General features: G+C 33.5%; 7 protein-coding genes, 2 long non-coding RNA genes, 1 other non-coding gene and 1 pseudogene across 32 annotated transcripts; 7 read left to right on the top strand and 4 right to left on the bottom strand.

Moving 5' to 3' along the window:
• The first annotated feature begins 6,153 nt into the window (after nt 1-6,153).
• Nucleotides 6,154-14,725, top strand: LOC107887085 (RING finger protein B). 5 transcript variants are annotated; one of them, XM_016811220.2, is made up of 11 exons: nt 6,154-6,754; nt 7,368-7,517; nt 8,228-8,395; nt 8,694-8,846; nt 9,041-9,193; nt 9,422-9,586; nt 9,729-9,902; nt 10,680-10,863; nt 11,015-11,207; nt 13,921-14,071; nt 14,492-14,725. In XM_016811220.2, the coding sequence occupies exons 1-11, from the start codon at nt 6,571-6,573 to the stop codon at nt 14,542-14,544; spliced, it is 1,728 nt and encodes a 575-aa protein (XP_016666709.1). In that variant the 5' UTR covers nt 6,154-6,570; the 3' UTR covers nt 14,545-14,725. The 5 variants fall into 5 exon arrangements, with proteins under 5 accessions (XP_016666709.1, XP_016666708.1, XP_016666710.1 ...); XM_016811219.2 differs by having other exon boundaries at nt 6,341-6,754; nt 13,918-14,071; XM_016811223.2 differs by lacking the exon at nt 6,154-6,754 and adding an exon at nt 7,091-7,273 and having other exon boundaries at nt 13,918-14,071.
• Nucleotides 14,726-17,715: 2,990 nt separating this feature from the next.
• On the bottom strand, nt 17,716-20,473 carry LOC107887086 (protein SPIRAL1-like 3; annotated as a pseudogene).
• A 6,309-nt stretch (nt 20,474-26,782) lies between these two features.
• Nucleotides 26,783-28,281, top strand: LOC107887833 (uncharacterized). Its single transcript, XM_016812059.1, has 3 exons — nt 26,783-27,098; nt 27,140-27,901; nt 28,016-28,281. Exons 1-3 carry the CDS (start codon nt 26,783-26,785, stop codon nt 28,279-28,281), a joined length of 1,344 nt encoding a protein of 447 aa, XP_016667548.1.
• Nucleotides 28,282-70,883: 42,602 nt separating this feature from the next.
• Nucleotides 70,884-78,367, top strand: LOC107887088 (serine/arginine repetitive matrix protein 2). 11 transcript variants are annotated; one of them, XR_005915879.1, is made up of 9 exons: nt 70,901-71,134; nt 71,603-71,695; nt 71,808-73,117; nt 73,457-73,651; nt 73,890-74,619; nt 74,767-75,617; nt 75,744-77,260; nt 77,913-77,997; nt 78,122-78,367. XR_005915879.1 is itself a non-coding variant. In XM_041096955.1 (9 exons), exons 3-9 carry the CDS (start codon nt 71,863-71,865, stop codon nt 77,940-77,942), a joined length of 4,485 nt encoding a protein of 1,494 aa, XP_040952889.1. In that variant the 5' UTR covers nt 70,901-71,134; nt 71,603-71,695; nt 71,808-71,862; the 3' UTR covers nt 77,943-78,367. The 11 variants fall into 11 exon arrangements, 8 of the variants coding, with proteins under 8 accessions (XP_016666713.2, XP_040952889.1, XP_040952882.1 ...); XM_041096955.1 differs by having other exon boundaries at nt 75,744-76,688; nt 76,782-77,260; nt 77,913-78,367; XR_005915876.1 differs by having other exon boundaries at nt 74,767-77,260.
• A 673-nt stretch (nt 78,368-79,040) lies between these two features.
• Nucleotides 79,041-79,112, top strand: TRNAT-CGU (transfer RNA threonine (anticodon CGU)). The gene has a single exon. It is a non-coding gene; the product is annotated as a tRNA-Thr (tRNA).
• Nucleotides 79,113-79,929: 817 nt separating this feature from the next.
• On the bottom strand, nt 79,930-89,158 carry LOC107887089 (uncharacterized). 6 transcript variants are annotated; one of them, XM_041096906.1, is made up of 6 exons: nt 88,511-89,158; nt 88,290-88,352; nt 87,836-88,207; nt 87,620-87,667; nt 82,237-82,699; nt 79,930-80,280 (listed from the first exon to the last, which is right to left on the bottom strand). In XM_041096906.1, the coding sequence occupies exon 5, from the start codon at nt 82,618-82,620 to the stop codon at nt 82,237-82,239; it is 384 nt and encodes a 127-aa protein (XP_040952840.1). In that variant the 5' UTR covers nt 82,621-82,699; nt 87,620-87,667; nt 87,836-88,207; nt 88,290-88,352; nt 88,511-89,158; the 3' UTR covers nt 79,930-80,280. The 6 variants fall into 6 exon arrangements, 3 of the variants coding, with proteins under 3 accessions (XP_040952840.1, XP_016666718.1, XP_040952854.1); XM_016811229.2 differs by having other exon boundaries at nt 79,930-80,184; nt 88,511-89,106; XM_041096920.1 differs by having other exon boundaries at nt 88,290-88,347; nt 88,511-89,106.
• A 2,543-nt stretch (nt 89,159-91,701) lies between these two features.
• Nucleotides 91,702-100,020, top strand: LOC107888157 (uncharacterized). The gene is made up of 3 exons (XR_001681301.2): nt 91,702-91,806; nt 92,331-92,516; nt 99,775-100,020. It is a non-coding gene; the product is annotated as an uncharacterized lncRNA (long non-coding RNA).
• A 4,297-nt stretch (nt 100,021-104,317) lies between these two features.
• On the top strand, nt 104,318-106,677 carry LOC107887092 (mitochondrial import receptor subunit TOM5 homolog). Its single transcript, XM_016811231.2, has 2 exons — nt 104,318-104,521; nt 106,413-106,677. Exons 1-2 carry the CDS (start codon nt 104,435-104,437, stop codon nt 106,488-106,490), a joined length of 165 nt encoding a protein of 54 aa, XP_016666720.1. The 5' UTR covers nt 104,318-104,434; the 3' UTR covers nt 106,491-106,677.
• Nucleotides 106,678-108,825: 2,148 nt separating this feature from the next.
• On the bottom strand, nt 108,826-112,247 carry LOC107887093 (replication protein A 70 kDa DNA-binding subunit B). The gene is made up of 12 exons (XM_016811232.2): nt 111,966-112,247; nt 111,608-111,754; nt 111,305-111,526; nt 111,021-111,198; nt 110,629-110,899; nt 110,440-110,542; nt 110,219-110,343; nt 110,050-110,128; nt 109,826-109,970; nt 109,510-109,670; nt 109,302-109,422; nt 108,826-109,199 (listed from the first exon to the last, which is right to left on the bottom strand). Exons 1-12 carry the CDS (start codon nt 112,091-112,093, stop codon nt 108,999-109,001), a joined length of 1,881 nt encoding a protein of 626 aa, XP_016666721.1. The 5' UTR covers nt 112,094-112,247; the 3' UTR covers nt 108,826-108,998.
• Nucleotides 112,248-113,780: 1,533 nt separating this feature from the next.
• Nucleotides 113,781-125,660, top strand: LOC107887094 (uncharacterized). Of its 4 annotated transcripts, XR_005915855.1 has the most exons (7): nt 113,781-113,992; nt 114,421-114,484; nt 114,558-114,620; nt 114,703-115,063; nt 115,163-115,289; nt 124,561-124,641; nt 124,760-125,659. It is a non-coding gene; the product is annotated as an uncharacterized lncRNA (long non-coding RNA). The 4 variants fall into 4 exon arrangements; XR_005915856.1 differs by having other exon boundaries at nt 113,782-113,992; nt 124,561-125,660; XR_001680998.2 differs by lacking the exons at nt 124,561-124,641; nt 124,760-125,659 and adding an exon at nt 120,445-120,643 and having other exon boundaries at nt 113,782-113,992.
• Nucleotides 125,661-139,705: 14,045 nt separating this feature from the next.
• Nucleotides 139,706-142,777, bottom strand: LOC107887095 (proteoglycan 4). Its single transcript, XM_016811234.2, has 3 exons — nt 142,563-142,777; nt 141,772-142,372; nt 139,706-140,187 (listed from the first exon to the last, which is right to left on the bottom strand). Exons 2-3 carry the CDS (start codon nt 142,320-142,322, stop codon nt 139,947-139,949), a joined length of 792 nt encoding a protein of 263 aa, XP_016666723.2. The 5' UTR covers nt 142,323-142,372; nt 142,563-142,777; the 3' UTR covers nt 139,706-139,946.
• Nucleotides 142,778-144,179: the final 1,402 nt, after the last annotated feature.

Genomic DNA, 144,179 nt, shown 5'->3' with positions numbered 1-144,179 from the left:
GAATGTGGCATCCCATAATTTAGACTCGGTAATTAGATCGAGTATGGGGTGTTACATTTAGTAGTATTAAGTTAAAAGCTCTAAAAATATTCAAAAAAAAATCAATAAATCTTCTTCCCAAATTCTTTTTTAGCTTCTAATTCAAATTATCTATAAAAAAGTTTTCATTCAATAAAAATGCAGGAAAAAAGGTTACATTTTTATGAACTTAACGGGTAAAAGGTAAAACGAAGAAAACTATATTGGTTCTAAAAAAAATCCCATTCAAGATTTAGTATATATATTATCTTAACATTTAGTAAATGGTTCAACATGTTTTTGATATTTGACGTCGAGTAAACAAAAAACTACGGTTAGAAGTTAAAGATTCCTCCACATGTCAGTATTAAACTAAAGAGGTAAGTATAGGGGCATAATAAACAGACAAGAGATTTTTGCTCAATTTTAATGGACATCAAGAACTTCAAAACTATTGAATTTGATTCATCAACATATCCTTTTATATTTTTCATTTTGTATATATAAAATTTCACTATTAAAATTTTAATTTAATATTTTAATTATTAGATTCTTTGATATAATTAAATTTCTTGAAATAATTTATTTCTTATTACCACATAAGTACTTGTTAACTTTGATTCAACTTTGTTAGCTTTGATTTATAAAGCTTTTAATATAACAACATTTAATATTATTTACTCATTTTATTCCTTAATTCATTTATGTTGAAAACAAAATATATATCTTAGAAAATATTTTTAAGTCCAAAACAAATTATCCATTGGGTGAATTTACAATTACAGGTCCAATTTTCAAGTTCAATTATTCATTAGACCAATTGTCTAACTTGAAAATTAATTTCTAAAAATATCATATTAACTTTAATTAATTTTATTAATTTAATTTTACTTTATCAAAATTAATTTTATCAAAAATCACTTAGATTTTCCAAACTAATTTTTCAAGAAAAATCTTTAATCAAATTCTCTAGTTGAACAATTCTTACGACCGTCCAATTTAACTCTACATTGAATAAATCGACTCAATTAAATTATTTCCAAAATCGTAGAATTTTCTTCTATTTCAAATGCAGTTCGATCGAGCTTTTGTTGAGCTAACGGAGGGACCAATCAGACTTAAAACAATTAGGCTCTAATAATTGCAATTATGTCTATAAGCACCATTTCGATAATTCGCAATTACTTAATCATGGAGTCCGTCCACAAGAAATATCATGATTGAAAACTCCTTATTGTATACTCTTTACAAAAACAATTCATCCAACTGTTTTGTCCAATGACTTTGTCATGTGTGTGTTACCCTCATATGATATCCTTAATTCCTTTAAGTTAAATCTGTTCACTTAATAAAATCCTATTTTATCTCATTGTCGCCATTATGTCTTCTTAATGATTAATATGACCACTGTCAACAAATGACTATGATAAATTGTTCATTCAAGAATAAGCAACCCGTGGTCACATTCCATATTTATCAATCTACACAATGCCAATGAGAGGATATCGTTAACTCTTTAATTAAGCCATGAATTTCATTGTTGCTAGTAAAGCCATGCCATACACAAATCATGTACCCAACATACTGCTATCAACTCGATCATGTTTAGAGCGTAAGCCTCCACTTATATCAAAGCACATGAGTTACATACGCATGGTCAATGACTAAATCAGGATTTAGGTAAATCGTACCATAAATGTCACAAGTGAACTAATTCACAAACGGATTCAGAATTAATACATTTTGGTTTCAATCCAATGTACCATTCTGTCGCCAATGAATACATCTATGTATTTACCCGTGGAGTCATCTACTCTAATAGCTAAGACTAGCCATCTCCTCAATTGGGATTGTAGATGACATAATAATTCTTCTCAGTATTTGAATCAAATATTCACTTTGATTCTTTTACGGGATTACGGACTCGTTTAGATTATCTACTGAAGTAAGTTGTCTTTCTAACAATGTAAATGTTCTTACAATGCCACTTATCATCAATTTGAACTTAGACAATCAATGAGTTAATATTTGTTTGTCACAATTTTTCTATGCATGCAAAATATGAAAAACAGAAATACAAAAGACATAACGGTGAAATGTGAAATTTATTTATTCATAGTTCAAATACATAGAAAACAATTACGTGTTTACTACAATATGGGCACATTTCCCAATAAAAAAATAAATATCTTAGAAAATATTTTTAAGTCCAAAACAAATTAAAATTTTACTTGTTTAAATTGATTTTACTCATATATTATATTTTATGCTAATTAAAATGTCTTGAAAGCGTTTTAAAATAATTTCAAAATATAAATATAAATGGATCAATCTCCCCAATGCAGGATTGATCCCTTATTTAAGGAAAAAAGTCAATAGCTAAAATGTTCTAAAGGGATCCCTAAACCAATCCTCTTTTGTAATGGTTACTTTTGGTTCTTAAGAGATTGATCTCCCTTATGCAAGGTTGCTTAAAACTCACATAAATAATTAATGCTTTCAATGACTATTTTTATCCTTCAACCACCTCATACAACTAAAAATCAATGAGAGACTATAAATAAAGTCTTCAAACATTCCAAAGAAGATAAGACAAATTTCAAAGATCAAATAATATATATTCCAAAATTTATTCTTTTATTTTTCTTATATTCAAAATTTGTACGTAAACAATTGTGTATTTGAGAAAACTTAAATTTACAAACACCCACATTAAAGAGATTTTTCTCGTTTTTACCAAAAAAAAAGAGGTGGTTAGGTAATGGGTTGATGGTGATGGTATCTTGGACAAAAGTAGAGGCAATACTTGGTTTTGTGAAGGTGTAACTTGGTGGATCTAGGAGTAAGGTTAGTTTGTGGAAATGACGAGGTTTAATGATTGTGAAAATAAGATAGAGGGAGTTGTGAAGGTGTAGTTGGTGAAAGAAATGTGATATTCATTCAGTAGAGAGGGGGAAATAGTGATAAAGATGGCACTTGGCGATGGCAAGTGAATGAAGATGAAAGGTTAGATTCGAGATAGAGATCCTCACAAAGCCTCCCTATTTTTTTGTTTGTTATGTTTTATGGAGAATGTGGTATCTGAGAGGGATTGTGGCAATGGTAATTGGCGGTGATTAGAAGGGAGAATGATGGGTAGGTGGTTGTAGCACAATGACAGGCAAGAGTAAGTGATGAGAGTGGTGCAATAGTGACGATGATTAGATTGTAACACCTTTTACTCGGTTTGGTCGTCAAACCCGAGTAATAGGATGTACAAGCAAATACAAATCAATTACATGCAATTTAATAATCAAAATCTAAATAAATCTTTAATCATATTACTTGTAATCAAATATAATAATAGTTTAAAATCTATATGAACCTATTTGTGAAGTTCATGCATGAATTAGGATTGAATATGTAAATTTTTAAAATTTAGTGTTGGTATCGATATTTAATAGCTTAGTATTGATATCGTATCGATACATTGTTTAAGATCCATGCTAAATCATGATATTGTTTGTTTTGTAAAACGATGTTATCGATATTTATTTTCTGGTATCGATATTTTTATGAAAATTTATCAATACTCATATAAACATCTATACCATTTTGGCATTATGTTTGTTTTAAAACTGTTCATATGGTCAGGTATAGATACCAAATGCTAAAATATCGATACTAAAGTTTAGAAATGATAAAAATCCCTTTAAAATGTCTATTTCATGCCTAAAGCACCTAGAACTCGAATGGTACCCTTTGGAAATAATTATTATAGCATTATCAACACTATTTATACCAAAGTTTATCACATTCATATAATATCAATATGCTCTTAATGACACCTTAAAAAACAATCAAACATGCATTCATTCAACAATTCCTCAAACAACAACCAAATATGCATTCATTCAACCATTCAAATAAACTCACATTTAGCTCCCTATCAATCATATAACTCAGGAGCTAAGCATTAGCAAAATCATTCAAAGTTAGCATATGCATACCATTTATCACTCTATAATCATGCACAACCAAAACTATCACCTAGCTTATTATTCCCACAATCATCAAGCCATTATGCAATTAACCAAAACTACTTTAGCAAAACAAAATCAACATGACCATTTTCAAACCTACCATATACATTATTTACATGAACTCAAAATACCAACTTATATTCCAAACTAAAGCATTATAATCAAAATGATCATAGGTATATGCCAAAACAAAAATGAACACATCACCAACTCTTGAGTCTGGGATTGTCGTTGGATGCTGAATCGTTGATCGAAATGTTAAGTACTTAACCTGTGCACGGAAAAACAAAACCGTACGTTAAGTATAACTCAACGATATTTTTATAATCCAAACAATAATTCATAATGTAAGTACATTTAGATGCATAATTTAAGGATGAATGATAATATGCAATAAGTATGTCTTTTATGCCAAGTCACATAATCTATCTCACATATAACACATCTTATTAGCAATAGGATATAACAATCCCATTACATATGACATTTAATAATTCAACTCATACTAACATTCTATTTCCATTTTCAAACTTAGTTCACAAACATATATTCCATTTCACATTTCATTTTCATTTCTCATCACTTGCCTTTTCAATGTCATATATTTCAATTTTATCATTTATTTCCCTATTAACATGACTTAAACTCGAACAAATACACGAATCCAACCAGCACATCAGTTTAGTATCCAGTGCCTCATCGAATAAATTTGAAGCAAATAGTTGTGCCTAACACTATTAATAAATTGACACCCAGTGTCTCATTAATAAGACTTCAAGTATAAGATTCATGTTTGGTATTGTGAAAGAAAATTGAAATAAAAGAAAAAATAAAAGTAAAATAAATTTACAAATTAAAATTCAAAATTAAATTTGAAGTTCAACATATCAAAATTTTATAACTTGCATTTTGTCAACTTTTAAACTCAAAATAGAGTTCGAATCAATTGGAAATTGACTCAAAAATTAAGTTTACCTAGATAAAATTAGATCATAACTTTTTATTTTCAAAGTAAAATCAACTTATACGAAACTCTAGTTTATAAAAATAGAGCCAAATTTGTATAAAGTATATGATTAAGGAAAACCCTAACTTCAAGACTAAATAATGTTATCTTTAGAATATAAGTTGTAGGGGTATTGATTCTTCCCGACACGTAACCAAACCCTTAAACCTAAAATTGTTAAAGTAGACCAAATTAGTTCATTTTCGGATTTTCCTCAAGTTTTACCTAGATCAATCAAAAGTTAAATAGATTCATAAGTGAGTAATCACACATATCCTAAAATTGATCAGTAAGGACTCTAGCTAAACTAAATTCTATGTCTAGCTCGTTGAAACACATCATAACAAAATAAATCAAACATATTTCACATTTCATGTCTTCCAACACAATTACAAAAGTTCTCCATCACTAGAATTTTGGTGGAGGCAATCATTGCTAGAGCAGAGGTGAGTTGTTATGCTGTCGAGAGGTTACCTTAGCAAACTTAAGGTTGTTTTGTTATAACAATCTTTTTTTTTAGTTTGAAACCTTTCGATATTAAATAAGTATATTGGATCTTGATTAAATCTAAAGTCAAAATGGATTGAAACTCTGAATAGAAGATAAATTTTCATAATATTTTTTCATTATCCACAAACAGGGGCGAAGTCAGAAAATTTTTTTAGGGGGCCGGATAAAATTTTAATTTTTTATAGTTTATATTTTTATAATTTGTAAAATATTAAATTAAATTTTTATAATTTTAGGGGGGCCAAAATGTAATTTTACCTTTACTAATTTAAAATTTTTAAAAAATTTCAAGAACTAAAAATAAAATTTTCCATTTTAAGGGGGGTCGTGGCCCATGCCAGCCCCCTGTCCACAAAACTCAAATTTATAACTTTACTTAAGAAATAGATATTTTTATTGTATCATAACGTAGTTGTGTTAGTACAAAAAGAAGTTTAATTTATTAAGTGATTGAAGAGTGTCAAAGCATAATGGTGAAAACACGACCTTCCCTCCTTCCTAATCAAATAAAAAGTAGTATATACTTTATGTATTAATTTTTGTTTCATTAATATTTTTCCCCAAAATAAATCCGGGCCATGAGCTGGAAACCCAAACAGGCACAAAAGGCAGATAATAAACCATTCAGAGGTGTCCAAACCAACGGCTGATTCTTTTGCAACGTGTCTCGATACCCATCCTATCATAGGCCCACCAAGATGTGGACCTACATCAAATGACACGTGTCCAAAAGCTGTATTTCGAGTTCCTATGCAAAGCCCACCAGATTCTCTCTCTCTACAGTTCTAAAATTTCTTAATCCCTCTTTCAAATATTTTCATTAAACAAAACTTGTTTGAAAATTTTATATTTCATTTTATTTATTTGCATGAACTCTTAATCCACTCGGTCTCAAATCCCCAAACCCCAAAAAGATATTTGAAAAAAGAAACTAGAAAACCTTTGTTTTGTCTTCAAATATTGAAACTTTCCTTCACTTTCCCACTGAAAATTTTTCATCTTTTCCCAGGAAAAATGAGGTGGGAAAAGGTTCAGTTATACCCAAAAGAAGAAGGAGGTGTGGGAGAAGCATGTGCGGGGCCAGGGAAAAGATGGGGACATACATGTAACGCCATTAAAGGAGGCAGATTTCTCTATGTTTTTGGTGGTTATGGCAAAGATAATTGCCAAACCAATCAAGTTCATGTCTTTGACACTGGTGGGTCTTCTAAAATCTGGGTTTCTTTTCTCTTTTCTCATTTTTAATTCTTTTTCTCACTTGTTTCATCTCCAAATGAACTTTTGAGGTTTTACATTTTGACTTTTATTTGGTATTTTGAGATATAATTTGGATTTTGAATGTGTTTTATGTGTTTTGCTAATTGATTCTTTTAGTGGGTATGTTATTGAAGCCCATTTCTTAGGGTTTTTATGGGTTTATTGTGGTACATTTTTTTATAAGCATTTATGCTTCTGATATGTGCTTGGTTTAGCATTTATTGCCGGTATTAATGATTATAGGCATGTGCTACTCAAAAAGTTGTTAGGTGGATTTTTACATAGGCACATTTGTTGGGTTTCTGGTTCAGCATAAACTTTTTCTTGCTTCCCTTTTTGTTTGGTTTAAAAAAAATTTGATTAGTTGTTATCGTGTTTTTGTGGAACAGTTTGCCCCACATAACATGTCATTTCTTGATTTTTCATAATAGTTAATTCAATTGCCTGTATCTATATTTTGGTACGTGGGTTTTTTTTCATAACATTTATAATCCTGGGAGTTTGTTTGGAGGCTCTTTAATGGCTCTTATATTTCTGATATTGCGATTTTGCAGCTAGTCTGACATGGAGCCTACTAGCAACAAAAGGCACACCTCCAATTCCAAGGGATAGTCATAGTTGTACTACTGTTGGTGACAATCTATTTGTCTTTGGTGGTACTGATGGGATGAATCCTCTCAAGGATCTGCATATATTAGACACTGGTGAGTTATTCCTCACATTCGATTTCCTTTTGTTCACCTCTTATTACCCATTATCCGCATTTGCCTTGATTTTCCTTTCAAATTCCATGAAAGATATCATTTTGCTTAAGTGGAATGGTTGGGTGATACTACTTTAGAACCAGTGACAGAATCAACATATTTTTCCCTTTTAAGTTTGTTATAGGAATTAATGTTCTTTGGAGATAGTCACAAAACTCGTTGAGATTGTCTTCATGTAATTTTGTTATAGGAAGTAATGTTCTTTGGAGATAATTACAAAACTTGTTGAGATGGTCTTCATGTAATTTTTTGACACTCATAACTCTGAGGGAACTGTATTCTCAGTCATGTACTCTGAAGCTCTTTATTTCTATCCTACAGGGTTTATAAAGAACCAATTTTATGAATTAATGATTATTTTATTATATATTTAAAAATGAAGCTCTATATATATTCGGAGTGTTAGAGAGAAATAGGGAGCACTTAAGGGCAATTACTAGATGGCTGTTGAAGCGATTCCAGGAAGTTAAAATTCCCTTTCTTTTTGTTACTTTAATTATTAAATTATCATAATCCTTTGCCTTTCAGTCATTTCATGGAAATAAAATTAAGTGGTTTGCTGTTATTTTGCCCAAGGCGTCCTTGAAAACCATCAGAGGGCTTCTTATCAATAGTGAAATACATTAACTCGTTACATGCTTTTCTTGCAGCAACATGCACATGGATTTGTCCAAGTGTAAGAGGTGAAGGGCCAGAGGCACGTGAGGGTCATAGCGCAGCTCTTGTTGGTAAACGACTCTTCATATTTGGTGGCTGCGGAAAGTCTTCTAATAACAATGATGAAATTTATTACAATGACCTCTATATTTTAAATACAGGTAAATATCTTGACAATGCTTTATTCTTAACTTCTTATTGCATTGGCTGATTTCAGTTTGATTAATGTGATCTCCATTTATGTCACCATAGAGGGGTAAAATTACAAATTCATGCATTTGCCAGAACTCCTTGTTGCACTTGAAAAATTGGAATTGAGTTTTGTTTGGTATCTTTTTTGCTTTGAAAATGTCTTGAAAAGCTTAGGCTGAAGGAACAAGTTTCTTTATTATTATTATTATTCTTTCTTTCTGGGGTTTTATATGAATTCTTATTTTCCCCTCATCTTTTTGCTTGTAGAGACCTTTGTCTGGAAACGTGCTGCAACATTGGGGAACCCACCATCTGCTCGTGATAGCCATACTTGCTCATCCTGGAAGAATAAAATTATTGTAATCGGTGGTGAAGATGGGCACGATTACTATTTGTCTGATGTCCATATCCTGGATGCAGGTTTGATTTTTCTTCTTTCTCATGAGTCCATGCATTTAACTGTTCTTCTATGCTTTCATACACGTCCTTGGTTGTTACCTTGTTATATTCAACTTACTGTACATTTTACATGTTTTCATTGCTTGAAAATACATGAATCTTGGATTTTTATGTCTGCTTAATTTTTTTCTTGGAATTTTTCTTATTTTTGCCAGACACTCTTGCATGGAAAGAGTTGAATACCTCAGGCCAGATGTTGACACCTCGTGCTGGCCACTCTACTGTTGCTTTTGGCAAGAACTTGTTTGTTTTTGGGGGATTTACAGACGCTCAGAATCTTTATGACGATCTCTACATGCTTGATGTTGGTACGTCTTAATTGTTAATTGTGTTATCTTCAATCAAATTTTCTATTTCTTGAAATCATCTAGTGAGTCTATTTTAGAAATCTAAGGTTGAAGGTTGTAGGAAATTGCAATATTTTAGTTATTTATTTGTTTATATTTCTTTCCTTTGTGGTCCAAAAGGGTTGCTTTGTGATGAAATAATGTGCAAGTGTGGTTAGTTGTTCATAATTTATGTTTCTAATGGTGCAGATACTGGCATTTGGACCAAGGTGATAACTATGGGTGATGGCCCTTCTGCTCGATTTTCTGTTGCTGGGGATTGTTTGGATCCCCTGAAGAGCGGTGTTCTTGTGTTTATTGGTGGCTGCAATAAGACCCTTGAGGCATTGGATGACATGTACTACTTGCACACAGGTTTAATCTAAATTTACTTTTTACCTTGATTTAAAAACGTTTCATTCTAAGCTGCTTTTTATATTTGATTTGGTTCGGGGAACTCCGGAAATCTTTTGCCAGCCTTCAGCTGAATATAAGTTCTGATTAATGTGACTCCCAGGACTTATTTTACGAGATGAAAGGAAGCTAGAGAAGTTATCGTTGAGAAAGCAGCTAAAGCTTAAGTGTCAAGAACAAAATCTTAGCAATCTTGCACAAGATAAAGCTCTTGTTAGAATTGAAGTCGGCGATGACGTGAACCAACCCATTCCTTTATCTAGTTATGGCCAACCAAGTAAGAACTCTTTCTCACTTTCTGACCAATTTGTATATTTTATAACCACTATGTTGCTCTTCTCAGAGTTATATTAATACATTCTTTAAGCTTTTTTTCCCTCAAGTTCTTAGTCTTATCCATATATTACTGAGCCCTCACTTTGCCCCGTGTTCCTCCAAACACCCAGGCACACACAAAGAAATTAGTCTTTGAGCTATGTTGCTCTTCTCCGAGTTATATTAATACATTCTTTATGTTTTTTTTTTCCCTCGAGTTCTTAGTCTTATCCATATATCACTAAGCCCTCACCTTAGACACTCAAAGAAATTAGTCTTTGAACTATGGACGTGCCTTTGTGTGGTTGGCTATTGTATCTTGCTTGTCTTTTCATCTGTAATAATAGAAAATAAAGACGGACTTTGTGTTACTTGTTACTTAGGTTTTTGCTGTACTTTGCATAAAAATAAAGTTTAGAAGATAAAAACAGACTTTGGGTTACTTATTACTTATGTTTATTTTACTTAGCATAAGCTTTAGAAATAAAAGATTTGATTTTTATTGTTACTTATACATTTTTCCAGACTTTTGGGTTAGTTATTACTTATTACTTATGTTTTGTGCTATACTCTGCAGTTTGCATGGTGGTGAGATGTTCTTGTAAACCTAACCTAAACTTTGGTTTCAATGAACAATTTATTAGTTTCTATTTAGTTGGTAAACAGCCAATAGAACATTGCCTCATTAGTATGAAAAGTGTTATCTTCTGTGCACTTACGGTACTATCCAATTCTGCAGGAAGAGAAAATTTTCCATTAAACCAAGTCCTGCATCAAGGAAAGAAGACATTTCGAGCTAAGGTTACTGAGAGCTTCCCACATGGATATACTATTGAGACTATTATAGATGGGAAGCCGCTTCGAGGAATACTTTTTGCAAACACACCTAGCTCTGTACATGTACACAATCATAATCCCAGCAGGTAGAAATTTCTTGTTGAATCCTTTCTCCTTTAACCAGCATTGGTCATTGATGCAACATTATTTTAGGATAATTCTGGTTTAACCAGCATCAGGTGCTGTATAAATTCTATGGTCCTCTTGGCTTGTCTTAATATTACGTACTCATTTCAGAAAAAGGACTTCTGTGGAAGTTGGGGGTACTGTACTAAACGGTGATTGCGACAGTAAATCAAGAAGTGTGAGGCAGGATTCTGGAGATCATAAACAAGCTGATGTCCATGAGAAGGATTATTTATTGCATGATACAGAAGTTCCTGCCCCAAGTTCGAGGGATCCAGCACAGTCTGATCTATCGACCCACAAGGTTAATACTTGCTTTCCTTTATGTACGGCACCCTAAAACTTGCACAAGAAATGGAATTTGGTTTTCCTTTAACCAGCCAACAACTTGTAGCAAAATCCTAGTATTTCTTTGTCAAAATTTGGACTATTTTGCTATTTACAGCCATCATATTGGTTCTTGTCAATCCAGTTTGGCTACTGGAAATCTGGAACTTGAATCTGTGGTACATGCTTGTGCTTATTATTCTTTGTCCACTTTCCATTGTCGTTTTCTTTAAACATCTGCTTGACTGGCATTGTTATGATCGCGGGTCTTAGATTAAGTTACTGAGCGATTAATGAGAAAAACCAAATTCAACGGAAGGGTCTCTGCCCTTGTTTCAATTCCGTGTTTTGCCTATGGTGATGGAACTCTTAAGAGAGTAGCCTACTGTAATTTACTGGAAATTCAACTTGTTTTATCCCTTAGTAAATTTTCCTCTTAAATAAAGGTTTACAGTGAAAGCAACCCTAATTTCCTAGCATACTAGGAAAGTTTTATTTAAGTTAATAGAGAACTTTAGGAAATAAAAAAGAAATCATAATCCAAATGAATCTCCTCCTTGATTGCATGCTTGATTCTAATGATTCTCTCCATCCGTAACATTACTACCCTCCTCAAGCCCGAGTTTGTTGTCAAGCTCAAATTGCATGTAGAGAAACTTAAAGCTCCGATGCAGTGACAACATTATTCACATCCTCATTTTGCCCCATATCTACCATTTCCTTCCAAAAGAGGCGTTTACATTTGTGACCACTTGTCTATGTCTCATTGCAATTATAGCACAGTCCCAGAGTCCTTCCATTTCAGCTCGGTTCAAGCGTTTGATGAAGAATGGCGGTTGAGCTTGTTCTCCTTCCTCTGTATTGCTATTTTTTTTGTATTCTTTTTTAATTCCTACAATATTCTGAGTTCATCTTGATGTTGCCTCATTGAAAATTTGGGGTGCCCCTTCAGTAGATTGGAGCTTTCTTTCGTATGCTCTAGCAAGGCTCATGGCTAACACCAAATTTGTAGGGTGGTGAATTTCTGCATTGAGGCGAATGGAGTTGGACAGCGCTGCTGTGAAAATATCCACGTGTTGGTCAGCACCAATGTTATTTGAACTGGATCGGCCTGGCCGGTTGGACCAATTGGACCAAGAAATTAGCCGGAGTACTGATTCAGAGAGTGGCTCTGAACCGGTTAGATTGGGAACCAATTCGGACCGATTGAACTGGCAAAAAACCAGTTGAACCAGGTTTTTTAATTTTTTTGAATTTTTAATTTTTTAATTGGACTGGTCGGGCCGGTGAACCGGTGGCTTGATGAGTTCAACCACCGGTCCAGTTTAAAAACATTGGTTAGCACGCATTGTGGTGGCCCCACGCAAGCAAACTCTGAAAGCTGCTCATGTATTCTTCTACCATCCCAGTTTGTCAAAGTGATGAGTTCTCCAAGAGGATTGCTTCGTGTTGGTGGTCCAAAAAGAAGATAGCATAACCCTTTGAAACATTCCCAAAAGAAATCTTGGTTTTCTTTGAATAAATTAAAAAACCAAAGTTGGGCGTCTTTGGTCATGTGGAATGAAGCGGGTCCAACCTTATCCTCTGCAGTTGTTTGCTGGTTGCAAAAAAACTCTGTTTAGCCATCCTAGTGGATCTTCCTTTCCATCATATGATGGGAAAATCAAGCTGTGCATATCAAGGAACAAAGTTGTTGTCCAGTTGTCCCCCTAATACAGATTCTGGTCGCGCAAGCATTGGCGCGTTGCTATTGCTGTTTTCTAGTTCATGCCTTTGGCTTGACAATGCTTCCCGACTTTGGGATAGACTGTCAATTCGAGTGGTCAAGGCAGCAAGTCCAGCCTCCTGTTGGGCTTTATGTTCCTCCAACATGAGCTTCATCATCTCCATAATTTGATTCATCCAGATGCTTGGATCTCCCATAGAACTTGGCTCTGAGGCCAAATTGTTATGATCAGAGGTTTGAGATCGAGTTACTGGGCGATAAACGAGAAAACCAGATTCAAAGAAAGTGTCTTTGCCCTTGTTTCGATTCCGAGTTTTGCCTATGGTGATGGAACTCCAAGGGAGCTGCCTACCTTGGAACTCTTAAGAGAGAAGCCTACCTTAATTTACTAGAAATTCAACTTGTTTTAGCCCTTAGTGAATTTTCCTATTAATTATAGGTTCACAATAAGAGCAACCCTAATTTTCTAGCATGCTAGGAAAGTTTTATTTATGCTGATAGAAAAACTTTAGGAAATAAAATAAAAATCGTGATCACAATTACAATCCAAATCAATCTTCTTCTTGATTGCATCCTTGATTCTAATGATTCTTTCCATCCATAACAGACATTGCTTAAGCAGCTAGGCCTTTCAATAGTCTCTGCATTTCTATGTTCATTTTGTCATAGAATCATTGATGAATGTTTTAAGTTCTCCATCTTTAGTTTCTGTAGGGCTCTTCATCGTTGTTCCGATTATAGCCTATGTGACTTCAGCTGTTCATTTTTCTTGAACTACCCGTGTCCAATACTCTTGTCCAACTCATATCGGGTATTGGTAAAAATATTGAACATATCCATCTGTATCCAACACATCTGTGTCCAAGTATAGCTATTCATTATGTGGTTTGGTTTGTCAGTATATAGCTCTCCCACCGAATATTTAAGTATGATATGGCAGTTTGTGTTTTTGGAGTTTTAGCAGGAATCCGTGAAACAAGATTTTTCTCAATCGGCAGCTCATCTAAACTTAAACGATGATAAGGCAAGCAATACATTGAACTCTGGCACTGAAGTTCTGAAAGGAATTGAAGCTGTGAGTGCTGGTTTCTCTGTAAACTTATCTCCAAAGCAAGGTATGAATGAATGGAAGACTCATTTGATTTACAGCTAATTATAATGGCACCTTTTTTTTCTCTTTTCCTTTCTGTTATTCCAACTCTTCATTTGACGTAAAGATATGATCCTTCCAAACGAACTTTGAAAATTTTGAAAATGCCTGTATTGAACAAGTACCTGTGTCCGGGTAACATAGCTTTTAACTAAATTCTTTTAGTTCATAGCTTTTACGTTTGGATCATCTAAAACTACCTGTTTTTGCGATTTCTCTATGCAAGAGGGAAAAACAAAGTTTCCCTCTTAAGAGTGATTTAAATTTTATTGTGAATTCTCTATGTAATAATATTTTTCTTGCAACTCATTTAAATTTGTTAGTACATATTTTAAGGTAGTTCATCTTCTGCTGATCACTAATTCATATAATATTTTTCTGGCAGATGAGAGGAGACCAAAAACCTTGGAGCACAACAATCCCGAGAAACCGATATGACCAGTGAACAATCTTTAACTCCATTATTGACTACAAGACATAACCGAAACGAGCAAGCCATGTGTACATTTATTGCTTTAAGGTGGTTAATTGATGCATGTTATGTTACTGCTGTATAAATACTGGATCTTCTGCTTAGTTTCTAACAAGTAACGAGCCTCCAATCCACTTTCACTCTTCATTTTTGCTGTCTAACGACTAATATCTGCCTTGAAATCCTTGATTGACTTTTGCTGTTTGGCGTAGTTTGTTTAGAATTTATTATCTGCTTCCAACTGAACTGGTTTAGAGGAAATAGTTGGCAAAAGGATCGGTCGAGTTTCTGCAGAATGCATTGTGAAGAAACCTTACTGATTTTCCTGACATACAATGCGGACAATGCAGATTCTATCGGAGAACTGTGTTGGGGTCACATTGTTCTGATGTATGTAACCTTTTCGGCATGAGAAAGACACTTAGCTTTGCATATATGATCTGTGCATAATCGTTTTAACTACTTTGTCTTTTCTGTGGAATGTTGGAAACTACCTCATCTTTTTTTATGGCAATCCAATGGTTTTTCCTCGTTGATTTCAGTGTAAAAATGTTTGAGCATTTAGGTGTTCTTATCAGAGCATTTGGCTTCGGCTTCTGCTTAAGTACCGAGAAGATAATAATAATCTATAAAAGGAAAGCTCTAAGTACCGAGAAGATAAAAAATAATGGTTAAATTTGAGATTTATTTTTTATATTTTAATTTACATAAATTGATATCTCAATTTGTATAACTTCGTTAAGTGGTTTAATTTTTTTTATTAAAATATTTATTTGAATTTTTATAAATTATTAACAAAATTTTCTATTAAATTTGATTTCTTTTGTTAAATGATTTCAAGTGTTTTTTTTTTTCAAAACGTTACACGAACAGTACAAAAAGTTTAAGTATATTGTAGCATTTTACTTTATAATTTAATAAAAATCAATAATTAACCCAATACAAATAGTGGGTAATAATAATAATAATAACAACAATAAAGGATTTTCATTCTAATTTTAATTACCAAGTGTTGAGGGAGATTAACTCTTTCGAGAAAAGTTTTTAAAGTGTTGTCTATTAAGTAGTCAATATAGCCCCCAACAATTGTAGGTATTATTCCAAGACTTGAATTTTGTCTTCTAACTTTGCAAAGAGCCTCGATGGTTTATGGAGTGGGAGCGCCTCGATTGGTGGAGAGAGTACATACCTGAAAGACACATAGATAACTAATTGTTAAAGTTGCGCGTGATGTGAATTGAATTACCAACCAAGGCATAACTAGCCTTTTTGAGGAAACTAGCATTTTTTGTTGAGGGGGATTAATCCCTTAGGGAGAAGTCTCCAAAGTGCCATCCATCAGGCAGTTGATATGACCCCCAATAACCGTAGGTATTGTCCCAAGACTCGGGTTTTATCTCCCAACTCTACGAAAAGTCCAATGAGTTCACAAAGTGTGGAACGCCTCGATTGGTGAAGAGATTACGTACCTAAAGGACACATGTATAATAAATTGTAGAAGTCTGTGCAATATGGATTGAACCACCAATCAAGGCATAAGACTAGTCATTGTTAAACCCTTGCCCCAATTGGGACATAAGAACCAACCGAAGAGGCTCACGATAACCCCCACCTTATACTGTCCAAATGGTCGTTTAATGACCAATCACCTACGTGCTTCGTACCATCCGGGACCATCCATCCTTAACCACTCAATTAGATCATCCTCTAGGCCACCCACTATTAATGGGTGTGTTCTCCTCAAGAGGAGATCACCCGAAGACCATGACTTATCTATAAACACTCTGAAACACAATATAGAGGGAGGAGACTCTCTCCTTCCTTCTCTACATGTTCTAATAGTCTTCTCTTCAATCCCTGACTTTTCCAATTCTAGGCAAGTGACTGTCCTCAACACCTTCCCTTTTTCTCATCCTCCATCCTCATTGATACTATGTAACTTTTCCAATTCTAGGCAAGTGACTGTCCTCAACACCATCCCTTTTCCTCTTCCTCCAACCTTATGTACCGACACCAAGCTAGCTGAATTTAAAAATCATAATATTTGAATTGAGTAATGCATGGTTTTAATTAGTATTAAGAATTTATAATTTTAAGTATTAAATTATCTAATCTAAACTTCAATTTTTAACATCAATTGAATTTGATTTGACTTGAATTTCAATCCCAATGCGTTAATAGCTATTTGTAGAAGGAGCTTGGGTTCTAGGTTATTCGGCCGTCAAGCATTTTCTCTTGGCGATGTAATGGCAGTCCTTATTTATGATCTTGTTTGTTTTGTCATGGTGGTTCTGGCCGTTCATCATGACTATGCTTGTGACGCTCCTCGATGACTCGTCCTTGGTTTGAGTTGCATGGTTCGTAGATAGTGTTGCCCACTTCAACTCTGTTTCTGAGAGTTCGGGTACCAAATTGTTCAGCCTTTCGAACTTTTTTTCCTAGGAATGAGCCTATAAGTTCTTTGATTAGGGTTTACCGTTGGGATTTTTCTACGAAAAATAAATAGACAAAGTTTGGCTTTTATTATCATTTTTATTCTTAAAATATGACATAATGCAAATATTTTCATAAACAAACCCTCAGAAAATAAGTTTGTAAAGTTCATATTTTGTTTTTATTTAGATTAATTCCAAAATGAAATAAGATGCCACTCATACCTCTAATTTCTTTAGCTATATAAATACAAATATATGAATACCAAGAACCGACCAATTGGATCAATTGGATCAAAATCAACCAAGTTAATGGTCCAAAGAATGATATTGAACCGATTATACAAAAAACCAATACAAACCAAACAAATTAGCTAAAAAATCAATTGAATTGATAATTGAATTAATTAAGTCAATTTTTAATAATTTTTAATCCAACAACTCAAATTAGTTAACCAAACGGATGACCCAACTAATTCGCCTAAAACCATTGATGGTATCTCGTATTTTGGAAGATTGTTCAATGCATATCTACCAAAAAACCAAAAACGTTTCAAAAAAACCCCAAATGGCACTAAGAGAAATGCTGCCCTACGTTAATCAGCACAAATGGAGTTCCTACATGAGATTTGCTTGATTAATTCTTGCTGTTCCAAAAAGGGCCTACAAAACCACATTAGAGGGGGAAAAGTAACAAATAAACTATTACAACATAAAATAGTTCCACTTGTATAAATAAATAAGACATTTAATACAAGTATAGCATAAGTTTGTTTGTCCAATTGACAGTAAGCAGTTGCTTAATTTACGAAGACCCCACATAGGAACAAGTAAGAAATTTGCCCAGCACTATTACACTGCACTAAAACTAAATGTCTTCACATTCAACAATAGAGGGTAATATTGCTTGTCCCATAAACTTCTGGGGCTTTAAGACAACAATTATAAGCAGTTCCAAGATTTAAGATTCAATGCCTCACTTAGGGTTGCCGCCAAACAGGTAATCCAAGGAAGATCCTCCGCCGGGTGCTGCATGAACCTTTATTGTAGGCCGATCCTGTTAGCATAAATTTATCAAAGTATTTAGTTTAGCCACTTAGGCTCAACAGCAACTTGGGATAGGGATGAAAATAAAAAGTTCGTCCAGACATGTCTAAACTTGAAGGACAAATGTTATTTGAACACATGGATGCATGCATGATTTTGCAGAAGAAATTCAACAAGAAAATATTGCATACAATTCAAAGGAACATCCCAGCATGTTATCTCCTATAATTCACATGACATTAATATACATGCAAAGGTTTCACTCGAGGCTCATGTTCTTACAAGACTAGCTTCAACATAAATTGCAGCTTAAGAAAGGAAAATTGATTCCCTAACTCAAGCTGCAGAATTTAGAATAAAAGAGATTAATCTCCCTAACTATGTAACTCAGACTCAAGTGTAAGCGCCAGATGTGTCCCGACGTGGATATGTTAATTTTTTTTAACTTCAACATATTTGGAGGCCATGTCCCGATACCCACATACAAACATGTGTCAACAGAAGTGCTTAAGAGAAATGAAGAGTAAATCAAACAGCTCCCAACAAGATAATGACACAATACTTTCAGAACTCTGACAAAGGAAAAGAAATGCTCTCACAAAATACCAACATATTATTTCCAGCCATGCCAAATCAAAGACTCATCTAGGAGCTCAAGCATTGGTTGCAAAACTGACAACATTCATATATTGTGATTACATTATAAACAAGGCAGATGATACTTGCTATCCTGAAGGTAAATCATGTATAATAAAATTCTTCATCAATGTTTCTATGTGACAGCTTTGTTAACATCATCTGAATGTGAGCATGATACTAAAAAGCCAGAAAAATAAGCAAAAAGTTATCACAAGTTCATTTCAGATATCGTTTAGATCAACAGTAGACATTTGTTCAAACATTACCAAGCTACTATTAGAAAAAAACTCTGACTAGGGTTCCTACCGTAAGAAAGTTGCCACAGTTCTGGCCATCAGCACGGAAATAATTGTTTGCGTTGTTCCCAGGAATGCCTGCAGGAATATCCTTAGGGACAACAGCTGGTGGTGGGGTTTCCTTGACAACCTCATTCTGTGTCTGAGGGACTTCATTGACGGTGCCAGTGCTAGGACTGACATTTTTGGGGGAGGGTTTGGGGGATTCTCCACTCCCAAAAAGGTAACCCAAAGAACTCTGTCCCCCCCCCCACTGCTAACTCCACGGCCCATGATATCTATCTTGGACTTCTAAGCAAGTATTAAAGGAACAAATATTCCAGTAAATAACAAAACTACTATGGGTATGATTCATGAATCCCAAAAGTAATTGTCACCTATGTTAAAACTATTCATCTTGCTTAAAACACCCAAGCCCAGCACATACTCAAACATGCAAAAACAAATCTGTATTAAAGTCACCAGATTCCAGTAACATAGCTCAGTAACATACCATGTAAAGTTTCCAAATTTCAGTTCCACTAATGAAATTGAAGCAAAAGAAAAAAAAATCTGATGAAATGAACCTAACTACATTTTAGATCAAGTAAAACGCGGCAGATAATGCAGGGGACCCCTAAAAACACTTGATCCACCTATCAGGCCAACCCAAATCTAAAAGCAGCCCAAAAGGCCCAAATGATTTAAGAGAAATAGGAAACCCTAGGGTTTCCTGAAGATTGCAGCGTCGCAGCATCTTCTGGAAGCCTCGGGGAGCATCTGTTCAACTCCCCAAATCGAGGCCATCAATGCACTGTTGACACGCCATTAATGCGCTGTCCAGAAGCTTGTCTCTCACACGATCGTCCAGCTCCTGAATCAAGGCCCGATCGACTCTGTTCCAGTGACCTTTTCGCTACCGAGATCATTGCCCCCGTAGCAGTCCTAGCCTTGGATTGTGCCACTATCGGCGCTTCAGCACTCATCACGCCAGCGGCCCTTAAATCACCGAGATCCTCGCAGTCACCTGCAGGAAAAGGAAAGAAATCAAAGCAAAATTGCAGCAAATAGATTAGAACAGGGTTTGGAAAGAAATCGAAAGATTTCTTTCCAAAATAGGCAGTAGATTAAGGCTATAAAGCCTTTTCTCAAATCTGTAAAAAAGAACATACACACAGAGAGAAAAAAAACACCAGAGAGATATACCAAAATACTGTACACAGAATATTTTTGCAATAATACACTAGAGATTTTTACAGGAAACAAAGGTGATATATTTTTTATTTCATTCTCTTTATCGCAAGTTCATGCATATAATACATGGAAAAACTGAGGAAAAAAGGTACCCTTAGATTCGTCGCGAAAAGCAAAGCTTTTCGGATCCCGACTGCTCTGTGTGGCGTAGTCGGCGACGGCGCGTGGGCGCATGTGTGCCCGATGGTCAGAGCTTGGCCTGACGGAGGCCAGAGCCCAGAGGGCCTCTCCTCTCCCCTCTCTCAGAGAATTCTTTTAGGTTTTTTTTTTAAACTCGGGTTTCAAATGAATTTTGAGCTAAAATTTTATTTATATAGCTTAAATGAAACGGTGGCGTTTTAGTTTAATTCAATAAGCACAAAACGATGACGTTTCTGGGCCTAGGATCCGCGTGTTGACCTAATTACTCGGGGAGGATCCGCGTGTTTTCGTAGAGTGGGTTAATTCCCAATTGGTCCTCTCGCATTTTTAATTTTTATAATTTCATCTTATCTATTTTTTAATTTAGCTCTAATTTTCTGATTTTATTTCAATTTAATCCTAGCGCACTTTTAAAATCAATTCCAGAAAATGATGTCGTTTTGGGATTAGGGCAAATTGCCCAGTGAGTCCCTCGGCTTTAGTCCGTGTTCCAATTTGGCCCAATTTTTTTTATTTGTAATTAACCCTAAATTCCTTAATTAAATTTAATTTTAATCCCTATATACCTTTAATTTAATTTATTTAAAATACTTTATATATATATTTTTAATAAACATTAATTATGTATATAATAATATATTATTTTATTTATATCACTTGTAACAATATATATTATTATATGTTATATATTTTTATTATTTATTTCATTATATTCATATATGTAAAATATTTGTTACATTATTATTATTATTATACATATTTCATATTATATTTTATTATATTTATTTATGTATTTTTATTACATATTATATTTTACTATCTGTCATAATATTTTTTATATATTATATTATATATACATTTTTATATTATATAATTTATATTTTTATATATTTTTATTTTTAAATTATGTTGTACACTACATATATTATATTATATTTCCTTACATTACCTTTATTTTATTATAAAGTATACATTATTTTATTATTTATTAATATACATTTTTAAAATTTTATAAATAAATGCAATATTAATGCTTGGTATATTTTTATATATAGTTATTATACCCTATAATATGATTTATGTGTATGTATCATTTTTTTAAAAAGGGAGGGGGTTCTCTTTTATCATTCTTATATTATTCAACATATTTTTAAATATCTTATTTCTATTTAATTTTTTTATACATTTTAATTTACTTATTTAGCTTTGGTTTTCTCTTGTTTAGTTGGTTAAATGTTACATATTATTTATTTTGTATATTAGCATGAAATTAATTATTTATGGTGATTTGCATAAGACATTATCATATGTATATTGCAATTTATATTTGTTGTATTTGTTATGCATTATATGGTATTTAGCATGGAATAATAATACATGAACATTTATGTTGCTTATGATGTATAAAGTGATAATGTATATTGTGTAATTTATACCATTATTACTATTTTCTATACTATATTTGCATGAAATGATGAAACATGTATATTGTAATTAGATTTATTTAATTCTTTGTGATATACAAAACACATCATTATTTTTAAAACCGAAAGATATATTCCACCTAATTCAAAAAAGAATTTTAAAAGCGAGGCAATGTTTTAATGTTTGGAAGCTTCGAGAAAAGTAGTGCCCTAACTTACTGAGTTGCAACTTTTCTCGTTGAGTTCGAATAGTCAAGCACCCTTCTAAGTTTTAAGGTTTTTCAAAATATGAGCAACTATCTTGAGATTTCAAAACATTGTGTCCTAACTTACCGGATATGGCGTTTTGTCGTTTTGCGATAGGGATTTTCAAAAAGGGCTAGCTTAGCTTTGAATGTCTTAAAAACATTACTTCCTAACTTATTGGATGTAATATTTTGATTCATTTGATACAAGTGAACCCTAATTTTCAAAATTAAAATATTCTAAAGAGGATTGCATTTTAAGAATTTTAAACTTCCGACATTAAAGACATTTGATAGTCAATTAGGTACCAATTTTTTGGGCGTTATGAGGGTGCTAACCCTTCCTCGTTCGTAACCGACTCCCGAACCCGTTTCCTTGATTTCTTAGACCAAAACTGATGATTTTAAACAAAATGATTTATTAGTGATCCAATCACACCTAAAAAGATTGGTGGCGACTCCCGTTTTCGTTTTTCTTAAAGTCGATTCTCATTTTCCAAAACTCGATTTTTAAAAATGGTCTCGACAGCTTGGCGACTCCGCTGGGGACTAATAAGAGAGTCAAGCCGTGTAATTGATTATCTCTTATCTTAATGTCAGAAATTAAAAATTTTAAAATTTAATCCTCTTTGCATTACATGTGTTTGTATTATTGCATGTGTTGCTATATTCTGATATGCATTGCATTTGTATGACCGTTGTGGTCACACCCTTAAGTGGGAGTGAGAAGCTACGCCTTCGTGAGGTTTTCGCCTCTGTGCAGGATAGTGGATCACTTTCGGGATACATCCGTGCCTATGGTTTAGTGAGATTTTCATCTCCGTGTAGCCATAGGGAAATGTATTTCCCTGAACTGAACTCGATTCAAATGAGCCTATAATGGGTGAGGATCGAGGAATCTGCTGGTTCGGATACCTCAAACTTTAGAAACAAACCACATATAGAAAAACCGTAAGAGCTCAATATAGATAGAATTATACTTAGGTTATCTTTGTGTTTATTAATATCATATGATACTGACTGTTTTCTTTCTTTTGTGCATGTCATTTTGCATTTAAAAGGTATCGATTCATGGTCAGTTTCTAAGTTAGAAAGTTTTATTATGGAGAACAGACTTCTTGATAGAATGGAGGGCAACGCTAATGTCCATAGATTGTCGGAGCAAACTCAGCTAGGAAAAGGGGATAGCATAACTGTGGGATATATGTCAGAGCTGTCAGACTACACTCGTATCAGTGTCACACAGAATAATCTGCAGGAGCTTAAGGCGATTTAGGATCAGTGGGGCAATGAGACCAAGCAATCATTCTATGGTAAGTACGGAGATTTGCCCTATTTGTTATATATTCAGGTTGATGAGAACTTGTTTCGAGCTCTCACTCAGTTCTGGAACCCAGCATACAGTTGTTTTACCTTTGGGGAGGTAGATTTAGTGCCTACTGTGGAGGAATACACAGCCTTACTTTGGTGTCCTAGATTTCAGTGTGATAGGATTTATTCTCGAGCTGCTTGTGTCCCAACCTTTGGTAAGAAGTTGAAGACTATTACGGAGATGAACGAGCAGTGGATTATGGCTAGAATTAAGGAAAAGGGTGAGAGTAAGTGCATCCCGTGGGGAGCTTTGAAAGATCTGATCCAGACACATCCAGACGAGGTGAAGAGGGTAGATATTTTTGCCTTAAGCTTATACGGATTGATGGTTTTCCCCAAGGCCTTGGGATATGTGGACGAGGCGACCACGGATCTCTTCCATCGACTTAGCAAACGGGTCACTTCTGTTCCTGCGATTTTGGCTGAGACATTCAGGTCCTTGAATGCATGTAGGAGGGCCAGTGCGGGCAGGTTTGTTGGTTGTGCTCAGTTACTTTTAGCTTGGTTCTACAGTCACTTCCGATTGATAGATAAGGTAATTTGTCGGGTCTTCTTCGAGGATTACTCTCCGTTGAAGGACATAGCAGCTTAAACTAGGAAAGTTGATGTTCCTGAAAAAAATTGGATAGCGCTACTTCAGAATTTACAGTCAAAGGACGTAGAGTGGAGGGCTCCATGGATGATTCCTGGTGAGATCCTTTACCGATACGGCGGTTTTGATTGGGTCTCTCTGTTGGGAATTTGAGGTGCCATCAGTTATTCCCTTTTGCTTGTGCTGAGGTAGCATGGATTGAGACAGTTCATACCGGCAACTTACGGTTTGGTTCAGAGTGAGTTCATGTATAGAGGAGCTGATTACAAGAGGAAGGTCAGTGAGATCTCTAGTGCTTGGAACAAGACTTGTCGACTAAAGGGATTAGTTATTAGCCCTGCTACGACTCCGGAGTACTTCGAGTGGAGAGGTAGAAGAATTAATGATAACATCCCTAAGCCAAGCATGGAAGGAACTCTACTGATAGAAGAATATTTACAAGTGACGCCCTCGGAGTTAGAAATTATGAAGCAAGAGTTTGAGAGAAAGAACTTGGAGTTTGAGAAGAGGATAGCAAAGCTCGAAGAAGAGAAAATGTACTTGAGCCTAGACGTCGACGTTCAAAAGATAGAGATCGAGAAAGAGAGGAAAGAAAAAAGGAAGATCGAGGAGGATCGAGACGATTTAAAGGAACACTACAAAAGGGCACAAGTAGCTTTGAAGAGAGTAGGACTAAGAAGGTTTTCAGATCAGGGGCAGAAAGAGGTCCAAGAGGAAAAAACTAAAGCCGAATATTGGGAGAAGAAGTTCCAAGAGATGCAATTGCGGAATTTGACCTTAGAAAAAAATCAAGGTTTAAAGACTAAAGTAACTGAGCTCGGGTGATCCCTTCATCTGCATCGAAGTCATGATTCTACGGTTGAGGTAAAGAAATTAAAAGGCAAAGTTGAGGAGTTGGAATCAGCATTGTAGGATAGTAAGCTCTTAATCGAGCAGCTTGAGGTACGAGAAGATCATTTGAAGGGAGAGCTTCATCAGTCTAGAGGACAGGTCAGAGAAAGGGATCACGTCATTGGAGAAGTTGTAGCCCAGATTCGAGAGGTTGCTGAATACGTGCAAGACTTGGCAATACGAGCTGATGTATTGAGTTTGATGTATGAGTCATCATCGAATATAGGACGAGATTTAGCCATTTTATTAGATAAAGTTAAAACTTTGGGCATTAGGGCGAAAGCGTATTTGTAATCCTCTTATATGTAAAGATATTCTTTTTCTAAATAAAGTTTTCTAAATGAGATTGAATCAGAATCGATGTCCTTTTTGTATTCATGCATTTGCATCTCATAGTATTTCATCGCATCGTTTGCATTCAAAGTTATAGAAAGACCCTAATTAGTTAAAATTACCACAGAAGTAGAAAAGAAAATCTGGAAACCATGCATCAGTACGGAACTCGAGCAAAATCTAGGAATATGGATCAAAGGTTTGAACAGCTACAAAAGGATATGCAGGACTAATTGCAAGAGCAATTGGCCAAGATGCAAAATGACATGAGGGAGCAAATGCTAGAGGCTCAGAGGAATATGATAACTGAGATGGCTCAGTTACTGAGGGCCACTAATAAGCCCCTATGGCAATCATTGGTGAGGAGGAAGAGGATCATCCTCCAGGCTTTACTCCACCCCACGGGCCTACACAAACCGAGGCACTTCTTAGGAGGCCGTTTGTCACTATAAGGCCTCAACATGGACCGGTTGATGCTGGGATCCACATGAATAACCCAACTGGTTCGGGATTCAATTTAGGTGACAACCCTACCAATCCTCTCATTCCTGACTTAGACGTGGCTGAAAAGGAAGATTTGAGAGCCGAAGCTGCAAAACAGTTGGAGGAATGTTGTAGATGGTTGGAGGAGAAATTTAAGGCTCTAGAGAGTGCTGATGGGCATCATGGAGTTGATGCCAAGGATTTAAGTTTGGTCCCAGACTTGGTGGTTCCCCATAAATTCAAAATGCCGGAGTTTGAAAAGTACAACGGGACTACTTGCCCAGAGGCCCACATTACGATGTTCTATAGAAGGATGACCGGATATGTGAACAATGATTAACTGTTGATTCATTTTTTCCAAGATAGCAATCAGTTGAGCCGGGCCAGAATAAATTCATGGAGGGATCTTGCACAAGCCTTCATGCAACAGTACAATCATGTGACCGACATGACTCCTGATAGGATCACGCTGCAAAACATGGAGAAAAAACCTAATGAGAATTTTAGGCAATATGCTCAAAGATGGAGAGAGGTTGCCATGCAAGTTCAGCCACCATTGTTGGAGAAAGAGATCACCATGTTGTTTATCAACACTCTGAAGGCCTCATTCATTACTCATATGATTGGAAGCACTACCAAAAGTTTTGCGGACATAGTAATGGCGGGAGAGATGATTGAGAACGCCATAAGAGGTGGAAAAATTAAGGGGGAAGCGGCCAAAAGATCGGCCCCAAAGAGAAAAGACAATGAGGTGAACAACACAAGTAACTTCAACTCGAAGGCAATCACAGTTGGTCAACCCAAAGTAGCTGCGGTTGGGCAACAGGGTTCTCAAAGGCAGGAATCGAGCACAAGGCACGAGAGGATGCAATTCATACCTATCCCTGTGACGTATCGTGAGCTTTATCAAAGCTTATACGATGCACATACTATTGCTTCTTTCCACTTAAAACCATTACAGCCTCCATATCCTAAATGGTATGATGCAAAAGCCAAATGCGAGTACCACGCTGGAATATCGGGGCACTCAATTGAAAATTGTACGGATTCAAGAAAGCCATGGAGAGGTTGATCAAGATGGGGGTTGTGAAATTCGATAGTACCCCAAATACTGAAAACCTTTTGCCAAATCATGACAATCAAGGAGTAAATGCCATTGGCAAAGCTAGTGAGAGAAGGATGAAGAAAAATGTTGCTGAGGTGAGGATGCCTATGAAGGTGATTTGGGAGGAGATGATGAAGAGAGGGATGATAATCTCTAGGAGAGAAAGAGAAAAAACGCGGAACTACTGTGAGCTCCATGGAGAAGAGGGTCATGAGACCCAAAATTGTGAAGAATTCAGAGCCTTGGTGCAAGGCTTTATCGATAATAAAGAGCTACAAATTTTTGAAGGTAGCTCTTATAAAAGAGTGTGCTGAAAGGTGAACAAAAAGGAACCAGCCGGCCGAGGATCATTATCTCCCTACCAAGGAATAACGAAGTGGGGACACCAGCAGTGCCCAAGGTCATTATCCATAAACCTACTCATTTCCCTTACAAGGATAGCAATAGAGTACCATGGAGTCATGACTGTAGTGTGACAGTGCCGGAGGAAAAAAATATAGCCAGCGCATCTAAAGACGTACAAGTTGAAGGTTCCCACACGCGGAGTGGGAAGCGTTATGATACGAGGGGCATCAGAGTAGAGCCCACAAAAACAAAGGGTGTCGAGGTTGAAAAGGAGAAAGAGACCGAATTACCCATCAATGAGCCAGTAAAGGAGGAGGAGGCTAAGGAATTTCTAGAGTTCCTTAAGCATAGCGAGTATAGCGTGGTCGAGCAATTGCGTAAGCAGCCAGCTCGCATATCAGTGTTGGTTCTACTTTTGAGTTCTGAGGTGCATAGGGAGGCATTGATGAAGGTGCTTAACGAAATATATGTCACCCATGACATAACCGTTAATAAGCTGGATCGATTGGTGAACAACATTAGCGCGGATAATTTTATTTACTTTAATGATGATGAAATCCCACCGGGGGGTAGAGGGTCAACTAAAGCCTTGCACATCACAACTCGATGCAAGGGGTACACACTCCCAAGCGTGCTTGTTGATAATGGATCAGCTTTGAATGTTCTACCACTATCTACACTGAATAGATTACCCATTGATGATTCTCACATGAAAACATGTCAAAATGTGGTAAGAGCCTTCGACGGTACAGAAAGGAAGGTGATGGGAATAATTGACATTCCCTTGGAAATCGGGCCGAACGTGTATAAAGTAGACTTCTTGGTAATGGATATCAAGCCTTCCTACAATTGCTTATTAGGTAGGCCATGGATACACTCAGCGGGAGCAGTACCCTCGTCGTTGCACCAGAAATTGAAATTAGTGACCGATGGACGGTTAATAACCATCAATGCGGAGGAGGACATTATAGCCGCAGTCACTAGCAAAGCCCCTTATGTGGAGATGAATGAAGAGTCTATTGAGTGCTCCTTCCGCTCTTTAGAATTTGTGAATGTGACTTTCATTTTGGAGGGGAGCAAGCTACTGGTGTCAAAGATAGCAAAAGCTACGAGAATGGCTCTATGAGTGATGGCGGGAAAGAGAGCCTTACCAGGAAGAGGTTTAGGAAAGTATCTGCAAGGAGGGACTCAGATCCCAAAGTTGATTGAGAAGAAAGATCGCTTTGGTTTGGGCTTCAAGGCAGACTATAAGCAAAGAAGGAAAGACATCGAGAAGCATCAAGAAAGGAGAATGGCGCGTTTAGATGGAAGAGAAGTGGGGTAGGAATCGATGACGTTCCCTCATATATCCAAAACCTTCATATCAAGAGGATTACTTATAGAGGAGAGTCATCAGATTAATGCTGCACACGACGAAGGATCGGAGCAAAGGAACCTTGAGGGCATTTGCCCTTACGAATCGAGAAGCTCTTTGAACAATTGGACTGTGGAGGAACTTCCTGTAGTCTTTAGGAATTCTTCAGAGTAATTCTCGAAACATTCTTGTTACTCTAGAGCCTAGGAGTAATAGGATTACATTTGTGAAAATAGGCTTATGTTCATCTATTATTATTTAAATAAAACATAACTTTTATCAATTTCAGCGAGTATTGTTTCATTTTTATCAACCAATATTCCGTTAAAATTTTAATTCTTATTCTTTCATTCATAGTACATAAATAATCATTCTTCAATTCATTCATTCTTTGTATATTCTTTATACTTTACAGACCCCTATATATCAATGACATGAGTATTGATATTACAAATCCTGATTTCTCTCGCGAGTAAGACATGTGTTTAGAGGAATCTCAGAATTTTGAAGATGTCTAGGATTGTGATGTGTCTCCGAATCTGTTGAGAATGGTAAAACAGGAGGAGAAACAAATTATGCCCCATGAAAAAGAGGCAATAGAGAATGTAGCCCTTGAGGAAAGGAAAGATGTGAAATTGGGACACTTATTGCCAAGGACACAAGGCAATGACTGATCGAGTTGCTACGTGAATTCAATGATATCTTCGCATGGTCCTATCAGGATATGCCAGGATTATATACCGATATTATGGTGCATTGTCTTCCAATAAAATAGGATTGTAAACTAGTCCAACAGAAGTCGCGGAGAATGAGGCCAGATATTGTTCTGAAAATAAAGGACGAAGTTAAAAAGCAGTTCGATGCGGGTTTCTTACAAGAGGTAAAGTACTCGGAATGGGTAGCTAACATTGTGTTTGTTCCTAAGAAAGATGGAAAGGTACGAATGTGCGTTGATTACCGAGATCAGAACAAAGCTAGCCCAAAGGACAATTTTCCTTTGCCACACATTGATACTTTAGTAGACAACACGGCGGGATATTCGTTGTTCTCTTTCATGGATGGTTTCTTGGGGTACAATCAGATAAAGATGCATCCAGAGGACATGGATAAAACTACCTTCATAACCTTGTGGGGTACCTTTTGCTACAAAGTGATGCCGTTTGGGTTGAAGAATGCTGGGGCAACATACCAAAGGGCCATGGTGAACTTGTTCCACGACATGATGCATAAGGATATTGAGGTGTATGTTGATGATATGATTGCCAAGTCGCGTACAGAAAAAGAGCACATTGAGGTCTTCAGAAGATTATTCTTGAGATTGAGAAAGTTTCAGTTGAAGCTCAATCCGGAAAAGTGTACCTTTGGAACTAGATCGGGAAAGTTATTAGGCTTTATAGTCAGTGAAAAGGGAATTGAAGTTTACTCAGACAAGGTCAGAGCCATACGGGAATTACCTCCCCCACAAACTCAGAAGGAAGTTCGAGGATTTCTAGGAAGACTGAATTACAGTGCTCCGTTTATTTCACAACTAACTGAGAAGTGTGATCCCATTTTTCGTCTCCTTAGAAAGCACAATCAAGGTACTTGGGATGAGGAATGCTAGAATGCTTTTGAAAAGGTCAAACAGTACTTGTTGAATACTCCAGTGTTATCTCCACCCAGTCTAGATAGACCACTAATACTGTACTTATCAGTATTCAGCAATTCCATGGGATGTATGCTTGGCCAACATGATGAGTCAGGAAGGAAGGAGAAGGCGATATATTACCTCAGTAAGAAATTCACCGAATGTGAAATGAGATACTCGCCTATTGAAAAATTGTGTTGCGCTTTAATTTGGACAACTCGAAGGTTAAGACAGTATATGCTATATCATACTACTTGGCTTATTTCAAAACTTGATCCTTTGAAATATATGATGGATTCAGCAGCGTTGAATGGGAGAATGGCGAGATGGCAAATACTACTTTCAGAATTTGATATAGTCTATGTGAGTCAAAAGGCTATAAAAGGAAGCGCGATAGCAAAATTCCTCGCTAGCAGAGCGCTAGAAGACTATGAGCCTTTGAATTTTGATTTTCCAAATGAGGAGTTGATGTGTGTAACAGCTACAAAGGATCATCCTTGGAAGTTGAGCTTTGATGGGGCATCCAATGTAGTGGGAAATAGAATTAGGGCAGTCCTGGAATCCCCGAATGGCGATTGTTATCCATTCACATGCAAGCTAGATTTTGATTGCACAAACAATATGGCCGAGTATGAAGCATGCATCATGGGACTCCGAGTGGCTATAAAGCTAGGAATAAGAACCATATAAGTATATGGAGACTCTGCATTGGTGATTTACCAGCTTAGAGGAGAATGGGAGACAAGGGATCCTAAATTGATTAATTATCGAAAGGTAGTTCTGGGGTTACTTGAGGAGTTTGATGACATCACTTTCAACTATATCCCACGAGACGAAAACCAAATGGCAGATGCTCTAGCAACTTTGGCTTTAATGATTAAAGTGAATAAAGAAGAAGAAATGATACCCATTTAGATGAGTATCTTTGAGGCTCCAGCTCATTGTTGTAACATTGAGGAAGAAGAAAAGGATGATAACCTTTGGTATCAAGATATATTACGATATGTGAGAGATCGTAAATACCCAGAACAGTCAACTGAGAATGATAAACGAACTTTAAGAATATTAGCATGTAATTACGTTTTGGATGGAGACATTTTGTACAAAAAGAAGAAAGGACCAAGTACTATTGAGATGTGTTGACGCCATGGAGGCTAAGTTAATCTTGGAAGAAGTTCACGAGGGTGTTTGTGGGACACACGCTAATGGTTTCACGATGGCTAGACAAATCATGAGGTTCGGATATTATTGGTCTACCATGGAAGGGGATTATATCAACTACGCCAAGAAATACCATAAATGCTAGATCTATGGAGACAGGATTCACGTACCATCTTCACCTCTACATGTTATGACTTCTCCATGGCCTTTTTCTATGTGGGGCATGGATGACATTGGGCCAATATCACCAAAAGCTTCAAATGGACATCGCTTTATTTTCGTGGTCATTGATTACTTCACAAAGTGGGTAGAGGCTGCTCCTTATGCAAATGTTACTAAGTCAGCTGTAAGTCGATTCTTGAAGAAAGAGATCATTTGTCGATATGGGATGCCTGAGACAATGCATTGAATTTGAACAACAGAATGGTAGCAGAAGTTTGTAGTCAGTTCAAAATTAAGCATCATAACTCTTCTCCGTGTCGCCCAAAAAATGAATGGGGCAGTAGAAGCAGCCAACAAGAACATCAAGAGGATAGTGGGGAAGATGACTGAGACTTATAGAGATTGGCATGAGAAACTACCATTTGCACTCTTAGCTTATCAAACGTCCGTCAGAACTTCTACAGGGGCAACTCCTTTCTCATTAGTTTATGGGATGGAAGCAATATTACCCATTGAAGTAGAGATACCGTCTCTCTGAGTCTTGTTAGAAATAAAGTTGGATGAGGCTGAATGGATACAATCGCGATATGATCAGTTGAACTTGATTGAAGAAAAGAGGCTAAGGGCCATTCATCATGGTCAGATGTATCAAAAGCGAATGATGCGTGCTTACGACAAGAAAGTGTGACCAAGAGAATTCCATGAGGGGGATCTTGTGTTGAAAAAGATCCTTCCTATTCAGAAGGACGCTAGAGGAAAATAGATGCCGAATTGGGAAAGGCCGTATGTCGTGAAAAAGGCTTTCTCTGAGGGTGCATTGATTTTAGCGGAAATGGATGGGAAGAGTTTACCCAACCCAGTAAATTCAGACTCAGTCAAAAAGTACTTTGTCTAAAGGAAAGGAGAATCCAATGTGAAAACCCGCAAAGGGCACCTTGAGTTTTTTTTTTTTAAAAAATGATGGAGAATCCAAGGTGAAAACCCGCAAAGGGTGCCTTGTGACCAAAGGAGTTTTTGAGTTGAAAACCCGAAAGGGCAACTCAAATTTTGAAGAGCACACGGTAATCTTGATATATCTGATTCAACAAAAAGTGAAGTGCATTGCATATCGGGGCATCGAAAAAGTACTTTAGGTCTTTTAAACACATGTTGAACTCAAGAAAGTATTCATGGAGCTGGCATATAAATGCTCAAGCGGCGATATCTAGGGCATCTAACTTTTGTCCTGTTAGCTATCTTTAGATTCTTATTCTTCTCAAAGATAGTCTTTCAGATTAATTTCTTTTGTATTTTTGAAAAATTTATTCAAATTTAATTATTCTCAAGATTAAATTCATCTTCCATTATTCTTAAAGTGTGTTGCACTAAATAATGATAGATGAACTAAATAATTTTCACAAATGAAGTTTTGCGTATTACTCTGGAAATTTTTAGATGGTATAAGAAACTAAAATAGGACAATTGTTCGAGAAATTCACATAAGTGAAGGTTGAAAGAACTTGAGGAATTTCTTTCTGCCGGTTCGAAATGATGATAGGACAAATCAAATGATTCAATTCTAAGAAAAGATCATCTTACAGATATTCTCAGTGAAGAATGATACAAGCCTACAGGCTGAACAGGAATAATACTTTGAGAGAAGTAAAGATAAACGAAAGAATGAGTGGTGACGTCTGGAATAGGAGCCATATTCATAACATTTTGCATCATAACATGTCTAATTAGGAGCATTTGACTCACTTCAATTATAGCATCCTAATCATCAAGCATGAGCACATATGCATTCTATAGGTTATGTAGATCAAAGATGATGCGCCTTAACCCCCTAAGCAGTAGGGTAACAGACCAAAACATAGCAGATCTAGCCTTCACGTGTTTACACTGAAGCAGGTCCAAGATAACAAGATTTGGCTTCTCTATCTTCGATGAGAAGCAAATTGAAGACATAGCAGATCTGACTTTCAGATGTTTTCATATCAAAGCAGATCCAAGATAACAGATCTGGCATCTCCATTTCGACGGAGAGCAGGTACATAGCAGGTCTAACCTTCAAGTGTTTATACTGAAGCAGATCCAAGATGATTTGGGCATTCTTATGTTTACAAGAAACAAATCGAAGACATAGCAGATTTGACTTTCGAATGTTCTCACACCAAAGCAGATCCAAGATAACAGATCTGGCATCTCCATTTCAATAGAGAGCTACATAGCAGATCTAACTTTCAGACGATTTTACTGAAGCAGATCCAAGATGATTTGGCATCCTTATGTTCACAAGGAGCAAATCGAAGACACAACAGATTTGGCTTTCACGCGTTTACGCTAAAGCAGATCTAAGATAATTTGGCATCTCTGTATTGTCAGAAAACAAATTAAAGAAGCAGATTTGGCATCTCTGTGTTCGACGGAGAGCAGATCGAAGATATCAACATGACAGACTTGAGTTTGCAAAGAGCAAATTGAGGACCATGATCCGATAAGGCCGGGCAAATTTGGTCTTTCTATGAGTCTTTACTCGATTCCTGTTACACAGCAATGAGCAAAGAGGGGCAGCTGTAGTAGCGCAAATTTGACCGGGCTCAAATAAAACAAAAGAAAATAAATAAATAAATAAATAAAAATTTATTTATTAAATACTCCATTAAAAAGTCCATGTTACAAAGCCCAAACATTGGGGTCCAATGTCTAAACATAACAGACCAACCCAAACCCCAGATCGGGCCCAAATTTTAAAACCTGTTACACAGTAGACCCCTAAAAACACTTGATCCACCTATCAAGCTAACCCAAATCTAAAAGCAGCCCAAAAGGCCCAAATGACTTAAGAGAAACAGGAAACCCTAGGGTTTCCTGAAGACTGCAGCGCTGCAGCATCTTCTGAAAGCCTCGGGGAGCATCTGTTCAACTCCCCAAATCGAGGCCATCAATGCACTATTGACACGCCATTAATGCGCTGTCCAGAAGCTTGTCTCTCTCACGACCGTCCAGCTCCTGAATCAAGGCCCGTTCAACTCTGTTCCAGTGACCTTTTAACTGCCGAGATCATTGCCCCCGTAGTAGTCCTAGCCTTGGATTGTGCCACCATTGGCGCTTCAGCACTCATCACTCCAGCGGCCCTTGAATCACAGAGATCCTCGCGATCACCTGCAGGAAAAGGAAAGAAATCAAAGCAAAATTGCAGCAAATAAATTAGAATAGGGTTTGGAAAGAAATCTTCCGATTTCTTTCCAAAATAGGCAGTAGATTAAGGCTATAAAGCCTTTTCTCAAATCTGTAAAAAAGAACACATACACACAGAGAAAAAAAACACCAGAGAAATATACCAAGATACTGTACACAGAATATTTTTGCAAGAATACACCAGAGATTTTTACAGGAAACGAAGGTGATATATTTTTTATTTCATTCTCTTTATCGCAAGTTTATGCATATAATACATGGAAAAACTGAGGAAAGAAGGTACCTTTAGATTCGTCGCTAAAAGCAAAGCTTTTCGGATCCCGACTGGCGTGTGTGGCGTAGTCAGTGACGGCGCGTGGGTGCATGTGTGCCCGATGGTCGGAGCTTGGCCTGACGGAGGCCAGAGCCCAGAGGGCCTCTCCTCTCCCCTCTCTCAGAGAATTCTTTTAGGTTTTTTTTAAAACTCGGGTTTCAAATGAATTTTGAGCTAAAATTTGATTTATATAGCTTAAATGAAACGGTGGCGTTTTAGTTTAATTCAATAAGCACAAAACGACGACGTTTCTGGGCCTAGGATCCGTGTGTTGACCCGATTACTCGGGGAGGATCTGCGTGTTTTCGTAGAGTGGGTTAATTGCCCAATTGGTCCTCTCGCATTTTTAATTTTTATAATTTCATCTTATCTATTTTTCAATTTAGCTCTAATTTTCTGAATTTATTTCAATTTAATCCTAGCGCGCTTTTAAAATCAGTTCCAGAAAACAACATCGTTTTGGGATTAGGGCAAATTGCCCAGTGAGTCCCTCGACTTTAGTCCATGTTCCAATTTGGCCCAGTTTTTTTTTGTAATTACCCTAAATTCCTTAATTAAATTTAATTTTAATCCCTATATACCTTTAATTTAATTTATTTAAAATACTTTATATATATATTTTAATAAACATTAATTATGTATATAATAATATATTATTTTATTTATATCACTTGTAACATTATATATATTATTATATGTTATATATTTTTATTATTTATTTCATTATATTCATATATGTAAAATATTTGTTACATTATTATTATACATATTTCATATTATATTTTATTATATTTATTTATGTATTTTTATCACATATTATATTTTACTATCTGTCATAATATTTTTTATATATTATATTATATATACATTTTTATATTATATAATTTATATTATTATATATTTTTATTTGTAAATTATGTTGTACACTACATATATTATACTATATTTCCTTACATTACCTTTATTTTATTATAAATTATACATTATTTTATTATTTATTAATATACATTTTTAAAATTTTATAAATAAATGTAATATTAATGCTTGGTATATTTTTATATATAGTTATTATACCCTATAATATGATTTATGTGTATGTATCATTTTTTTTAAAAAGGGGGGTTCTCTTTTATCATCCTTATATTATTCAACATATTTTTAAATATCTTATTTCTATTTAATTTTTTTTATACATTTTAATTTACTTATTTAGCTTTGGTTTTCTCTTATTTTGATATTGTTTAGTTGGTTAAATGTTACATATTATTTATTTTGTATATTAGCATGAAATTAATTATTTATGGTGATTTGCATAAGACATTATCATATGTATATTGCAATTTATATTTGTTGTATTTGTTATGCATTATATGGTATTTAGCATGGAATAATAATGCATGAACATTTATGTTGCTTATGATGTATAAAGTGATAATGTATATTGTGTAATTTATGCCATTATTACTATTTTCGATACTATATTTGCATGAAATGATGGAAACATGTATATTGTAATTAGATTTATTTAATTCTTTGTGATATACAAAACACGTCATTATTTTTAAAACCGAAAGATATATTCCACCTAATTCAAAAAAGAATTTTAAAAGTGAGGCAATGTTTTGATGTTTGGAAGCTTCGAGAAAAGTAGTGCCCTAACTTACTGGGTTGCAACTTTTCTCGTTGAGTTCGAATAGTCAAGCACCCTTCTAAGTTTTAAGGTTTTTCAAAATACGAGCAACTATCTTGGGATTTCAAAACATTGTGTCCTAACTTACTGGATATAGCGTTTTGTCGTTTTGCGATAGGGATTTTCAAAAAGGGCTAGCTTAGCTTTGAATGTCTTAAAAACATTGCTTCCTAACTTATTGGATGTAATATTTTGATTCATTTGATACAAGCGAATCCTAATTTTCAAAATTAAAATATTCTAAAGAGGATTGCATTTTAAGAATTTTAAACTTCCGACATTAAAGACATCTGATAGTCAATTAGGTACCAATTTTTTGGGCGTTACGAGGGTGCTAACCCTTCCTCGTTCGTAACCGACTCCCGAACCCGTTTCCTTGATTTCGTAGACCAAAACTGATGATTTTAAACAAAATGATTTATTGGTGATCCAATCACACCTAAAAAGATTGGTGGCGACTCCCGTTTTCATTTTTCTTAAAGTCGATTCCTATTTTCCAAAACTCGATTTTTAAAAATGGTCTCGACAACTACCAAATGGATATGTGAAAATAAAAGTGTGAAACGCCCTGAGTTAATTAAGTTTGTTTTACAAATTTTGTCATAAGTAAGTATTTGTAGCTGTGGTTAAGTGCTCTAATTTGATGTTTAAGGTCTTAAGTTCGAGTTGTAGTTCAATTATCTTTAGTTCAATTAACTCTTGGGCTTGTTTTGAATTAAACAAAGTAAGTGTCTAATTCTGGTCAAATTCTATTTTATGAGTAAACATTTATTTTATTTATTTTGTTTTTGAAAATTAAAAAAAAAAGAAGAAGTAAAAAGGATCCCAAAAACCCACGTTTCCTCTTTTTGGTATTCCTTAAGTCACGTCCCAATTTCAATTGCAAAAATTTGGTTTTCTTGTTCATTTGTTCGTCAGTTCTTTTTGGGACTTTGTTTGGAAATCTTCTTTAACATTGGTTGTTGTTCGTTGGGTTTGCAATTTCGCTTCTATTAGGTAATGTTTTAATTAGTTATTTGATTGATTAATTTGGGAGTTTTGAGGCACAACAGGTGTTGTTAAAATTTTCTTTTTAATGATTAATTAGTTCGTTGCGTTTAGGAGAGAATCGTGAGATGTTTAGCACCCATTCAGCATCGTAATTTTGTGAGGTTGCAGTTTGATTATTGGTAAGAGTTTGGAAGGGTGTTACTGTTATTAATGAGTTCGATTATTAGCTATCTTGTGCTTGAATGTTGCAACTAATCTTTTTATTTGGCATATTTAGGTCTCGGGAGTTCTCTGGTTGCGTTCTTGTCAAAACTGATTCAGGTGTGTAACGAAAACACAAGAAAACAACGACCGGGGAAAGCTGAAAATAAGGCTTTTCGGTGCCACGCGGCCATGTGGTAGGCCATTTTGGGCCTTATGGGTCACACGGGCATGTGGGCCCACACAGGCAAGCCATATGGGCATGTGAGCCCAAATTTCAAAAATTTTCCTTAAGGTCGTACATGTCATCTCGATTGACTGTGGGCTTTCCGTAGGGTTAGTATGTGTGGTATAAGCCTTAAAGCATGAAATTTGTTACTATGTTAGATTGAAATTAATGTAAATGACATTTATATGAGTATTATGAAATACAGTATGTATGATATGTTCTGTTATGTAGAAGCATGTGAAATATCTGTTATACAAGCATGCATGATATGTTAATTCTGATATCTGTTAGTTTGTTTTATATGATAATCTTTCTGTAATTGGCTATAGGGCGAGATTTGTATTATGAGGAGGAAGTGTTCTGTGTGAGGCGATATTTCGCCATTATATTGACAGCAACGCTGCGATTATTTTGAAAAGTGTCGTATAAACACTATGCGATGTACAGGGTTGGGTAGTTGTTTTATGCGATGCCATTATATGTAGAGGATGGGGGTAGGATTTTACATATTTGTATCTGCATACTTCTGATTCTGTAAAAGGTTTACAGCTGTATCTGTTCTGCATGAGATTGAGTCTGAATTTCTGTTTATATACACGTTACATATTGAGTTTCAAAACTCACTCTCTGTTTGTTTGTTCTATTCAGGTAACCCTTAGATTTAGGTGAGTTGGTGTGACAGAAGCTCAGTGGTGACCACATTTCCGTAAAATTTCATTATCTTAAAATTAGGTTAAACTTTGTTGACTTTTGAGAATTTTATAACTTTGGGACTTCCGGACTTTTTGGGACTGTTTTTGGTTTTGGATTTTATTTTGGTTATTCTAAGTGTAACAACCAATAAAAAGATTTTCTGAAAACGACAACTTTTCTAAAATAACGGTTTTCAAGAAACAATTTTATTTTCCAAAATATGACATTTTAAAGAAACTCCTCTACAAAACATTCGGTTTTATAGAAAGGCGTAAACGAGCAATGATTTTAAATCAAATAAGTATATTAATAAGTTTTCCAAACAAATCAGACATATTAAGTAACAACGGTTACGATGATTCACAATTGAAAAGGAATTTTTTTATAATTTTCCTTTGTAACATTTTCAGATTCAGCCATAACATTTAGGCCGGATTTGGGGTGTTATATTTAGTGGCATCAGAGCCAAGTTGCAAAACTCGAGATATGAAATTTTGGGTTCAAAATTTTATTTGTAAAAAACTAGTTTTCAAGTAAAGTTTATTTCTTGCAATTTGAAAAGTAAGTATGTGGTACACCGAGTCTCCAATGCCAGTCCTGTAATTACTTCTAAACTTAGAAATACTATAGTTAGAAAACTCTGAAAAGTCTGAAACTACACTGAGTTAGCTAGGGACTGAAACTTCTGATAAATATTTGAAGCATAAAATTCTTGCTAATAAACACCAGAACTGATGCATAAAATTTTGTAATGTAGATAAACCTTTGATTACGATGAGTGTTTAAGGAATATGTGGCTGTGGTACTCATGGGCACGACGGGCACCGTAGAGGGACTCGAGCTGAGTCGTCCTTGATAGGCAGTATGCCTAATTTGGATACAAGCAAGACACCAGGTACACCTTCAATTGAGACTGGGTCTCAAAGCCGCTCGGCTGGGGACGACGCATTGTCCTAAGCCATGCTTAGAGTAATGGAGAGGGTCACTGGACCCCATTCTAGTTTTGAGAGTCGTGGGTCGATAACTGAACGACTCCAGTCTAATGGTTCTGAGCTTTTTAAGGGCGTCACTAGAGTCGCACCTACTGTGGCTGAATACTTGGTAGAGGCCACCAAGAGGATAATGAATGACATTGACTGCACTTCTGAGTAGAAACTAAAGGGTGCAGTATCTCTTCTCCGCGACGAGGCATACCAGTGGTGGTTATCGGTTGAGGAGGGTACTCAGCCGGATCATATTAATTGGGAGTATTTTAAAACCGCCTTTTAAAGGAAATATGTGGGAACGAATTATGTGGATGCTCACAAATGCAAGTTCATGAACCTCACTCAAGGGGATAGGACTGTGGCTAAGTATGAGGTTGAATTTCTGAGATTGAGTCGTTACGCTCGAGGGATGATGTCATCTGAATATGAAAAATGTATTCACTTTGAGGATGGTTTGAGAGATAGTCTGAAAGTTCTGATAGCTCTGTAGAGGGAGCGAGAGTTAGCCGTTTTGGCGGACAAGGCGAAGATCATCGAAAAGGTTAAACATGTTAAGCATCAAAATAGGGACCGATAGAGGGGTAAGAATAAGAGGGATTCAGTGCCCTCTAATTTTGTTCAAAGGCCTAAGAAATGGGCCAAACCTGATAGGCCTTCTAGAGTTGGAGTTCCAATTGCTCCTCCTGTGGCTCAGCTGTGCAGTGACTGTGGTAGACACCATTTGGGCAAATGTTGGAGGAGGTTAGGAATGTGTCTACGATATGGGTCGATAGAGCACCTGTAATACCCCAAAAATTTCTATAATAAGATATTATCTTTGATATAGTAAAATAAGGAAATAAAGCAACAAAAAGAAAAATTTTGAGTTATGAGAACATTGGTATGTATATTATGATATCTTGATTTAGGAAAGGACTAAATTGTAAATGTGAAAAAAGTTTTGTTACCTAAAAGTAAATACTCAAAACTTGAAGGGTTAAAGTTTAAATATGAAAAAGTTGAAGGACCAATAGTGAAAACATTTTAAGGGTGGAATGATCTAGAAATTAAGGAAAATGGATGAATTATGACCAAATTAAATAGGTGAAGAATTATGAGGGACTAATTTATAATTTACCAAATGAAATGATGACTCAAGGATGAAATTTTAAAAGATAATAAAGGGCAAAATGGTCAATTAGAAGAGAGAGAAATCTAGAAGGTAATGATGATATTGATGATATTTTATAATTATTTAATTAGATAAATATTATTTTATTAATGAGATATTTTATTATTTTTTTATTATTTCATTATTATTTTTTTATTATTTATTTAGTATAAAAGGAAGGATGAAAGGAAGGAGAGATGAAGAATTATCATCCTTCCTTTCCATGCATCAACGTGAGAACAAGAGAGAAAGAAAGAAAGTTTTACTTTATTTACAATTTGGTCCTTTCACCAAAAATCTACCATTTTCACTTAGAAATCAAAAGAATTTCCATAGCCATCAAGAGAGAAAGATGACAAGGAGACTATGGGGAGCTAGAATATAAAGTTAGATTCAAGAAATAGAAGCTGGAGGAGAGAGAAAATCAAGTTAAAGATTGAAATCAATAAGAAAAAGGTAAGAACATTAAGATTTCAATATATTTTTAAGTTTGATGTTACTGAAAAATCATGGAATTGATGTTAATGTAGAGTTTTCTTATATAAGGTTTTATGTTCTTTATATGTTAGCGAAGGAAAATAAGAGAAAGGGATGGGAAATATTGTAGAGAAAATAAATAAGGGTGTTATAAACTTAGTAATAAACATTTTGCACTAAAATAGTTTTGGACAGATGTAGTAGTTTAACTTTAAAAAATCATAAAAAAATTTAGAAAATGAATTATAGATTTCATTAAAAATGAAATTAAATTTTATTGAGTCTAGTTTTTTATAGAAGAAACAGTGTAAACAATGGAATTGTAAATTATGAGATATAATAAATTTAGTGAGACAAGGTCAGAATGATTTCGGGTTCCCCTGCTTTGAATTTGGAAAATTATTAAAAATTGTATAAAAATACTTAGGGGTTTAAATTCTTAATTATTCTATTTTCAAGAGAAACAAACGGGAACATCATCTGAATCCCGTACTAAGAGATAATTAATTTTTAGTAATGAAAGGTCGAAACTGTCAAACAACAAAACAGGGATAAATTTAAAGATTTTACTATACTTATTGGCTAAATTATAAATTTTGAAATTTTTATGTTAGAAATATATTTGAGTCTAGTTTCAAAAAAACCAAGCAGATATGAATTTGGAATTCTGTAACTCAAGATATAAATAATTTAGTTACTATAACTCAAGTGGATAGCTTGACATGAACATAAAAGAAAATAGTGGAATTATGTATATATTAAGGATGTGGAATGGAGAGGAGGAGGAGGAAAATAAATATATGAATGTTTAGCTAGCAAGGGTTTACATTAAAAATGGACAATTTACATGTTTTAAGCTCAGAGATTAAATTGAACAAAAGTAAAACTTTAGGGGCAATTTTGTAAAAATATCAAAAATGACCAAATTGAAGGAAATGAATTGTTTTATTGTTTAAATTAACAAATTGAATGAAATTATTAATTTAAAATTTGAAAAAAAATTGGGAAAAATAGAAAATTACCAAAATGCCCCTAAATCTTGGTATTTTTGCAATTTAGCCAAGTAAGTTTGTGTAACTAAAATTTGTATATTTTTATGCTTGTATTGGATGTGTGAATATAAATTATATAAATGCTATGAATATATTTGAAATTATTTGCATATGTCCAACAAAGCCCGATAAATGATAATGCCTGATAAGTGAGAAGTTCTAGTTGAATATTGAATATTGATGGATAAAGGTGATTTCCCATAAGGAATGAGGTCCTGCATGTGTTGCTGATGGGATTTAGCTCGGACGAGTGATCCTTGACCTCATTACAAAAAGAATTTAGCCCGGACGGGTAATCTTGATATAAGCCTTCTCAAGCATATGTTAAAGACATATTTAGCTTGGACTGGTAATTCTGATCCTACATTGAAATTGGGATTTAGTTTGGACTGGTAATCCTAATCTCACTGATTATATGTTGTAGACAGGATTTAGCTTGGACTGGTAATTTTGCTACATAGTTCTTGCGAGCATCTTGATTGGTAGTGAATTTGCATGTGTTGCATACTATTATAGCTCTTTGTGAGCATCCTATTACATGATTCGATCGATTGTGATCCTGCATACGTTGCAGACACAAACACAGATATTTGTGAGCGTCCTGACATGGCTCGCTTGAACTCTCTAAGACATGGCTATCTGGTGCTCCTGTTATATGGCTCTTTGTGAGCAATTATGAGTTTCCTGATTTAAAAGTTCTTTGTGAACTTCCTGAGATTTAGCCCAGATGAGCATCCTGATATGTGGCACGAGAGTGTGCTTTTCGATTATGTGCCCTAAAGGGGTACCACTAGATACAAATTGACGGATTGCAAACTTGTATACTTTAAGTGTATTATATGAGTATCCATTGATATTTCAAATAAATTCAATGGGCAAAGTTCTGAAAGGGTTAAATGTAAACTAAAGATAAATTACCATGGAATGAAATACGAGACAGGGGCGAAGCCAGAAATTTTTTTTAGAGGGTGCCGGTTGAAATTTTAATTTTTTATAGTTTATATTTTTATAATTTGTAAAGGACTAAATTGAATTTTTATAGTTTTAGAGGGCCAAAGTTCAATTTTACCTTTACTAATTTAAAATTTTTAAAAAATTTCAAGGGCCTAAAATGTAATTTTCCATTTTAGGGGGGCCAGGGCCCATGCCAGCCCCCCTGGCTACGCCTCTGATATGAGATATGAAAATATGACATGAAAAGAAATTATTTTTACATGTATCTGCCTGAAATATATGAAAATAATGTTACATGAAATATGAAAGTATGAAATGTTTATATATGAACATGAAATGGTTTGATGAATGCGTTCATCTATGAGAATAGATTTGTACACCTTGAGTGTACTATCTATATAGTTATTGTTATCTGAATTGATTAATGAGTAAAGTTCTGACATGAAATAGATTAAACTTGAGATGAATTAATATGAATAGCAAATGACATAAGTTAACCAAAATTGTTCCACAAATTTTGGTAATACGCCGTAACCTTGTTCTAGCGACGGATATGAGTTAGGGGTGTTACAACACCGTATTAGAGATTGCCTACAGAGCTTTGATCATATGCAAGCTCCAACTTCAAGTTTTGTTCAACCTCAGAGGGCAGTTCATCAGCCACCTAGGGGTCGTGGTCCAGCCAGGGGTGGTAATGGTACGAGTAGAGGACAGAGAGCACCAGGCAGAGAAGCTAATCAGACTGAGGCAAGGCAGCTTGTGCTGGTTTATGCTGCTAAACGTCGTGAAGACAGGGACGCTGCTTGTGTGATTATGGGTATGTTTCTGATTTTTTATGTTCCTTATTTTGCACTGATAAACATAGGGTTAACACACTCCTACGTAGCTAGTTCTGTCTCTGAAAATTTGGGGATTCCTGTTGAGAGTACTTTTGGTGAGATTTATGTATTGAGTTCACTGGGTCAATCTGTTCGGGTGAATAGCCTATATAGGAATGTACTGTTGGAGGTGTAAGGGGTTGTATTTTCGACTAATCTAATGGAGCTACCGTTTGGGGAATTTGATTTAATTCTAGGTATGGATTGGCTTGTGGAACATCGAGTCAATTTGGATTATGCGACTAAAAGGTAGTTATGAGATCCAAGAGTGATGTAGAGGTGGTTATGATCAGTGAGTGTCATGATTACTTATCCAATGTGATATCCGCTCTTGTAGCCGAAAAACTAGTTCGAAAAGAGTGTAAAGCGTATCTGGCTTTTGTAAGTGATTTAGTTTTTGTGGACTCTTCTATTGGGAACATTAGAATAGTTAAAGAATTTTTGAATGTTTTTGTCGAGAAATTACCGGGTTTACCTCCTAATTAGAAATAGTGTTCTGTATTGATCTTCTACTGAGTATAGCTCCGATGTCTATTGCTCATTATCATATGGCACTGAAGGAGCTTATGGAGCTAAAGGCCCAATTTCAGGATCTTTTGGATCGTGAATTCATTTGTCCTAGTGTGTCTCTATGGGAGGCACTAATTTTGTTTGTGAAGAAAAAGGATGATACCATGAGAATGTGCATCGACTATCGGTAGTTGAATAAGCTAACTGTGGAAAATAAGTACCCACTTCCGAGAACCGATGACCTATTTGATCATTTTTGTGGGGTTTCAGTATTCTCCAAGATAAATCTCCGTTCTGGGTATCATCGACTTAAGGTTAAGGAAGTTGATGTCCATAAAACTGCTTTTAGGACTCGTTATGGGAATTACAAGTTCCATGCCCTTTGGTTTGACGAATGCTCTAGCTGCATTCATGGATCTGATGAATCGGGTATTATAGTCGTATTTGAATCAGTTCATCGTAGTTTTCATTGGCGATATTCTGGTATAATCTAAGACTGAAGATAATTATGAGGAGTATCTTAGAGTAGTTCTTTAGATACTTTGAGAGAAACAGCTCCACTCTAAGTTAAGTATGTAACACCCCAAACCCGACCCAGATGTTATGGCCAGATCCGACATGCCACATCGAAGCGTTCAAAACATTTTATATTGTTGATCCATAAAAACTTACTTAGTGTTTTAAAAGATAATTTCATTATAGGATAAAGTGAATGGAAGCTGTGCACCAGGTAGGAAATCAGAAAAGAGGAGCTGAGTCCATCGGACTGCTTAAGTACCAAGCTCCCTTCGGATCCAATCCTAGACATGCATACCGCCATTGCCACACCTTAACGTCATTTTTATTTCTAGGAAACCGATTTGATTAAGTCCTTTTTAGGAAAAGTGATTAATTTTGGAAAATACTTTCATTGCGGAAGCTTTGCTTGTTGTCGTGTTATTTTGAAATCAATTGTTGTTTTTGAAAACGCGCCCTAAAGCTATCCAATTTCAACAGTTAAAATAAGTAATACCTATCTTAGTAATACATATTAAAACCATCAAAAATAATTAAGCGGCCTTATTACATTTAAAAACCCAAAACTTCAAACGTAAATAAAAGGATGTCCAGTTCACCAGAAGAAAATCAAACTTTCAGAATGGGTGGCCACTCCGAATTCCCTCACAGCTCCAAGCCCACTATGGTTGGGGATTACCTGCGTAGATGAAAATAAAAGTGGTGAGTTTGGGGAAACTCAGTGTGTAAAATAACCCAACCATAGTCTAAATCAGCTCAACCCACATAAACAGAATAAGTTGGCCTTAGCCCAGAATAGAAATTCAGAATAAAGCCCATAGGCCCATAACAGAACAGAACAGATATTACATGTTTATGCAGAAACCCAACCCAGATTCATCCATAACACCCCCGTACCAGCCTTACACCATGTCGGGAGAGTACTCGACCCACCCAACTGCTACACACCACAGAAATCACAGCGAGGCTGCCAGATATTGTGACGAAGTCACCAGATACAGATATTGTGGCAGAGCCACCAGAACAGATATATGTGGCAGAGCCACCAGATCAGATAATTGTGGCATAGCCACCAAGACAGATATATGTGGCAGAGCCACCAGATCAGATAATTGTGGCATAGCCACCAGGACGCTTCCTCCATAGTATAACCCAAGTCCCCATGCAACAGATATATAATCATGGCATACATCGTACAGAATCAGATCGTCATGCTTTTCAGTCAAAAGTAACCCTAGGGGTATAATGGTTATTTTGCATACATAGGGGTATTCAAGTAATTTAACTATTCTTAAGGTTTTCATACATAACATAGCCATTTACGTACGATCAGAAACACTTACCCCGTTTTTTACCAATTTGGGCCCGTTGGCCCATTATCCCGTTTTTGGCCCATTAAGCCCAAAAATATTGAAATGCACAGAATCGCGTACTCTGCAGTCTTATCACTTTAATTTACCATATACATCAAACTATTAATCTCATGAGCATTCACACACTCGCAAGATCTCAAAATACCAACTTTTCGGCATTTCGGCTTTTCGGCTTGTGCCGATCAAGTCTATAAGAGGGTGTTAGTTACACACCTGTTTGCGACGATATGCTGACGAGATCCACACACGAACTACCTACAATTGAATTACTAACACGTTAATCTAACTATTCAAATAGAGCTACGTATTAATCCCTTACAATATTAGGCCAACCACACCTACAGATCATAGTAAGCTTATAAGAAATCAATAAGCAACTCATTAACAAATTTTTGTCAATGTTTACCACATAATCATAATTTTACAGCAAGCTATCTTCCTGAGCAACAGTCACTAAATCATTTATAGCTAGAGCTACAAAACTCCAAATCAAGTGCCGTTAATTTTCTCTAAAAATAGACTCATATATCTTCTATCTATAAAATTTTCAAAATTTTTGGTTTGGCCAATCAATACCAGATTTTTCTTAAAGTTTCCCATGTTTCACTGTTTGACTAATCTGACCACTCTTCATTACGAATCAAATTTCTCATTGTACAGAATTAAAAATATGTTCTCGTCTATTCCATTTGAAACTAGACTCATTAAGCTTTAATTACATAATTTATGCAGCTTCTAACTCATCTCCCACAATTTATGGTGATTTTCCAAAGTCACGTTACTGCTGCTGTCCCAAGCAGATTTATTACCAAATCACTCTTTCATACCTAACTTGCATGCTTGTTATTTAAACATGTATATCACCAATCAATCATTACATATCTATGATTTTACTTAAGTATAATCTCCATTTCATCATTTTAAAGCACAACATGTTAGTCGATTTTTCCCTTTAGCATCTAAGGCACATGCATGCTCATTTATTTGGCTCAACTTCACCTATCTTCCATTTTTCATCAAAAGAACATGAAACAACAACCATTTCCTTATTTTTAATTCATGACTAAATGCTCACAACACAACTAAAAACCAAAATATGCTTCAAGAGTTAAGGTAGAATCAAGAAGAACTCATGAACATCAAGATAGAAGCAAACTACCATGAACTTACCTTCAATTTTCTTCCCCAAGTGACCGAACATTCAAGAGCTTTCTCCTCTCCTTTCTCTTCTCTAACTTTCGGCTATGATGAACAAAGATGGACAAAAATTTGTTCTTTTCACCCCTTTTTCTTTTACTAAAATTTCATATTTCATCCATTTAATTCTTTAATACAAAAGACATGAAATGCCCATCATGGAACATTTACCTAAACCATTATCATGGAACATTTACCTAACCCATTATCATGGAATATTTACCTAATCCATTATCATGGAACATTTACCTAACCCATTATCAATTTGTACCATGAATTATGGATATCAAGTGCTCATATTGTCTACAACAACATGATGGCTGGCCACTTCATGTAAAATGGGAGGTTTGTCATGCAAATCCTCCTATTTTGCACTCTTATTTATTTGGCCACTTCAATTTAGCCTATAGCATTTTCAAACATTTTCACATAGGTTCTATTTCATAATTTTACCCCATTTTTCTTATGGAACAAAAATTAACTAAAATTGTCGGGTTCTATCTTAAGCTTGGGCCTCCTAGAAGCCCACTAACATAATTAAACCTATGCCAACATTCACAGAATTCCCGAAAATTAGGGCGTTACAAAGTAAGTGTGAATTCTGGTTGAGAGAAGTAACGTTTTTGAGGTACGTGGTTTCTACTGAGAGGATCCAAGTTTATCCTAGAAAGATTGAGGCTGTACTTGATTGGAAACAGCCTAAGAATGTTTCTAAGATTCATAGTTTTTTGGGTCTTGCAGGCTATTACCGGAGGTTTTTCGAGGGGTTCTCGTTAATTGCAGCTCCTATGAATAAGCTGTTGCAAACGAATGCTCATTTTGTCTGGATTGATGAGTAGCAATCGAGCTTTGAGAAGCTTAAATTTATTTTGACTCGGGCTCCTGTCATGATACAACCTAAATCTGGTAAAGAGTTCGTGGTATATAGTGATGTGTCACATGTCGATTTGGGATATGTTCTGATGCAGGATGGTAATGTTGTGGCTTATGCGTCCCAACAACTTAAAGCATATGAGGGGAATTATCCGACACACGATCTCGAGTTGGTTGCCTTAGTTTTTACCTTAAAGACTTGAAGGCACTATCTGTATGGTGAGAGGTATATCATCACAGCGATCACAAGAGCCTTAAGTACCTTCTTACTCAAAAGGAGTTGAACCCTAGGTAGTGTAAATGGATTGAGCTACTCAAGGATTACGACTGCACTATAGAGTATCATCCTTGTAAGGCCAATATGGTGGCCAATACTCTTAGTCGTAGAGTAATGTCTAATTTGAAGGTGATGTTTGCTTGCCTAAGTCTGTTTGATGATAGGAGTCTGCTAGCCGAGTTGCAAGTTAAACTGACTTGGATTGATTAGATTCGAGATAAACAGTTAGGGGATAAATCTCTGATTCTGTGTTTCTGTCAGGTAAAGGATGTTAGTACGTCTAACTTTGGGCTGAATAGTAATAGGGTTCTGTGTTTATGAAGACGGGTTTGTGTACTAAACGACTCTAATTTGAGACAGTCTATTCTGAGAGAAGCACATAGTAGCCCATATGCTATGTATCCTGGTGGAAACAAGATGTATCAGGATCTCGAAAACTGTATTGGTTGCAGGGTTTGAAACAAGAGGTAACAGATTTTGTTTCTCGATATTTGATGTGCCAGCAAGTTAAAGCTGAACATTAGTTACCTTAAGGTTTGCTCCAACCCGTTAAGATTCCTTTATGAAAATGTGAGCGTGTGACTATGGACTTTGTTAGTGGGTTACTCTTAACACTTACTAAGAAAGATTCTGTATGGGTCATCGTGGATCGATTGACCAAGTCTGCCCACTTTATTCCTGTTCGGACAGATTATTCTCTTCAGAAGTTGGCCAAGCTATATATTTCTGAGATTGTGAGACTTCATGAGGTTCCGATTTCGATAGTCCATATAGAAACCCTCGTTTTACTTTTCAGTTTTGGAGAAAGCTTCTTGAGGCTTTGGTTTGGGGTTGGATTTGAGTACTGCATTTTATCCTCAGACAGATGGACAATCTGATAGAGTGATTTAGATACTGGAGGATATGCTCTAGAGTTGCGTGATCAATTTCTGATGTAATTGGAAGGATTTTCTACCATTAGCCGAGTTTGCCTAAAATAACAGTTTTCAATCTAGCATTTAGATGGAACATTATGAGGCTCTGTATGGTCGTAACTGTCGTACCCCGCTGTGTTAGATTGAGTTGGGTGAATGACGGATTTTGGGTCCTGAGTTGGTTTCTGAGGCTAAAGACAAAGTCAAACTGATTCGGGATCACCTTAAATCGGCTTCAGATAGACAGAAGTCCTATGCAGATTTGAAAATGAGAGATATTGAGTACTCCATGGGTGATTACGTATTCCTTAAAGTATCTCCGTAAAAGAAATTTCTATAGTTTGGACGTAAGGGCAAGTTTAGCCCTGGGTTTATTGGGTCGTATTAGATTTTGAAGCGTGTGGGACCGGTTACTTATCAAGTATAGCTACCTCTAAAGTTAGACCATATCCATTACGTATTTCACGTCTTTACGTTGATGCGGTATTGGTCTGACCCATCTCACGTTGTTCCTGTTGAGGAGATTGAGATTAGACCATATTTGACTTTTGAGGAGGAGCCGGTTTAGATTCTGGATCGAGATTTGAAAATTTTGAGGAAGAAGTTTATTCCGTTAGTGAAGGTTCTGTAGCAGAATCATGGTATTGAGGAAGTCACGTAGCAACCTGAGGATTTGATTCGTCAGCAATATCCACATCTATTTGAGTCAGGTAAATTTTGAGGTTGAAATTTCTTTTAGGGGATAGAGTTGTAACGCCCTAAGTTAATTAAGTTTGTTTTACGAATTTTTTCATAAGTAAGTATCTATAGTTGTGGTTAAGTACCTTAATTCGGTGTCTGAGGTCTCGAGTTTGAGTCATAGTTCAATCGTTTTTTATTTCTAAGCCTATTTGATTTTAAATAAAAATATGCTTATTGTCAAAATAATTTTGGAGCTATTTTTGTTATTTTATTAAAGAAAAATGAAGTTTGTTAAAACTAATAATAATAATAATAATATGCTTTAATAAATCAAATAGCAATTTTTTTAAAAAAATTATTTTAACTATTGGGCTTGTTTTGAATTAAACAAAATAATTGCCTAATTCTAGTCAAATTCTATTTTATGAGTAGGCATTTTTTTATTTATTTTGTTTTTGAAAAAAAAAGAAGAAAAAAGGGGAAATTTACTAAAAAAAGCTCTTTTTTCGTTAATTACGGAAATGGACCAACTTTTTTATTATTTACGGAAAATGACCATTTTCCCCGAAAGCCTTTCCACGTCAGCAAAACGAGTCACTAGGGGAGCATTTTGCCATGTCAGCACAAAGCGCTTCCTTGAGGGCGTGCTTTGTGCTGACGTGGGGACGCGCTTTGCCTCGCTCCAACGGTAACCCCAAGGGTCACCCCCAACGGAAAAAAAAAACTATAAAAGGCCCCCCTTTCATTTTTTCACACAATAGTCCTCTAAAAAACAATTCTCTCTCAAATCTTTCCAAATTCTCTCAAATTTCTCTCAATTTTTATCAAAGTTGTCTCTAATTTTTGCAAAAAAGCTGAGTTTTATTTTTTTTGAATTAGTTTTATTTTTTAAATTATAAAAATATTTGATCGTGTTAGCAATGGCCGGTTCATTAATTCGTCTCGATAAGAAACACATCTCCGTCGAGCAAATGGCAATGGTAAGTAATCAACTTAATTAATTTATGAATATAGTATTTAATATTTTTTTCATTTATGCAATTTTAATTAATATTTATTTTATAATTTTCTATAACAGTCTGTAAATCGGGTGTTGCAATGCTATATCCGTAATATGCCTGGTCCTTCATCGCCGTTGATAGAGAATTACCTTTGGGAAGCGGGTTTTTGGTACGTTGCCACAATAGGCCAGGGGTGCAAGTTGGACCTAAAATTAATCAGTGCATTGATAGAGAGGTGGAGACTCGAGACGCACACTTTCCATCTTCCATGCGGAGAGTGTACTATCACTCTAGAAAACGTGCAATTGCAATTGGGATTACCGGTGGATAGGTACGCAGTCATCGGGTCCGCATAATCTACTGATTGGGGAGCCGTATGCTACGAGCTTTTAGGTGCTATACCGGATAATATTAACGGAGGTCGGATCGAGATGGATTGGTTACAAGACACATTCCCGAAGCCAGATAATGATTCGACTGAACTCAAAAGAATACGATATGTTCGGGCATGCATTCTTGAAATGATTAGAGGTTATTTGATGCCGGACTTGTCATGAAACCGCGTACATCTGAGATGGCTGTTGAAGATCGTTGATTTTAGAACGACAAGTGAATTAAGTTGGGGGTCTTCCGTGTTAGCAACATTGTACCGGGAGATGTGCGGGCGATGCGACTGAATAAAGCCAAAATCGGAGGATGCCTATCACTACTGCAATCATGGGCACGGTTTCGCTTTCCATTTTTACGTCCTTGAGTGAACCACCCATATACATTCCCACTAAAAATGAGGTAAATTTTATATTAGATTTTACATTTATTACGTAGATTTAAAATATAATTGTATGCTAAAAAATTATTTAATTAGGTGGAATCATTCGGTGAGTTATGTTGGAATACCCACATCTCTTGAAGATATACGACTTTTATTAGACCAACGGTCAGAAGCACAAGTAAGTATTAAATAAAATATATATACATAATAAAATAGTCGTTTCGTATTTAGTATTTAGTATTTAGTATTTAGTATTGCCTATATAACTAATATTATTATCATGTTCATATAGTTTCAATGGACACCATACGAGGATCTAGCAATTCGAGCAGTAATTCCGGATGAATTTTTTCAAAATCCGAACATTTGGCATGTGAAGCTCCCATTGGTAAACTATGCTATCGTGGAGATGCATCAGTCAAATAAGGTATTACGGAATTTGGATTCCGACAACTGATTCCCGTGGAACCTGAGGTGCTCGATAATGAGCACAAAGTCGACTTACGGTTATTGAATACGGATTGGCCGAGACACTGGTCAGAATATATCGAAATGTGGGAAAACCGGTATAACTATATACCTACTCGAGAACCGATCATCGTTCCTAAGTTAGCATGCGTGCCAGAATACATGCCATGGTTTAGGATCCATGGCAAGCCATATTTACTGTCAGAAGAGGAGAGGCGACGACAAATTCGTGTGTAAATGGAACGACGGGGCCCTTTAAATCCAAAAAGAAAGGATGACGACGCAGGCCCATCAGCAGCGCCCACATAATCACCGGGCCCATCAACAGCGTCCAAACAGCCACCTGGGCTAACACTTCAACCGACGACACCTATACACAGCCTTTTCAGACTATGCCAGGAGCGTATCCTAGCCTTTATATATATCCTAACCCTTTTATGTTTCCTTTTCCTAGTCCTATGGCAAGTTGGAATGCATGGCTCGGTTCATCTCCGTGCCCAATTACTCCGAGTCAACTTCCGATCAATAGGCCACTGTCGTATGAAGGATCGTACGAGGCTCCGTCAGGGAGCTCTTCTTTTTACCATTCCCCATCGCCTTATGGAATTCAAACACCTCCACCATGGGTGATGCAAACACCTCCGTACTCATTATTTTATCAATGTGGGTCATCCTCCCAACACCCACAACCAGATCCCCTACCGGAGGAACCACAATCCCCACCGGAGCAACCACAACCCTCGCCGGAAGCTGAACCAAGGAGGAATCCAGCGCGTAACCGTTGACGACCCCCATTTGGCACTGATTTTGACCGGCACCAACATTGATTTTTTTAGTATATTTGTAGAAAGTTTTTTATATAGTTTTTCCTTTTTTAAAAAATTGTTTTTAATATTATAATTGTACTTTACTTTTTTTAATTTTAATACAGTAAATGTTCTTTTAAATTAGCCAATAATTTTTATTAAAAGATGTTATTTTGACTACGATAATATTTTTAATATTTTTAATAAAATATAAATAATGCAACATAATTTTATTATAATAACTATCAGCTTTTTCGATTTGGACATGATCGAGTTATATGGCCTGGGTTCCTACACCATCCGCACAACCTCTGTTGATTCGTTCTTTCTCGAATATCCATGTTGTTACGTATTCTAGTCGAGCAAAGTCGACCCTTTGGTTTGCGACCCAATTCTCTATCCGGTAACCGCTTAAACGGAGTAAGCGATACAGACGGCCACTTACGTTCATCTGGGATCGGTGGGAATACGTGTCTCCACACGTTGTACATGTAGTCTATTTTGTACACTTGGTCAACATACGTCATAGAATCCAAACAGAGATTCTGACAAGCTACAATTACATGAGCGCATGGATAACGTAGTGCGTCAAACACCCCACAGTCGCATGTCCTATTTCTCAAGTGTACACGATATTGTCCGCCAATAATACCTTGGTTTGGTCTGTCAAACTCCATCACACGAAACTATAGGTTTTCGCGATCTTGACAGACTGTGTGCATGGTGTTGGCTCTTGCCTTCTTCTTGTTAATCTCTCGTAATACCTTTGCACACAATACATGGCCACCCTGCATTTGGCCTTTATAACTCGCTGCTCGCTTTGGAAATAGTGCCATTAAATGAAAATATGTCTCTCGCACAATAGCTGTTATCAGCAAATGACGCGTTCCTTTTAGAACAGATTTTATGCATTCAGCCAGGTTTGAGCTCATATAACCATATCGTAGGCCGCCGTTGTATGCTTGTGTCCACTGTTTGAAAGGTATGTTACAAAGGTAGTCTGCGCTTTCTTTGTTAACTGAACGCAAAACTGCTAACATCTCATTAAACGGTCATTATTTATCTCATACCCTGCCAATATAAGTTGATAACGAAAATTACATAACACTCTTCCATTCAGAATAAATTGAATATTACAAACGAAATTATATTAATAGAGATTAAATACCCATGTTGGTCGCTTATTGTCGTTCAGTTGTTGATCGATATTGCACATAGTAGTTGAACACGACGTACCTTAGGCAATACCGATGGTGTGTGCTATGCCATTGGCTTCCTTGTCACTCAATTGCAGCTAGTATTCCAGTGCCCCGATCCGATATAACGTATATATCAGGTTGGGGGCAGACATGCCTCTTTAACCTAGAAAGAAAGAAATCCCAGTCATAAGCTGACTCCCCCAGTGTTATTGCAAACGCAATTGGAATGATTCTCCCACTACCATCCTGTGCCACGGCTAGCAATAGCCGATAGGTATATCTACCATGCATAAAGGTACCGTCAATTTGTACCAATGGCTTGCAGTATATAAATGGGTCCCGACATTGCTTAAAGCTCTAGAACAGACACTTGAACACTTGGCATCCACGGAGCAATAGGTCGTGTAGTATGCAGGTGCCATTTCAAGGTCTATTATGCAACCTGGGACATATCTCTCCAGCACCTGACACCACTGCCACACTTCATTATATGAAGCGTCCCACCCACCATGCATCTTTTCCAACGCCTTCTACTTAGCTATCCAAACCTTGCGGTAAGAGGGCGTATACTTCAATTGGCTACGAATATAGGAAATTAATACCGACACTGAAGTCTTCGGATCCGCGTTCAGCGTCGGTAGTATTAAGCTAGCAATTATATCTGAATCCATCTTGGGATGATCTTGCCAATGAAGTATGTTAAATAATGCAACATTACGTAATAACAGTTTTATTCAAAAATCGTAAACACCTAGTGATATTCCATGAACACATGCCGTCTTGCACTGCACACTTGGCCTCAAACTTATCGAATTTGGATTTAACCACATTGTAATTAACCCCGTTCATAATGCTATATTGTTTCAATGCAGCAATAAAACTATTCTTATTGGAAAACTCCCTACCAACTTCAATTTTACCCGAATCCAATGACGAACTTGTATGGTCACGCATTCTGTGTGGTAGATATGGAAACTCCAATTCATCATCATGAGATAGATCGACATTATGCCTGTGGGTTGAAGGCGAGTACGTCCTGAATCGCGGATCTTCTTCTTCTTCATCTGAACCCCCTTCAACATCTTCAGGTATGGTTGGAACAGGCTCCGGTTTAGAAAATAATCCAACTTCTGCACCATTAGGGCCGGGCTCTCGAGGTGGATCCACATCGGACTCATCGTCTGACCCACTATTATCTGCAATGAACGAGGTCCCCTCGCTGGTGGATGTCATAGGGAGTACATCATCCCTTCTTCTGGATGTTTCATAACGTCCCCAATCTGATGTGGATTGCCAACCGCTAGAAGTTGATGTCATTCCCTAATACGTATTTCCAGTATCAAACATAAGCCCACTGAGGTGCATGTCCCATCCATCAACGGAGTGTCCTGCAGGGGTTGTGTATTCCATACTGCTACCAAACACGAGCGCTTCCGTGTTTTGCCACCCACTAACGGAGTGTCGGGCAGGGGTCGTGTATTCCTCTCGAACAGCATTAGATGTCGAGGTCGTAAATGCATCAATTGGTGATGAAAATTGTACATATAACACAAGATAGGGTGATCCACTAGCAAGATGAGTCTGCACCATTGCCTCCAAGCTACGAGGACCTTTGATGTCGAATGAGTCATATCTCACGGGATCAACAGAAATACAAAATTGATACTTAATAGACAAAACTTTCATTGGCATTGTTCTGAAGATTTTACGCGTAATTCTTTTACGAAATTCTGTGAAATCTATGTTCTGGTTAAAAACCAGTCATGCTGTACTCTCCGATAAAAAAACAACGCTGTTCTCGGTGTCACGGACCTCACCATCATAGTAAATAACAGCACTAACACGTTCACTCATCCTCAGTTTCTCTTGCTGTAACTTATACAACCTGAGAATGAAGCTTGACTCAATTATAGTCTAAGGTTTTTTCAGATACCACTATAGCAAAAGAGCGTCAATGTGGGAGCTTTTTTCCGAAATTTTACTGAAAATGCATCCTTCTTGAAGCGTTTTTGACACTATTTGTTTAGAAACATCTTCTCAAAATTATTTTATCAGAGACCACTGTAGCAAAACAGCGTTCACATGGGAGGTTTTTTCCAAAATTTTACTGAAAGTGCATCCTTCTTGAAGCGTTTTTGACACTATTTATTCAGAAATATCTTCTCAAAATTATTTTATCAAATATCACTATAATAAAAGAGCATCCACGTGGAAGCTTTTTTCTGAAATTTTGCTGAAAGTGCATCATTCTTGAATGTGTTCATTAATTTCTAAGCGTTTATTAATTTCTCCCTTAAAAACCACTAAAAACCCTAAACCACTAAAACCCTAACCCTAAAACAATCAAAAACCCTAACTTTAAAAAACTCAAAACCCTAATTTAATTGATTTTTTTTATTCTCATACTTAATTTAATTAATTAACCCTCAACTCTAAGTGTTCATTAATTTCTCCCTTAAAAATCACTAAAAACCCTAAACCACTAAAATCGTAACTCTAAAACAATCAAAAACCCTAACCTTAAAAAACTCGAAACCCTAATTTAATTGATTTTTTTTATTCTCATAGTTAATTTAATTAATTAACCCTCAACTCTAAGTGTACATTAATTTTTTCCTTAAAAACCCTAAAACCTTAAACCACTAAAAACCCTAAACAATCTAAACCCTAAAACCCTAAAAACCCTAAACCTAAAAAACCTTAAACCTTAAAAAAACGTTGCAAAACGCTCCCTCCGGGACGCGTTTTGTTGACGTGTACAGTGAATTCGCGCTGACGTGAAAGCGCTTTGGGGGAAAATGGTCCTTTTCTGTAAATAATAAAAAAGCCGGTCTATTTTCGTAATTAACGAAAAAAAGGGCTTTTTTTAGTAAATTGCCCTAAAAAAGGATCCCAAAAACCCACGTTCCCCTTTTTTCTATTCCTCAAGTCACGTCGCAATTTCAATTGCAAAAATTTGGTTTTCTTGTTCATCTGTTTGTCAGTTCTTTTTAGGACTTTGTTTGGAAATCTTCTTTTAACATTGGTTGCTGTTCGTTGGGTTTGTAATTTTGCTTCTATTAAGTAACGTTTTAATTTGTTATTTGATTGATTAATTTGGGAGTTTTAAGGCACAATAGGTGTTGTTAAAATTTGGTTTTTAATGATTAATTAGTTCGTTGCGTTTAGGAGCAAATCGTGAGATGCTTAGCACTTATTCAGCATCGTAATTTCGTGGGGTTGTGGTTCGATTATCGGTAAGAGTCTGGAGGGGTGTTAATGTTATTAATGAGTTCAATTCTTAGCTATCTTATGCTTAAATGTTGTAATTAATCGTTTTATTTGGCATATTTAGGTCTCAGGAGTTCTCTAGTTGCGTTTTTGTGGAAATCGAATCAGGTGTGTAATGAAAACATAAGAAAACAACGATCAGTGAAAGTAAAAAATAGGGCCTATCGATGCGACACGTGGCCGTGTGACAGGCGTGTGCGAGGCCGTGTGCGACACATGGCATAGGCTATTTTGGGTCGTGTGGGCTCGCCCATATGGGCTTAAATTTCAAAAATTTTTCCAAGGGTTGTACATGTCGTCTCGATCGACTGTGGGCCTTCCGTAGGTCGGTATGTGTGGTATAAGCCTTAAAGCATGAAATCTACTACTTTGTTATATTGAAATTAACGTAAATGACATTTATATGAGTATTATGAAATATGGTATGTATGATCTGTTCTGTTATGTATAAGCATGTGAAATATCTGTTATACGAGCATGCCATTATAGATATGTTAATTCTGATATCTATTAGTTTGTTTTATCTGATAATATGTTTGTAATTGGCTCTGGGGCGGGATTTGTATTGTGAAGAGGAAGTGTTTTGTGTGAGGCGATATCTTGCCATTATACTGACAGCAACGGTGTGATTATTTTGAAAAGTTTCGTATAAACACTATGTGGTGTGTAGGGTTGGGTGGGTGTTTTATACCCCACGTGGTGTGATGGGATGGTCGAAGTTGATGTGTAGAGGATGGGGGTAAGATTTTGCATATTTGTATTTGCATGCTTCTGATTCTGTAAAAGGTTTACATTTGTATTTGTTCTGCATGAGATTGAGTCTGAATTTCTGTTTATATACGCTTTACATACTGAGTTTCAAAACTCACTCTCTGTTTTTTTGTTCTGTTCAAGTAACCCTCAGATTTAGGTGAGTCGGTGCGACGGAAACTTAGTGGTGACCACATTTTCGTTAAATTTCATTATCTTAAAATTAGGTTAAACTTTGCTGACTTTTGAGAATTTTGTAATTTTGGGACTCTCTGGATTTTTGGGACTGTTTTTGGTTTTGGATTTTATTTTTTGGTTTTCTAAGCGTAACAATCAATAAAATGGTTTTTCTGAAAACGACAACTTTTTTAAAATAACGATTTTCAAGAAATAATTTTATTTGCCAAAATATGACATTTTAAAGAAACTCCATTGCAAAACATTCGGTTTTATAGAAAGGCGTAAACGAGCAACGATTTTAAATCAAATAAGTATATTAATAAGTTTTCCAAACAAATCAGACATATTAAGTAACAATGATTACAGCTATTCACAATTAACAAGGAATTCATTTTATAATTTTCCTTTGTAACATTTTCAGATTCAGCCATACCGTCTAGATCATGTTTGGGGTGTTAAAGTGTTTTAGTGATACATCTGTTTCAGTAATACATGTAAATTAAATGTTAAATGATATATGTGAATTAAGTTTTTATGTTATGTTTGTGATATGAGAAAAAAAATTGGTATGTGAATATGAAAGTTGATTAGTGACTATATGTGTTAAAGTAAAAACTATAAGTTATAAAGTTAATTTAAATGATTTAATGTTTGGGGAAATAAATTAAAAGTTTAAGTATATTAGTGAAAGAAATTGTGTGAGTAAGTATTATTAAAAAAAATTATTCAAATTGTAGCCACAAGAGTTAAGTAAGATGACAATGATCTCTTTTACCTTAACAAGTGGTCGAGGGTTCAATCATTGCCCTGAGTATGGAGCAGCTTTAAAACTCGTTGCCAGTGTCTACTCCCTTAATAGACTACAGTATGTGAAGGATTAGTCACTAGGCTCGCTCCAACGAATACCTTTGATATGTTAGAAAAAGTTTGGGAATGATTAGAGGTTGTTTAGACATGTTTTAGTGATGTTTTGAGTTGTTTTTGGGTTCCTTTACACTAATGGTGTGTGAAGAGGAAGTGCTCTGTGTGAGGAGATATCTTGCCATTATACTGACAGCAATGGTGCGATTATTTTGAAAAGTGTTGTATAAACACTATGTGGTGTGTAGGGTTGGGTGGGTGTTTTATACCCCACGTGGTGTGATGGGATGGTCGAAGTTGATGTGTAGAGGATGAGGGTAGGATTTTGCACATTTCTATCTGCATATTTTTAATTCTATAAAAGGTTTACATCTGTATCTGTTCTGTATGAGATTGAGTCTGAATTTCTATTTATATATGCGTTACATACTGAGTTTCAAAACTCACTCTCTATTTGTTTGTTCTGTTCAGGTAACCCTCAGATTTAGGCAAGTTGGTGCGACGGAAGCTCAGTGGTGACCACATTTCCGTTAAATTTCATTCTCTTAAAATTAGGTTAAACTTTGCTGACTTTTGAGAATTTTGTAATTTTGGGACTCTCTGGAATTTTTGGGACTGTTTTTGGTTTTGGATTTTATTTTTTGGTTTTCTAAGCGTAACAATCGATAAAACGGTTTTTCTGAAAATGACAAGAAACTATTTTATTTTCCAAAATATGACATTTTAAAGAAACTCTATTGCAAAACATTCGGTTTTATAGGAAAGCGTAAATAAGCAACGATTTTAAATCAAATAAGTATATTAATAAGTTTTCCAAACAAATCAGACATATTAAGTAACAATGGTTACAACTATTCACAATTAACAAGGAATTCATTTTATAATTTTCCTTTGTAACATTTCCAGATTCAGCCATAATTGTAACAGCCCGTTTTTTTAAGGTTGATCGGAACAGTAGTTTCGGGGCCACCAAATCCGAACGAGTAGGTTGGTAAATATTATATTTAATATTTACGAGTTAATTTTGATTTTAAAAATGTTTTTAATATTGTGATTTTTGTTTTATAAGTGATTTATTAAGTTCAAGTGGTATGACCCTAAGGTCAAGTGGGTTTAGAAAATGAGGTATCGGGACCTTGTTTCTATAAACCGAGTCATAAATATTTTTATAAATATTTACGTAGTGGCAATAAGATGGTATTAAAGTTTCGTTGAAAAATTTTATCGTTTCGATAGTTAATTAAACAAAAAGGACTAAATTGTGTAAAGTACAAAAGTTGTGTTCTATAACCTAAAGGTATTAAATAGATATAGAACTTAAAAGTAGAAGTCCTTATTTGATAATTAGCCCATTAAAGAGATAGTGGGATATGATGGCTTGGCATTTGGTGTAATAAATAAAGTGTATAAAGGTTAATATTGTAAATTGGTTAAAAATAATAATAAAATGAATATAATAAAAGAATCAAGGTGTCATCTTTTTCATTCTCTTTTTACCAGCCGAATATGAAGGCTTGAGAAGCCATGGAAGAAGCTTCCAACTTTCAGCTAATGCATGGTAGGCATTTCTAGTCCCGTTTTTAATTATTTTTATATTTTCGGGATCATTGTTGCTTAATCTATCTAATGAGGGGACTATTTTGCAAAACCATTGAATAGTTTGATATTTTCCATTGATGAGTATAATAGGGCTTTGAAGTTTAATGGAAGAATATGAGTCCTTGTTGATAGTTAAACACTTTTTGTTAAGTGAATTTTTGTGAAATTGACAATTAAGGGCTAAATTGATAAATGTGAAAATTTTGTGGTTAAAATGTCAAATAAATGAAATGTGTGGGCTGCTAGAGACACTAGTGATATTTGTCTATAGTAGAATTTTACTCAATTTCATGAATTTGCATTTTTATGATATAGGGACTAAATTGTAAAGAAGTTGAAATATTAGGGGCAAAAATATAATTTTTCCATAAAGTGAATTATGGACTGTTTTGATACCATGAACATTTGGCTAAGCTTAATTATGGTTAAAAATGGTTAATTTGCATGTTTTGAGCTCAGGGACTAAAATGAATAAAAGTAAAACTTTAGGGGTAATTTTGTAAAAATGACAAAAATGACCAAATTGTATGAAATGAGGTGTTTTAATGTCTAAATTAATATACTGAATGAAATTATTAATTTAGATCAAGATCGGGTGGAAAATCGAGAAAAATGATAAAATTACCAAAATGCCCCTGAACTTTGGTATCTCTACAATTTAGCCAGGTAAGTTCGTATGCAATAAGCATTGTTAAATTGATGTTTCTAATGCTTTAATATTGTATAAATTGTATATACGTGAATATTTTAATGTCTGACGACATATCGACAAAATGTGGCACTTAGTGTGCGGGGCAATCAATATGGTACTCAGTGTACGAAATATTGAGAATGGCACTTAGTGTGGGAGATATTGAGAATGACACTTAGTGTGCAAAATATCGAATGATTCAAAGGGAAATTATAAATTGTGATTGAATGATTAAATAGAGCAAAGTGAACAGGTATACATGCTATATTATATGAATTGCTTATGAGACGACTTTATAATGGTGATATATGGGCTTTGAGCCTAGCAAGCTTTAAGCTGGTGAATAATATTATCGGGTTTAAAACCTAGCGGGCTAAATGCCGGTGATTTGATAAAAGTCTAAGACTATGAGACCTTGTGTTAAATCGGCAATTGAATTTGTTCAATGCATTAAGTTGGCCAGGTATGTGATATATTCTTATGCATGTTAGATCGATTGGAATTGAATCATGAGTGTGAAATGAGAAGCATAGGTGAAAATGCCTATGTCATATATGTAAGTAAGGGCAAAACCATTGTAAATTATCGATAAGGGTGGACTATGTGCGGAATCATCTTATAATTGCTAATTTGAACGGTTGTGTGCGAATCATTGACCATGATGTATTGTATTGAGATTATGCTTGAGTGAAATTATAGATATGTGATGAAATTGATTGGTGATATACATGTTTAAATAATGTGAATGCAAAGAATGTGTGAAAGAGTAAATTTGTAATAAATCTGCTTGGGACAGCAGCAGTAACGTGATTTTGGAAAATCACCATAAATTATTGGAGTTGAGTTAGAAGCTGAATAAATTATGTAATTAAATCTTAATGAGTCTAGTTTCTTATAAAGAAACCGTGTAAGCAAAAGAATTGCTGATAATGAGATATTTGAAGTGGCGTGGGATAGAGTCAAATGACTTCGGGGTCCCCTGTTCTGTTTTTAGAAAATCATTATAATTTGTACAAAAATGGTTATAAGAGAAAAATTGTATGCTTAGACTCCTTAATGAGTCTAGTTTCAAATGAACTCAAATAGAACATATTTTGAATTCTGTACAATGAGAAATTTGATTCGTAGTGAAGAGTGGTCAGATTAGTCAAACAGTGAAACAGGGGAAACTTTAAGAAAAATCTGGTATTGATTGGCCAAACCTAAAATTCTGAAAATTTTATGGATGGAAGATATGTGAGTCTATTTTCAGGGAAAATTAATGGCAATTGATTTGGAGTTTTGTAGCTCTAGTTATAAATAATTTAGTGACTATTGCTCAGGAAGACAACTTGTAGTGAATTTGTGATTATGTTGTAAACATTGATAAAACTTGTTAATGAGTTGCTTATTGTTTTCTTATGAACTTACTAAGCGTAAAGCTTACTCCCCTTTTCTTTCCCATATTCCCTAGGGTTGCCAGGTTAGCTCGGGTTGGAGGCCGTCAGAGATATTATCACATTGTCAAGTCTACGCTATCGGCGTAAGTAAATCTTAGTGTTTCGAGTCTATGGCATGTATAGGGTTGTAAAGTTGAGTAAGTAAATGATACAAGACTAAGATATTGGTAAATATTTAATAATGCCTCATGAATATTTTGGGCCTTGTAAGCCCGATTAAAGGATAATATACGTGTGTATGAAAAGTTTAAAATTGATCAAAAAATTTTACGGTCTGGTTTTATATAAATGGATGAGTTTAAATCTGGTAGCACCTCGAACCCTGTTCTGGCGAGGGATACGGGCGAGGGATACGGGCGAAGTGTGTTACAATAACGTCTAGACCATGTTTGGGGTGTTAAAGTGTTTTAACGATACATCTGTTCCAGTAATACATGTAAATTAAGTGTTAAATGATATTTGTGAATTAAGTTTTTATGTTATGTTTGTGATATGAGAAAAAAATTTGGTATGTGAATATGAAAGTTGATTAGTGACTATATGTGTTAAAGTGAAAACTATATGTTATAAAGTTAATTTAAATGATTTAATGTTTTGGGAAATAAATTAAAAGTTTAAGTATATTAGTGAAAGAAATTGTGTGATTAAATGTTATTAAAAAATTATTTAAATTGTAGCCACAAGAGTTAAGTGTGATGACAATGATCTCTTCTACCTTAATAAGTGGTCGAGGGTTCAATCATTGCCCTGGGTATGGAGCAACTTTAAAACTTGTGGCCAGTGTCTACTCCCTTAATGGACTACAGTATGCGAAGGATTAGTCACTAGGCTCGCTCCAACGAATACCTTTGATATGTTAGAAAAAGTTCAGGAATGATTAGAGGTTGTTTAGACATGTTTTAATGATGTTTTGACTTGTTTTTGGGTTCCCTTACACTAATGGTGTGACAACTTTGATATATGTATTGGTACCTAAAAGTAAAATGTTAAAATCTACAATAAAATAGTAGAGGTACCAATACCTCTGCCCCAAACCCTTAATTTGTATTGCTTTGACCAAAAAATGTCTCGAACAAACTCGGATCGAAATTAATCATGAGGAATACTTAGAAATAGTTCAAAATGCTTAAAAAGGAGTTTAATAAGATTGAAATGAAAGGTGTAAAATAAAATGAGTGATTAAGTGATTTAGTGTCCAAAATGTGACACCTATTGCTCGGGTTATCGATTTAACCCAAGTGAGGGATGTTACACTTTTTACCACTTTCGTCGACAATACATCTTACATTGGTAAAAGAAATGTGAAGATTGTTATAAAAATTAATGATGGCAAAGATAGGTTATATTACCTTTCTAAATGTTAGTGCATTTGAATGTAAGTTTTAGAATATAGTACAAACTTTATGATTGTTATTTTCAATTTTAAAATTAGTACAAAAATTATTTCCATGTCCAAAATTTAACCTATGGAAGAACGACCTCACTCATTTATTGAAAATATTTATACACTTTAACACAAATTTTCATGTTACTGTATCACATTTTATTATTGTGTTTATTAATTACATGTTCTTAATAAATTTTTTAATTAATAATCACAACAAAAACTAAAACATTATTTTTTTTCTTTTAGATAATTTTTTATGTTAAAAATAAATTATTTCTAAAAAGAAAACAAAAAATTAATATTATTATAAATTTGTATAAAAAGATATCATCAATATAGCATAAATTTGTATAAAAATATAATAATAAGGATAATTATTATCTTTTGAAATAATTGTAAAAAGTACAATATTACAATTAAAATATGATTTTTGTTATAAATATTTTATTATTATAAAGTGGAAGTTGATTAAGATAAGAATTTTGATTAAGATAAGAATTTTGATTAAGATAAGAATTTTGATGCTTTAGGACTTTAATATTTTATTATTATCTTTTGTTTTCCTATTTTTCTTGTTCTTTACTCTGTTTGTCTTTATTTTGTAACATGTTATCGACACAATATTTTTAAAAAACTTGATTCATTGCCTTTCACCATTTGCCCATCCTATAGTGACATGAAATTATAAAACCAATTGCCACAGGAGAGAAGAAAATAAAAGGAAAGCCATTAGGACTTAGGAGAAGGATTCGAACGTACAACCTTTAATAGTCTTCTTCACCTTAAACCACTTCACTACCCCAAGATTTCTAAATCATATACACCAAGAAACTTAAATTCCTATCTGATATGTTTTCTTCACTATTTTTTTTATTTTCGATAAAGCTATTTTAGGAAAGAAATTTATTATCTTAAGGTTTCTTTTAAACTAGAGTTTTTGTAGTGAGTTCTATTATGCATGATATTGGGATGATTAAGAATTTGACGATTACAATTTTGTTACTAAATATACTTGAAAATTGGTTAAAATTGTGATGGAGAGTGTTATTAACTTGATATTGTTGATTAAAAGGAAATTTGCCAGGATCTAATTGATTCTTATTAACATACTATTGTTGAACGCTTGTATTATACTTTTTAAATTGAATTATTAATTGATTAGATCGTAAGACTATGACATATATGTGTATGGTCTGAATCTGGTTGATTATTATTACCTTTTAGTTTGGTAGCATCGAGTAACTTTCAAGCATCGTATAGCGAAAATTTTGATTGTTTTATAAATGGTTTTTACTATAAGTTTATGAATGTTATTATGAAAGCAAAGTTGTTTTAATATTTATGATAATGCTCATGATAATAGCCAAAGTGATAATGATGATGCTAACAACCTTCAGGTATATTTTATTATGATTTATTTTATTATATCAGTTTATTATAATTGGAACATTATTGATTAATCATGATAAAAACGTAAACGATTAGATTTTAAATTGAATTTCATGCATATTTGCGATGGTGGTTATGAAAAAAATTGTTAGTACTTGCATCATATCAGATTTTGATGTTTGAGATATGAGTTTTATCCATGCAATTTTATTATTTTCATAAGTAATTGTCATTACTTTAATTATTAGAATTTGTTGTGATTTATGTGTTTAATTTGTTAAATATGGTTGCTAATCTTTAGCCATAGAAATCTTGTGGTAGATTGAAATTTGAATTATTTAATTTATCAATTAATAGATGCATTGGAGTTCTATTATATTATCTAGATAAACTATAATGTTTCCAAATTTGTAAATATACATGTTAGAATAATAATGGTGGCAAGTCTTCTATGAAAAATTGAATTGATTGTGATCATCTGCCCTGATCTTTCTTCGTCATCAATCCCGTGGAGGGTTGAAAGTAAAATATTTGACTGTGAAATATTCACTTGAATTTTGGAATATTTTAAAAGAAATATATGACCATTAGAATATGATAATTCTATTTAAAGCTTGTTATGACTAGTTGCAAGATTTTAAAATTGTGAGTGAGTATAACTTTGTAGTATTTAGAATAAGTTTTCAATAATTGATGAGAGCATTTTAGAAAACTTTTTCAACCTTTCATGCTTCAAATATACTCATGCAGTAGCAATATGGTAAAAAAGTTTTAAGATATATTTTGAATTAATATCATGTTTACTTATGATTGAATAAAATAACAAGCTATTAATTGAAAAACCATAAAGTTCATCTTATTGTATCTACTCTATTAACTGAAATGAATACATCAATATATAACAAATTTGAATGATTTAACCTTGGACGCGGATGTGGTAAGTACCTTATAATAGTAAAAGGGATGGTCATAATAATTCTTCCCGCAACTAGAACTAAAAAAATGAAAATAATGTGAAGATTGATAATAAGATTAATGTTAAAATTCAAATTAATAGTTCCCTACTATGTTTCAACTTTTAATTGTTGTGCATTTATGGTATGTTCATGCACTTTACTTAAATTTGCACATATATACAATTATGCAAAGAAAATATTCGTTAGTGTGCATCCTATAAATTGATAAATTTTATTCTCAACAAATGCATATGGCTTCGGCTATGATTTTATTGTACTGAGGATAATGTTCTATATTTGACTACTTCAAAGATGACTTTCAAAAAAAAAATTGCTTGATATTTATAACTGCCTTTGGACTTATTAATTTGATGTTTTCTTCGATAGAATGCTAGTATTTCTATTTGCATGGTATTACCTTCTATTTGTTAGAATATAGATTAGAACTATCTAATTGCTATGGAGTATATAAGGTATGTTATTGAAATCGATGTTAGATTATTCTCTACCTAGTATATTGAATGAACTTTCTAGTGAAAATTATCTACATTATGCATGAATTGCAAGTATAGTAAACCTGAATATATTAATTAGTTGATATGATCGGGTAGACCATCCCGATCAATAATGATGCAACAAATGAGAATTTTTATTTATATTTACTAAAGAACCTGAAGATTCTTCATTTTAAAGATTTCTCAAGTTTCGTTTGTTAATCAAAGAAGATGATTTTTTAGAACATCACTAGCAAAGTTTGAGATTGAATCTATTGCATTTATGAAAAAAACATGGTCTCATTTATCCAACAAATGGAATGTTCTGATATGATTTTAGTAAATGCATCTATAAAATAATTACATGAGTTATCAAATCGCAACCTGTTGCTTGCGATTACTTATTTAATGATTTGTTTAAGAACAAAACTTTTAGATTATGCAATCAAGACAATTTTTACTAATGTTGATGAGTTTATTTCCGAGACTTTCAATGATTATTGTATGCTAGATTGTCTATGAGATTAACTATCACAATGGCTTGTTGTTTATACGTATAATGGTTTAACAGAATTAATATGATTAAAAGTCTACAATTAGTAGCTAAACCATATCCTTTGAGAATAAAACATTTTGTATATGTATAAGGATATGATATTGTACATGAAATAAGACTTACGCTTCATGCCAATAAATTATGATAAATAACTTTTATAACAATTGGTTTTACTCAGAAGTCACACATAATCCATTTTAGACTTTTTGAATATGCAATATATGTTCAAATTGCTCCACCGCAATGCACGAATTGGGTATTCAAATAATGTAGGGAATATGTATTAATTATGAATCTTCTTGTATTATTAAATATTTTGACTAAACTAGAAATTCAATTATGACATGATTTGGTGATTATTATTTTGATTTGACAATTTTCTCAATATTAGGGGGAAAGAAATAACAGTTACATGAAATAAATTATTCGGAATGAATTATCATTATTTATATCCTTGTAGAAAGTAATTTAAGCTAGAAATTCAAAATGATAGTTCACTTTATTGGAAGTTAGTTTTCCGATGTATTTAATGACTTGATGAGAATAATCAAGTATTATATATTAGCTTATGTTTTGAAATCCTAGTAGGGCAACTTGTTAGAATAACTTAAAATAATGCATGCTTGAAACATGGTAGATTGATCCCAAAGATGAAAAATTATCGTAAAAGAAAATAATAAATCAATATAGTCATATAGTAGAGATGGGTGCTCTTGAAGAGATCTAATACATAACTAATTATTAAAATCGCAGAAGAGATTTTACTACTTGAAGATGGAAATAGTGAAAATAAAGAGATCTCAATAAATTATGTTAATACGAGAAAATATGAAACTATGGCAAATAGAATGCACTATCATATTAATTAATATTTAATTAAAATTAATTGATGGAGGAATCATGATTAATTTTTTAATGATCTAACCGTTGAATTTATCGATTTAATTATACTTATCATACATGTATATTTTTGAACCGATCCGAAATATCTATCATATCGATTTAAAATAATATATATTAATATTTATTTAACGGTTAAAAGTTCTTTTACTTAAAACAAATAGTTAAAGTTTTTTTTAATTTACATCAAAATTGACATGTATAACCTATATAAATGGAATATGAAATACAACGGTTAGGTCATTAAAATATTAATCGTATAAAAAGATATGAGAGCGTAAAACTATTATTATTATCACATAATAATACTATAAATTATTTTTCTAATTCCAATTTAGTAATACAATTAACAAAAAAAAAGATATTCTCGTCTGTACAAAATATTTTTCAAATTCATATATATATATTATAAATAAATTAATATTATAATATTATAATATTAAAATATTTAAAATGTAATTAAATATTTAAAATTTTTCAAATTTACTTTTATTTTTTGAATAATAGACTCACATAAATATAGTTTAAAAAATTATAATGTCACAATAAATCAGTATAAAAAATTGCAAATGAATTATTTACTTCTCACAAAAATCAATATAAAAAAGTTTCCTTCAATATTTGTGTACATTGTAATATAATATAGATGATATGGATATAAGCTTAATAGCTTAACTAAAAAATAATAGTAGTTTTTATGAATAAGGTAATAATAAAATTTAAAGATAATTAATAAAATATTTAAAATTTTATGTATTATCTATTTTAGTTTTTAAAATTGTGATCGAGTTGGTGTCACATAATTTCGTAATTAAAATAAGTAATATTATTTGAGAGTGTATTAATTTTATGTATTAGTTCTCACGTGTTACAATGGAAGTACATTTAAAATTCTTAATATGATGTTTTTACCTATTTCAATTTTCTTTTACTTACAATTTAGACTATTTTTTATTTTAATTTCATAAATATTATATATGTATTGTTACTATTATTAGTTTCAAATCTTATATCTCATTGAAGCTAAGGCTATGTTAGAATGATTGAAATTAGCTTGAATCAGAAGTTTTAAATAGGCTGAATTGCAATGTGATAACGTGTTATTAGTTGATGTTTTGCGGAATGGACTTACAGTAATAAGTAGTATTGCCGAAATTAGGTTGATACATGAATGGTACTACAAGGATTGACAAATTAAATTTCGTCACATCCCGTAGGATAATAATAAAGTTGTAGATCAACTAGCTAAGATGGACGAAGACATAATTAATTGCTTGGTTATGCTTGAAGATCCACCTCTCTCTATGCGAGATCTGTTGGAGGAAGATATCTATAACTCGAGCATAGGTGAAAGTTGAAGTTATTAAGCTCGTTCACTTAGACATGTTTTAATTTATTTTCTTGTAATAAAAAAAATCTTATATCTCATTATTTATTGAATATTCTAAATACATGATTTTAAGAGAGTTTTAAAATAAATATTAAAATATTCTTTATTTCAATAAAATTAAAAATGTCTCGAACAGATTACTTACTCTAAAGGAATCACTGAACCTTAAATATAAGGTTTTTTTTTTTTTTAAAGAATTAGAAATCTTTTTTCGAGTGAACCAAATCTATAAAATAAGCGAGAAACACTCAACTCTAAGAAGAAGAGCAGAACACACAAAAAAGAAGAGGAAAAAAAACACTTTGATTAGGGTTTATGAACCTTGAAATAACCCCCTTTTTCTTGACGAAAAAAGCTCTAAATTCCTAGATTTCCAAATTCTAGGGTTCGTTTATTTTTCTTCGCTCTCCATTTCCCCGCTCACTTTCAACTGGTAAGCTACCGTTGCTATGATTAATTCCGGCTTATCTTTTCATTCATTATTCGTTTTTAACTTAGTTACTTCGATTCTTTCTTTCTTTTCTTCTTTTTTATTAGTATAGTCTTTTTACCTGCTTAATTGTTAATATTTTTGTTTTTTTGTTGTGTTGTTGCTGAGAAAGTTGATGGAAAAGAATGGGAAATTCTTCTCTTTCTGAAAAAAGTCTTTTTGGAGTGTCTTATGGATTTGGATTGAATTCAACATTAATTTTTAATTTGAATACGTGAAATTTGAAGCTTCCTTTTTTCGGCATTTGCAGTTTGTTTGACAGTATTGAATTTATTTGAATTATGTGGAAGCAATCTTGAGTTTTTGGTGGATATTTGGCTTAGTTTGTATTTTTCTTAACAGTTTGAAATTCTTGAATTTGAAAAAAAAATTAAAGGGATATGCTTATGAAATTCTGTTCGTTCTTCTTAGTTGTAGTGAAATACATTTGATTCTGGCTGTTCCGCCCTTCACTTAATGTGAAAAACCATCAAGGAAGTTCTGAAGTACAATTCGTGCTTTGAGGTGTTGTGCTGCTTCCATTATCTGATCCTTATTGTTTATTTAGAACTGGCTTTTACTGAGATATCAACTTATATTTTTGTCTATTTTCTGATTTGAGTTCTATTTCCCGCAGGGGATTTTGGTGACTTTAGTTGAAGGGCTATATCTGTGTTAACACAAACTGTAAGATGTATGCTCAAGGGAATCGTAATCCTCAGCCTGGGCAGGGTCCTCCAGAACCCATATCATCTCCATATCAACAGCTCCCTCCCGGTCCGCCTGCTCCTCCACCTCAATTCCAGCAAGGCCCATCAGGCTTTCCACCATATCAGCATGGTCCTGCTGCACCTCATAAAAATCCCCCTGGTGGGTTGCCAAATACAGGTCAATCTTATCTACGCCTACCTGCGCATGTTCATGCAGGTGCCCCATTGCCACGAATGTATCCGACAGCTCAACAGAACTCACAACACCATTTACATTTAGGGACCCAGAATGCACTTAATATGCCTCAGCAGGTGCGTCCTCCTCCAATTAGTGCATCATACCCAGAGGTTTCACAGACCCAGCCACGTTTTAGAGCATTACCTCCTCCCCCTCCTCCTCAATCCCAGGGGCAAACATTTTATAGAGCAGCAGTGAATCCACTACCTCAGCAGCGAGGACTTCTACATATCTCACCACATCAACCACTCCCTCCTACGACAAGTTTCTTCGCTTCAGCTCCACTTGGAAGCTTTGTACAACCAACAGGTGGAGATCACCGTGTTCCATCTACCTCTTCTCTCCCCCTCCCACCACCACCACCTCCACCCTCTTTTCCACCACCTAATCTACCATCTCCTCCAACTTCCACCTCTACTGTTCTTTCATCTTCTAAGGCTGTGCAAAATGTTTCCAACTTACCCTGTAATTTGGACTCGGATGGCTCTAAGTTAAGCACTTCAGGTTCTGTCGGTGTAGCTGTGGCTCCAAATCAGGCCAACAATTTAGTTACAGATAATGGCTCTCCGAATATGAGAGGGGAAAATGGCTGCAACATGAGTTCTCTGGTTGGAGATAAGTTACTGTTACAAGAGGGTTTGACCCTGGACCTTTCTTCCACTCCTCCTAAGCCAACAGATGAAAATGTTATTGAAAGGATTGAAGCTTTATGCCAGGGCATTGCTAAGAATGGGCCTGATTATGAGGACATGGTTCGTAAAAATGAATCTGGAAAGCCAGACTATGCATTTCTGTATGGTGGTGAGCCAGGAACTGAAGCTGCAATAGCACATGATTTTTTCCAGTGGATGAAAAAGAAAAGTATGTTTGCATGTAAATTAGATGAACAGCAAGGAGTTTCATCTTTGAGGCCATCAGGAAAAGAGTCCTTAGAGCAAGCCTGCCATTTGGTTTCAGCTGCATCTCATTTGCCTGATGATTCTGACATGGAGATGGAAGGTTGGCTTTTTCTTTTCTTTTACTATGATTACGCTTTCTAATATCCTCTATCTTTTTAACTTGTGCTTCCTAATGTCTGGAATCTTTTACGTTTGTCTAAATTGATTGTCCATTTTATGTGTTATGAGCTTTGGAAAAAACTGTAATGATCATTTTGGGATAGACTTCTTGGAACTTGTTAATGACCATTTAAACACAATATAGCAAAAGTTGTATATTCTGTTGTGGATATCCAATGATTTTATGTTATCTATATTCTGAAGCAAATTATCTGATTATCTGTTGGTTACATGCTGATTTTTTTGTACTTAATTTGTTATTCTGGTGGGTGATTTCAAGACGATATCACCCAAATTGATGATGATCAGGGAATGAATCAAATGCTCGAAGGCCGTAAGAGTCAGTGTGATATTAGTGATAACATGCTTAATGAAGAAGAGAAGTTACGTCCACCGCAAATGTCGACTGGATGCAGTGCATCCATTTTACCAGAAAACACATCAGCTGCAGGCAGTTCTAGTTTGGGTGAACAAGGTAAAAGTTATATCTAGCGATCATATTAGGCCCTTTTTCCAAAACTCCTGTTTCTTGCTTTATTATATTAGTTAACCAGATATAAATAATTACTGCCCATGGCTCCAGAGTCCAGAATAGTTATTACCTAGATATGTAGTATTCCTGAATATTCATTTACGAGTCTTTATCTCTTGTAGTTTGCAATTATCTGTTGTATGTTTAGCAAGTTTAGAATTATTTTACCTCTTAAATTCAGGTCAAGAAGGTATTACCAAAGTTGACCAATTGGCTTTTGAGGCATCTGTTTCTGAAGTTAACTTAGTCAAATTAACTGTACGTACTAAACAGCCTATAGTCACTAGTTTGGAGAAATCGAATACTTCCGATCAACTTGCAAAAGGTGGCTGTCCATTCAGACTTCTACAAGACTATACTTCTGATGACAATTCAGAAAAAGATATTGAGACTGGCATTGGAAATATGAATGCGCCATTTGGTGCTAGTTTGGAGAATGCTAGTAGTCCCAACCAGACTGGAAAGGGGTTTGGACCACTATCAAACATGCCATACAAAGTTGCAAGCTCAGAAGTGGTTGAAGGTACTATCACAACTTCCATCATGAATGAGAATGAACATGCTGATCATAAGGATGTACAGAAAGTGTCTAGAAATCATGTTGCTTCTGTGGAGGTTCTCCAAAAAGAAAACGTAATGGTTGGTGATAGTGTTGAAAGTATTATGTTTAGTGAGGAACATAGGGAAGAGGAAGAGAACTTGACTCTTGGGTCTCAACATAAGGTAGATAAGTTTGGGCGACTGGCTAGGAATGATGGTAGTGACAGTGATTCTGATGATTCAGACTATGTTGGGAGGCACAGAAGGGGCAGAACTCGAAGCAGAAGTCAGAGTCGTTCACCTCCAGATAGAAGGAAAAGGAGAAGTCCACGGAGGACTAGGAGAAGGGAGAAACGAAGCCTATCACGCAGGTTTTCATTTTGTTTATTTATGGCTTGGATTCTTTTCCAATTAATATTTAAAAATATGACATAGTAAGAAAATTATCTTCCGTACATTGCAATTCCTGTTTGTTTTATGATCTGTGAAAGTTGTAAATTTGTTGCTTGTTGTTTTAGTTGGTCTCCCAGAAACCAGAGAAGCAGAAGCAGGTCTCCCAGAAATCGTAGAAGTAGGAGCAGGTCTCCTAGAAATCATAGAAGCAGGAGCAGGTCTCCCAGAAACCGAAGAAGCAGGAGCAGGTCTCCCAGAAATCGAAGAAGCAGGAGCAGGTCTCCCTATTTGCGTCGTGCTGATGAGTTCAGTGCTGAGAATAAGAGACGAGCGAAGGGACAAATGCAATTCTGTTTTGACTTCCGTCGAGGCAGGTGCTATCGTGGAGTGTCTTGTCGTTTTCTGCACCATGATTCTGGCAAGAGTGATGAATCAAGGTGGCAAAAGAGCAAACAGCAGCTGGAGTTTCCTCATAATTCCAGGACCAATATTCGTGATGAGGTCAAGCGGATCTCTGAGAAAGTTGCTGATCATGAGCATGGTGAAGTTAGAGGTCCAGAAGTAAAACCGTATGGCAATTTTGTTGCTTCAAGAGATAGGAGTACTAATCTGAATATTGAAGATTCTGTTGGTGGAGGTATTCTTAAACAAGATGATCAATCAACTGAGTATCACATGGTTAAATATGAGGAATCTAGAGACATTCCAGCCTCTGTTTCTGAAACACACTTGGTAGAAGACATGAAGGAAGGGCCTAATCTCGTCACTACTGAAAATTGTCAAGAAGCAGCAGTAGAGTCTCACCACCTATCAACTGTTAATGCAGTGTCAGTAGGGGATACTGATAAACTGAATTCAAGTGGTCATGCTTCTCAGAAAATACTTATTTCTTTCAAAAAACCTGTTGACCAGAAATCTCTCTCCAGAACTTTAGATCCAGTGAGCCAAAATGCTGATTGCCTGCATCAACAGTCAGGTAACTCGTCCATATCTGATTCTTCTCGTAAAACATCTGCATCCTCACGAAATACTCTTTGGGAAAGAAATGCTTATCAAAATACAATGGAGCTCCATAACCATTCTTCTCATATTGGCAATCCAGATACGAATCAGCGGCAGGCTGCATCTTCCATGTCTCATTCTTCTGGGGAAAGCTTTCCTTCTTACATGTTACCTGACCAACAGTCCTACTTTGCTCTACAGCCAAAATCCTCTTTGGCTTCCTTGCCTCCACCACCGCCACTGAAACCACTTGATTCAACTATAACTCCTGGTGTTTCTTCACATTTTCGGCAGAGTCACTTGCCTTTGAGGAATGATTTTGGTTCAGAAACTATCCCAAGGCCTTATCCAACTGAATTGCCTGCACATTCTCAGTCTGATGGGTTTCAACAGCGAGCTTATATTCCAATTCAGGAAGCTAATCGACCTGTTATACATACACCTTTACCTGTCAGTAACCTGCCCATTCAACAACTTGGAGCTCCTAGTAAGTCGGGAGATGATGGTTTGACGCACCCTCCAACGCAGAATGTGTTTGGTTCAAATTCTTTTGCTCAGGGAAACACTTACCCTCATGCTATGCCCATTTCACAGCAGTTTCTGGGTAACAAAATGCAACCATTCCCCGGTGAGAGTTTGCCACCTGGTGGACTTTCTAACTCATCTTCATATATTCATCCTTATCCACAGCAGCAACAACCTCCGCACAGTTTGCACCACCCTATGGCAGACCGTATATATAATCCTGCAGGGAAGATGAATTCTTCATTAAAAGATCCACCAGATATTAAAGATGCAACATCCCACCATATTGATATTGGAGGATCTACTACCTCAACGTTTCCAAATCAGCATGCACCTACTCTTGATCAGCCTATAAATTTCAAATACCATTCTCATGTTTTGCAAGAAAAAGGTACAACCTACAATAACACACATTTCAGTTTGGGTCATGCTCCAGTTGATGGGAGACGAATTGGATTGCAAGAAGCAACTTCCCCACCCAATTCTGCCCGGGCCATTGGGCAGAATTCTTCTAGATCAGGTGGCGATCAGTATGATCCGCTTTTTGATAGCATTGAGCCTTCTACAAGGTTATCCAGAAAATTTGATCATATGCAAAAATTGGAAGTGACAGGTGATTCTGGCATCTTATTGGGGCTTAGTGATTCCAATAAACCACTGGATATGGAGGAAAAAGCCAAGGATGCTGGAGCTGTTACTTCTGCGGCATCGGCAGATAATGAGGAATTTGGTGAGACTGCTGATGCTGAAGTTGGTGCTGTTGAGAATGGAAGCCCAAGTCATCCAGTTGAAGTTAATATGGCTGCTGGTGAGATTGAGATGGATCAGATAAAGTCTCCAGGGAAGAGCAAGAAGAGCAAAGATTCCAGATCAATGAAGCTTTTCAAGGTTGCCATTGCAGATTTTGTGAAGGAGGTTTTGAAGCCGTCGTGGCAACAGGGTAATATGAGCAAGGAGGCTTTCAAGACTATTGTAAAGAAGACTGTTGATAAAGTATCAGGAGCTAAGAAGAACCACCAGATACCCAAATCGCGTGCAAAGATTGATCACTATATTGAGTCATCTCAGCGGAAATTGACAAAACTTGTGATGGTAAATTCTCATTTCATGCTTTTCTTTTTCTTATTGATGAAATTTTCACAGCAAAGGTTATTTGTTTGGGTTTATTTTGATCTTTTGATTTATTCAGTTTGGTTGGATTGTTTTGCTTTAAGAAATTTTCTTGGAATCCTTATGCACGTATATGTTGCTGTAGAGAAGACGGTGATGTTTTATCAGTACTGTGCATATTAGTTAGAACCAACCTTTCCATCAGGCTTCATTCGTGATACTTTCAGTGAATTTGTGTAGAGACTTGCATCCAATCTGCAATTTTATCCATTTTGATTGGCATAATTCCCAAGTCGCACTTGGTACTTGGTAGTATCTAAGTAAGATATATTGTTAGGACACACAAAATGTGTAGGCTAGGCCTTACAGTAGACATGGAGCTACTTTTAGCATCCAAAACCACCAAAAAATCCTGTTCTCTCCTGACCAAAAAAAAAATAATACAAAGGGAAAAGTTAAAAAGCCTAATGAATCGGTCCCCTTATTTTTCCAGCCATGTCTCATGATTATTTCTTAGGGAATGAAGATGTGGTTTAGCTATTTTATATTCTTTATTGATCTTTTGGATAAGCTAAGTTTGCATTTTATATGGCATGACAGTGATGTTTTAAATTTTCAATATCATGTCTTGCAGGGTTATGTTGATAAGTATGTCAAAGTATAAGATGCCATCAAACTTGTTCCCATGCATCCACCGATAAAAGGTTTTGATTAAACACGTAAGCTTCTTTCCTTATTTTTTCCCACTCGAGGTTGAGGGCCATTGAAGCTTTTAGAAGTATTTCTATTTGTTGCCGTGTTTTGAAAAAGGATCTAAAACCTAGAGCCGGTTGGTTTGTGTAGTTTTGAATGGTTAGGGGGATAAAGGAAAAGCTAAGCTTATGAGAAGGTGAACAAGGCAAGAGATTATCAATACATCTTAACAAAGTTCTATGGAACATGAATGAACATATATGTAGTACTTTGTTTGTATATTGTCATTCCTTGTAGATATCCAGTCTTTGTCATTGACTAATGCTGTATGTGATCATTATGATGAGAAAATCATGCTTTACGTGGAAACTTTATATATGAAAATGAATTTTTTGATGATCAGAATACAAAGATTCATTAGCCAATTGTTGTTCAATTTATCCACAAAGGATAAGTCTTAGCTTTTCTATTGCATTGGATTCTTCAATAATGACCGACATGTTTGAAACTATGATTTGGAAGTCAATTTTTGATGCATGCAAGATCAAGATCATGTCTATAGTCACATCCAAAACAAGTTAATTTTCTTAATTCATATGCTAATGGTTTCGATTTGTGAATGTGAAGTTAATTAGCTTCCAAACGTGAAAATTTTGCTTTTAAAAGATTTTACCATAAAAAAAATAAAGTGATTTTTTCCGACTTTTGTTGTAGCTAATGAGAAATATTATCTTAATAGTGAGATAAGAAAATTCTCATTGTATCTATGATTATATTACAGTATATTATGCCAAAATATAGAAAAACATAGGCGTGCAAGGACCTAGACTTCAAATTTTTTTGAAAATACTTAACTAAAGCTTGGTTCGGACTTGAAGATAGTTTGTTTTATTATTAAAAAATTATATAAAAATATTTCTAAATATATTAACGGTAATTCGACTCTTTGAAGCTATTGAGGATAGCAGTAATTTTGAATAATAGACGGGGAAAAAGGACCCGTGGCCCGATGAACCAAGCTCTTTTTTGTAGAAACAAAATATATATTATTGAAGACGTAATCAAACAAGCCTCTGTAGCATAGTGGTAGTGCGTTCGCTTCGTAAGCGAAAGGTCGCGAGTTCGATCCTCGCCAGGGGCTATTTATTTTTATTTTTATGTTCAAGTCAAGTATTGGGCCACTTTCGGCCATGGATCAACCCATAATTATATCCCTTCACTGAAATGTTGCTCTGAATTTAGAGTTTCAGTTTTCTTTTTTCTCAATAATAGTTTCACGACTTCTGATAATTAATGTTTACTAATTTAAACGGATACATATTTTTATATTAAAATAATTAATATATTTTATTTATTTTATTTTTACTTTAAGAAATTAAATACATATCTTAATTAAATTTATCTTTGTTTGTATGAAATTTTGCATACATAACAAATTCTTTAAAATGTTTTACTAATTTGAACAATATTATGACACTGGGGGTGATAAAAATTCACTTGATCTTTAAGCTTGATTTAGTTTAACATTAGAGTTATAATATAAGATTAAAGATATCAAAATATGACTTGCAATTGTTAAATCCCTATTTAACCTACTATCAATCAAAACATTATTTCAACAGAAATTGGATAAAATATTTTTAAAAAATATAACATTCATATTTTCAAAATATTTTTATACTTTTCATTTCATTCTTACCATTTATATAATAAATCAAATTTAAATATGTAATTTCTGCTTCATTTATATTGAAACCCAAGGCATACACTTCAAATCTAGATCCATGTTTCCAACATCACACTTCACTAGTGTATTTGTCCAATAGATTGGAATATTCATCAGAAGAGAAAATGCAAAATGATTCACATTTGAGCTCAAGATGAAGCAATGCAATGATGAATGAAAAATGATTCATTTCTTAATGTTAGAAGAAATCCAATGGAAACCACATATTCAATTCTTCATCAACATATCTGATTCATTTCTTATTGTTCATGGTTCAAAAACCATCAAAAGCTTGAACGAGTCAATTATATCATTCATCATCCAACTGCTGTTGCATCTGGATTAATACAAGCATGCTGATTAACTGAAAAAGAAAAACCAAACAAATAAAAAAAATGTGGACAACCACCCTTATTAATGTCGGAAACCCCGAAACTGCAACCCCTTTTAACTTCAAGTGTCTCAAGAAATTGCTATGCTACAATACCTGCATTTGTTCAATAACAAGCTACTAAGAGAGTGAATCAGATGGGACTGGTGCACCATTAAATTCAGCCATAAGTGCTCAGTGCTCAGTGCTCGCCTGTTCACATGCCAGAAACATTTTTAAAATCGGTAATATCAGCTTCGTAACAACATAAGTATAAGATATAATCTCACTGAGATTACTGGTGCAAGGAATTATATTTGGATTACAGATTAATATAACATGTAAGCCTTTTCCAACTATTGGAAGGTCAGCTATACAGACCATATAGCAATACTACTCTATTTTATCCTTTTAGACTGAATTATCGGTAAAGCTAAGAAAAAGTGAGGTCCTTTCTTGTAGGTTCAAATATGAATCTAACTTGAAATAAAACAAACATACAAAACAATTCAAGAAATCAGGTGATAAAAAAATAGTGCATTTAAATATCTTGAACCCTCGTACTTATAATTTATAACCAGCATTGAGGAATGGAAGGAATTTCTAGAATGTAACCATGCCCTTATAGTATATGGATGGTATAAAATCCAAGATATATACAAGCATCCTCCACCCGAAGATAGTAGAAATGCTCCACTGCAGTTTACTTTGCATTGCAAATAGAGAGAGAGCAACTTTATAGATCCAATCTCTATGGAATACAAATAACAAGAACATGCAGGAGGATCTAACCTTTTCTGCTAGGACCAGAAGTTCAGAAATGAAACTTGGCTTTAGAATCTAACAAGGCTATCACAACATTCAGAATTGTCAACACCAAAAACTAATACTCGATGTACTCCGCCAGCAAATGCAGGCACGCTGGTCTTATTATCTTACCCTAAAAAAAGGAGGTCAGGATAGCTGCCTCCAAACAATTCTAGAACAAGGTTTTTAGTGGAATGCTATGGGAATTTAAAGCTCGTAGCACTTAGTGTATGGATGAAGGCGTTTCCACAAAGTTTGATAGGGTACTAAACTGGTTTGTATTCTTTTCTTTTTAAATAATGAAAATACCTCAAATATGTACCAAGGATAAGCCAACCACATACAAAGCTAATTCTTATACACAACAAAAGGGTGTTTTACAATTTAGATGAGTTAGAAGCTAAAGATAAAAGCACTTTTTGAAAGGCAATGTGCTTATAAAGTAGGATTATTGTTTCTTGCACTTCCTTTGAGGTTTAGCGCGATAAAAGAATCAAAGTGTTTAAAGAGTTAAATCGTTATTTTTCTTTCACAAAAAAGAGAGATGAGTGGATATTTTGTCATTCATTACCACATTATTTCCAAACTACCTTTTAATCCAATCCGGTTACTATGAACTTGATAATCCCAATTTTCTTTACATAGAAATCCATTGTCAAAAACATGTAGGGCATCACAATACATTTTTACAAGTTCTCATAGAAAGTATAGTGCATTGTCATCAAACTTAAACATCTGTGTACCAATATTTAAATCTGATGATAACCCTAATACGGCCCAAAACAGAACTTTCATAAGCCTGACACAATAGGGAAACCCTCAAGACCGCATAATTCAGAATACTAAAGGTATCCTCAATCTTGAGCACCAAATCCATCAGTCACAAACTCGGTATCCGCTTGAGCCATCCAATCTCATCAAAAACATTAAAAATCAGTATCTCCAATCTCGCCAATAAACATTGCTCAAAACTTTTAACTCTCAAACCTAAAATAAGTAGTCAAAAAGGCATTATATCAACCCAAAATCGAAAAACAAATAATAATCTTAAGTGTCATCTAGTTCCAATGACCCCACTTCTGCATATTTCATACATTAACTCAAGTCAAGCCTCAATCAGATTCCGCCGGAATCCCGGTTTCTGAAAATCCCAAATCATACACACTACATTTACATAGAAATAGTGAAAAACTGATCATTACCCACATCTCAAAACAGAAAATTAACCAAAACCCAAATCTTCAAAGCATCAAATTCATCAAGATAGGGAGAAAAGAACAATATCCAAAGCTCAAAACATCAAAAATCGCTAAATGAAATCTCATTTAAAGAAATAACAATAAAAAATTTCCGAAATCTGACCTATTTCTGGTAGCCTCCGCCAACGGCATTCTCATCCTCTTCAACTTTAGCAGTCAAGTAGACCTTTGGAAAATCGTTGACATCAAATGTTTTCTCTCTCATCATCTTCACCACGTCATCTTTCTTCAAGATGGTACGGCGGATCGGAGGGCGGTTCCGGCGTTGATCGCGGCTGTAGTATTTGATGTCGAAGACGGTTTCAGGGTCGGAGGTAGGGACGATGGGCTTTTGCAAAGTGGTGGCGGGGCAGCGAACACGATACTCCGTGGCTTTGGGCACTGCGTTTTTGTACTCTGGGTCGGCGCAGGGTCCAGTTATCTCCCATGGCTTCTTGATGTAGCGTCTCAGGCTTTGGAAGAGGGAGCTGCTTGCTTTGGAGGCCATTGTTAATTGAAAATCCCACCACAGAAATTGAGAGGGACTGGATTTGGTGAAAGTGCCCAGGGTCGAGACTGCTCTAGGCCTTATTCGGTTTTACCAAAAGAAAATGGATTTTTTACAAAACAGTCACTCAACTATTAATAAATTTTCTTTTTATCACCTAATAATAAAAAACTATAAAATGATCACCTAATTATTATTAAATTCAATTTACTAGTCCAACTTGTTAAATTTTTGTTGTTAAGTGAAAATTTTTTAAACACCTTTCTAATATATACACAAAAAAAATTATTTCAACTTGATAAATCAAGATGGATATTTTTAAGAAAAAAGATTGACGTCACTATATTTTAACTGAAATAATTTAAGATAAAAACTACTTGGATTAACTAGTAATAAAAAAAGTAATAGAATTAAATTATATCAAATTAAAGTATAGATCTTAAATCTTAAATTTAAACATAATAATGAGACTATAATTATAATTTCACCTAATCTATACCTAACACAATCATTTGTCATTTGATTTGATTTGATTTTTTTTTAATTCAAAAGTGAAAGAAATTTTATTTTTTAAATTAAAAAAAGACTAAAATTTTGAAAATTAAATTACATGACTCAACCTTGAACATATTAGTATATGGATTTGAAATATTTTTTAACTTTTAAATTTTTATTGTATAATTTGATAAAAAAAAAATAAGTAACTTAGTACGAAGCTTAAGGGTATATATAAAAGGAAATATCTTTAAGGCCTTCCATGTGTCCTTTTTCTTTTTCACTTATAATAAAATGATCGTATTTTAGTTTTGAGAGTCGAATAGGATACATGTGGTAATCAATTAAGAAATTCAATACTCATGAGTGTCAAAGTTATATGTGAAACTTGTCAAGCACCAATTAAAGTTGAGAAAAAAGGTCGGCACCTATAGGAGCGGACTATTTTACATATTTAGACATATTTGAATAATTTGTAATTTTATGACATTTGGCATGTTAGTATTCTTACACATGTAACACAATAAATTTACATTTAAATTATTTTTAATTTAAATTTATAAACTTATTTTATCGCGTTGGGTGAAAAAGTCTGCTACACTAGCACGCTTTTTGTCTGCCGCCCCTGGTATGCGTTTTTAGGTTTTTCAACCGGTGTTTTATTGTTTTTTTTTGTCCAGTACTGTCCGGAGTACACAGTACATCATCAATCTACTATTCGTCAGGAGTTTATCATTATGCTTGGTTTCGTGACCTGCAGGGATGGAGAATGAATTAGCGGTTTTGTTTCTTAACGATGAGGAAAATGAAATCTTACAGATTCCTACAGATCCACTTGCAGCAAGGGATAGAGAGTTTCAACTGGTCGGCTGCTTCTTAACAGCCAGTTTAATTCACTTCCCAGCTATGAAAAGTATGATGGCTAATCTGTAGCATCCTGTACGGGGTGTTCAAATTCGGGATTTGGGAGAAAAAATGTATTTATTTCAATTTTTTCACATTATGGGTTTGGAAAGGGTTTTAAAAGGATCACCATGGACCTTTAATAATCATTTGTTGATTCTGTCACATCTACAACAAGAGGGAGATCCATTGAAAGTTCCATTAATTTATACCCATTTCTGGGTTCAAATTCATGATGTCCCTATTGGCTTGTTTTCTGAAAACTTAGCAGTAAAGTTGGGGAATTTTTTAGGAGAATTCCTAGAATATGATGGATCAAGTAGAGGGAAAGAAAATTACAATTATATGAGAATTAAAGCTAAATTGGACATCAGACGTCCGTTGAAAAGGAAGAAGCAGGTGATGTTTAATGGAAGATACCCCTATGTCAGGTTCAAATATGAACGTCTATCCCTTTTCTATTTTTATTATGGTCGGTTGGGACAGTGATTCTTTTTGTGAGGCTAAAATGATGCTTGGGGTGGAGGTTGCTGATATGGGGTGGGATTTATCATTGAAAGCCCAACCCCGTAGAGTATCAATGACTAGTATCCAGCTTAGAGAGGAAGGCGAGGGGAATAGTGGAGGATAACAAAATGGAAGTCGAGTATTGGGAAACCGATTACAGGAAAAGGTAACTGTTGGAAGAGGTGGGATGAACATTGATGCAATTCTGGGTTTTAATTTCGAAGGGAATATGCCATCGTTAGATCAGTCAATGAGGAATGAATGGATGTATCAATCACAAACTGCCATGGAGTATGATCTTAAAGATGGTGTTATCATCGGAGAGGAAAGGAAAAAGAGAAGTAGATGAGTGATAAAAGAGTCATCCAGTAAAAAAGGGTATGAAGCTCTTACGACAAGGACCAGGAGAGGGGTGGATTCTAATCATTTATTATAGCCGGCTGCCAAAAGGCAAGCCGACCGGTTGCAATGAAAATCTTGAGTTAGAATGTTCGTAGTTTGGGAGGCCACGAACGTTTCGACGACTTCGACATATGCTGAAGTTACAATCCCCAAATTGTCTTCTTTATAGAGACGAAGCTACGTGGAAAGCAAATGAAACGAGTACGACGAAGTTGTTGTTTCCAAAACGGTATTGAGGTCGACGCTGAAGGCACTAGGGGAGGTTTATGTTTGGCATGAAAAGTGGATGTTAACATAACACTTCGAACTTTTTCCAAGAGGCATATTGATGTATTTGTTGATGACAATGAGGCTAGTGTAAAGTGGACATACACTAATTTTTAGAGCTCCCCCTATGCACAAGATAGGAATGAAGCTTGGGAGGTGTTGAAAAGTTTGATAACAGTAGAGGATATTCCTTGGTTTGTATGTGGAGACTTTAATGAAATCATGTATGGGTTTAAAAAAAGGGAGGATTGCTAAGAGATGAGGGAAAAATGGAGTCGTTTCGAAGAACCTTGGAAGTCTGCCAATTGATTGATGTAGGGTATTCTGGCACTTGGTTTACGTAGGAGAGAGGTAATCTGCTGGAGACAAATATTCAAGAAAGGTTGGACAGAGGAGTTGCTACGGCTAGATGGATTTCCATGTTCTCAGAGGTCAAATTTTAACACTTAGTGCATACTTTTTCAGATCATTGCTCACTTTTGATTAATACGAAGAAAGACGACGAACAACCAATAAGTATTTCTTTCAAATTTGAAGCTTGGTGGGTGTTAGAAGATACTTTCTTTGAAGAAGTCAAACGTTTAAGGGAGTCATCTTCAGGAACACTACTTTTAAAGTTAGAAAATCTGAAGAAAGGTTTGAGTCATTGGGTAGGGAATATTCGAGTGAGACGAAGGAGAAAAAGACAGATTCTTACCGATAAACTGACTGAATTGCTGAGTAATGATAGAGATGAGAGAAATATGGCGGAAATAATTGATATGAGAATTCATCTGAATTTCGAAATAGAAAAAATAAACGCTATTGGGAGCAAAGGGCTAGACTCAATTGGCTGAAATTTGAGGATAAAAATACAGCTTTTTTCCATAATACAACAGCCTAAAGAATGATGAAGGCAGGGAAACTGAGGTTTTGCATGAAATATAAGCTGTTGTTTCGTCTTATTTTCATAACTTATTTACGGCTGGAGATAGAGGAAATTATGATTATGTGCTGTCTGGTATTAACCGTTGTGTGTCTGAAGGAGATAATGAGAAACTGATAATAAAGTACACCAATAAAGAAATTCGAGAAGTGGTATTTGAGATGGGGTAACTAAAGCTCTAGGGGAAGATGGGTTCCCAGCCTTGTTTTACCAGAAATGCTGGCACATTATTGGAGATGAGGCTGGTTCTTTTTGCCTATAGATACTTAATGGCGATATAGAGGTCAGTTTGTTAAATTCCACTAATATTGTGCTTATTCCTAAAAAGCTCTAATCCAATGAATATGTCGCATTTTCGTCTAATTAGTTTATATAATGTTTTATACAAAATATTGGCGAAGGTGATTGCAAACCATTTCCGAAGAGTGATTGGAAAATGTATTGATGAAGTGCAAAGCGCCTTTATGCCAAGACGATTGATCTCGAATAATGTGTTGATAGCATATGAAATCCTTAATACGCTTAAGCACAAAAGGTAGGGAAAGAAGGGACTAATGGCGATGAAGTTAGACATGAGTAGATCGTATGATAGGGTTGAATAGAACTTCTTAAGGGCAATAATGATTTGAATGAGGTTTGCTACAAAATGGGTTGAAAGGGTTATGAAATGCATCACATATGTTTCTTATTTAGTTGTCATTAATGGATTTATTAAGGAGAGAGTGGAGAGGGTCTATCGAGTTTGATGAGACTAGCGATGTAGGAATGAAGTTTAAAAGGGGTGAAGACCAGCAGGAGTGGGCCAACGGTATCGCATTTGTTATTTGCAGATGATTGTATTCTATTGGGGGATGCCACAATTAGGGGTGCAAATCTGTTAAAAGTAATTTTAAGCTACTACAGATCTTGTTTGGGTCAGCAGGTTAATTTTGAAAAGTCCACTATTTTCTTTAGTAAAAATACTTCGGCAGTGGATAAACAGTTGCTAGTCTATTGGCAGTTCAATGCTTCGAGGAACCGGAACACTACCTTGGTTTGCCAAATATGGTGGGTAGGAGGAAGGAGTCTTTTCAAAATTTAAAGGATCGTATTAAATTGCATATTGTCATCTGGAGTAATAATTACCTATTTCAAGGAGAAAAAAAAGTCTTTATTAAAGCCATCCTTTAAGTGATTCCAACTTACACGATGGCCTCTTTCCTATTGCCGAGAACTCTATGTGATGATATTGAGAGTATTATTGCAAAATTTTAGTGGCAAAAGGGAAGAGGAAAAAGGGTATTCATTGGTGCACTTGGAAAAATCTTTGCAGTTTAAAAGAAAATAGGGGTTTAGGGTTTCAAAATTTAAGTCAATTTAATATCACGCTATTAGCTAAACAAGGTTGGCAATTGACAATCTATCCTAACTCATTATTAGCAAAGGTTTTAAAGGAAAAATATTATCCACAGTCTAATTTTCTTGAAGCTAGGTTAGGTTAGGGAATCTACCTTCCCTTACCTGGAAGAGCATTTGAGCGTTGAAGGAACTTCTTCAAGGTGGACTATGCTGGAGAGTGGGAAATGGGAGGGATATATCCATTTGTAATGATTGTTGGATTCCCATGATAGACACAATCAATATAAAGAGCAGGACAGACAACGAGGAGCTGGAGTTAGTCTCAAATTTTATTGATCATTCGAGTATGAAATGGAAAACAAAGTTGATATGCAATACCTTTCATGACGAGGTTGCTCAAAAAATATTGTAGATCCCCCTTGCAAAAACAGGTCATGCAAACTTTTAAGTTTGGAAGGGAGAACAGTCTAGGGAATTCTCCGTACGTAGTGCTTATAAACTATTATAGGACTCTTTACTAGATCCTAGTAGTAATTTAATACAGACCGAATCTAAAAAATTTTACAACAAACTCTAGAGCCTACAACTTCTCACAAAAGTTACAATTACAATCTGGCATATCTCCTGGAATTACATGCCCACGCTTGCAAACCTTAGGTGTAAAAGGGTGCTCACGTACGCTCATGTACGCTCATTGCCTCCGTTGTTATTCGAGGGATGAAGATTGCTCTCACGTATTCAGAAAATGCCCTACAAGTATAGAAGTTTAGCAGTTTTTAGATCTTTCTTGGGTCACCAATAACTTAATCTCTGAGTTTTGGGACTGGCTTACCTGGGTATTCATGCAAGGGTCCGAGGAGCAGAGTCGACTTTTCTGTTATGCCTTATGGCTAATCTGGTATTCCAGAAACCAGTTAGTACATAAGCAAATATCTATTACAGGAAGACAACTTGCACAGAAAATTCTAAGTTATAAGGCTGAACAAGATAGGATGAGAGCAAAGCAGAAGATCACAGATAAGGCTAGAAGTTAGAGAAGTATGGAAATCTTACCAAAGGTTAAGATGCACTTTGACGCTGCGTTTGACAAGGGAACTTCTAGATCTGTGTCCGGGGTAGTGGTTTGGGGTCTCAGGGACGAATTTCTAGCCTCGAAGACGGTCCTTCACAATAATGTTCCATCTCCGTTTGCGGCAGAAGCATATGTAGGATTGGAAGCAATTAAGTTAGGGATCTCAATGGGTTTTTGAGAAATACAAATCAAAGGGGATTCGCGAACAGTAATCAGAAAGTGTTAAACAACAGAAATAAACAAATTAGCGATAGGAGCAATCATACGGGATATTCAAAACAGGAGTGTCCATTTTCAAATAATAGAATTCCAACATATTCCAAGAATAGAAAACTTGCGTGCCCATAAGATTGCAAAAAAAAGCTTTAGCGAGCGAAGTAACCTCTTACCTGGTTCAAGTAGGCCCGAATCTGCATGACTCGTTTCCGGAAGGACGCTGGGTAAGAAAACCGGACTAGAAGATGATGAAGAGGAAATGGGTGAGTTTTGAAGATAGCAATGAATGTATATTTTTTGGGCAAAGCTATCGACATAACGGATGGATAATTTTGAAATGACGATTCGTATAACATTATGGAGTCCAGCCGTAGTTAAAATGACTGGGGTTGATTAGGTTTATCTTTTCTCTATACTCATTTATTATTTTTGTCAGTTTCTACTTTATTCATTTTCTTTTAATTTTTGTTTTAGGAAACTTAGGCTTTTCGGTTATGCCCTGAGCAGGGCCTTTACTCTACTTTGTTTGTTGAGCAGGTCTAAGGCCCACTTTTGTAATAATTATTTTCATTCAATAAAAGCCCAATCATTTATAATTCAAAAAAAAATATTTCTAATTTAAAAAACATTTAAAAATTTTCCCTTTATTTTATACATAAATAGGGTTCAAAGATCGAAAAATGTCTTATAAGATATAGTAAAATAAATATTTAAAAGAAGAAGACATATGACAATTTTTTAATACTGCTTATAAAAAAAAGTACACTGCTAATGTACCAAATAATAATCCTTTTAAAAATTCCATCTATATATTTAAATTATGAGAAAATATTTGATACATTAGAGTTGGCAAGCACATGCTAATATACTGTTTTGTGTTTCAGGATAATGCTTGGAGTACGAAGGATATTATTAGTACCTCTTATAGTTGGGCAAGACAGTACGTTATCGCTTCAAAATCACCCTTACAAAAATCTCATCCTTTTGTTACTACTTCTCCTTTGGTACGTGATTCGGTGTGCTTAAACACTAATGAGTTGGTCAGAGTCAAGGGTGACTTCGCTTCAACTGGGGGGCTTGTACGGGACTCAAATAGGGCTTGAATGTTTGGGTTTTGCAGATATTTTGGTTGTTGTTCTGTTTTGGATGATGAACTGTGGGCCATTTTGGATGGATTACATCTCACATTAGATAGGGGATTTAACCATATTTTAATTCAAATAGATAGTCTCAAAGCTATACTCGTCATTCAAGAAGAACCTGTAGGAGGTCACAAATCAACTTTAATTAGGAGAATTCAACAACTGTTGATACAAGAGCATCATTGGTGCATTCAACATGTTCCTAGTAAAGAAAACAAAAACGGGGATGCTTTAGCCAAAATGGTTCACGATAAAATACTCGATGTGCGCTTTTTGAATAACCCCTATTAGAGGGAAAGCTTAATTGCTTTTGTTTAATCTTATTTGTATCACACAAAAAAAATACAAACCCTTAAATTATTTCCATCTATATATTTAAGCATTCTCAATAATTTTGACTTGATTTGTATTTTAGTCCTTTTTCTAATATAAATCTGAGTACAAAAGTTAATGAAAATTTATATAAAATTCTTAACAAAATTAAAATTACTAAATTATTAATTTACTGTTTCGAATTACGTAAATTTTAATTATGATTAAAAGTAACTTTGTAATATTAAATTTATATAAATAATTTGGATTTTTTTCCTTTTTTCAGATTTTAAATTAATATTTTAATTTACTTTAGTTGGATTCTGATATTATATTTGGTGAGTGTTTTGTTTAAGAACTTGAGCACCTAAATGTAGTAGGAATAAATTCTAGCAAGTTGGGCTGTTAAGGGATCAATTCATTGGGTCTGTCCTGCTACTTGGTTGCTGTAAACATAAACTACAAAACCATATACTCACCCGAATCTGAGATAATCGGTATCGTACAAATGCTTGAAAAGATAACGGGTTATAAAATAGAAGAGCATTATCTAGTGCTTCAAAAAAATTAATCTTTTTAAACAAAACACTCACCCAAGATAATATCAGAATAATCTCAAATCTGAAAAAAAGGAAAAAAAATCCAAAAATTAATCAATTCTTCCATCAGTACGATGATTATAACATTTTTAAACAAATATTGAAACATATTTTTTAAATATTAAAATCATCTCCAGTTTTATTTTTATTTTTTTAGGAAAGAAAACGTTTTTTTCCCGATGAAAATATTGAAAATAAGATTAAATGAGGAGGGTAAAATTGCAGTGAAGACCCTTCGTATTTCTGCATTTGTTAAAAAAAGTGTTCTACATGGAACAATTTTATATTTCCCTACTTTTAGAGAAATATTTCAAAAGTACAAAGTATTCAACACTTGTAATTTTAGTTATTAAAAATTAGCAATCCTTTTAAAATTGTACCAAATATAGATTACAATTTAATGAGTTCTGGCCTAAAGTTTTTAAAGAAATAACATATTGGTCCCCAAACAAGTTTTCTAATTCAATTCTATGTTATTCCAAAAAAAAAAAAAATATTCACACCTAATTTTCATATGTTGTAAATTATTAAAATTACCAAATATTATATGAACTGGACATCCTTGATGATCAGCATATCATCATATTTTAATTAATTAAAAATAGGCATTGTTAGATTAAAAATTATCAGTTGATAATCAACTTTTTATTTTAATTTTAAATATTAAAGTGAATGTTGAATAATGACTAAATGCAACAAATTATTGCTATTAATGAGAAAATTTTGCATAAGTAATTTAATTAAAACATACATTATTTTTTTAAAATTTTTGACCTACTGGACGGTTGAAAAGGTAGAGCTTGATTTAGGCCAAAAGGAATTTTAAGGATCAAAGTGAGGAAAAGTATACTTTTGAGGACTAAATGATAGATTAAAACATCTAATTTTTCAATTGTCCATCACATTTGCTATTTTGTACTCATACTGTCGTTTGCTTTGGCTTCTCTTTCCTCTGCTTACTCTCAAAGCTCAGATCTCTCCCTTAAGCTCAAATCACCAACCAATTAGGTAATTCTTACCTTACCTTTTCTTTTCCCATATATTTTTATTCCAATTTATCTATGTTTGATCATCAGTCATAATGTTTGATTGATCCGCTAATCACCCGCAAGATCCTGCTTTTTTCAGTCGATTTTGCTTCATACTCTTCGTTTCTATAAAGAGTTTTCTGGGAATCTTTTTTTTTCTTTAATTAAAGGGTTTATTTTGTTCTTTTTAATTACTGTCTTAATTGTTTTAGACTTAGATAACTAAGTCTTCAAGTAATAAACTAGCTTTAAGTTCAAGATGTTTTGCTTCTTACATCTCTAAAGTCTTCATGTTCTGCTTTATGTCTGTCAAATTTGTTTAGGTGGTTCAATTATGCTAACACTGTTTTGATTGTTACTCTTATGTTTAAGGCTCTTTCTAAATTTGAAGTAGATAAAGTATTTCTCTATGTTTTTATTGGTTGTAGTGAAAGATTAGAGCATGCAGTTGATAGTGTCTTTATTTGAAGTTTTTTTTTATTGATTTATTGAAACTATGTGCAGATGGCTATGCAGGAAGGAAGTCCTGTCTTTACTCCAAGTACTCAAGTTATTGGAAATGCTTTTGTGGAGCAGTATTACCATATTCTTCACCAATCTCCGAATCTAGTGCATAGATTTTATCAAGATTCTAGTCATTTAAGTCGGCCAGACATGCATGGCAACATGACAACAGTGACAACCTTGCAAGTAAGTTCGTTAGGAGTTAAGATAGTTTCCGATATGAATGAGCATGAGCATGTTATTGTTTTGAAGAAACCAAAATATATGGCCTTTTTCCTTTTCTACCTTTGTTTTGCCTGTGTGCTTTAATGCTGCTGCCACTGGAGATGAAGCAGTTATGTTAAGCTGATAATAAGTTGGTAAGAAAATTTGTGAAGAAAATTTGTTTTTCTTTTTCAATTGAGAAGTTCACTTTAAAAGATATGGAAACAAATGAAACTTTCCTAATAAATCCTTATTCAAAACAATTCAAGAACATTACCATACAAGAACAATTCATCTTCTTCCTTAAAAGGAGGGTCAAGAGAGTTTTTCTTAAATGAGAGTCTCCATTTTAATCATATCTTATTTCATGCCACTGTTGCCTTCTTTTACTTTATTATATTATGAATTTAATAACATGTGATTATTATTAATATTATTATTCAGAATACAATATAATTTCATTGACTACACTTTTGAAGGATTTAATTTTACGCTTCTGTTGGATAGATTATTTGTTTGTACTAAATTATAAAATACAAATTTGAAGGTTAAAATTAGAGGTGTGCATGGGCCAGGCCGGATCGGGTTCGGGCCGGGCCCATAAAAAAATTTTAGCCCGTTTTCATGGCCCGGACCCGATCCGGCCCGAAATATGGCCTAGAAATTTGTCTAAGCCCGGCCCGAGAAAAAAATGGTAGGCCCGAGCCCGACCCGGACCAGCCCGGCCATATTAATTTTTTTTTTGCTTTTTTTATTAAATAAAAAACTTTAAAATATAATAAATCAAATACATTTAAAACATAAAAATAAATATTAAAACAAAAAACAAATAAAAAATAAGACTAAAATAATTCTTAAAATAATACACAAATTAAAAATAAAATAAAAATTAATTATATTAAAATTGAAAAATTGAAACAAATTAAAATTAAATTAAGAACTAAATTATATTAATAACAAAAGTTTTACAATATTAAAATAACATTAAAAACAACAAAAAGAGTAAAGTAAAATAATAAAGTTACTTAAAATTAAAAATAATTTTTTAAAAAAATAATTTAATATTAAAATCGGACCGGGCTGGGCCTGGCCCAGGCCAAAAAAATCTTACCCGAGGCCCGGCCCATTTTCTAAACGGGCCTCATTTTTTGTCCAAGCCCATTTTTCGGGCCTATATTTTTACCCAAACCCTCCCATTTTTCGGGCGGGCCTTCGGGCTGGGCCGGGCATCCCGGCCATGCACACCTCTAGTTAAAATATACTCTAATCCTATTTTTATTGTCAGATTTTCAAACTCTTTACTTTTTGGATTTAAAAATTTAGGGCAGTTGGTACCATTATTAAAATTCTTTTATTGAATTAATTTGTTAGGCATTTTGAAATTAAAAAAAAAATCATTTGATAGTCATGTAACGGTAGAAATAACATTGAAAATGTTTATATAGATTTTTTATTAAAACATTTATTTGAATCCGTCATGATAAAATATTTTTTTAAATAGTGTCTCAAAAAAATTGGGGTTAGCATTTTGATTAAAATAGTTAACAATATTTTTTTGGAAAGGAAATTCATTAATTCATTTCATGAATGGGACCATACAATTTGGGGGGAAGGGGGGAAATAACGAACACCGATCATAGGCAGTGAACGACAAGCTCCATCAACACAACAAAGGTTTCAGCCTCAACATCAAATAAACATTATGGCACGTTGACAATTAACTCTCTCACAACTCAAGTACGACCTATTTAGAGTGATTTCAAGCATTTAATACGATAAGATAATTAGCCCCGGATGGTCCAAAGCGGCGTGCAAAAATGGGCAAAAAAACGAAGCGTCCACAAAATTGGAGAGGACGTCAACACCTTAAAATCACTTATAAAAGCAAGACTACATGCATAAGTAAAAGTAAAAAATGTGTTATAAGAGCAAACAAAAACTTCTAAAAGTGAAAACTTATTAAACAATGAAAAAAAAATAAAAAATGTATAAAACTTAAGACAACAGGGGTCCAAACTGACTCGTGAAATCATTTATTATTCTAAAATACTTTCAAAACAAAAATAGATTAAGAAACCAACGAAGAAGCCACCCACTTTTCAAGAGAAATTGCTAGTGGTCGGTAGAGTTTCAGCAATGAAATACATTGTCATCTATCCATCACAGATTGTAAAAACAATAAAGATACCCACAAAATATTTCTGCAAATTGAAAAGAGAGAAAGCAAACACAAATTAAAGAGTGAATGAGAAGAAAAAAAAAGAAAGAGAGGGTTGGTGGGACAGAGAAAAAAGCAGGCACTAACCAACTCGAAGGATGGCAACGCCGTTGGACAAAACCAAAGAGATGAAGCAAACAACCATGGGTAAATAGTTGACAATATTAAATATTCAAAATAACTAATGATATTATAAAAATAGAATGATCAAATTATGTCAAAAATAAAGTATATGGATTACATCTCAAGTTTGATCATTGCTTATAATATATATATAAGTAAGGTTACCCTAAAAGAAATAAAAATGTAACAACTCGTTTTTCAATGATGTTGAAAATAGTAGTTTCGAGATCACAAATCGGACAAGTGAGCCCATAAATATTATTATTTAATAATAATATTTATGAGTCAAATATAGTATTATATTAAATTTTTTTATGATAATTTTTGTTTAAATGAATAGTTAAGTACAAGTGGTTTGTCCCTATAGTCTAGTAGTTTTGGAAAATGAGGTATCAAGACCTCGTTTCTTTAAACTAAGCCCATAAATATTTTAAAAATATTTACGGAGCAACTATACAAGTATATTAAAGTTTGGTCCAAAAATTTTAGCGATTTGATAGTTAATTAAAGAAAAAGGCCTAAATCGTAAAAGTCATAAAACTCAATCTCTATTAGTTAATATTGGTTAAATAAGCATAGGAACATATTTAAAGGGTTTTAAATGGTAATTTAACCATAATTAGGTCATGTTGGACGGTTGGTAAGTTTTATTGTGAAATTTGGATTGTTTTTAAAGGTTAAAATGATAAATTAATAATTAAAAACAAAAACAAAAGAAGCCAAAATGTTGTCATCTTCCAAAATCACCTTCACCGAATTTTGAAGGGAAGAAAAGCCATTGTTAAGCTCTCAAGTTCTGCTATAGCTTGGTATGTAATTCAAGTTCATTTTTAGTAATTTTTATATTTTTGAGTTCGTTGTAGTTTATAATAGTTAATCTAGGGGCTAATTCATAAAACCGCTAAAATTTTAGAATTTTCCATGGATGAATTTGTGATGTTCTTGAATTTTGATGATAGATTATTAAGTTTGATAGTTAAATAGGACTATTTTGCAAAGTAATTTTTGTTAATTTTAAAGTTTAAGGACTAAGTTGTTAAAATTGTAAAATAACATGAAATTATTTTAATTAAGCTATTTAGGGACCATATAGAATTTGACATAAGGGCTTTTTGGTTAATTTGTGATAAATGTGAGAATTTCGATTTTAGGGACTAAATTGAATAAAAGGTGAAAATTTAGGGTAAATGTGTAAACTATCATTAAAGGGTTTATTGCATGAATGCAAGTGTTTTAATATGTTTAAATTGGTTAATTTGAATTAAAATATTATATTTAGATCAAGAAACGAATTAGTCAATTGATAAATGCGGGAAAGGAAAAGTCGTTAGGTAGATGTCGTTGCGTGTCATTAGCTATCTTATTTTGGTAAGTTCGTATTACAATTTATTATGTTGTTAATGTTTTAACTTACTTCATGTTTGATAATGTGAAATTTGAATGATGTTATGTTTTATTAGATGATTAATGAAATTGAAGGATAAAGTTGAGTATGAAATGTCTCAGAGAAACAGAATAAACTCATGTGAACTTAGTGAATAGTTAGGATACAAATGACATGTCATTAGGGCATAGCAAGCACTTTGTGTTGGTGTATATTTAGTAGGCATTAGTTGTAGGTGATTTCAGTAGCAGGTACTTTGCACTGATGTTTTAGTAGCAGGCACTTTGTATCAATGTTATATTTAGCAGGTACTATGTACCAGTAATGGATATCATACTGATGGCTTAAGATCCTGCATGTATTGCAGATTCTCTGAAGCTTGTGTGAGCAACATCATGTATCGGTTAAAGTCCTTATATTAGCTTGTATGAGCATTACCCTCACGTGTATCCGAAGTTGATTTACTATTGTTTTCCAGGCAAATCAATTAACTATCGAAATGAAAATTATAACACCCGCTAACCTTTATCCGTTGCCGGAACAGGGTTACGAAGCATTACCGAACCTTTCAGGTCAATTACAAACAATACATAATTATCCAGACAAAAACGTCATAACTCAATCATATCATCCCTTTTATGAGCCATCGAGGCCCAAAACACTTGTTAGAAACAAATCGGGACTTAATCAGGTATTTCGAAAATTTTTTCATGAAATTTCAAAAATTTTCCTAGATATAAGGTACACACGCCCGTATGGTCAAGGGACATGCCCGTGTGACCATAGGACACGCTCGTGCCTCAGGCTGTGTTCGACCTTGTGTAACTCTCTAACTTAAATCAGATGGCCAGCCATACGCCCGTGTGCTAGGCCGTGTGACACACACAGCTGAGACACATGCCTGTGTCTCTGCCCATGTGGAAATACCTGAGCATTCTATTTTAAATTTTTAAAATTGCAGGGGACACACGGCCAAATCATATGCCCGTGTGTTAGCCGTGTGCCTGGCCGTGTGGACCCAAAATGAACCTTAAGCATCAAGTTTACCATACCCTGCAATCTTTAACAACAAGCAACTAAAAAACCAATCATTCAATCAATCCAAAACACATTCAAATACATCTAAAAGATGTCAAAACAATTAACTTATTGACCTAATCAATGTTCCCTTATAAATACTTCATATCTGTTATAAAAAAAATCCATTAAAATTTCATTCAATCTAATTCTAAAATCATGTCAATTTCAACCCAAAGATACCTATATCATACTCACTTATGCATTTACTCATACATCTCATATTAAACCTCAACATATCACATATATAAGTAACCAATATCATCTTATAATATCATTTACAATTATTTCTCAAAATGACCAACATAAGACATCCTAGGTACATGCCATTACCAAAAAGAAATATACTTTACTACGTTTTTGAGTTTGGGATCGGCTTTGGATGTTGATTCAACGATCTGACTTTAACCTAACCTGCGCACGAAAAACAAACAGTACGTTGAGTATAAACTCAGTAGTATTTCTATAATTCGAACACTTTAAAAAAAATATCATAATATAACATGCATATTTAACTTAACATAAGCATTAATCATACAATAAATCAATTCATACATTAACTTATTTCTCATTAATATCTATCTCAAATGGCTTTTCTCCTTGATTCAACTATAAAAACTTCCATTCATGAACTCATGGTTCATGTATATCATTTGCATAAATCATTTCACTATTCGTAGACAATATCATTCAGTATCGATCAATTTTCCAATTCATTTAATATCCCTATTAACACGACTCGAACTTTGGCGGATACACGGATCCAACCAAAACATACTAGTATGGCACCCAGTGTCTCATCGGATAATTCGAAGTAATAGATTGACACCCAGTGTCTCATCGGCCTTGCCGAAGTAAATTGGTACCCAATACCTCGTCGAATTTATCCGAAGTAATAGTTTGACACCCAGTGTCTCATCTACTCGAAGTTGAAGTAACCCCTGAACACTTCCAATCCTATGGCATGCCAACTATATCCGACTCAGCCCGATACAGTTAATAGGGTTTCAAATCACTTTTCAATTTCCAACCAATATATATATTTCATTCAAATAATCACAAATACTCATTAATTCAAATCAATTCATTTCAATACCATAATACCAATACTCACCTCTATCCACTTACCATACACATGAAATAATAATTACAACAATTAATTATTAAATTTAGATTATAGAAATACAAACCATAATTTTCGAGTCACTCCTCGTTGACTTTCTCTTTTCCCTTCTTAGCCGATGTTTTCGGCACAATGTTAGCTACGGAAATTAAAACAATTTAAAATCATCAATGCACACAATTTCACATTGAATGTTTCAATTTATACTCAACTTTTTCCTAAATTCCAATTTAATCACTAAACCGAGACTAACTGTATTTTTCTAAAACTAATTCCATATCTTATTCAATTTCCACTTTAAACTAATCTTAAATCTCTAATTTCACCATAAAACCCTAATTTTGAAATTTCACAATTTAGTCTTTATTACTCAAAACTTATGATTTATTCTATAATTCAATCTCTTTTTCACTTCTAACTTGAAATTCTATCAATTTAACCCCTAACACTTCAATTTATTCAACATGAACAACTATTAAAAATTCACTAACTTCTAAAATTTCAACATAAATTAAGTAGTATTTTGTTCTAGGATTCTAAAAACATCAAAATTACAAGAAAAAGGACTAAATTGACTTACCGATTAAACTTCAAACCTTAAAACCCTAATTTCCCTTCTTTCTTTTCTCCCTTCTTTTCCTCCCTATTCTTCTCTGTTTCTTTTCACCTTCTTTCTATTTTCTATTCTTTTTCTTTTATTTATTTATTTTGTTTATTCTTTTATGTACTTTATTATTATTAAAATATATAATATATAATATATATTACTTAAATTTTAAGTAATACTTGTTTATTATTTTATTCATGTGTATATATTTATACATATGTATTCATTTATTGTCATACACTTGTTAGATATGGTTTAATTACTTATTAAGTCCCTTTACTTTTTCTTTAATCTATAATTAAACTTTTACCGTTTATTCAATTTAATCCTTATACCTAATTACTCTTAATTCAAACTAATTCACTTAACCAAAACCTAATCAACCACATATTTACGATCCGTTTTATGAAACGAAGACCCAAAAGTACACTTTCTAATACCCATGACTATCGGGTCATTATAAAAATGGAATAGGATGATATGATGATTTGTATTTTAAGTACATGATTATTTAACATGTTGTGGTTTCATGATAAGAATCATCTAGGTTTAATTATTGCAGATAGTTGAAATGATGAAATACTAAAAAGGATTGTTAGTTTCAAGATATGTATGATTTGTAATTAAATTAACAGGTATGTGATGTTTTGCTTTACGAACTCACTAAGCTTTATGTAAGCTAACTTTTGTTGGTTTTCTTCTTTGTAGATCGTCGGACCTTCATTTTTTATTGGAGCATCGTTGGATATCACACTATCCGACAACTCATTCGGTAGCTATATGTTTATTTTGACCCATTTATAAGTTATATGTAAATAGGGTTTTGGTTATGTATGTTATAAGTACTATGGTTATATGTTGTGTCTATTGAATAATATAGTGAATGTATTGATGAAATTCTCAATTGGTATTATGTTTGATTGAGGTATGTGATGATGAATGGATGATTTTGTACCTAATGCTATTTAAATGGTTGTTTAAGTATGATTATGTTAATGGGCATCTTTAGATGTTTTGTGCTTTGATGAAATGGTCAATTTGGTTATGGTAAGGTATGAACTTAGGATGAGATATATGGGCATTTGATGACTTGGTTTATATGGTTGAACTTTTGCACTTGGTATCTAGAATTTGGGTGATGATTGATTGAGTTTAACTTGAGTTATATGCTTCGGTTGAATGGATGTTGTATAGGTTTGAGTTGTGGTGCCAATTAGGGCATATTGGTTAGGCACATAGGTTGATTGTGAATTGATGTATTTTGGCATGGTTTGGCACAATTTGAATAGGTTTGAATGTTGGTTAATGCATAGCTTGAAATCTAAGTTTTGGTATGTGAAATGGCTTGTGTTTGAAGGTCTTTTTGGGCACACACGAACTGCGACACGGTCTACCACATGGTCGTGTGTCCCACACAATCGCATGACACAACCATGTGGCCTTTTTAATTTTTGGTGTAGGATTGTCCACACAGTCTTAGAGAGTTACATGGCCTGGCGACACGACCATGTGATCCTGAGTTACACGGGCAAAAATTATTACATGGTTTGGCCACACAGGCATGTTTAGGCGTCACACGGGCTATGCTCTATCACACAGCCTGGCCACACGGCCGTGTGACCCCTATTTACACATTTAACTCAAATTTGTGTAAATGTTTCAATTTTACCCAAAATTGATCGGTTTGTTTTAAATGTTCCATAAGCTCGAATTAGGTTTCAAATTGATTGATTAGTATGGAAATGATTGTAATAAATTATTTATTTTTTATTAATAGAAATTATGAAAGATGTTCAAAGTTTATCATCATAACGCCTTATAGCTCGGGTCGGGCGATCGGACCGAGTATAAGGTGTTACAAAAATGCTATGTATCCATATTTAAGACATTTAGGGCATCAAATTATATATAATCACGTAATGTTTTAGTTAAAAATTTAATGATATTAACTATCCGGACTAATTAATAACATTAGAAAACTATATAGACATAATTACATTACAAATTAAAGTGTGGCAGTTAAATCTCAAATTTAGGCAAAATAAAGGGATCAGAACTAAAATTTAACCATTTTTTTTCAAAATTGCAAAAATAAAAGGATAAGCATTAACGTAAACCTAAATGAAATAGGAAGTGTGTCAGTCTCCCAGAGACTCTTAGTGTATGTAATTATATATAACCACATAATGTTTTAACTGAAAAATTAATAATATTAACTATTTGGACTAATTAATAATATTATAAAAATATAATGACCAAATTATGTTAAAAATTAAAATATATAGATTAAATCTCAAATTTAAGCATATTAAAAAGATCAAAGGTGAAACTTTACCATTTTTGTAAAACAAGAAAAAGTGAGAGGGAGCACGGTGAGAGAGCCACGTGTTATACATAGCTATATAGATGTTAGAGGGACCAAAGGTGGTAAAGATTTTTTGTATATAAATTTTCATTAAACTCAACTCGAATTTTTGCTTAATTTAAGTAGTTTTTTATTTAAAGATTTTATATAAGAAAAAAATATTATAATAATATTATTATTTGATATAGTGATAATGGAGTTTTTTAATTTGATAAGTAGAGTTAACATATTACAATGTGCCTCATTTATTTAGTTTTAATTTTTAAAATATACTTGACATTTTTTAATCTCAGTTGGAGTTGCAAAACTTCAATGTCAATATATCAATTTTTTTAAAATAATTTTTAAATATTTTTCCAACAAAATTAATGTTGGATTAATTTGTGAAACTATCATAACTATTATAATAATATAGATACTAATTAAATATAGATATTATAAACATTTTAAAGTTTAAAAAATTGTGAATATCTTATTGGGAAGAGATCGCAACATGTTTATTTCCTCTTGATTTTGGTTTTATTTAATGTAATTGTTTAATGCTATCCTTTTCTACCAAAAAAATATTGTGAATATCTTTTTTTTTACTGTACATAAAAACTAATCATTTTATGGTTTTCTCTATAACAATATTTATGACTAATTTAGAAAGAAAAATAAATAAATGTGTTTTAAGAATTTAAGATTATTATAAAAAATATTATGAAATTGAAATTCTATGTAAAATAATAAAATTTATAAAAGCAAGAGTTTGAAGAATTTTTTGAACCAACGAGAATATCATTTATTTTTAAATATATTATTAAATTGGTACTAGAACAATAATTTATTAGTATTATTATGTTATAATAATAAAAATAATATTAATTAATATGGTAGTATATTAATTATGGATAATTATTTTTTTATTTTTAAATAAATGTTATAATTTATTTTTTATATAGTTTTAAATTGGTACTTATACAATTTGTAAAGTCTTTTACTGAGTTAGTGTTACTCATCAACCTGGACCCAACTTAGTTAGGGAAATTACTTTAGTGTTTATTCGCATTTAAAATAAATTATATTATTTGAGGATATTTTAATCCTTTTATTTTGAAAAATCATTAAAAAAATATTTATGATGGAATTTGAGTCCAAGTTAATTGAGTTATCAAAACCTTAATTTTACCACAAAATCAAAGTTTTATTTTAATATATTTATATATTTTAATTTTATTATACACGCTTTATTACCTCCGTCAATTATATATCTATACTATTTATAAAGTTATTTTCTGAGTTCTAAACAAATAGTTTCAACATGCATATGTATGTGAGATTTCTAGTATTATTTTAAAATTAAGAGAAAACGTCGTTATCAATAATAGCTGAAAATTAATTAAAAATACATTATTTAAAAAATAATTAAAAATTAGTTAAGAAAAACCCTTAAAAAATTTCATTTTTTTCTCCAAGTCGTTTGCTTCTTATTTTTTATTTTGTTCAGCAGCAATGCCAGCCTTCGAGCTGGTTATCGCCCACCTTTTTCCCCTCTCATCAATCCTTTTTTTCTTTATTCTTCTCATTTACTACACGTGTCTTCTCTCTTTTCAATTTGCAGATTTATTTTGTGGGTATCTTTGTTGTCTTCACAAGTTGTGATAGATAGATGACGGTGCCTGTCGTTCGCTAAAACTCCACTAGCCATCAGTAGTTTTTCTTGAAAATTGATGACCTTTCGTCAACTTCTTAATCTGTTTTTGTTTTGAGAGTATTTTAGAATAATAAATGATTTCACGTGTCGATTTAAACTCATATTGTCTTAAATTTTATATGTTTTTTGTTTGTTTTTCCATTGTTTAATAAGTTTTTAGTTTTAGAAGTTTTTGCATGCTCTTGTAGCACGTCTTTTAGTCTTACTTATGCATGTAATAGTAGTTTTACAAGTGATTTTAAGGATGATTTTATTGTCGACCTCTCTAGTTTGGTAAATCCTTGATTCTTTTGTCGATTTTTGCTTGTCGCTTTGGACCATCCGGGGCTGATTTCCTTATTGTATTAAGTACTTGCAATCACTCCAAATATGACGTGTTTGAGTTGTGACAAAGCCAATTGTCAACATGTCATAATGTCCTATTGATGCTGAGGCTAAAGCCTTTGTTATGTTGATGGAGCTTGTTTTTCACCATCTACGACAAGTATTTGCTATTTTTTTCTCTAAATTATATGGTTCCATTTATTGAATGAATTAATTTTACCTTTAAAAAAACTAATTAAAAATTAAACACAAAAAATCACATGCGCATGTAAAAAAATTAGTCACTTAAACTATGTGTAAGTTTTCGTTTTGGTCACTTAACTAAAAAAGTTACAATTTGGTCATTAAACTATTCAAAAGTTTTGATTTAAATCATTGTGTTGTTAAAATTGATGTTATACAATTTTCTCTATTTGTATTGTCTGCATCAATCGAAAGATCTCTTTCTGTTTCTCTTTTATAATTTAGGTTTTTTTTTCATGAAACAACTTTAGACGTCACGAATTTGTGAACCAAAATTCAAATAACTTTTTTCTCTGATCTTTGACATTGAATACCGAAACGACTTGGATCTAAGATATGTTCTTTTATCGGTTGATTGGTACTAATCCCTTGTATCGATCATCAAACTTGAAGCTCATTAGTCGAACTTTAAAAAAAAAAAGAACTTAAGGAGTCCATTGACTAAAAAAAATTTGAATAATTTAGTGACTTAAATGAGAATTTTCAAATAATTTTATAACAAAATTATAATTTTTTTAATTAAGTGATCAAAATAAAAACTTATCTATAGTTTACTAACTAATAGTACAGTTTACCTAAAAAAATATTTTTTTTCTCTTAAAAATTCTTTCGCACGTGTTAGCTAAGAGCTAAAGAAAGGGTCCGCCGTTTCTCAACAATAAAACCCTAAATCCAAACCCTCCCTTCAAAGACAAACCTCTGATTTCAAAAGCAAAAAGGAATCCTTATTCAGAGCAGCAATGGCGGACACTGTGATCTCTCTCGATAAGCTCAAAGCCTTCTGGAACTCTCAAGTCCACGATGAAGAAAACTGGGCTCACAATATGGTATTTCTTTTTTCTTTATTCCTTTTATTCTTCTTTTACTCTCATAGTCTTCTTTTTTGTTCTGGGTCTTCCGCTTCGTTTATGGTATTTCATTTTTCTTTATTCCTTTTATTATTCTTTTCCCTTCACAGTTTTTCTTTTATTTTTGGGTCTTTCGCTTGATTTAGTTGCGTTTCAATCTGATTCTTTATCGTAATCTTGTTTCTGTGATAATGGATTTGTGGGAATTTGTTTAGAAATTCAGATTTTAACTCAACTGATCTAGAAAAGGCAAAAAAAAAAGGGAAAAAAGAAGCAGGATATGAATATTTTGGTTTTGAAGATATGAACTTATTTGCAGCCATAATGGTATCTCAAAACCAGAAGTCGTTTCTTAGTCTGGAAGTTCTCATTGTTTGGGGGCTTTGAAAATACATGGCAATGGCATGATGTCGGTCTGAATGATTTGTTCTCACTTTATCTATTTGCGTTTAGTTGATTATATGAACACAACTGTCACTGTCTTAACTTAGTTTAGTTCTTAACTGAAATCATCGATTTAGTGAAAAGCATTCCCTAAAGGACGAAATTGTGGGGAGAATATATAAGACACAACTGGAGAAGCTAAAATAACCTTAGAAATTTTGTCGAGGATAAGAAATTCCTTCATTAGCTGGATATGTTTTTATTACCTATGTACTCTGTTTTCCGTATGTAATCCAAGTATTGGTTTTCGTGGCCAGGCCAGGCCGATTTATATATTGGTTGATTATGATCTCAGGCTCCATTAGTTTTGGTGGACATTTTCGTGGAAATTATTCAAATTCCGTTAAAGTACATGAAAAGAAAATTTTTAAACATATCTGTGTTGTCCACATGCCTACTCTACGCTCACACTTCAGTTTGAGTAAACATTTCTATAAGCATTAGGAGTTGGAAAGCTTTTGGAAGATGGCTAAAAGCTTTAAAAATGTCATTTTTTCCCAAACTGGTTTGAAACACTGATTTCATTCACCCAAGAAAAATTGAATTTCTTTTTATCTTTTCTTCCTTTGTCCATCTCCTCTGAAATATGCTTACAAGGTTTAAAGAATATTAAATTGGAGAAGAGTGCTATGTAAGGCTGAGGGTTTCTGTGTCAGACATTGAAATAATGTGTGGTGCAGAATGGAAGGTCAATTTATATGTTCTTTTGGGAACGAGCAGCTTATTGGTTTAGCATTTAAATGTACTATTTTCCTATGTGAAGGTTTTTAGTATCAGCCTTTCTAGTCCCTTCTGATTTTCATTGTCACGGCATCCGCCCTCCAGAATTTTCAGCTATATTGGCTTGTAGTGGTAACGAGCGGGTTACTGGCTGTAGCATTTAAATATTTTCCTTTTCCCTATCCAAAGGTTTTCCTGAACCAGCCTTTCGTGGTGCATCCATGTTCCAGAATTGAGTTATATTGGCTTGTACTGGGGGTGTCCAAATATCTGTGGATGGGCAAGTGTTATAAGCTCATATCGCACTAAAACCACCATGAACACATGTCACTTACTGTTGTGGTATACTTCATCTGCAGAAGGGAAATCTTGCATAAAATGCTTGGAAATGTTTAGACTTTTCTGTAAGCTTGGTTATTCATTCCTAGGTTTTCAAGACAAGGATTTTTTGTTTACAGATTTATGAGCAACGTCAATGAGAATAGATCCCTGTAGTTATGAAATGTGCATTTTAGTCTATATACTCGCAGTTTTCATAGAATTTGAACACGGTTTAAAAAGTTTTACGAACTCATCATATTAGTTAACTTAAATACTTGAAATGGAAATTCTCTTCACAGTACAATCATGTTTCTCTTATGTTATTTACTTTTCTTTTATGCATTCGCATACTGAAAAGCGATGTATGATTTTACCCTTTTTGCAGAAACTGCTGCGAGCCGTCGGGTTATTTGCTGGATCGATTCTTCTAATGCGCAATTATGGGGATCTCATGGCTATATAAGGAATTGAGGATTGATTAAGAGGGTCGGAGCAAGATCAGTTAGGAAATGGATGCATCCGTTACTTTAGGAACTATATACATGGTTAATGATGATATTGAAACAACGTTAGTAACTTTTTGAAGTATGATGCTCATATATGCTTCTAAATGTTTTGGAATTTGAATGAAATGAGCCCGCTTCTGGATTTATTTTGAATGAAATGGATGGCTTTCCTAACGTACGGAACGAACCAATGTCAAGTAATTCAGTTTTAATGTTGATGGCTTTTTATTATTTTTAACGAGTATTGAAATACAAGTTTAAATATTATTTTAAAATGGTAAATTTTATACCACATGAATATATAAATAAAATGCTTCATTTTTTATCATTATTAAAATATATAAATAAAGCTTTTTGTCGAAAGTAGGAAATCATCTATTAAGAAATTAGAATCAAATAAATTACTAATGAATAAAGGAAAAATTTTGAAAATATATGAATAATTTTATCTATTTAACTTTTAATATTTAATAACAAGTCTTTTAAAAATATATAAAATTTATATGATAAAAATTTTGGGTATTTTTAAAAAATTAATTACTATATTATATTAAAATGAAATTATAATTTCCATTGCACATAAAATTATAGATAAATTGTGAGCAAAGTTAGATACTTGGTAAAAACTATTAAATTTATTTAAAATTTAATGGCAAAATATTATCATTTAAGCAAAATTAAGAAACTGTTAAAAAATTTAGTTTCCTAAAAACAGTGAAAATAAAATGTATTAGACAAATTAAAACATTCAACTTCCTAGAAACTACAAATAAAAACTAATTATATTACAAAACCATTTTGAAATTCTCAGTCTTAATGTTTTGAGTCATCGAATTCTTATTTTATTACGTTAAATCTCTATCTATATCAATAAAGTACAAGATTATTGAGAGGGAAATCTTGAAAAATGATTGTTAAAACCTTGATATCTATTAGTGTCTAGTTCATAATGAATTTTTATCATCACCAAATGATTGAGCAATATATTATATACTTACTATTCAACACTTATAATCAAACTTGATATCCAAGGATATCGAAAGTCCTAAAAAATAACACATTTTAATAAATAACTTTTTAAAATAGGGTAAATTATAAAAAATAGTCACTTATATTTGAAACGTTACGTTTTAGTCACTTATGTTATCGTTTTGTTACGCAGTGGTCACTCTACCGTTAAACTTCATTACCTCGTTAAGAGCAGTTCAAATGGGTTTTAAATGTCAATTTGAATTTTTAGTCGTTAAAATAAAAATAGATTTTTAATTAAAAATTTTTAATTTGGACTACCACGTAGGACCTTGTTAGGAAGGTAACGGAGCTTAACAATTTCGCAACAAAACAATAACATAAATGACTAAAATGTAATTTAAAGTACACAAAAATAACTATTTTTATAATTTATGCTTTATGGAATCCAAGTAAAAAACATATCCACTTCATATATAACTTTCTATTCTCATACCCTCCACGTATAACTTTATGTATTGTTTTTATTTTCATTTACATTTAATAACATTACTAGTTTAAAGAATAGTTTTCTTTCCAGTGCCATTAATTCTATATTAAATTATTCATAACACTGAAGCGGTCTATTATTGGGGAGCCCTAAAATGACTTCAAATATCTCCTAGTTAAGGCCTTGTTAAAATTTTTTCAATGTATCGAAAATAAAAGTTTTTTAATGCTTTATTTTCTTTTTCAAATATATTTTAAAGTCAATTTATTTGGGAATAAAAAGTAAATAATGACACATAAGGTAAAAAAAATTCAATATATATTTCTTAAAATTTTGTTTTTGAATTTGGAAAAACTAATTTGTAATTGAAAAAAATTAATTAGCTTCATAATTTTATCCCAAACTAAATATAAAAAAAGAAAAAAACAAAACAAAACTTGACAAAAGTCAAAGATTAAACTTTTCCTTTTTCATATTTTGCCATTGTTGGCTTCTATTTGAGTTATTGGTAACATGAAAAAAATTGATTTTATTTAGAATAATATAAAAAATAAAAAATATATAATTGTTAATATTTTATATTATCAAATAATACATTTATATTTAAAATATAAAAAAAATTATGTGAAATCTAATTTCAACAATTCAATTTTTATGTGTAATCAAAATCGATTTTGTATCATATTTTTTGGACCAAAACCAACAAATATCAATGGCTTCATTACTTGCAGGATCAAATTGTAGTAAACTTCTACTCCCAAGTCTCATCATGCTAAAAAACCAAAATAAAATGGATTTTGCTTGTAACATAACTTTCTGAAGAATCAATAAAATACCAAAACAAATAATTAAAGATTTTAGACTCAGGAACACAATAGTACAAAAAGGAAAACTTATAACTGGTTTTCCTGAATCATAAAGCCATAAACATAGATCTAAACTACATAGTAAGTTCAATTATAAAATCTACTGAATCCCATCATTTACAACCCAAAACTAAAACAATCTACTGAGGATTTCTCATCTTCTTGATCTCTTCAAGCAGAAACCTGGATTCTTCAGCAAAGTTGATTGGAGCAACAGCCCTTACTGTTATCCTTTGCCGCTTCTCATTGTTATACTCATTTTGAGTAACACTGACTTTGAAAAGATGAGGAACCCAAGTTGCTTCCTTCAACTTTTTTTGGTATCCATCAATATCCCCTTGCTGAAAAATGGAAATTTCATTAGGGAATGAGTCAATATTCTATATCGTATATGCATATGCGTGCATGTGTATGTGTACGTGAACATAGCTATGTTTTTTTACCTCCGACTTGAGTTTATCAAGTTCATCAGCTGAGCATCCAACAATTTTCTCTGCTTGTTCATTAAAGGCTGAAACCCAGGCTTCACCTCTTGTATCAGAGATCTTTGAGACCATTATGTATCTAATTAATGCCAAAAAGAACATTAGAAACGCCATGTACACTACTTGTCAATTGTATAATAGCTTAATATAAAATCCAATATCTCACCTTAAATTACACTCTTCATCATTTTTCTGGCATCCCTCACACCAATAGCCAGATCCAACAGCTTCAGTAACTTTCTTGTTGCATGTTTTGCAAGCACGGTACCACATTGCTTGCTCAGGCCTGATCAAGCTGACAAATGCTTTAATGCTGAAAAATGCAGGCTGCACAAGACATTATACCATCAAAACCATATTTTGTAGTCATCTATGAAGTCAAATGCTGCAACATAAATGACGCTACTATATGTTGAATTGTCTTGTATCATAACAGATTAAAACACAACAATCATAGCATACTTTAATCTACAAAGCAATACCTTTTCATCACCCAAAGATGGGTTACTAGTGATATGAGTAAGGGAAACCCTATCAGTATACATAGACCTTGCCCCAGTCTTGGATGAAGGACTCAAACCTAAGCCGATGGAGGCCATGGAACTCCCTTTCCCTTCCGAATCATACCTTCACAGAAATAAACTTAAATCAGAAAATGCTACTTGAAAAGTAATAAACCATTAGTTTCTCAGCAACAGTAGCTTACCAAGATCTCAACTTCTTTGCTTCAGGTATATCTGGATTAATCATCACACTACTTTTGCCCAATGTTGACAAAGATACACCTAAGATATCAACACCGAGATTTCAGGATAACTATTTCAATGCAAGAATTCTAGTTTATTTTGACAGAAAAGGCTCCAACTTCGTAGTACCTTGAAAATCACTAACTTTGAGTGATTTAATTGCTACTATAGGAGATTTATCAGCATTGTCAAACAATTCCTGGCCAATATTATTTGCAAGCTCATTCCACAAAGAAACGACTACTGTCTTCTTCCTGGCATCCGGAAATGAACAGCATCAGCAAATCATAATTTAAAAAAGAAGAAGGGAAAAGGTAAAAACATATAGCAGTCAATGAGTGAATATTCACGTTTCATCTGCAACAATCAGATCCCTCTTTGGAATATTCTCATTGTCAATCTTCCTTTTAATGTTTGATACAGGGTTGACACTTTGAACAACTCCAATAATATCTGAGATTCAAAGCATTAAAAGCAGCAATGAGTAAGAATCCAAAACGTCAAACAAAGTCTCTAAATTGCTAGGAATGAGCTCTTACCAACAAGCTCCCGTCCATTAACATAAGGGCCTAATTGATCAATAGGGACAAAGTTGAATTTAGTTTCAGGAATAAACGTTTCTTCATTAGAAGCCTCTTCCACCACGGAATTCTCATTCAAAGTCATTTCATAATCATTTTGAACAGTCTTAAACTGTTTGTTTGCAACTTTTAGTGTTCCTCTTGATATGTAGTAGACCTTCCCCAGTTGAAACTTCTCATAGAACTTCCTAGCAGCTTCATTAAACATTGTGGCTTGTATTTGTGTACCCTACAAAATGCAAATATACAATCACTTAGAACTCATTCTCCCATAAGTAGATATGCATCATGCCACAAGTATAAAGCCAAAAAAAAAGGAGAAGAAAAGCACAGGCTATATAGCTGCTTACATCTTCATCTGTTAACTCCACATTGAAAACACAACCTTCTCCTCTAGCATTCTTATAAGTACGCATGTTTCCCTTGCTTGTGAGACGAACTTTAATCATCCAATTGCCCTGGTAAGGATTCAATGAAACAAGAGGATGCACTCTTCTTGTCATTGCCATCCGTGATGATGGAGCCATGCTGGAAGTATAAGAACAAAGTTAAAATTAATAAAGAAACAACTCTAAAAGACAATAGAATATTGACCTTCAAACATTTAAAAAAAAAAAAGAGGAAAGAAATTTACTTTGTTCGTTGCTCATGTACTATTTGAGCCGCAGACTTTGAAACAATTTCCTGCTTTGGCTTCAAAATAATACTAGACACGTCAGCTTTAGCCTCATACCTAGCTTCATTTTCAAGCTTTGGCTTCTTTAAAACAGTGTCATGTTCCTCAGTTTCGACTTCAGCTTTAATTTCTGTCTCAAGTGCAGGAGATACTACCTCGCATTTTGTTACAATCAAATACCTGAAACCCATTTTGAACATCAAGCTTAAGAAACCTTAAAAAAATCAAGGAAACGAGAAGTGAAGGGCAACCAATAGTTACTTTTCAGATTTGTTGGGGATATCATTGAGGGTATAATCAAGAATCCTGACAAGACCCTTGTTCTGGACACTGCCTGTAATGATTTCAGATGACATGTTTGATGGAAAAATCGCTCTCAGTTTCATCTTCCCATCACTTGCATTAAACCTTCAAAACCAAACACCCAACACAATATAATCAGTAAAACGATGTTGCCTGTGAGGTTAAGATCACTACACAATATTTCCATTGAAAATAAATAGCATAGATCCAATAAACTTATGAAGTAAATAAATCCCAGGACTTGTTTGGGTATTAATCAAGTAAAAGGAATGCATATACACAGAATAGATTGATTGAAGAATAGGAAGAAACATACGTGTAACGGTTGCCAGTGAGCTTAAGATCCAAGACCTGAACGATGATTTCAGGGATATCTGAAGAAGAATCGGGAGATGGGTTAGCCAAAATCGTTGAAATCGCATCTTGGCTCAGAGATTTCGCCATTTCTGCTTTTCTTTTTGGTATCTGAGAAAATGCGAGGGCTGAAGGTCGAATATGAAGTGATTTAAGAAGGAAGAAATTGGGAGGGAGATTTGGTGTTTTGAGTGAGTTTCCCGCTCACAATTCCTTTTGGTTTATATTTGGCTTTTAAATAAATATTTTCACCGTTTTAGCGGGAGTTAATATTTATCGTTTCGGGCCCCTTTTTTTTCGAAACTCTGGGGGTGGCGCCAAACGTATTATTAGGCTTCAATTACTGTTTTACCCCTAGGTTAAGTAGATAATTACCACGCGGCCCGCCCAATTGACATTTTTAAAATGGTTATATTATTATTTGGGGCCTGAACTTATTTTTTTTTTCAATTTAGCCTGTACTTGGTAATTATTCTCATATTACGGCCTAAACTAGGCAATTGTTCTTGTTTTAGATCTTGTACCTTTTTTTGTCCAAGTTAATCTTTGAAATTGCCTATTGTTCTCATATTAGGCCCTGAACTTGATAATTATTTTTACATTAGGGTTTTCAAAAAAATATCATAGATTAACTTGAAAAAAAAATTAAGGCTTCAATATAGGAATAATTGCTAAGTTCAAAGATTAATTTGGACAAAAAAAAGTTTAAGCCCAATATGAGAATAATTACTAAGCTCAAGGATCAACTTAAACAAAAAAAAATTCAAATGCTGATATGGAAAGAGTTGCTAAATTCATACCCAAAAAGTGATTTAAATCTTTTCAAAACCTCTATATTGAAATTAGGATAAATTATATCATTAGTCATTTCACTATTAGTATTTTTTTTTGTCATCAAACTATAAAAATTTTTAATTTCGTCATTAATGTTTTCGATCAGTTCTATTTTGATTACTCTTTGTTAAATTGTTAATGGAAATTATGAGTTATTTTTTTAAAAATTTGGTATAATAACACATTTAGTCATCAATATTTACACAATCTATAAATTTGATATTAATTCTAAATAATTCAAAAAAATTTACTCTCCATATTTACAGATTTTATTAATTTGATCCTTAAATACACATGTTGACCGTAAATTCGAATTATAAATCAGCTGTCTTGCTTTATGAGAGATTGAGTGTGCTCATGTCCAAGACCTATTTAGGGAAAGAAATTTCATGTTTTGTAGTCTCATTGAAATATGTTGTTGTTTATGGTTTGATGCAAAAAGAAAAAGGATTCATTGATGATGGATGGTGAATAATGAATTGAGATGGTGGCGAAGAGCTTGAACAACACTCGGAATCCTGTCAATGCTCTTCTGTTCCTTAAGGGTGTTCTATGTGATGTTGATTCAGGTCTGTTCTAAAAATTCACTCCCATAATCTATAAAATTATAAAATTACATTTTTAGGGTAAAAGTTATACTACAAGTCAATTTACATTTTAGTCTATCTATTTAAAAATAAATTAATTAATTCCTGTATATTAGATCAAAAAACGAACTTTTTTTTTTGTTAAAAATTCTATCAATTTATTCTTTTTTTTGTACTAAAAGATTCAACTGGATTTTTATTAATAAAATAAACAAGCTAAACAAAAATGGGTGAAGTCCATAAATAAAAGCCCAAATAAAATACAAAGCTTGCACATATAGCAAAGCCGGCCTAATAAAATTAAATGGTCCATGAATCTGAAAAATTAAAAAAACAAAACAAGAAACCTAATAAGTCTTGTCCAGTCAAATCCACAGCTGGATCTTCAATGTGTCGTCTTTTCATGCCCTCTCCAACATTGTGACGGTAGCAGTTTCCAAGGGCAGCAATTAATTTTTCCTATTACCTCTTCCAAACGGTCATTCATCTCCATTTTATTTCAATCCGATTCTCTAGGCCTCCATTCTTCCGATGCTTGGCGAGCAAATTTTGGAAGTCCTCCTACCAGGTAATGGTTATCTCCTCTCTTTAGCGCCTCTTTCGCCAAAGTATGAGCGTAGAAATTTTCTGTTTTGGGTATGAAATGAAACTTTATCTCTTGAAATCTACCTTTCTTACGCTGAATATCTCTGATGATCACACCGATGTTTGATTTGTCTATCTCTGTGTTCTGGCATTTTTTAATTACAGTCTTTGAATCTCCCAAAAATTCCAGTTTATTAAGACCCATGAATAACCTTAACTTGACTGCTTGTAACCCTGTATACGCCTCTACCACAAATGGATTTTCGATTTCAAAATGGATGGTCGTCTTTAATGCTAGAATTCTCCTTTCCGCGTCTCGTACTATTAGTCCTAAGGCCGATCTGAAGGCTTATTGGTCAAAAGCTGCGTCAAAATAAATTGTGACCTCTGATTTTCTTCTTTCCTGTGTAGCATCTCCATTAGACTGAACAATAAGTCGCTTCTCTTTGATCCCGTGCAACTCATAAATATAACTGTAAGTTTGCTTCGCAATGTCCCTCCCTGACACATTTATTTTATCATATATTAACCGATTCCTGTTGAACCAGACTAGCCAAAGTCCGCAGCAAAAATAGTGAATCTGTTCAGTCGTTCCCTAATTAAAAACTCAGGTAAGCCATTCCCACACATTCTGGTAATTATGATTAAGTACCCATGAGAGCTTTAAATGATTCCAAACCTCTCTTGTCATAGGACACTACTGAAAAATATGATAATTGTTTTCCTCATTTTGTTGGCATCGAGGGCAAAGAGCATTATCTACTGCTTTCTTCTGCTTGAGATTGACTAATGAAGGGATGAAATTCCAAGATATTCTCCATAATGTTAATGTAACTTTTGAAGGGATGTATAGCTTCCACAATTTTTTGTAAAAGTTATTAGTCTCAGTCTGTAAATTAAGATTATTAGGATCCTTGTTAGTCTCTTGTAATAGTTTATAGAAACTTATTACCGAGAACTCACTAGAAAACTCCCCCTCCAAACTTGAAAGTCCTCGTGTGCTAACTCTGCCAGTGGGATCTGCAAAATTTTCCTCTCAATTTCCAGTTGAAAGGTAATCATTACAACATCTGTGTTCCAAGTTCTATTATTGATTTCTATTAAATCTGACACTAACTTGATGTTTTCTTGATTTCCATGATGTTGCAAACAGTCTGTTTCGTTTCCTAATATCCACAAATATCCCAATACAGAAATTTTATCACCTATTCCAACCCTTCAGCATAAGCCTTTCTCCAAGAGACCTCTTACTGCCCAAACGCTTCTCCAAGTAAGCGAAGGTAAATTCCCTAACCGAGCTTTATAAAAATCTGAGTTGGGATATATTTTGCTTTCAAGACACACGCTAATAATGAATCTGGAAAATTAACAAGACGCTAACCTTGTTTTGCTAACAACGCTATATTAAATTTTGCAATATCACAAAAACCAAGTCCACCATCTTCTTTTAACGAACATAATTCCTTCCAAACACACTAAGGAATTCCTTTTTTATTTCAACCTCTTTGCCACCAGAATTTAGCTATAATTCTCTTCAACTCGGTACAAAAGGATTTAGGGAGTAAAAAATGAGCCATAGTGTAGGTAGGGATAGACTGTAGAATGGCTTTAATGAAAATTTCTTTTCCTCATTGTGAAAGATGTCTTATACTCTAATTTTGGATCCTTTGTTTGAATCTATCTTTTAAAGCTTGGAAAGACGATCTTTTCTTCCTTCCCACCAAATTTGGAAGCCCTAAATACCATTCTGGATCTGTTGATCTTCATACACCAAGGATGCTTGAGACTGATGTTTTGACCTCATCTTGTGTATTTGAACTGAAGAACACCGTTAAATTTTCATAATTAACACACTTTCCTAAGCATATTTCATATTCTTTTAAAATCAATTTGAGAGATTGCGCTCCTCCATCAGTAGCTTATGTAAACAGAATGCAATCGTTCTCAAAGAGTAAGTGAGAAATAGATGGCCCACTTCGACTTGCTTTCACTCATTTAAGAATTTTCCTCACTATCCTCATCAGGCTAGAAAGACCTTTCCCACAAAATAGAAACAAAAATGGACTTAAAGGATCTTCTTGCCATAAACCTCTAGAAGGATAAAAAGTTTCCCCTGTATTTCCATTAAGAACAACAAAATACGAAACTGTGGACACACTTTTCATTAGAGACTCGACCTATCCTGTATCAAACCCCATTTTCTTCATAATCTCTTTCACAAAATTCCATTCAACTCTGTCATATGCCTTGCTCATATCTAACTTTATCGCCATTAGACCCTTTATTCCCAATTTCTTTTGCTTTAAGATATGCAGTATTTCGTATGAAAGCAATACATTGTCAAAAATCAACCTCCCTGGTACAAAAGCACTTTGTGCTAAATCAATACATTTTCCAACCACTACCCGAAGCCGATTGGCAATCACCTTAGCTATCAATTTATACAGCACATTGCATAGACTTGTAGGTCGAAATTGAATAATACTAGTAGGGTTAGAAATTTTTGGTATGAGCACAATGTTTGTTTTATTGATGAAGCCTAAGTCCATATCTCCGTTCAGTTTCTGAAGGCAAAATTCTAAAACATCCTCACCAATAATGGGCCAACACTTTTGATAAAATAAGGCTGGAAATCCATCATCTCCTGGTGCTTTTGTGGGACCTAATTCTGATAAAGCTTCCCATATCTCGTCTTTTGTATACCTTGATGTTAATATTCGATTGTCTTATTTGGAAACACATCAATCAATGCCAGATAGAATTTGATCCAAATTTCCTTGCGCAACTGTCGAGAATAATTTCTGAAAATAATCTCTCGCGATTTCCCCCATGTCCTTATCTTTTTCTGTTATCTTGTCATCTTCAAATTGCATTTTCTGAATCGGATTTCTCATTTTCCTTTGAGTTGCTTGTTTATGAAAAAATGCAGTATTTCTGTCTCCAAGTTTCAACCAATTAATCCGAGCCCTCTGTTCCCAGTAACATTCATCCTTCTCAATTTCAAAATTCAACAGAATTTTAGTATCTATTATATCTGCCAGATTTTCGTCGTTTCTATCAGCTTCCAATAAAGTTGACAATTTGGAGGTGAACACCTCCTTTTTAAACTTTCTACTTCTGCTAATCTACTTTGTCCATCCCTCTAAATCTTTCCTCATATTCTCCAACTTGTGTAAAAGATCTCCATTTGAATTTTCCCAAATTCTTCAGACCTCCTCTAAAAACGTATATTCCAAAATCCACCAAGCTTCAAACTTAAAATTCTTAGCAATCTGTCTTCTCTTTCTCCTATATGTAGAGATGAGTAAAGGGCAATGATCTGAAAAGGAATAAGTAAGGTGTTGAATTGACAATTAAGGAAACAAAGATATCCATTCTTTAGTCACTACACCATTATCTAATCTCTCCTGAATATTCGTTTCTAGCAAGTTATCCCTCTCCCAAGTAAACCATCTTCCTGAGTATCCTACATCAATCAAGTTACAGTCTTCTAACACTTTTCAAAAAGCTTCCGTCCTTCTCTCATCTCTAGATAATCCACCTTTCTCTTCAAACCCATATAGAATCTCATTAAAGTCCCCACAAACCAGCCAAGGGTAATCACCATTATTTCGTAAACGTTTCAAAAGATGCCATGATTCATCCCTATCATGTGTGTAAGGAGAGCTATAGAACCCTGTAAATCTCTATTTTTTCCCATCATCTGTATCTCCAATTAACACCTCAATATGTCGAATTGAATAACTTTGAAGCTTTATATCAAACGCCCCTCGCTATGCTAAACATAATCCTCCTTTGGAACCAACCGCATCCACTTCCACTCCATAATGAAAACCACAACTACGTTGAACTTTCTCCATCTGACTACTATTTAATTGTCTCCATAAAGAAGACTATATGGGGACTTTGAAACCTCAGCGTATGCCAAAGTCTTCGAACTGTCCGTGGATTCCCCAGTCCACAGACATTCCAGGTCAATATTTTTATTGCGTCTGGTCGGCTTGCCTTTTGGCAGCTACCGATAATAACTGGTTGATTTTCGGTATCCTTCTATTTCTATTTGCCATAGTGTTAGTCTCTTCAATCACTCATCTAGCCTTTTTTTTGCCTTATTCCCCCATTAACAAAGTATCTTCTTAGTCATGATCCATAACGTTTTGGATTTGACTAGATACAAAGTTTCCCCCCAAGCTGTGGAGATGGCATTATTCCTTCTAAACTTAAACCCAGTATATGGTCAATCGCCTTTATGCTTTCATCTTCTTTAGCGACCCCCTCATTGTAAATTCTTGATTTTGTCCTCCACCATTTACCCTACCAAACACACTCTCTTCCCCTCTTAGCCAAACACTATTCATTGCTTGAGCTCTTTTTGATTGGGCACATAGAGTTAGGTCCCAACCCATCTCAGTAACTTCCACCCCTAACATCATATTTGCTTTACAAAATGAATCACTATGCCCTAACTTGCCACAATAAAAATAGAATAAAAATAATATTTCACATTTAAATCTGACATAAGAACATTTACCACCGAACCATGACTTGTTTCTTTATTTTAGGAGGCCTTCGAGCATAAACTTAAACACGTATCCTCATAAAATTTCTATTTTCCTTTCCCAAACTTGAACACTCGTATTCCATAAAATATCCATGAAATTTCCTAATTGCACAGTTAAATTTTCAAAATAAAATCCTATGGGAACGTCATAAACTTGTACCCAAAATGGTGTAGAAATTAAAGGGACTGTTAATGGATCCTCCCCCATTGCAACTTGTGTAAAATCAATAAATGATTATTAAAAGATCACGGTGATCACTTTAAAACCCTTTTCATATCCATGATATGATAAAATTGGAATAAATACCTTTTCTCCCCCAGATTACAAATCTAAACCCCTCGAATGGGATGTCATATATTAGCCATGGTGTTCTTCATTACTGGAAAATGTATGTTAATGGCTGTTAAAAAACAACCCACCAAGCATAAATCCTCCTATTCCCTTCTTGAACCTGGATCTGCTTGTAATTGTAAAACTGCTTCTTCCTCTTCATTAAGGGATGATCCAACAAACTCCGTTTCCATTGATTCGAATTCAATCTATACCTTGATAACTTTTGCTAATAACTCCAATAAATCTGCATCAACTATCGCAACCAAAATAAGAGAACGAAACAAAATAACAAAGAAAAACCTAGAAAAAATCGTGCCAAGAGGGCAGACAAAAGCGTGCTAGGGTAGCAGACCTTGAAATTGATTATCAATTTATACTGTTAAAAACTAGTCTTATATCTCAAAATGACGTATATGTGGCATGCCATGTGTAACTATTGATTTATTTCATTAGCTATGTCAATTTTTAATAGTGAAAATTGATAAAATTTTTAATAGAAATGACTAATTTGCTCTTTTATCTAACATCTAAGGGCTAATTAACTCATTTTTTCGAGTAAAATGGATAAAATGCAATCTAACTCTTTGATGTGATTTGGCTCGGGAAGATGGAGTTGAATTCACGTTGTTGCTTGATCATCGATGAGAAGAGTCGTTCACAAAATTATCGGTTTGTTTGTAACGCCTTAAGATGATGGTTATTAATGAAATGGGTTCAAAGTGGCTAGGTATAAGATAGTAGGTTTGGCTAGATAGAGACAAAGTTAGAAGATATGTGGATAGCTTGGTTTTAAGATAATAGGATAAACAAAGAAGGATAATGGAAATGGATAAACGAACTTAAACTTCAGGAGCAATTCAACATTAAAGAGTGTCACCCCGGTTCTTATATTGTTTAAGGTGATAAAGATAGATGGTAGAAAGATAGTTGAACGCCACACCAATGCTTGGTGATAAGTTCAGAAACAAGTTTGGGTTGACGCTACTAGCGAGCTAGATAAGTCACTCGAGACTTGTACGAAATTGGAGAGGAATTTAACCTCACAAGAACAAATGTTCATTCAATAAGTTGGCAAAAGTCTCTTACAATTAAAAAATGCTAAGTATTTATAGCCTAACATATGATAACCGAATAGAAAAAATAACTAGCTTAAAGGCTAAGTAATTCGACTATGAATGCACTTGAATATTCTAGAACAAATCATTAAAAGACTAAGTCCACATTTGGCTGAATGGAGCTTCAATAGTCAGGTTCTTCCTTCCCTTTGCTGTGCATGAATTTTTAGCATAGAAGAAAGCTTCAAGTGCCTTGTATGAGCACCAAAAGTTTCATTCATCTCATTGGGTCATTCATGCACTTGCATGTAACATTTATTCTCATAAATAGTCACTTTAATGGAATGTAGGTTTATGAACAGTAGCATGTATCTTGTAAATTAGTCCTCCCCATTGTGCATGCATGTTGTTAATTTCATGGGCTGAATTTATGTGTTAATTCCCTCCTTGGACGTTCTTGAATTCATCTATTCATGCATGTATAGAAGCTGATTGGTCAAAACAAGGTGGGAACATGTTCAAGGCTGCCTTGGGAGCTAATCAGTCAACTTTGGAATTAATTGGTAGCTACTCCTTGGCCGAATGGGTGCTTAGGGAAGCCAACAATCAGTTCAAAATGCATGTAACAAGTCATTCATGACTCCTTCTTGGCCTTGAACCTGGACGTGCATGAATCTTTCCAAACATTGAACCAAGCCGTGCATGCACCTAACTTTAAATGCTCTTTTAAATTCGGCTGCACCTACAAAATTCATGAACACATTAAATCAAATGCATATTCAGCTGAACATAATTAAAACAACAACTAGACAACTTAAATAACAAATTAAACTAAATGGGACACAATTAATTTTAGACTAGCTAACACATTAAATTCAGCTAACTCAAATAAGTGAAAACAATTTTAATGAGCTGATTTGAGCTAGGATATTCGGCTATAAGCTGTAATAAATAAAATAAAATAAACATTTAATTTATTTAATGATTAAAAAAATGAGCTGAAATGAAATTGAATTGAGCTAAAATGAGCTGAAATAAGATCAAGTGAGCTGATTGGAGCTGAGTTGAGTTCGAGGAGCTAGAGACGAGTTGAGATCAGCTTGCATTAAGGTGCAAGGAGCCTTTAACAAATTGGCCTGGACTTCTTCTTTGTCATAGAGCTCAATGTCACTCCAAAATTGAGCTAATAATGTCCAAATAACTTCTTGAAGATGCTTACCCGGGCGTGCTTACATCACTCTTGATACAATGGCCTTCATTTATTTTTACCCATTTTTAGTAAGCAAGGTTTATTACCTATACCCATCTATTAAAGTAAGGTCCAAAAGATCTTCATCGTGCTGACACCTAGCACACACCCATAATGCTTTTTTTTATGCTTTAGATTGTAAAAAACCCTCAAATTAAAAAAAAACAATTAATCCCCTTTTTTTTTCCACTCAATTAGGTACATAAACTTTCAAAATGCATAAAAAAAGCACTTAAACTTAAAAAAAATAAAAAAATAAAGCTTTTTTTTTTGCACTTAATAGCCAAAGTGTATCAAAAAGCCCTTTTGACCGCCCCTAATTTTTTTCAATTAAAGTCACCACGTATCACAACCACAGCGTGACATAAGTCAAAAAATAATAAAAAAAAAAATTAATAAAAGTTATAAAAATTATTAAATTTTAATAAAAATATAAGAAATATTTAATTTTTATTTAAAATTAGAAAAATAATTATAAAAAATATTAAAAATATATAGAAATATATAAAATTTTATAGAGTCGTAAGAAAATGATAAAATGTAAAGAAATATAAAATTTGTAAAATAATTATAAAAATTATCATACCAAAAAATTTTATAATTTATTTATAACTTTTATTAATTTTTATTTTTATCATTTTTCGCCACATGTCACGTTGTGTTGCAACACATGATGACTTTAACTGAAAAAAATTGGAGATTGTTAACTTTAACGGTCAATGGTTGAAGTTAATGGTTAAAGGGCCTTTTTGATGCATTTTATAATTTTTTTATGATTTTTATAAAATTTTATATTTTTTATATTTTTTTACCATTTATATATATATTTTAATTTTAGTAAATTTTAAATATTTCTATATTTATTATTAAATTTTAGTAATTTTATAACTTTATTTATTTTTATTTTTTATAATTTTTTGTCACATGTGACGCACTGGTTGTGACACAGGATAACTTTAACTAAAAAAATTATGGTCAAAGATCCTTTTTTATGCATTTTGGCAATTTAGTGCCAAAAAAAAAGAGTAAGGGCTTAATTGTTTTTTTTTAAAGTTTGAGGGTCTTTTTGATACGTTTTGAAAGTTTGAATACTCAATTGAGTGCCAAAAAAAAAGAGTAAGGGCTTAATTTTTTTTCAAGTTTGAAGGCTTTTTACACCTTTAAGACTTTTTTTTTACATTTTTATTAAAGTGGTTTTTTTTCAATTTTGGTGGTTTTTTTTTCAATTTTGGTCCTAGTATGCTTAAATTTGAAATTTAATACTTTTTCTAATGTAATTTGGTCTCTATATTTTTATAATGTTATTATTTACTTTAATATTTTTATAATGTAATTAATTAATTCAAATAGTTAATATTGTTAACTTTTCAATTAAAATGTAACGTGATTATATATAATTTGAAAGTAGATTTATAAATTTAATAAGTAGAGAGATTAAACTCTTAAAAATAAAAGGACTAAATTCCAAATATACAAAGTGTAGAGAATTAAGAGTCACGGTTGCTTGAACGGAATCGGTCAAGGCATCGATTTAGAGAGAGGCATAAAGCCAGTTGATTTGCAAACAGTACAAACCAGTTGAACCAAGCTAAAAATTTGATTGAATTATTTTTTTAATATATTTTTCTTTTTTAAATGATTTATTCAATTGAACCATGTGAACAAGTGGGTTGACTAGTTTGATCACTGATCCGGTTCTGAAAAAATTTCTTAGAGTATATTTTAATTTTTAAATTTTTACTCTATAATTTAATATTGTTGAGGATAAACTCGGTTAAGCAACGAACAAGTAAAATAACAAAGAAAATTGAAAAGATCAAACACACATATTTTACATGGAAAATCCCTCCGAATAGGATAAAAATCCAAAGATAAATTTACTAAAATGGAAAAAACGAAGAGTACAAAAGATGGAAATAAAACTAAACTTTGAAACTTGAAAAAAGAACCCTAAAAATGTAAACACAAATCTCTGAAAGTTTGAAAAGCTAATACCTAAATGTGTTATGGCTTATTTTTCTAGGGTGGAAATGGGCATATTTGTATGCTAAATTTTTAGGTCAAATAAATTAAAATAACCTACATTAATCAAAGTTTAAGTGGGAAACTAATATTAATATAACCGACACTAATAAGAGTTTAAGTGAGAAACTAAAAACAAAGTTTAATATGAGAAGAAAAGTAAAAAAATACGAGACATAACTCCACAAATCTCCACCTGTACTCGTATTTCCACAACGCCTTCTCTGCCAAAGCCCGCCACGAGCTTATCTCAAACTATGCAAGATATTAGGTGAGTCGAAGCTGGAAGTCTTTTAGTCTTCGACTTGTGCACTGCCAAATCAAATCTGACATAAGTCTGATTTCCATGAACGCAGTGCCATATCTTGTCAAAACATACATCCAAAAAAGAACATATCTTACATGAAACAATCATACCTTTTTCCCTCCTATGACCAAGTTGTCTTCACTTCAAACGAGTCATCTTCGACTCCTTAATAGATGAGGGATGTTCTGTTTCACCAGTCATCGTACATTGACCATTCCAGAACATAAAGTCTGTCAATCTTTTTATCTTTCATCAAAACAAGAGCCCCACAGGATACTTTAATGTCGCTTGAATCGATGTTAATTTTACAACCCTTCGAGTCCAAAATTCCCAAGGAGATGAGATTTTTCTTTAAGTCAGGCACATGCTTGACATCTGATAGTGTTCTAATTGTCTCTTCATGCATCCTGATATGAATAGTACCAATACTAGTTACCTTATTGGGTGAACCATTCCCCATGCGTACAACTCCACCTTCAATTGAACTGTATGTGGAGAACCAATCCCTATTAAGACACATGTGAAAAGAACACATCGATTCCAGGATCCACTCAGATGTAAGCTTGAAGCTTTCACTTGTTGAAACCAACAAGAAATCATCACCCTTGTCATTGGCCAAATTAGTACCAACTAAATCTTCATCGTTGCTCTCAGTATTATTTTATTTCGCAGTTTGTAACAATTTGCCTTAACATGACCTAACTTCTTACAATAGTGAGATCTTTTGTCTCGCTTCCTTGATGCTACCAAAATTGAGGCTTGCGTATTGGCTTGCTATCAGAACCAAACTCATTGTCGAGTTTTTCTTTTCTTAATAGATGACCCTTCATATCCTCGAATGATAGATTATCTCCGTCATAAATCAATGTCTCTCTGAAAGACTTGTATGAAGAGGGTAAATAGCACAATAATAACATAGTTTGATCTTCATCATTAATCTAAACCTCAACATTTTTTATACCATTCAAAAGAGTGATAAATTGACTAATCTGACCTCTAAGGTGCTCACTTTTGTCCATGTAGAATGTATATAGACGTTGTTTCAATACCAACTGGTTAGCCAAAGACTTTGTTACGTAGAGGGTTTCTAACCCTTTCCACAAGGTGAATGTCGTTTTCTCCATCAAAACCTCCTGCAACGTATTATTTGTTAGACATAATTGAACTGTGGATAGAGCTTTTTTATCTAACCTATCTCATTCTAATTTATCCATGTTTGTAGGCTTCTTCTCTGTAAAGACCTACTCAGAATCATTCTGAATCAGAATTGTCATCATCCGACCTTGTCATAGATTGAATTTTGCGATGCCATCAAACTATTAAACATCAAACCTTGATGCTACCATATCTAAATGGGTTGATTGCAAAAATCAAACTAGCTCTGATATCAGTTTTTTAGGATAAACCTGGTTAAGTAATGAATAAGTAAAATAACAAATAAATTTGAAAATATTGAACACAAATATTTTACATTAAAAAACTCATTCGAAAGGATAAAAAGTCACAGGCAAAGATAATTTCACTAAAATGACAAAAATAAACAGTACAAAAGATGGAGATAAAATTAAACCCCAAAATCCTAAAGAAGAACTTTCAAAATATAAACACAAAAATTGTTTGAAAACTTGAAAAACTAGTACTTAAATGTGTTATAGGTTATTTTTCTGGGGTGAAAAATGGTCTATTTATAGGCTAAATTTATAGGTTAAATAAGATTAAAATAACCTACACTAATTAGATTTGAAGTGGGAAACTACTATTAAAATAACCTACACTAATCAAAGTTTAAGTGGGAAACTAAAAACAGAGTTTGACGGAGAAGAAAAACGGAAAAATATGAGGTATAACTCCACAAATATAAACAAATAATCAACCTAGCACAAAGAGTGAGTCGACCATACAAGTATAAATTAAAGTTGAAGCCATTTTTGAACCATGTCTTTGACTTAAAGTTGTAAGACTCGAAGACCATTCTTTTGCACAAGACACTACCTTTTTCATCTATTGCAGAAGACTTTAACCTATTGAACGTTGATGTTTATTTACATATTAAACTGGAATGTTGAACTTATGTCATCTTACTTTTTTAAGGATAAATATTAAAACTGCACATGAATTTTGATTTGGTGTAATTATACATGTGAAACTTTAATTGTGGTTTAAATGCATGCATGAAATGTTAAATTTTGTATCAACTATACACATTCAAAGAAATAAACACATCAATTTATTTATATATTAGAAAAATATAATTATTTATGTACGCAATATGTAAACGTAAAATGGTTCTATAATGATAATTGTGTTATGATTTGTGAAAACTGAATCAAATGAAAATCTCGCATATAAAATTTCACAAAATCAAAATTGTGTATACCATTGCACATTTGATTAAAGTTTATGTAAGTTTTTGAGATTTATCCCCTCTTTATAAGATTTTTAACATGAAATTGACATTTTTGTATTATTTGAAATCATAGGTTTTGGATCTAATTTACAATTCTAATTTATGATAAATATGTGTTTGATGACTAAATTGATAAAATTTGTAAACGTAGAGGTTTAGGATTAGGATTAAACTGATAGGTTGTGTAAGTATTAAGGACTAAACTTGTTATTGTGCCAATTAAAAAAGGCAACCTTATCATTTTCGTTCATGGTTTAACGAAGAGTGACCAAAACAAAATCAATCGAAAAAGTTAATGACGAAATTGAAGGTTTTGTAGCTTGGTGATTAAAAAAGAAACACGATAATAGTTTAATGACTAATGGTGTAGTTACCCTAATTTAAATTACAACTTTGGAACAAGTATCCAAGAGTGTTGTTTTTATTTGGGCTAATATAGATGTAGTTTGTTCCATGAACTCGTCCATAAGTATTTGGTCGGTATCTAATTTTTTTATTTGGTTGAAACATTATTAGTTTATGCTAACATGACGCTGATAACCGGTCACATGATGACATGTGGCAACCTCTCATTATGACACATGAAAAATATGAATAAAAAATCTTTAAAAAATATTTTTCCCCTATTAAGAATGAAATAAACAAATGATTGTCCAGGTTCATCCGAATCTAGACAAATTCAAGATGCACTTTTATTAATTTTATATGTTTTTAGTTTTTTTAATAAAAATATAATATTTTATATTATTATTTTGAAATTTTAAAAAATAGAAACTTTACAAATATAAAAATTCATAAAAAAATATAAAACATTATTCACATCAACAATGAACTTGGACAACCATTTGTCCAAATTCATACTTAATGTATTTTTAGTAATTTTATATATTTTTATTTTTTATAAAATATACGTTTTTTATGTTATTGTTGTTTTCAAAAGGCTAAATGCTCAAATTGGACCCAACCTTTTAGGGGTTGTTCACTAGACCTGTCCATGAGTTGGGTTGGGTCACCCAAAAAGTGGGATGGTTTGGGTAAAAATACAGGCTTGAGAAATGGGCTTGGGAAAAAATAAGGCCCATTTAAAAATAGATTGGGCCTCAGATAAGGCTTTTTTATTTGCCCAAGTCCAGCCCGAATATACAAAAAAAAATTACTATTTTGTTGTTATTTTTTTGTTATTTTTTTCTTTATTTTGCTACCATTTCACTATTATGGTTCTATTATTTTGTTGTTATTGTTTGGATATTGTATAACTCTTGTTTTATTATTAATTTTGTTACTATTTTAGAGGCATTCACTTGTTAAGTTGCATCTATCTTATAGTTATTTAAATATACATATATTTTTTAATTTATTTTCAATTTGTTGGGAAGTTTTTTATTTTAATATTTTTAGTATTTTTGATGTATTATATATTTTTTAAAAATATAAAATATAAAAAATTAATACAGGCGGGTCGAGCTTGAGTTTTAGCATTTTTATTTAGAATGGGCTTGGGCAAAATTTTAGGCTCATTTTTTTAGGTCGAGTCCGAGCCTAGCAAACGGGCCTAAAATTTTGGTTGGGCCTCGACCCATGGACACCTCTATTGCTCACATAGGGAACTAACCTTTCAAAATGATCATATAATGACCTAACCTTTATAAAAGTATTCAAACGAAGGCCAACCCTTTCAAAATGGTCAAATAAGGGCCAAACATTTTTGAAAATGCTCAAATAAGGGACATCTTTTTGAAAATGCTCGAACAAGGGTTTCTCAAATGTCGTATATCATGTTTCAAATTATGTTTTTACTATTTTATTTTCTTTTTAAGAAATATAAGATTAAACTGTTATGTGTTTTATTCTAAACACGTTAGCATTCAACTATCTTTTACTACATATTGGATTTTGGTTCGTGAAAAGCCTTTATTTAAGCATTTTTCTAAATGTTGGGCTCTTATATGACTATTTTTAAATGTTTGACCGTTATATTAACTACCCTTAAAAGGTTAGGCATTAATTTGAGCATTTAGCCTTTTAAAAAATATATAAAAATGAAAATAAATAAATTTATAAAAATATATACAATTAAAAATAAAAAAGCATAAAATATGTTGAAAAATATATAATTTATAAATTTATTAAATATAAAAATAGGAATTTATAAATTTATAAAAATCTATAAATGTATAAAATTGCTAAAAAAACCACATCTAGAATGAATTTAGATAAATGGTTGTTTGAATATAGACAAACAAATGTTCAGATTCATTCTTGATGCAATAACTCTTTTTTTTATATATATTTTTATTCTATTATATATTTATTGGATTCCAAAACAATAATATAAATAAGATATATAACATGATGTTTTATAAAAAATAAAAAATCTAAAATTACCGAAAACACATATTGTCTAGATTTGAATGAACTTGGACAACCCAATTCATTCTTTATATTAAAAAAAGTATACTTTTTTATTATTTTATATTTTTTAAATAGTTTTAGTCTTTTATTTATGTTTGCCACATGTCATAATGAGATGCCACCACGTGTCATCATGTGATTGGTTGTAAGTGTCATGTCAACACAAACTAACGATGTTAATGCGAAGGTACCAAAGTGTGTTGTAACACCTCATACCCGACCCGGTCATCAGGAATTTGAGGTCGCAATGTTGCCCATGTTTTGGCAAATAGCACATTGGTATGCTTTCATGCTTTCTAACCAACATTTACACATTTCCATAATATCATCACACGATCAATACAATATGATTCTATATTCTTTTAGACAAATTCAAGCACATAAGCATTTAGAACCAAGAATTTAATATAACATAGAACACATAATCATCCAACAAACTCATTCAAGTCATTTAACATTCTAGTCATTCCAAATTACTCTGTTGCAAGTCCAACACATTATACCTATGTAATTTATACATCAAAAACACGTATAACCTTAGCATGAACCAAAACAAAGTATAAGCTAACTATATTTCAAACATAACATTCAAACCTATTATTCTCAAAAACCATGCATTGTAACGCCCCAATTTTCGGGAAGTCTGTGAATGTTGGCAAAATTTCATGCTTTGATTTTGTCATTTGTGAGTGAAATTATGAAATAGTACCTATATGAAAATATTTGAAAATGCTATAGACTAATTTGTAGTGGCCAAATAAATAGTAGTGCAAAATAGGAGGATTTGCATGTCAAACCTTCCATTTTACAAGAAGTGGCTGGCCATCATGTTGTTGAAGACAATATGTGCACTTGATATCCATAATTTATGGTACAAATTGATAAAAAATTGATAATGGGTTAGGTAAATGTTCCATGATGGGCATGATAAGCATTATGGGCATTTTTTTATTGACATTATGGCATAGGTATGGCACAAATAATATAGGTTATTTTGTGTCAAAAAATGTTGGGTAATAAAATAACAAAAGAATGAAAAGAATAAAGTTTTGTCTATCTTTGTTCATCATAGCCGAAAGTTAGAGAAGAGAAAGGAGAGGAGAAAGCTCTTGAGTATTCGGTCACTAGGAGGAGAAAAATTGAAGGTAAGTTCTTGGTACTTTGCTTCTATTTTGAGGTTCATGAGTTCTTCTTGATTCTACCTTAACTCTTGAAGCATATTTTGGTTTTTTAGTTGTGTTGTGAGCATTTAGTTATGAATTAAAATGAAGGAAATGGTTGTTGTTTCATGTTCTTTTGATGAAAAATGGAAGATAGGTGAAGTTAAGCCAAACAAATGAGCATGCATGTGCCTTAGATGCTAAAGGGAAAAATGGGCTAACATGTTGTGCTTTAAAATGATGAAATGGAGATTGTACTTAAGTAAAATCATAGATATGTGATGATTGATTGGTGATATACATGTTTAAATAACATGCATGCAAGGTATGTGTGAAAGAGTGATTTGGTAATAAATCTGCTTGGGACAGCAGCAGTAACGTGATTTTGGAAAATCACCATAAATTTTGGGAGATGAATTAGAAGCTGAATAAATTATGTAATTAAAGCTTATTGAGTCTAGTTTCTAATGAAATAAACAAGAACATATTTTGAATTCTGTACAATGAGAAATTTGATTCGTAATGAAGAGTGGTCAGATTAGTCAAACAGTGAAACATGGGAAACTTTGAGAAAAATCTGGTATTGATTGGCTAAACCAAAAATTCTAAAAATTTTATGGATAAAAGATATACGAGTCTATTTTCAGGGAAAATTAACGGAACTTAATTTGGAGTTTCGTAGCTCCAGTTATAAATGATTTAGTGACTGTTGCTCAGGAAGACAGCTTGCAGTGAAATTATGATTATGTGGTAAACACTGACAAAAATTTGTTTATGAGTTGCTTATTAATTTCTTATAAGCTTACTCTGATCTGTAGGTGTGATTGGCCGAATATTGTAAGGGGTTAATACGTAGTTCGTATTTGAATAGTTAGATTAACGTGTTAGTAATCCAATTGTAGGTAGTTCGTGTGTGGATCTCGTCAACATATCGTCGCAAACAGGTGTGTAACTAACACCCTCTTATAGACTAGATCAGTACAAGCCGAAAAGCCGAAATGCCGAAAAGCCGGTATTTTGAGATCTTACGAGTGTGTGAATGCTCATGAGATTAATAGTTTGATGTATATGGTAAATTAAAGTGATAAGACTGCAGAGTGCGCGATTCTGTGCCTTTCAATGTTTTTGGACTTAATGGGCCAAAAACGGGATAATGGGCCAACGGGCCCAAATTGGTAAGAAAACGGGGTAAGTGTTTTTGATCGTACGTAAATGGCCATGTTATGTATGAAAACCTTAAGAATAGTTAAATTACTTGAAACCCCTATGTATGCAAAATTACCATTATACCCCTAGGGTTACTTTTGACTGAAAAGCATGACGATCTGATTCTGTATGATGTATGCCATGATTATATATCTGTTGCATGGGGACTTGGGTTATACTATGGAGGAAGCGTCCAGGTGGCTATGCCACAATTATCTGATCTGGTGGCTCTGCCACATATATCTGTTCTGGTGGCTCTGCCACAATATCTGTATCTGGTGACTTCGTCACAATATCTAGCAGCCTCGCTGCGATTTTTGTGGTGTGTAGCGATTGGGTGGGTCGAGTAGTCTCCCCACATGGTGTAAGACTGGTACGGGGGTGTTATGGATGAATCTGGTTAGGTTTCTGCATAAACATGTAATATCTGTTCTGTTCTGTTATGGGCCTATGGGCTTTATTCTGAATTCTGTTCTGGGCTAAGGTCAACTTATTCTATTTCTGTGGTTTGAGCTGATATAGGCTATGGTTGGGTTAATTTACACACTCAGTTTCCCCAAACTCACCCCTTTTATTTTCATCAACGCAGGTAATCCCCAACCATAGTGGGCTTGGAGCTGTGAGGGAATTCGGAGTGGCCACCCGTTCTGAAAGTTTGATTTTCTTCTGGTGAACTGGACATCCTTTTATTTACGTTTGAAGTTTTAGGTTTTTAAATGTAATAAGGCCGCTTAATTATTTTTGATAGTTTTAATATGTATTACTAAGATAGGTATTACTTATTTTTAACTGTTGAAATTGGATAGCTTTAGGGCGCGTTTTCAAAAACAACAATTGATTTCAAAATAACACGACAACAAGCAAAGCTTCCGCAATGAAAGTATTTTCCAAAATTAATCACTTTTCCTAAAAATAACTTAATCAAATCGGTTTCCTACCTGGTGCACAACTTCCATTCACTTTAACCTATAATGAAATTATCTTTTAAAACACTAAGTAAGTTTTTCTAGATCAACAATATAAAATGTTTTGAACGCTTCAATGTGGCATGTCGGATCCGGTCATAACGTCTGGGTCGGATTTGGGGTGTTACATGCATTAATTATCTTGCCCAACTATTTCAATTTGCAACTTTTAACATACCAAATTCATGCAAGTTTATGACCATCATTCTTAATAGCATCAAACTTGGCCAAACCATGCATCAATTAGGTCATATGTCATGCTTAACATACAAGTTCAACATTAACCACAAATACCACATGACTATCAACTCAAAAACGACCATTTGCACATTAAGGTGCCTTTATATACATGCCATAATATTTGAACTAAATATTAATATAATTCTATTATCTTGTGTGTGCTTCATGCTGATCCAGCTCGATGAGTTCCGCAAGGTGATGATCTACAAGTAAGGAAACAACTAGAGTAAACATACAAATATACAAGCATGTTAGATACCTTAATTTGACATAAGTTTGGCTAGGACATGAAACTTTAAAATATCAACAAAGTGAGCATATGTATAAATGATCATTAGGCATTATAAGCAACTTTAAACATACAAATTCATATTACTATCACATAGCTTATCCTAATATCATATTATATCATCAATCCATAAGATTATACCAATTATACATTATTCATTTCAATGGCATAATCCATTAGCAGTCTATAAGGTGATTCCAATTACATATAATTCATTTTAAGGACATAATCCATTAATAGTCTATAAGGTGATTCCAGTTACACATAATTCATTTCAATGACATTGTAATATCCCGAATTAGGGCCTAATTGGAATATTGGTTTTGTGACCACAAATCCGAGATAGAAATAATTATTTTATGATTATTTTGAGGTCTATGATATGATTGCATGATTGTGTGAAAATTCCGTGAAGAAATTCTATGCATAAAGTGCTTAATTTGAAGTTAGGGACTAAATTGAATAAGTTGCAAAACTTGCATTCTAGAAGTTTCTAGTATGAAATTGCTTTGAAATATTAATTAGGAGGTATTAAATAGAAATTTGACCAATTTCAAAGTTTATGGACAAATATTGGACATGAATGGAATTTTTTGAAAAGTTTAGTAGTAAGGGCATTTTGGTCATTTAGGGGTAAAATGAATTAAAATACAAAATTAAAAGCCAATTTTGCTCATCTTCTTCACCATGGACGTGTATACCAAGGGAGACTCCATGGCTAGGGTTTCCAAGCTTCCAAGCTCGATTGTAAGTCCGTTCTAGCCTCGTTTTTAATGATTTTTACGTTTTTGGAGTCCCGGTAACTTGATTTAGCTTATGCTAGCAATAATTCAACCTAGGGTTCATATTTGGAAAAATACCCATAGGTGAAATTTGTGTATTTTGGTGTTTTATGATAGAATATGAGGTTTTAAATTATGTTAGACAACTTGTGCTACTCGGTTTTAAGTGAAAACGAGCAAAATGGCTTAATCAGTAAAAATACCTAATAGTCATAAGTACATGTTAGAGTGAGAATTTGATGTTTCCATAGAAGGGAAAAATGATCAGCATGTCATAAAACATAAGAAAATAGGATGAAGTTTAATTTCCGAACCTTGAGGCAAAAGTGAAAATATGCAAAAGTTTAGGGGTCAAAATGAAAATTTTTAAAAATATGATTTTTGGACCCGTATGAATAGTGTGACTAATTATTAGGCTAAATGTGATATTAAAGATGAAGGAAATCGAGATTCGGGCTTAAATCGGGAAAATACAAGGTTGTGGACTAAAATGGTAAATTGCTGTTTCTGGATTGAGGTAAGTTCGTATGATAATAATAATGCAATGTTATGTTTGAATTATATTTCTTACTATTATTGCATATATTTTATGATTTAATATATTGGAAAAGTTGATGGAATGGTGTTTATGATGTGGAAATATGACATGAAAGAATGTTACATGAAATGCAAGAAAATGAAGATACATGACAAGTGATATATGAAATATGTGATATATGTTATGTAAATTCTTAAAAGCTGACTTGATATTTGAGTTGTGTCTTATTTTACTATGAATGGACAATTGGTACTATGGATAGTGAGATCGACACTTCGAGTAAATTCGTACATAAATAATCTATCGATTCTTTTTATGTTATTATACTTTGATATCATATGAAATGTGGCTGCCTATCAAATGGTTATTTGATGTAAATTATGAATTTAAATTGATTACGGACAATTTAGTAAAATGTTGAAAAGTGAGGAATTTCCCGATTGAACATTCGGAATAAAAACCATACGAATGATCTATTGTGAGGTCGCATGTGTAGTACCAAGTGCAGGCTACTATGCGTACCCGAAAACTGTGATCATGTGTGTAGTACTAAGTGCAGGCTACTACGTGTATTAAATGGTGAGGTCACGTGTGTAGTACTAAGTGCAGGCTACTACGTGTACCAGACTGTTGGTCGCATGTGTAGTACTAAGTGCAGGCTACTATGCGTACCAGATAGCTTCGGCTACAAGTGTGGAAATGGGAAAATGTGCAGGCAATTGTGTATCTGTTATTATTCCGAAGAGTTCAACGGGAAATCGATTAAATGAAAATACATGTGAAAGTGATTATGTGATGAACAAGTGTAAGTATATGTTTATTTGAATTTATGAGTAATATGCTCAATATTTGAGCGAACCTTGGTAAAATGGAATGGATTAAGTGAAATTGTGTAAAAGTGAACTTTAGTAGTAAAACAGTATTAGATAGTAGCAGTGCATGACTTTGAAAATTCACCAAAAATTGTGTAAGTTGAATTAAATTTAAAAAAAATTATGGAAATAAATCTTAATGAGTCTATTTTCACATGAAATAAATAGGGGGAAGCAAAAGAATTCTATATTGTGTGATATTTGAATTCGTGTGAAACAGGGCCTGAATGAATTCGAGATCTCCTATTCTGAATTTAGAAATTCACCATAAATTGTAAAAAAATTATTGAAAGTCATAACTTACATTCATGGATTCCTTATTGAATCTAATTTTAAGGGAAACAAATGGCATGGTCGTTGGAATTCTGTACAGGGAGAACTTCGGTTGGTAGTGCACAGGGGTCAGAGTAGTCATACCCTGAAACAGGGGAGACTTTAACTAATAAACTGTACTAAATGGCCTGACCAAAAATTCTAGAAAAAAATTAGTAAGTAGACATATGAGTCTAGTTTCATAGAAAATTTACGGAATTGGATTTCGGGTTTTTTAACTTGAGATATGATTTTTTTTAACACCGGGACTCCAGAAAATAGCCTGTCCTGAATATGTGTAATTGTACAATTATAGTGTTTTATCTTGAAAACCATGGTAGTAATTTCTTATTATTTTCATATGAACTTACTAAGCGTAAAGCTTACCCATCCTCTCCATTTCTTTAGTATTGGCAGGTCGGCTCGGGGTTGGAGATCGTCGGAGGCAAAATCACACTATCAAACTATCATTTTTGGGAAAATTAATTCAAATATTAGAAATATCAAGTGCGTGGCATGTATAGGAAGTTGGTTTGTGATATGTATTTTTATTATGATTTTGACCATACATATCAGTCTGCATTGAGTTATCGTATAAAATCATGAGATGTGGTCCTTATCCATTATGGTTTATAAGTTTAATTAATCGTGCCATGTCCTATGTTTTGATGTGATGATATAGTTAGCTTTGTTTGTTATGCATGTGTAAAAAAGTTTTGAATTAAATGAAATTTTATGGCCCGATTTTCGTCTATGTGTATTATTAAGTCTGGTAATGCCTCGTACTCTGTTCCGGCCTTGGATACGGGTAAGGGGTGTTACAGACATAATCCATTAACAGCCTATAAGGTGATTCCAGTTACACATAATTCATTTCAATGACATATCAAATTAATTCCATCACATATTCAATTATAATGTTTTTCCCGATGGAACCTAGTAAAACAAACTCAGATACACGGGTAAACTACACCACACGTGGTTGCTCGTCTGAGCTAAATTTACACCAGATTGCTCGTCCAAGTTAAAATTACACCAGATTGCTCGTCCAAGTTAAAATTACACCAGATTGCTCGTCTGAGTCAAAATTACACCAGGTTGCTCGTCTGAGCTATGTACTACTCGATGATCTGCAACAAATACTGGATCTCGATATAACCTATAATAATCTCCATACAATCACATATCATGTACCAACGTGCATATGACCCTATTGGAATGTCAATTGTATACTAACCTTTTACTAAGTTCACGTGAGCATCAATTACACATATTTCATTATCGTCCCTTAATCAATAATTTTTATACATTTATACATTGCAATCATTCAAAATTTCACATTTATGCCCTATAATATTACGTAATAATCAATCATCACATAACATTTCCAATTTAATCCATTGCTAGCCATATGTGTCAAATTCACTGGTATTTCAAATTATACTCAAACACATGTATGCAAAATTAAATACAAACAAACATATCATACCAAAAAAAAAAAAAGAGATAATAAGTTCCACATGAACTTACTTGTTCAAAATGCGAACTGAGTGGATACTTCAAGGACCAATTCGTAATTTTAGCTTTTCCCCTATTAGCTCAACTTTGATTCAAATCTTGATCTATACAATTATTTTATATAACAAATCAATACCAATTATTTTCATACAATTTCATGATATGCATGGTCCTAAATAAATCTAATTTTCAAATTTCCTCATATTTTTCATTTTATTCAATATAGTCTTTGAACTTGGGATAAGCATAACTTTCGATTCATAGTTTCAGATTAAAATTTGATTTCATATATTCTCATTAGGGACGTCATACTTTCTATTTCTAACATAATTTCATGATAGATTTTATATTTATTCAACTTGGTCCCTAATGTAACAAAATTAACAAACAAGCTAAATTAACTTTACAATCTAGTCATTTTCATAATCTAAGCTTAAATTATATCAAATTTAAGCCTAATTCATCAAAAAATCAACAATGAAAACTTTCTAAAACTTTAACAGTTTATCAAATTGGTACATGGGCTAGCTAAATCAAGCTCCCATGACCTAAAATCTATAAAAAAAATTCATGAAAAATGACTTAATTTCTCACCTAATAAAGTGATTGAATGTACAATGGTTTTAAAGCTTTCTTTGGTTTCTTCTTATGGTAGATGGTTTAAGGTGGAGAAGAAGATGTCAATCTTCTCTTTCTTTCCACCAAAATTTGATATTTATAGTTAAATTAAAGTTTAATTAACTTAACTAATTATATTTACTTAACTAATCACTAATCATACTTAATCAATATGCCATCATCCACTAACTTTTAATCCAAAATGGTTTATTAATCATTTGGTCAATTGGTTAATTGTTATTGAAATCTTCAAGCCTTTTGTTAATTTAAATTTTATAGCAGTTGGATTTTACAATTTAGTTTCTAAATCTTAATTAACTATTAATTTGAAAAAATTAATCAACCAATCTTTAATATATTTTTATAATATCTTCGCAAATATTCATAATATTTATGGACTCAATTTACAGAAATGGGGTTTCGAAACTGCATTTTTCGATACCACTGAAAATTAGGCCGTTACATGTGATAGAATGCAATTTCAGGTACCAACTAGGTTCAAAACAATTTTAATTACCAATTAGGTACTTTTAGACAAGTTTAGGGGCGTATTACATATTAACCATTTTTTTTTGTAACAAATGATACCTAAATTATACTTCGTTACTCAAATTAATACAAACATTAAAAAGACCTTCTAACCAATCATTTGCTACACTTAGCAATTTTAAAATTGAAAGAACTAAAAAAACCCTAATGATTAAACATATCCATATATTTTGTTATTCACCTAAGAACTATGGGGACGAAAATTTAAGAATCCATTAGAAAACTCATCCAAACCCAATTTTTGACAACAAAACTCAGATTTCAATAAACTTCTTTTTCATTTTCAAACCTCAATCTTGATTTTCTCAATCCGATCTAAAACCCAGGTATTAGTTTTCTTAAAAAAAACTTGCTATCTTCTTTTCTATATGCTTTGTATAGAATAATTAATTATGAGTGAATCTTTATAATGAAAAAGGCACAGATAAAGCATGAGATCCAAATATTGCAAAGAAAAGTAATCTAATAATTAAAAAAAGTACAATAAAAGAGAAGAAAGAAACATGAGGCGGAGGGAGAGAGTAAAACAATGAAAAGTTTTAATTTAATTAAATGTGCTTTTTTATAATTTTATTTTAATCATATTTTTTTAATTTAATTTAAAAGTTTCGCATGTCACAAAATGGTTGATTATGAGATTTTTTTAATGATTAAGGTAATTTGGGTAACAAGATATAATCTAGGTACTATTTTGGAGTAATGAAGTATAATTTAAGTGCCATTCATGACCCCTAAAAAAAAGTTTAGGTACCAATTTAAAAAAAATGTATAGTTTAGATACTTTTTTATAGTGTAAGCGCCTTTAATTTATTGGATTGATTTTAAATATATTTTTATCTATATATTTTATATTCTATTTTTAAGTTTAGTATTTGATAAACTGGTTATGTACCTTTTTTATTCCATAAGTAGTCTATAAAAATTGTCATGTGTTATTTATCTTAAAAATATTTTACTATACCTATATAGATTACTTGTCAACTCTCTAACTCTACTTGTGAAGTCCAAAAATTTTACTGGTAGTGTACCAAATGTTTTCCCCTATTTTTATGTTCCTTAATAAATATTACATTATTTTGTGTTCACCGTGGTGATAAAAGAATTTCCGTGCCTCACTTTTATCTTGTAAAAAAATGTATGTAAAAAATTTAAATTATTGATTTTTTTTGTTTTTGAATAAACTACACCATTAATCACTAAATTAATTTATACATCAGTTTTTATTTTTATCACTTAACTAAAAATGTTATAATTTTGTCATTAACGTTTCAAATTTTTTTCCACTCAACCGTTAAGTGAACAAGATTGATACTTTTTTAATTGATATTATAACAATTTTAATTCATAGCTTTTATTATTATTATTTTGTTAATTTTACATTGATTTTATATAAAAAATATAAAATATTTAACAAAAAATATAAAATCCAATGTCAAAAATTTAAAAAAAATCAAAATCCTGAATGCGTTGTTGCTAAAGAAGTAATATGTATGGAAATAAAGAAAATGATAAATTGAGTGACGAAAAATAAGCCTTGAACTTCAAAGGATGATGATGATGATGTACAGGAGGCTCCACAGGTAGAGGTCAGGGCGAAGAAGATGGAAGAGGACGTGGTTATGTTGGTGGTCAATTCTTTGGCTGTGGAACAACCTACCACCACCCTTGTAGCCACGGGCTTCTGTTGGACCATTTTTTCAGTAGGATAAAGACCAAGCTTTATAATAAGAATTTTTGTGGTCCAAGGTTGGGCTGGCCTTGAATCTAGTAGGAGCTTCGCCCTTTCCGACGTCTTTCTGATGGTTAGGAGTGTGACCATTGGGTGGAGCATCTGTCATGGTGTTTTTAGTTTGTCATTTCTCATTTTTCTGATCTGTTTTGTGGGTCTTCATTGTATGGGCTTTTTTATCATTAATTTGTTTTAAATTTTAGGTTTTTATCATGGAGAACCTCCGAGTAAAAGGGATCATATACATTTACTCAACCCCTTTTGAGTAAATTACTATGATCCCTCCAACATTTCTATTATTTAGAAGAATTAATGATAGGAATTAGGATCTTTTGCTATGCAAAAGTGTAAAAATTCAAAGTAGATGAAATTACTGTCCATAGTTGCATGCTACAAAATCAAGCTGGAAAATTTAATAGCTTCAGTTAGATTGTGATTCTGATATAAAAAAACACAGTACATGATGCAGTTAATATTCTAATGGCCCAACTAAATTATCGTCATCATATATGAATCGATCCCAAGAAAATTGACTGAATCCAGAGTTAGTGTTTTTGCTGACAAACTTTAGGCTTGGAACTGTATGATTTCTTTGTTTCTTTGGCTTCGTAGTGCAATAAAAACATTCAAAAACATCTTAGAAAGAAACTACATTGAAAACAAACGTGAGTCTTGATGTTTTTTTTTTCTTTAGCATCTAATAAAAACCAACAATGGAACCATTCCCAAACTTTGGGAACCCATAGAGCTTGAAACCATATCAATGCCGCCCTTTTTCAAATCAATTTTTTTTTCTCCAGTTTGGGTTTCTCTTATGAGCAAGATGGGAAACAAGAAAAGCAAGAGAACCATCTCCTCGGACCTCCGTTTTGGGTTGCTTTTGGTGTCGAAGGCTTCGGTGTTTCTGCCTTTGGGGTTTCCGGTGACTTCGGTGGCTTAGGGGTTTCCGGCGGTGTGTTTTGTGGAGTTGTACTAGCGGTGGCAGGCCGCGACGAATTTTTACTTTTTGAATGTTTTTTGCTTGCGTCGTTTTTATCCGCTTCAGCAGTCAATCTTCGTTACAAGGAAATACATTCAATTAATTACGTAATTTTTTTTTCAAATTATACACTATTATACCAAATATATGTATGATTCCAAAATAAATTTACATATCAAACCTACTCAGAGTTTACATCGGCGATTTGTTTACATACAGTTAGTGAAAAAACAACAGTGATAACAAGATTAAATATTGTAGCATGAAGTAAAAAATAAATTAAATACACCACATCGCTTATCTAAATTGACACTTAATAAGTATTAAAATGTTAAAATAAATAAACAATATTGGCAAAATTAAAAGTTGCTCTAATTTATTTCTTCTACTTTTATTTATAGAAAATTAGTTAATATATTTATCAAATTTCAAGTTCAATTATTATTACCATTAAAGTTTTTCTGTTAAAATAACTAGTGTTGCACTTTGAAATAAAAAAAAATTACTTGATAGCTATGTAATAAAAAAATTATGTTGTAATGAACCTAAAATTGACCAAAAAAATTTAACCAATTTAACAGTTAAACATACATCTTTAAACCCTAAAAATAGAGAAACTAAATTCCTTAAAATAAAAATAAATAGACTAAATTTTAAATATATGAAAAGTATATGGAGTTGAAATATATTTTAACCTGTTAATAGTAAAATCAAACAAAGCGGAGAAGAAAATGGTATTGGACGGTTCACATTGCTTAGGGCAAGGTAAAGAGCCACCGTAGAGGGTGCTTGGGTTATGGATGTGGTTGAATTGGGTATTCAAAATGAAGAAAGAAGAATAGGGACAAATTTAAGAGTTGGTAGGGGTGTCGACCCCTTAAAATGAAAAATTTCTATTTTGACCCTTTAAAATTTTAAATTAGTAAAGGTAAAACTACATTTTGTCTCTTAAAAATGATAAAATTTTAATTTTATCATTTAAAAATTTTATTTTTACTATCGTAAAAATTTAAATTTAATTTCGGCCCCTAGAGTAATCTTCTAGATTTGCTCTTGAAAGAATATAGGAGAAAGAGGAACAATGTTTTTGAAACTAAATGATATGGATTGATTGTATCGATTGGACCGAAAATTGATAAGTATCCTGTCAGGGATAATGAACTGATTTTTTAGCCAACTGCTCATAACCGTCATTGAACTGAGAATTGAAAACGATTGAATTGGTGAACCCCGAAACCCATAAATTTTTTTGGCCCTAACTGAAAATAAAATGTAAAATCTGAAGAAGATAATGTGGCTCAAAACCAAACCTGAGAAGATGAAGAAAATAATGTGGCTCAAAACAAAATCTAAATTTTGAACTCCTGTCGTAAAATCGAAAAGACATGAAAAACATCTACAAGAAGATGAAGAGAAGGACCGATAGAACTGAGAAGAGTGAAATTAAAGAGAAGATGATGAGAGAAAAGTGAAATGAAAGAGATGCAAAACCATAGAACTTGAAGAGAAAAAGGCAAGTGTAGCGATGTGATGTGCTCACGTGAAAATTAAAAAGACAAGTGTGCGTCCGAGTAGGCAGAGCCTCCTTGTGGTAGTTGGAAGTGGTAAATATATGATTTATAAATAAAAGGGGAGGAATGAGGAAAAAGAAAGCTTACATGGGGAAGGCGAAAGATTTGACACTGGTATCCGAAAGCTGAGACATGCAGCGGGAAAGATCTGATCCCTTAGCACTATGGTTGATTTGCTTAGATTCATTCTCCCTTAATACCTCCCTCATTGTTTCAGCCGCTGCATACCCATCTTCATCCTCCTCCTTCATGCTACCACTTTCGCTTGCTTTCCGCGTCGGCGGCGGTATCGGGAACTCGAACAGCGGACTCGATATCATGGTAGGATCCAGTTCCCCTGATTTCGACATCAAGCTTAACCTGTCGTTGAAACTCGTGTTCCCCATATGTATGCTGAACAACGAATCGTTCGATGCCACGCTCCAGTCCCCCGGCGATGTCTCGCTCGTCGGATTGAATATGTGCGATGGTATCCTACTTGGTTTTGGGGCATGTGAGGGTCCATCGCTCCCTGCTGCTTCCATGGTTGTGTTTCTGTCGCCTTTGACGGGAGTTGTGTTGCCGCCGGCAACTTCATTCGATGTTGATGGTGATGGATGAGAAACTTGATTATCTTCACTAACACCTCTCACTTCCATGTCTGAGATTTTGTCTATTTCTATACCATCTGAATGCCCAGGAATTCATCCTGTATCAAGTGATTAATCAAAAAAATCAGATACCTTGTATCCTATTTTCATTCTTTTTCAAATATTTATATTCAGAACATATAGTAAATAACAAATAATTGTTATAATTACATGCAAATAAATCATTAAAGATTAACGTAGGAAAAAAGAAGACAGAAAATTGGAATCATTAAAAACAAGAACAGCAACCTTCAATCAAATCCCAAAGAGAACTTCTGATCCATCCAGTAAACATGTCATCATTGTTTGAATTTTTCGTATTGAAACCAGCAAAAACCTAACAAAGGAACATGAAAAAGACAAAAAAAAAAAACAAAGGCAGTTTGGGAAAAACCAGACAGATCAGAAGTTTCAGACAGACAGAGATGGAAGGGAGAGAGAGAGTAGATACGGATTGAGAGGCCAATTTTGAGGCTATGTTTCTATCTTTATATCTATAGTTAACTGTTTTTTTAACGACCTTACGCGCCATGTCTTAACTAATTCTTTCACAAACTAATAACCTGTATTATTCAAAATTTTATGACATTATTTTCCTTGAAAGGCCTACCATATGTTTAATTTGATTACAATCCTATTTCACGTTTACATTTCAATGCAAATAATGTACAGGTGCCATGCCAGCCCACCCACTTTGGAAAATTTTCAAAATCTGCTGTCAAAAGCTGATTTTATTATTCAATAAATCATAAAATTTTAAAATATTTATTTTATATTATTAAATAAAATAAAATATATTATTTTTGAGGGTCAAATTTTTTTAGATAAGTCTTCAAAGTGTTGTTCATTAGGAAGTCGAATAATCCCCTAACAATGTCAAAGTATTTTCTCATATTGGGATTTTATTTCCTATACCCTGCAAAGAATCAAGGTGCCTTGAAAAGCCTGGTTCAGAGAGCCAAAAATGCTTTGACTGATAGAGATACAGCTTGTAAAACTTGGAAGAAAGGTGTACTGTGCGTGATAAATGGTTATCTTGCTCTCCTTAAGATTTTTTTCTCTACACTTCACTGATTGGTTGAATTACAATCTAACAGTAACATCCCTTAGTCATTATGCTTTTGTTTTATGTGTTGACATATTTGGAGGGTAAAGATTGGTGGAGATGAAAGCTGAAAGAATAAGGAAAATGAAAATAAATCATTTGAATACAAAATAATGAGGTGGATATTAATATCCACAATGACCAATTAATTTAAATTCATTTTCGAACCTCAATTAATTAATTAATAATTTAAAAAATTATAAATTAATTTTCAGGTCATTTTCATACTTAGTGAGAAAACTACATTTATTTTCAAATGTAATTCATTTATCTAACTTTATCATTTCTATTCATTTGATTCAACATGCAATTCATTTCAGGTTTCAATGAGCTAGCGAATGGACTGACTGGACATATGCAATTGAGGTTTAAATGATTTATAATTAAGTTCTAACTTTTTGCCTATTAATTATAAACTCATTTAGTCACAAAGTCATTCCACTATAGTATTGTGATTGAGCTCTCCCCAATGACATATCATTATTGAAACAACTTAATCAGTGCTCGTCTAATGACCTTGTCGTAAGTGTGTTACCCTCATAAGATATCATTAATCTCTTTGGGATAATATTTGTTCTCCCAATATGATCCTATTTTATCTCATGGTAACATCACATCTTTCTTCATGAAAAATCAATCATTATTAAATAGTGATCAAGTCATGCATCACAAAGACGAAAGACCTGTGGCCACGTTTGCTTTTCATCAACCATGTAATTGTTGAAAAAAACCCAATTTGAAAAAGGTTTTCTTGCATAGCG

This window comes from Gossypium hirsutum, chromosome A03, assembly GCF_007990345.1.
Source record: "Gossypium hirsutum isolate 1008001.06 chromosome A03, Gossypium_hirsutum_v2.1, whole genome shotgun sequence".
NCBI lineage: Eukaryota > Viridiplantae > Streptophyta > Magnoliopsida > Malvales > Malvaceae > Gossypium > Gossypium hirsutum.
The sequence above is the reverse complement of the archived record's forward strand: the minus strand, read 5'-3'. Positions and strand labels throughout refer to the sequence as shown.

What these genes read in the sequence shown, in the direction of transcription:
- LOC107887089 (XM_041096906.1), bottom strand. Translation starts at nt 82,620, where the DNA reads ATGGCCTCCAAAGCAAGCAGCTCCCTCTTCCAAAGCCTGAGACGCTAC.
- LOC107887085 (XM_016811219.2), top strand. Translation starts at nt 6,571, where the DNA reads ATGAGGTGGGAAAAGGTTCAGTTATACCCAAAAGAAGAAGGAGGTGTG. An exon ending in CATGTACTACTTGCACACAG is followed by an intron (nt 9,587 to 9,728) that starts GTTTAATCTAAA and finishes TGTGACTCCCAG; the next exon opens with GACTTATTTTACGAGATGAA. An exon ending in CACAATCATAATCCCAGCAG is followed by an intron (nt 10,864 to 11,014) that starts GTAGAAATTTCT and finishes TACTCATTTCAG; the next exon opens with AAAAAGGACTTCTGTGGAAG.
- LOC107887833 (XM_016812059.1), top strand. Translation starts at nt 26,783, where the DNA reads ATGGGGGTTGTGAAATTCGATAGTACCCCAAATACTGAAAACCTTTTG. An exon ending in AGAGCTACAAATTTTTGAAG is followed by an intron (nt 27,099 to 27,139) that starts GTAGCTCTTATA and finishes GTGAACAAAAAG; the next exon opens with GAACCAGCCGGCCGAGGATC. An exon ending in TGTGGTAAGAGCCTTCGACG is followed by an intron (nt 27,902 to 28,015) that starts GTACAGAAAGGA and finishes ATTGCTTATTAG; the next exon opens with GTAGGCCATGGATACACTCA.
- LOC107887088 (XM_016811224.2), top strand. Translation starts at nt 71,863, where the DNA reads ATGTATGCTCAAGGGAATCGTAATCCTCAGCCTGGGCAGGGTCCTCCA. An exon ending in TTCTAGTTTGGGTGAACAAG is followed by an intron (nt 73,652 to 73,889) that starts GTAAAAGTTATA and finishes TCTTAAATTCAG; the next exon opens with GTCAAGAAGGTATTACCAAA. An exon ending in AAACGAAGCCTATCACGCAG is followed by an intron (nt 74,620 to 74,766) that starts GTTTTCATTTTG and finishes TTGTTGTTTTAG; the next exon opens with TTGGTCTCCCAGAAACCAGA.
- LOC107887092 (XM_016811231.2), top strand. Translation starts at nt 104,435, where the DNA reads ATGGCGGACACTGTGATCTCTCTCGATAAGCTCAAAGCCTTCTGGAAC. An exon ending in AAAACTGGGCTCACAATATG is followed by an intron (nt 104,522 to 106,412) that starts GTATTTCTTTTT and finishes CCCTTTTTGCAG; the next exon opens with AAACTGCTGCGAGCCGTCGG.
- LOC107887095 (XM_016811234.2), bottom strand. Translation starts at nt 142,322, where the DNA reads ATGGAAGTGAGAGGTGTTAGTGAAGATAATCAAGTTTCTCATCCATCA. An exon ending in AAATCTTTCGCCTTCCCCAT is followed by an intron (nt 140,188 to 141,771) that starts GTAAGCTTTCTT and finishes CTTGTAACGAAG; the next exon opens with ATTGACTGCTGAAGCGGATA.
- LOC107887093 (XM_016811232.2), bottom strand. Translation starts at nt 112,093, where the DNA reads ATGGCGAAATCTCTGAGCCAAGATGCGATTTCAACGATTTTGGCTAAC. An exon ending in CTCACTGGCAACCGTTACAC is followed by an intron (nt 111,755 to 111,965) that starts GTATGTTTCTTC and finishes TTGGTTTTGAAG; the next exon opens with GTTTAATGCAAGTGATGGGA. An exon ending in GTACATGAGCAACGAACAAA is followed by an intron (nt 111,199 to 111,304) that starts GTAAATTTCTTT and finishes TTATACTTCCAG; the next exon opens with CATGGCTCCATCATCACGGA.